We start from the raw sequence: 144179 nt of genomic DNA, 5'->3' as shown, positions 1-144179 counted from the left end.
TTTTCTAAATAATCCACTCGCTATCTACTTTTGGGGGCTGAGATATAAGACAAGCAGAGGAAAATGTGGACATCATTGACTCTTAGTGTGTGTGAACACGGCTGCAGGGATGTGGCTGCTGCTTGAGAGCTGAGCCCTGTGTCACAAACCCTGCTGCCCATGTCCACATGCAGCAAAATGACTTGAAGCATCTCCCCATTGCAGAAGCATAGAAGGAATGGCAGAGCAGGAAAAGCACTTAGTTCCCACTCCTTGTCAGTGGTCATAGCACCTTCCTCACTCATGCAGAGCATTTGATGATGGAGTATTAGCAGGTAATGCTGGGCGTCCTAGAATGACTCTCCAAAATATTGAAGTTAGGATGTAATTCCCATTAAGTCCGACCTTTGATCTGACCATCTTGCACAGCAAGTGTTTGGGCAGTCATCTCAAGTGGCCCGGTGATATCTGGATAAATACCCTAATACAGAAACAGGAAAGTTTTGCTGCAGCTGTTTGCTGTTTGGGCCAAAATTTATCTGAATTTAATAGGGTGCCTGTTTTGGTGGTGGGTTATGGTCATTAGATACTTCCTTGGGACCTTATAACCTAACTGTGTGTCAGTAGGAGGTTGTAGTGAGGTGGGGGTTGGCCTCACTACAGTGATAGGATGAGAGGGAATGACCTTAAGTTGTGTCAGTGGATGTTCAGGTTGGGTATGAGGAAAAAATTCTCCAAAAGAGTGGTCGAGCACTGGCAGAGGCTGTACAGAGAGTGGTGGAGTCACCATCCCTGGAGGTGTTCAAGGAATGTGGAGATGTGGTACTGAGGGACGTGGTCAGTGGGCAATATTGCTGGTAAGAGTATGGCTGGACAAGGTGATATAAGAGGTCTTTTCCAATCTTCATGATTCTATGATTCTAATACAAAGCTACTGAAAGCTTCACACTGAAAAATGAGTGTGTAGCAATCACTGGAGACACAGCAAAGATGATCTGTGGCATGCACAAGAATTCAAACTGACTTGGAGACATAAAGCTGGTCCTGGGAGGGAAACGTCCACATGTGCTCCATTCCCCATCCCCTCCAGTTATATGAAACTCCTTGAAATGTGTACCTGTGTTTGTATAGAGTGAGGAGTGCTATAATTTGCAAATTGAAAATTTGATATGGAAAACATGTCCAGTGACCACATTCCAGTCAAGATTCATCTCTAAATCAGTCACATAAGACCTTGAGAAACCACCTGGCACTTCTGTTAAATCACAGCAGTATCTAAAATGCAAGTTCACTCTTATTTAGCCAGACAATACAGGATTACTCAAAGCTATTATTTTACTGGAAGAGTGAACATGATGCCAATGACTTTGTTCACTCGATGGCTGGAAGTAATTGTCTTCTTTTAAAATGCATCAGAAAGTCAGCGCTTTAAATTTTCAAGGAAAAAAAATCGTGTGAACTTCTTGATCTTGAAAAGAAAGAAAGTGAAAAATTCTGTATTTATGAGAGTTCTCTCTTCACTTGGAAATTCACTGATCAGTGAAACCTCACTTTGTGATTGCACTCCCGATCTAATCAGTTCTTTGCAGCATGAAAACCTCCCCCACACAGACCTCCTGTTTGACTTTCCCCCCCTCCAACCCACTGGGGCCAACTCAATGCCCTGCCTGTTGGAAACGCCAAATCACAGAGCGGGGACCAGGAGGTGACACACGATAAGACAAACCTCGTGGCATCTGAAGCCCTCTTGCTCCGTAATTTCACGGGTCCTCATCATGAGGACAGCATGCTCACTGAAAGCACTTCCCTAATTCGTATTGAAGATAAAAGTTAATCCCTTGGCACCGCCGATCGACTCTTCACAAGAGGGCTCCTGCTCCCACCACAGTTCTGTAGCCAGGAGCAACGGCTCACTCCTCCCTTACCCCACGTTTCAATTCCTTGAAGCTAATCAATATCCTTATTAATGTTCCAAAATCAATTATCCTAATAAAGCCTGGAGGGAGCTGAAGGGTTGCTATTCAGCACTCACCTTTTATTATCCCGGCTGTTTATTTTCCCATTGATAGAACTGTCTAACTTTATGACAGATTACGGGTGAAACTGCAGTACTCAACACACTTGTCAGCCCTAGAGATATGTTGTGTTATTATTGCTATTTTGAGAGCCTTTTGCTTACATTCCCCAGTTGTATGCATGCCTTAGAAAGAGTCCCTGACTTTGGTGTGCTGTAACGTGATACGGAATGCTGCAGCTCAGTACTGCACATCAAACAGATAATAATCTGTTATATCTATTCAATTATAATATTGCCCTAGGCCATGGCACTTTGTTTATGCAGTAGGCAGTGCTCTGTGATCTGCAGCAAGATGGCAAGACACACGCAGGAAAAATCGCCTGGTGGTAATTCGCAGCAGGTCAGGTGGATGTGTGTTCAGAATCGTGGTCCATAAAGCATCAGGGGAGAATTACATGTCTTCCACCCCTCTCTTCCATAAGAAGATTGTGCCAAGGGGATGGGGTAAAAAGGATCCTCCTTCCTGAGCTTGTTGATTGACCATTTAAGAACAGAGAGTGGGAGAAGAGACGCCAGGTCAGGCTGTCTTCTAAGATCAATCTGACAATGAGATGAAATAGGAAGGAAATGAAAGTCTACAAAAGAAATCAGCCCTTCCTAAGTGCTGTCCTTGACCTTGCATACATTTCCCATCCCAGCCAGCACACAAGGTACACCTGGTGAGTAGAACTAGCTTGGAAGTACTAGGAAGGTCTTTGGATGTGCAGCTTCTACCCAGGCTGGAAGGAATCCCCTCCCTCCTCCATCTCTAGACTGGCAGCTCTGAAGATCTGGAGAAAACTCATTTGGCTGCATTTGGATGAAGGCATCTGAAATCACAGAATCATGGAATGATTAAGGTTGGAATGATTAAGATCATACCACCACTCACAACCTGTCCTCCACACCTCTAGGGGTGGTGACTCCATCACCTCCCTGGGCAGCCTGTTCTCTTTTACCACTCTTTTGAAGAAGAAATTTCTCCTAATATCCAACCTGAACCTTCCCTGGCACAACCTGAGGCCTTTTGACAGTACTGGAAATATTTGTGTACCCAATATGATATGACCCAAAAAGATGGCAAGCTAATGATGAGACTGACCTTTGAAGGAAAGACTGCCATACACAAATGCCTTCCTGCTTACCAGGGCCAGAAAACAACATGTACCACTTACTCCTCTTCAGTTAACCAGTATGAGATAAGATCATTCATGCCAATCTTCAAACTGATAATGAGACAGTCCCCATTTCAGGAAGATTATTGCTTTATTATGGAGAGAGCATTCGGCAGATGTCTTAATTTTGCAGAATTCATTTCACATTATCACGATTTCTGTCTATCTTATTTGATGTAACGTTTGTTAGGACTGATTTGTCTCTTTAATGCTTAAGACCAGTGCAGTCCAATCAAGCAAATTGTCTGTAATTTAAAGAGTTCCTAGGGGATTCATAATAGCAATAGGACCTTTTGGGTTTTCTTCTGAAAAAGGAAAAAACCCGGAAAATACATCCTGTGCTAATGATTTCTCTCATCCTAGTCTTCTTTTATCCCAGCCTTTCCTGCCAATATGCCCGTATAGCACAATTCCAGATAAATCAGAAATGCAATGAAAAGTGGCGTGAAAGCAGCGTCACAGAAGGAAAAAAACTTGATTGAAGTTGTGAGCTAGCAAGAGAAATGTGAGCCCATCCAAATCTGAATTAATTAAAGATTTTATTAGCATCTGATAGCACCCCTGGGAAAAGTATATTCATTTTAATCCTCTCTCTGTTTTAAAGGCAACATAGCAGGCAAAAGCAGTTAAGGGTCATGCAAAAAAATTAGTTTTAGGAGTGACACAGCTATCTTCTAGCTGTACTAAATTATTGGTGATGATTTTAAACATGGTCAAGCCAGATGTGTATTTTCTGAAGTTAGGATCTGGTAAGCCTGTGCTGATTGGGAGCTCAGTCAAACAAGAAATCAATGTGTTCTAAAATGTTACCATTCTTTTTCCAGTTTTTGCAGTGGAACGGAGCTCTGAAAACTCCACAGCTAAGTAGACCCACATCTGGGTCATGTTAGAACTCAAATCTCCTATCCCTTCATGTTTTATCACATTCAGACCACCAAAGCAGCCAAGAGGATGAGCTCTCTGCTCTGCCCACCCCCTGAGAAACTGCCCCAGTTCACAGGGTTGGGGTTCTGTAGAACCAACATCAATTCTGGAAGAGAGAGCCTCGGGGAGTGCTTGAGAATTTAAAAAGCTCCAACCCCAGACTGCAGCATGTGTTGTGAGCTCCACCTGAGTGCAGTGGAAGCAGAAATGCTGCCAGATTTACACAGTGTTTGCCATTGAGCTGTGAAATCCTAGCCCTGCTCCCTGGACATGCTCTGCTGAGCAAAGCCAGGAGGATGGGAGCAGATAATTCCCCTTCCATCCACCTCTCCATTCCCTCCCTGGTCTGCTCAAAGCTTGGTCTTTGTAACGAGGCATTTTCTTCCCAGGCAGAGAAGAGATTGCCCCAGACACCAAAGACTCTGCAAGGCACAGACTCTCACACATTAGCAAGTGCTCGCGTTTGCTAGAGCAGTGATGCATTAAGGATCATGGCTAAAGCAGTGTTAAGAGCACCAAGCTATTCATAATTTGTTTGTTCAAGTAAAGCCATTGGTTCTGTATTTCTGCACTCAGCTGAGTCATTATATGTCATATTCACAGGTGGCTGGCAGATGTGTCACCCAGTCATCAGCAATCAGGAGAAGCAAGAGACCTGAAGCATTAGGAGGCACTGCATGAGGTATGAGCTGCTACAAGTCACAGAGTTGGGCTCAGTCATTTCCCTGGCAAACTATGGATGCCCCATCTCTGGAGACATGGACAGCCTGATCTAGTGAGGGACAACCCTGCCCATAACAGGGGGTTGGAACTGTATGATCTTTAAGGTCCTTTCCAACTTAAGTCATTCTACGATTCTCGGGAGGCAAACTGAGTTGGCAAAGCTTTGGGGAGAGATTTGGCAGTTGAGAGAACCAAAAATTGAGTGATCCCATGTGGGTTGTGAAATAGCTGGTGAAGATGCTCTTAGGGGCAATGGACTTACTGGAAAAGGCAGACATGGAGCAGTAAGCAAGGAAACTGCTCAATGCTGACCACGTTTCTGGAACTGGGATTTCAAACACATTCTATAAAGAAATAAAATCACTTGTCAAAGAAACACCTGGCTCCATTGTCAAAATCTTCAAAGGAAAGAGATTCCAAGAGACAGATTATTGGCTAACTTCTCAGGCCAAACATAGCAATAATCACACCCAGCCATGCCAACAGTTGCTGTTACCCTGGATGCACAGATTTAAAGCTCTGACAATAATGAATATAAAAATTTAGACACTGACCTTCCGTTTTAGACACATGCTTCAGCTGCAGAGAATCAGAGGACTATGTCCCTTCAGAAAGACCTTTTTCAAAGCATTTCCCTCAAGATCCCACTGTGTCTTGGAGCTTTGATTCCCTGACTTGGTGGGACTCATCTTGATGGGCTCTGGGCAGCTTGCTCTGGTGGTTGGCGATCCTGCACATAGCAGGGGGGTTGAAACTAGATGATCATTGTGGTCCTTTGCAACCCAGGCTGTTCTATGATTCTATGGTATGATCCATCCTGGAGGGACCCATCCTGGCTTGGAGCAAGACTCCCAGCACCTCATGAGTGGGATGCTGAAAACAGCTGTGGCAAAGAACTGCTGTACCCAGGAGATGTGAAACACATTTCCTGGTCTGGCTCTGGTGTACAGACACAAAGGGGAGGACAAGAAAGTATGATCTGTTTGAAATGAGTAATTCTTGTGAAAAATCACTTCACTTCCTCTGGTCAGGAGAAAAGCCAGTCCAAATCCATCCTATCCACGGGTATCAGAGAACAAGAAGTAGGACTGAGAGTCACACTGGTGTGTTCCATTAGCTGATGGTCATAACTCAAAACAGAGATTCTTCCACCATCTTTGGTAAAGAGAAAGGAAAGAAAGGAGAATCTCTGTAGGGTCAGTCCCCATCCAAAAGTCCTCAGCCAAACCATGAATGCCACAGCCCAGGTCTTAAAATTGATGTACTAAACTACATGATAAAATCTGCTTTTGTTCCAAAGGATCCTGTGAGATTCTGTAGGTGGGAGCGAGGAGTGGAAGAATAAGGAAGGGTCACAAAGTTAATTATTTTTATTACTATCTGTAAACTACAATTTTGGTTTAAAAACTGTGATCTGTTCAGTACCAGTACTGCTGAAATATCATTTTCATTCTTGTTTTTATTACTACTGTTTTTTTCCGCTTTCCATTTTACATGACTCCTGATTGTTCCCCACTTTGCTAGCCTGGCTTGTTATTTTATTATCCTCCTCAAAAGACTTTTATGTAGGCTCTATATGAGGAGATGGAGACTTCATGGGGGAACACCCCCCACACCAAACCCTTTCCCATTACTTCTTTTCTGCATTTCATGCAGTTATTTATTTTGATAATAAACACACACAGTACTGGAGGAAGAAAAAGAGAAAAAAATAATAGAAAAGCTAGGTTTGGCTCAGGAAGCCTTAAAAAAAAACACCAAGACAGGAGTCTTGTTGTCTTAACATGCAAGCAGTCAGGACGCAAACTGAAGTGTTTGGGTTTTGCTGGACATTGTCATCGCTTTACATTCCACAAGTCTGTGGACCACGTATAGAAGCAGCCTGGCAAATGACAGAGCCATGCAGGGCATATCTGAACAGACATGGGTAGATGTTCGCCACCATGGGTATTTCTTCTTGTTCTGAAATGGCTTGGTATCTCTAGCAGTATTTTTCCTCAAGGTCCCAGATGGCCACAGTCACCAGCTCCGAAATTGATGTCTGAGGACATTTTACAGCTTAAAAGCTGAGACACAAGGAGTTTATTTGTCTAATTTGAGGTAAAGCAAGAAACCTGCAGCAAGATAGGGGAGCACCCTCAGATCCCAGCCCCAGACAGATGGCCAAGCCAGCAGCACCACTGTTCTTTCACTCTGAGCTTTCAACAACAGAGAAGCATAAAATGAATTTACTTCTGCATATGAGCAGATGCTGGAGGGGAGATTTGTTTTCCTCTTCTTTTTGCAGTATCTGCCTAGCTCTGCTGGAGGCTGAGTAAATGAGATAAAATGCTGAACCAAAGCTGCAACACCCACTGATGCAAATTTTTCTTGGCCAGTGCTCATGGCCACCTTCATTTTCTGCAGAGAAGGGAGTACCTGGTGCTCAGATACTAGAAAACCATGCATTTGCTTCATAGCCTGATAATTTCCTGCAGCTCAGCCTACGCATAACAAGGGAACAGCCAACCAACTACTAATTTTCTACACTTTCGACAGACATGGCCTCTCAGGAGAGGATAGGACATAGTCCCATTTCCATTCCAACTTCAGTGTGTGGTGGCTTACAGCTGTTCTGAAAAGCAAGTCTGCCTTACAGAAGATGCAAAAAGGTCATCCCTATGGAATTATGTAAGTCACTCACTTTTGACATTGTCAGCTTTGTATTAAATTGCAGGACAGACCTCACTGACAGACAAATTAGCCCAGTCAACTTTTGAAGGATTCTTGCTGCTAACGATCTCCAGCCCATGAAGGCAACCCTAAGGGTGCCAGGCCATACAAATCAATTGCACACGAGGAACCCAGATGTTGATACATCTGGCATCAATAAAGCATTTGTAACGTAGAGTCCAAAAGAGATCCATGCATAAAGCTCACTGCTGTTGAGAAATCATGTAAGTCGAGAGCTGTGCTGTTTATGTAAGCTTGATATTGAAATCTCCCTAAGCTCTCCCTTCTGTACAAACAGCCCAGCCCATCAGGACTGAAGAGGCTGCAAATGCACACTTGATAATACACAAATTTCCTTCTAGCAGGGATAATGCTGTGGGATTACAGCCACATGGCCAGTAAAGCCATGCAAAGGAAGATGATGGTAAAATCAGTATTGTAAAATAAAGGTAGACCTATCCTGGGCAGGAAGGAGGAAGCAGGGTGCTAACATAAATGTATGTGAGTCTCCATACACACAAAAGAATAAAGGCTGTGAGTATTCTCAGAAAATGAGACTCGAACATTTTCAGGGCACTGAAGGCACTACATGAGGGAGAGGACTAGAAGCACATTCTTCCCCAGCCAAACTCCAGTACTGCTGTCATTCAGCTCCAGGGGATGCTTGAGTCCCACAACCCTGCTCAAATATTTCAGTGTTGCTGCATAGCCGAGAAGCCAAGGACCCCCTCTGGGAAATGCCCCGCACAAATCAGCTTGACTAGGCTGAATTAAATTGTAGCCCCACGGAGTGGAGTAAGGGAAACTAAGACAGGAGCCAAATCCCTTGGGTAGGAAGTATGGAAAGTCAGGCATATGCCAATTCAGGTTGGGTATTAGGAAAAAATTTATTCTCAGAAAGAGTGGTGTGGCACTGGAACAGACCGTCCAGGGAGGTGGTAGAATCATTGTCTCTAGAGGTGTTCAAGTAGATGTGGCACTAGGGACATGGTCTATAGCAGTCACAGGCATGGGCTGATGGTTGGACCTGGATGATTTCTGTGGTCTTTCCAACCTTAATGATTCTATGAGTCTATGATTCAATCCAAAGGGCAAGCTGAAAGCACAGCCTAAAGGCAGAGAATTAAGAGAGATAGGAGAGCACAGGAAATCAATGTGAAAGGTGATGGCTGTAGCAAAGTTAAGAGAGGGAAGGATCAGCTCTTGAGCACACTGGAGAAGACAGAGATTGGATTCTGGATTACAGGGAAATTACAATGCTAGAGGCAAAATAGTCTTAGGCACATGAGTCTGAAGCAACATTGTGGCCAACAGATGTTTTAGGCAGTGGAAGTGCTGAGATGGATGTCTTCTCTGAGCTGGTGCAATTGTGTGCTTGCTTGCTCCTATTTGTCCCACACCCACATGGGACTGGTGAGGCTGTGTTGCACCGTAAGGCTGAATCTGGCCCTGCAACATTTACTTGCTCAGTACAGGGAAGGGATTTTGAGAATTGATTAGCTAATATTTGCACAGAGCTTTAAACATGTTGAGGGCTTAGTTTAACTATGCTTTTCAGTGCTGTACAATGATCTGCAGGTAAAAACAGGGGAGGAGAGGAGAGGGGAGGAGAAGAGGGGAGAGGAAAATAGGCAAACGATCTTAGCTTGCTGTGTCACAGAGCTGGACCTGTTCTCTTACTAGGTTTGTAGAGAAAGTCTATGATCTTGAAATGTCTCTTCAGGATTTCACTCTTCGGGTCAAAGCAGCGAAAGCTTTCTGCAGGCTGCAGGGCCCAGAGCAGCTGCTGCTGATGTATTTAGGAAGACTTGTAGAAAGAGCCCTAAGAAAGCCTCAGAAACTCCATTTGCCTGCCAGTATTCGAGTAAGTGGGTCAGTTTTGATGATAAACAGTGATATCTCTGAAAATCACCACAATAAAAGAGGCAATACATAGTCCTCTAGGTGCACCCTCATGCCCTCAGGGTGATCTGTGGTTCTGTCAGCCCTCAGCCTGACTTTTAAAGCTTCATGCCCGGTCTTACTCTGTAGCTAAGGCAGATACCTGACCCAGGGGCCCTGCTGTCTGCTTCCATGCCAACAAACCCTCCTGGAAGAACCTGAACTTCAAAGTTTAGTGGGAGCCAAATTAATTCCCCAGTGCTTCCAAAAGGGAATGGAGTAGTTAAGAGGAGAGCCGTCAGCACTGTCATCGGTGGGCACGGAGCATATCTCACAGGGGACCCCTTAGCGGGGAAAGAGAGAGGGAAATGCAAGCCTTTGTGTCTCCAGGCAGATGAGCTGAGTACCCACTTCACCTGCTTGTCATCAGAGGGAAGAAGGCTAAGGGAGAGAGAAACAAAGCTGGTAATTAGCTTCCTCGGGTATCCCAAGATGATTGCAGTTCAAAGTGTTTGGTCAAGACCTTGCTACATGCTTTCTCGCTGCACTAGACAGCGTGAGAGGACAAATGACTGAGAAAGAAAGCAAACCAAAGAGTTCGTCTCATTGTTAATTAAGTGTCTGGTGCTTAGAGGAGCAATTTCTCCAGCTGCCTCTGGAAGGAAGAGGCACTTGTGAGCATTAGGAGACAATCCTGTAGGTAGCATCTTAATAAAGCCCACACACTGCACCAAGAAAAAAAAAAAAGGCAAGAGATAGAAAAGGCAGAAAAGAAGAAATTAAGCATAATATCTCTGTAAGGCTAGAGAGTGGCCAAGAAACACCAGTACAACCAGTTGGGCTGGGGCTCAATTTTCAAAAGAGATAGCTGAGAGGGCAGATGTCTGGCTGGATGATGAAGCCGGGTTCTAGAAATCAGGGAAAAGCTGTTCCACTTTCCACCTCCCCCCCCAGAAAAACCCCAAAATCTGACTGTTCTACTGGCTTTGCCTTGAGGGCAGCTATTCACCCAGCAGTATGAGGGTTTAACCACTTGTTGCTCTATAGTGGCAACACCACCCTGTACCCACTGCTGTCAGGAGAGTGTGGCAGGAGGGGATTTCCCAGCATCTCTGCTCTTCCTGGGAACCAGTGTCATTCCTAAAGCAAAGCCCTGTGTCATCATGGGCTGTTTGAGTGCTCAGTGCTGAATGGCATCAGTTCTTTAAGACTGTGTTGGTGAGAGGCTGAGGAATGGTCAGTGCCCTGCCCAGGGCATGTCCTGGCCAGTACAGCTTCTCCACTGACATTGGAAACAATCACTTAGTTTTTGGAAGCAGGCCCTTGATGGCATTGACCTATTGGACTGAGCAGCAGTGCAAATCAGTAGAAACTAAGGACCTCATTATCTTTACGAGCTAGTGCCATCAACACGTGTTGCCACTCATAGTGGAAAGGGGTGTGGTTCCCTGAATCTCCCCATCCTGAGTGATTACATGCTGCAGCATGTCTGAACAGGATTAACAGTACCAATATACATTTGGAGATATTGTTATGTTGCTCCTCCCAGACCTGACCCAAGCAGGGAAGTCTGAGCACTGAGCCAGTTGTGAATTTTCCCCCACACAATCCACCAGAGAGCAGGAGCTGATGTCAAGTAAGCAGAGAGAAAATGTCTGTAAATTAAAGGAACGCTGAGAAATGTTTTAATACAGAATAACAGAAATTGCCTTCTCCTTCATAAAGCATCCTAAGATGTGTAACTCATGATGTGCGATAGAGACAGGTACAAATGCCTCTGCTCACTCTAGTTTATAAGTGGCTTTGTAACAGGTGTTATCATTTTGTCTGCTCAGTATTTTAACATCATTCATTTGTGCCGTTGCAACGTGGCACAACAACACATCTTAGAATAATTTACTGGGAGAAGCAATTGTTATGAATCACATCATATTGTCATTACGAATAAAGTACATCTACACACCGTGCCTTCAAGGGAAGTGTGGAAGAGACGTGCTCTCCATTCAGCTACTTTTGGACTCGCATCTGCTTTTCTCCTTTCATTTCTGTTGTTTTCTGTCTGCCCCTGTAGAAATAACAGCATCCCAAGGCTCGAAGGGTTTTTTTGCCTCTCTTTTATTCTTTCGTTTCTTTGTTTACCAGTTGTGAAAGCTGCTTGGCCGTGACTTGTGGGCTTTCTGGAACAGAAAATACAGATAGCTAGTGCTCATAGATGGATGTTTTTGTGATAGCCTTTAACAGAATCACAGAAACATCGAGGTCTGATGGGACACCTGGAGGGTGCCCAGTCCCACCCCAAGTCTCCATACAACCTCCAGACTGCTCCATCCTCAACTCTCAAGCCCTGGCCGTCCCCTTTGCACATACCCTGTTTTCTCAGCACTTGGACTTTAGTTGGAAAACAAACATTTTGTCCCAGTTCCATTTCTGAAATACACATCCCCCATACCTTGACTTCTCTCTGTCACAACTGGGGGAAAAGAAAACAAAACAAAGCAAACAAAAACAAAAACAAAAAGAAAAAAAACGAAAACCAACCAACAATGAACAGAAAGCAAATGACAATTTTCAAAAGACAATTTTCAAAACCTCAGAAGCAGACACAAAGAGAAATTGCTATTTTCTCCTCCACTTTCACTTTCTTAAGTCATTGTTCTGAGAGACCCTCTTGATATTTTTTATTTCTCTCCCCCTTTCCTATTTCATTTTCAGCCCAGCCTCTCTCTCTGACAATTCTGCCTGGCTGATTTCCAACCGGCCTGTCCAGTCTCTCTTTGTACAAGCATATAACACAAAAGAATACAAAGAAGACTGGAAATGCAATTACAGAACTGTCTCTTCCGCCCAGACTCAGTTTTTCAGACAGCAACCACCCTTTCAGCACAGTTGGAAGGAAAAAAAATGCAACTATAGCCCTTCTGAGCAATGTCATTACTTATTCTGGATGAACTGTCCTGTAGGAAACTTTAATTAGACCGCATGTATGATAAACCAACAGAAGAGGCTGAAGCAAAAAAATTAAACAAATGAGAAGGGTAATGGTGCAATTACTTATAATCCTTAAAGCTGTAATGGTTGGAGGTGAGCCCAATTTATTCGGAGTTCAGAAGAAATTGGGACATGTACACTGACAGCAAATACAGTGCGTATACACATACATGCACACACAAAAATTGTCAAAAGTCTGCTTTTACGTGGTTTTTTGGGCATTTCAACTAAAAGAAATTACTGGAAAATAAATCTTCACAAACCAAGTCTCATTTTGAGAGCAAAATTTTAGTGTGTTCAGGTAGTACAAGGAATGTTTTACATTTATGTGGAAGTAAATCTTCCTTTTCAGAACTCCTGTAAGATATACAGGATTTGTGCATGTCTGTATGCATCCTGATACATATGAAGGCCTGTGTATATCTGTACAATTGAGTGTTTTATAAAAAAACTGTCAGCTAAATTGCTTAATTGCAGAAAAGAAAGTAAAAAAATTTGTCATAAGATCAGCAGTGTCTGAAAGTTCAGTATCAGCAATTAAAAGAAATAGGCAACCCACCAACTGCTGAGCAGCAATCTATAACCCATGATGCAACATTCTGCTGATGTCTTGTGCATCCTTCTCCAATACTCATAACATAAAAAGTATCATTTCAGACATCAGGTGAATATCATTCCGGTGTTCACATTTTAAACAGTAACATTTACAAGCAGAAATAGAGAAAATAGAGGGAAAAAAAAAGAAGCAAAATGGGAAGGAGGGAGTTATGAAATGGGCTGGGACACATTGGAATTATTTATTTATAGAGAGAGGTCTGCAGAACATGATTTCTATTATGTACAGCATTTCCTGTGTTCCCTTGGAGAAAAATAGGTCTATACATTTTGCTCTTGTACTACAAACACGGGCAAGTGGAGGGCCAAAATGTATTCTCAGATATTCCCCTGCCTTCAGTGGGAGCAGGACCTGGTGAGTGCTGCAAATGAAAGTGTTTGGATGACAGTGGCTCTTACAAGGATCCTGCATGTGCTTCTGCCCTGCCATAGGCCAACAAATCCAGCAGAAGAGCTCAGCCTCATGGTGCACTGCAGTCTTTGGGGATACGTTATGGTGAGATTGTTCACAAAGACAAAGTACAAAATCATAGAATCATAGAATCATTTAAATTGGATGGAGCACTTAAGATCCATCTGATCCAACCCTCCTGCAATAGAACAGAGCCCATCCAGCCTGACCTTGGCTGTCTCCAGGGATTCTACATCCCCACCTCTCTTGGCAGCTTGTGTCAGTGCCTCACCAAGATTCTCACAGAGTAGCTCCTTCTCAAAGAGAAAGAGAAGAGTTTTTTTCCTCTTTTATGGCTAGTTATGGATGTTTTTCCACTGCTTTCTCAGAATGAATTATTCATTACAGTGGTAACATGACTGGCTTTATCCTTGCCATCAACGTGTACTGAGGTGCTGGTGCACCACAGGCACGATTCCAACTCAGACGATTGCCATATATTATCAGACATCTTTCTGGTTAGCTATCTTTTGGTATGGAAAGAGGTAGGAGTACTGTCTCTGGAATTTAAGCCACTGGTTGGAAACAATGAATTTTTTAGACCAAAGCCAAAGATTTTTGTTAAGGCACTCAGATTTATAGAGAAAGAAGAGCCAGTTATTCCTAGAGACAAGTGACAAACTCCCTTACTGTCCATCATTGAGGTGATACTTTTGTTTTAGCTATAAATCACCTCTATTTTTTATTGCAGGGAATGACTGGTAAAAAGTTCAGCTATTTTTTCTTTCCTATGTGGCTCCTGAACATTAAATTGTCCATGGGTGGTATCAAAAGCGTATTCTGGGTTTCAAACTTCAAGTGCTCCCAAAGAAATGAAGTGTCTGCACCTTGGATACTGACTTTTGACCATCTGCCATATGTAATGTGCTAATACAAAGATGACAACCCCTTAATACTGCATACTTAGCCCTTCCTGTGAGTATCTTTGAACCATATCCTCCTGGGGTCTCATTTTCACTTATACAGCCAGGTTTATTCTTTCTCTGTACGTTGGAGATGAAGTCCTCCTCGATTCCTGATGCTTCAGAAGAGCTTTGGGCACCTACAGGATTTCTTTGAAGACATCAGGGTATTTACTAAACCATATTGAGTGACATGGTGTATGGGAATTGTTAGGTCAGGGCTTGAATCAATAACTGAGCATCTGGTAAAGGGATACAGCTGGCCTGGGAGCACCTGTGCAACCTGAAGGGGATGGAACCAGGCTCCCTAGGCATCGTTTGAGGGCTGGCTGGAACAAGGGCAGGTTTTCAATCTGGAGATTCTGCTTTCTGGAGGTTTTGGCAAGCCCTGATCCTTGGGACAGGTAAACAAATCTTTCTTTTTTTTAAACTGCATTGTGACCATCATTTATTTTTATTTTTTTTTTATTTTTATTTATTTATTTATTTATTTTGCTATTTAGAGCTGGTTATTGCCATTGCCTTTTCCTACTTGTGGTGTAGTGTGTGGTGTGGTGGTGATAGGCTAATGGTTGGACTTGATCATCATAGTTGTCTTTTCTGGCCTTAATGATTCTATGATCTTAGTAGCCTGACACATCTCTGTGTGCTGTACAGGACAACACTGTCTTTGATTAACCAGGAGACAGCTATGGAGTCAGAGGCTGATGGAGGGGAAGGATGCTTCAAACATCCTGCATTCCTTACTCAGCACAGCATCTAAGCCTGTGCTTAAGGATAAACATGTGCTCCAAGCTTAATTACCTTACCCAAGATTTAATCCTATCAGTTTAAGCATATGCTTATGTAGTCTGCTGAATTCAGTCTTTGAACTCACAGGCCCATTCCTTTTGGAAAGGCAAAAATCACCAGTGCTTTAGTAGGCGAAAGAGAGCTTCTGGCCTTCATGCAAATATTCTGATTCAAACAGAGAAAGGGAATTCAAAGAGAAGCTCGGAAAGGATCTGCTCTGTCAGCAGCATTGGCTCAAGCTACCATATTTTTCAAAGTTCCACATGAGTGTGGTGTATTAACATACAGTTAACATACTGACAAATTCGTTGTATGTATATACAGTGTCCCTTCCTACTACACATTGATTTATGTCTAACAAACATAATGTGCACTGATAAAAGGTAGTAGAACCTGAAAGGAGCCGGGCTTATCAACTGCAAACGTCTGGAGGAATCAGAAGCTGAATCAACGAATTAAAATATTTACATTTTTAAATGAGCCTGTTACATGCATTAGATCATAGGCTGCTTCAATCCCATTACTGTTGCTCTGTTGCTCATCACGTGTCCCATTCTCAGACATCTTTAGCTGGGAAAAAGAAGGAAAGCAGGAAGGTTGGTGCAATGTGTGCACTCAGAGGGTGGCGATAGCTGAAGCTCAGTGCATTTTGCTCCTTTGCAGAAGTACAGCGTAAATGAATGTGGAGATGCTCTCTGCAGGATGAACCACCTGGATCCCAGATATCCTCACCTTTACAGCACTGCTGAGTCAATACAAGCAGTCTGTGTGCCAGCATCCCTCAACACACAGTGGTCACAGGCACACCAGAACAGTACTGCAGTGCAGTGATGCAGTGCTCCCTGTTAATCCACCTAGCAAGCACCTGAAAAGACCTAACTATGTGTACCACACAGGCACCCTGCTGAGACAGTGAGAATAGGCACAGACCTGTAATTACCAAGTAAAGACAATGAAATCACACATACTCCCACCACCTGTGGTTCTAAATGAGGAAAAGTGTTAGTTACACTGCTGTATTTCTATGGAGTCTCAGGAGAAAAAACAGAGGGCGTAATGAGTACTAGACTTGTGATAAGCTTGTAAGAGGCAGAATTAAAGTGCATTCACAATTTACCCCAATCCACTTCTCTGCAAGGAGGGGCTCAGAGGGAAGCACAATTAAATTTTTGCACCTTCCCTTTAATTTAGGGGAATGAAGAGCATGCCTGAAAGAACAATTCTGTATTGTTTCACAGACCTCAGCCCTTTGCCACCCCCAAATGGAAAGGTACCACATGATGAGAGCAAAGCCACATGGTGCTTGGAATGGGAACTTTTGCCATGATGTCGGAGGGGGACTCGAGTCTGCGTGGCTTGGGCTGAGTTCTGGTTGCTGTTTCACTTGAGTGTAAAGACAGAATTCACAGGATGGATAGGACAGTTGCTGTTTGAAGGAGATCTACAGAGGGTGTAACTTTATTCTTAGGAAATCTTAAGAATATGAAAATAGAATGTTAAAACATGTTCCCAGAGGTAAGTTCCTATGTGAAAAGTTTTCCTAATTGGATAGTTGTTTCTTTCCCCATGTTTTTTAATACTCTGTTTTCACTACTTTTATGAGAGTATTTGTTCTGAATGCTTTCAGCTTTGTTTATCTGTTTGATTGCTATTACTTTGGCATTATGTGGTTGGCAGGTGAAAGTGTTTAGCCAGCTCTTTTACAAGAAGGTTTTTTCTCAAGAGGATATGGTCATGGTATTTCCTTTGGGTGTCCAGAATTTGCATTCTGGACATGTGGTAGAAACTTGCAAATTCAAATATCAGCTCAGTGTTGGCCCCTTATTAGAAGAAAGACATTGAAGCCCCGAAATGTGCCCAAAGAAGGCCAATGAAGCTTTTGAGGGGTCTGGAGCACAAGTCTTATGGGGAACAGTGGAGGGAACTGGTACGGTTTGGTCTGGAGAGGAAGAGGCTGAGGGGAGACATCATTGCTCTCTACAACTGCCTGAAGGGAGACTGTGTTGAGGTGCGGGTTCAGGCTCTGCTGCTGGCTAATGGAGACAAGATGAGAGATAATGCCTCAGGCTGTGTCAGCAGAGGTAGTTCAAGTTGGGTAGTAGGAAACATTTCTTCTCAGAAAGGGTAGTGAGGTATTGGCACAGGCTGCCCAGGGAGTGGTGGAGTCATCGTTCCTGGAGGTGTTTAAGACTGTGGAAATGTAGCACTGAGGGACGTGGTCAGAGAGTGTGTTGGGTCTGTGGCTGGACTGAATGGTCTTAGAGGTCTTTTCCAACCTTAATGATTCCATGAAACATAAATGGAGCAAAGGAACAAAATCAGTTTATCTTATTCATTTCATCAAGTAAGGCTTTTCCTCTAAAGCACCTTCCTGGGTCAATGGGCAATTATTATAACTTCAAAATGGAACAGGTTGAAGAAGCCTCTTTAGAAGTGTTTTCTTAGATTTTAAGCCAAAACTTCTGTGGATTCAATTCTGAGCCTCTGACACCAAAAACTGTGCTTTCACCTTAGAGTAAGGTGAGATAGTTAATCTGTTCTGGACAGCCAGGCCTATTGAAAAACACTCACTTAAAAGAAGAAGGAAAAAGCTACCTTGAAAGACATTTTCTTTATTCACAGAAAACAGAATGTCATGGAGAAAATGATGAGGGAGTGTGTGTGTAATCATGTATTTATTTATCTGAATCCCACACTGCAAATTTTGTAGGTACAGAAGATGATGAGAAAGATAAGGCACCGAAGTGATTGTTTAAACTGAAATTGAGTCTCACCCACTGCAGAGTTTGAATTAAACAAAAATAACCCAAAGCAGCAATGTAATAACCTTAAGTGAGCCACTTTTTCTAAGCAGCTTATACATAATGGAATTCTCTCAGCTTTTTACCAATGTTCCACATACGTTCAGATAATCATCAGACTGATGGGCTTTCCTCATAGACAGCTGAAAATAACTACTGATCTCAAAATGCAAGAATGTCTTCTTTCTTTTCACCATACATTCAACTTCTATACATTGTTCTTCATCAAAGGATCTAAGTGCTTTCACTAGACTGAAGCATCCTGGTTTTATAGATATATAAATATTTTTTATAGTCACTATAGGGATTTCTGTGCTACAGTAGACTAATGGTTCACCCAAGCAAGTGTTCTGGCTATAATAGTGATCAGTGCTAGATGTTTTAGTGCGAAGAAGGGCTCAGGTGTCTCTCTGAACAAGGTAACCTATAAATCATTTAGCATTACCACTGCTGACTCATTATTTTCTTCTGGTGAGCGCCACTGTAGAGACAGCATGCCAATAAAATAATTATTCTTAATTGTTAGCTACCGTTTCCAGTTTGAAAGACATATGATAAAAACAAACAGCAGCAGAGAAGAAAAAAAAGAAAGATAAGGAAAAAGGTGTTATAAGGAAAGGCAGAAGTATAAATCCTGTCACAGATGGGTCTGAAACAGGGCTCCAGGCAAATATGGTCAGTGTAGATACCAAGGGCCTTTAGATTTGAGTTTAGTAACTGGAACCTTAGATGTTACCATGTTAGCTTATGTATGCAATTATAGCAGTACTATCTTGATATAGCCCAGTCTTGACAACTGGGACTGCTTTTTCTTTTTAGACAGTCTGTTTATCTGAAAGGCAAAGGGAACACTTGGGTTTGGATGGCTGCACATGGGTTGTTGCTGAGAAGAGCCTTAGACTGCTTGGTTTTGCAGAGTTTGAGAATCATGCCTATCTCAGCTTCATTGCTGAGTGCTTCCTAAGCCCTCCCAAGTTCTGCTCCTTCAAGTGAGCTTGCCCAATCCCCAGCTTTGAATCCCACACATTCCTCAAACAGTGAGATGCAACATGGTGCCCAGTGGCAGAGGGCCAATGTGACACTGCTGATGCCATGCTTTTCTATCAAAGGGGGAAGTGTGGAGACTTGGGAGATGTCAGTTCCTCTGATGAATGTCAATCCTAAGTGCATGGTGGTGGGTATTTAATGACTTTGATATGTGTGGGGTGTATGTCATGGTTTTGCTGCTGGGAGTGCAGGAGGAACATAATTACTCCACCTATAGTTGACTAGGTCTGTACCTGCTCAGAGCAATTTCATATTGCTTTCAGTGGAAAACCCCCAAAATGCTGTACAGTGGTTGGAATTTTTTTTTTTTTTTTTTTTTTTTGAGGAAAAGGAGTTCTGTATTTTCACACAGAACTGTCTCTCTTGTAAGGAGATGAAAATGAGAGAGAAGGCACCTGACAAGTATCCACTCAAAATAACTTTAAACCAACAAAGCATGTCTGCAAGATACCTAGATTCAGTGGAGATCAATAGAAGATGATGTTACTGTGATGTTTGTGTATGCTTTTTCCCACTTTACTTGTCCAAGACAGGAAAAACACATTCCTGTTAGACACATCCTAGGAGGCAGAAGCATTCAGCAGACCTCATCGGGTCTCTTAATAAAATGACAAAGGAGTTAGAAAGATGGATGGAATGAAGAAATGTTAGAGAAGGACTAGGTTACATCCTTGGGAGAAATAAGGTAGTCCTGCTGATTCCAGTTCAGAAAAACACCGTGGCAGGCTGCAGTGCTGTGCCCAACCATGATGGACCAGGGACTATCTTCTCAACTTCTGGTGTCTGCGAAATTCTGGCGGAAATCCACTAGAGCCACACAGCACATGTGCAGTTGGGGGTGCAGGATATGTCCCAGGCTGCACTGTGACTTGCAGCTCTCATAAGGGTTAATGAGGGGAGGATTAGGGTTCAGGGTTCAGCACTGCAGCTGGGGCTGAGCTTGGTTGTACATGTATCTCAGCATGCTGCCTGGTTCAGTAACTGTCAGTCAATCTCTTGCTTTGCTCTAAATACGGTAGATACGGTATAACTTCAATCTTTTAGAAAAATGGGGTGAGAGGGAAAAGGAAGAGATTAACTCAGAGCTCTCTGTGCATTTGCCATGGCTCATGCATGCTCGCTTATTTAAATAGATTTTCCTGGTGTGGAAATGCAGTGGGTGATTTATTTCTTTTTCATAATAAAAGATTTGGGATGGAAGAAGGGCTATTTTCTTCTATACAAGCTATTACATCCTAATGGTGGAAGCAAAGATCTCCACTCAGTGTCCTGGGGACAGCTTTGACTTGCTTTAATGTCCACTTTGCAGGGAGCTGCTGTCAGTACCAGTGCTTGTGCAGCTCTTCACTTCAGGATTTGGGTGCTGCTGTTCCATCGGTGCTCTTCAGCCTCAGAGTTCTCAGAAAATGGAGGATAGGTGGATTATGCCACCTCTCCTAGCTTTAGGGTAAGGAGGATGAAGAGGGATGAGCACCATTCCAGCCTGCCAGCTTCTGGAGTGTCTCAGGTTGTTTCCCATCCCCCCCCCCAACCCTCCCTGTAGGTGCCCTCCCTCAGCCTTCCTCTTCTGTTAGTAGAGCAGCAAGATTCAAGGGTGACTGGGACCAGAGAGCTCTGTTAGCTCTGGGCACAGTATTTCTTCAGAGCACACAGGTAGTGAAGTTTGATAAGGGAGGTCTGAGCTGCTGTCTGACCAGGCTGCATTTTCCAGGTTAGGCAGTTAGATTCCTATCTATAGGAACTCTTGTCTGCAAGGAGATGCTCTACTTCATGTTATGTAGCGTGCACAGAATGTAGTTACACTTTCAGTTGGATGTTACTCCAGTGCATTCTTCAGTAATTTCTTATTTATAATATCTGAGATTTGAAACTTTTCCAATAATGATTCTGATAATTATAGCCATCTCATTCAGTATTAGCAGTCCAGTGATTGTATCCTAATTCAGGATCAATGGGAAGTTAAAAAAAAAATATATTTATTAAACTCAATAGCAATAAGTTACTAGTTAATGATGTGAAAATTATGTCACCAATAACTGTGTAATTACATTCTTATTAATGCATTCAAACATCTTGCCATTTAATTGGCATTTAACAAGCTCATTATAGCAAGATAATTAGATAGCCATTAATTGGTAAAACACTGATTGACATGTAGTATGTTAATAGATGTCTAGTGTGGCATAGCTGTCTTTCTATATGGCAATTTAATGCTTTCATGCTCCTATCAATTAGATTATTTAAAATATACAAATGTAATGTATTAAAAAGAGATTGTATATTTATTGGCAAAGTCATCATGACTGTACTGGAGTCAATCTATTATTTGCATATGTGTTTATCTCACACTTCAATACAACCTCTGCTGGTACTGGTAGGAACTACGATAACGTTATTAAATTCCTGGGGTCTCCTTGAGTCACTGCATAGTGTTACGTAGGGTGACCAAGGTGTGGTTCATGGCCAAAGTGTGGTCCTAACTATATTTTGCTAGGAAGGAGGCTTGAAGAATGATCTGGGGCAGTAATCCTGTCAATGGCTGCTAAGCAATGTACAAACACTGACTAATCCATTACTTTAGTCATCCTTCCATATGTTAGTACTGTGACAGTTCGGTTTTTTGTGATGCTCAGAAGATGATCTGGAATTATGTGCAGTCCACTTTGTTAGAGATTGTTCACATATGTGTAATGTGTACTTTTTCCCTAAGACAATTATCAGATGCACTGAAACAGGATGGCTTGTTTAAGGACGTAATATGGTTATTATGTCCATTATAGTAACAGCTAAAAGTCCAGCGAAAATTCAGTTTCTCTTTGAGTTTGGAAATGCATAAACAGAGTGAGAGATCTTCTTTAGAAGACATTGCAATCAAAATGGACTGGACAGCCAAAGGCTAGTGATGGAAAGTCAATATCAGGAGAGAGGGCAGAAAGTAATACTGTGATCTATGCTAACACAGAGATAAAGAACTTAAAATAGTGTCCTGTGCAGCTCTGAAGTCTGGAGATATTCAGGTCTGCAGTGAGGAACTTCCTGGGCTGACTTCTCTGTTCCTGGGGTAAGAGATGAGTTCATTGTGCAGAACAGGAGATCTCGATTAACCATAGAGTTGTACCAGAAATAATGAATTAACTTATAGTACATTTCCCCAGCTACCGTGGGATTGTTCCCAGAGGTGTATTAAGTGGAAATGATAATGTGAGCCTGATTGCGATGATGACGTGAATATTGTTAATGCTGATATCCCCAAATTAGCTCAGAAGGGAAAGTTTTTCAGTTCAAATTTTGCAATTGGTATGTGACTACTACAACCTTTAGGAGAATTCTTTTAATTCTTTTTCCATTATTTTTAATTTTGTAGTCTAGGAAAATAACAAGAATGACTGGTTCACTAAAAATAGCCGTTATATGACCATGGAAATATGAGTTTTCCTTGAGAAGACAGTCAGCACTGCAGGGTATACAATACTGTGCTATATTTTGCTCAGCTGTGGCATCATTCATGTGAATGTAGGTAGTTCAAAAAGGCTCAGAAAACTTGAGGAGTTTTTATTAGGGGAAAGGTTTAGCAGAGCATTGGGTAGAATGTTTAGTTTCTTTCAGCCATTACAGTAAGAAAAGAGATTTAAAGCATTGAGAACCAAGGAGGACAGATTGCTCTGAAAAACATAAGCATGGCTGAGCTGCAACTCAGCTGAGGCAAGTGGCATGAAGCAGTGGAGTTAGAAGATCAGCTGCAGCGCACAGGGATGGGATGCTTTTGGGTAGTTGAAGATTTATGTTTTTTGGGAGATCTTTGGGATTATGAGTGGGATGGATGTTGACTGTGGGTCAGACCAGAGATCTATGCATAGATTGCGAATGGCACTGCAGAGGCAGTGGGCTGATCTGGGGATGAATGTCCTGTGGGACTGTCTCCAGCAGCTGTAAATCTGTGTCATCACCAGTGTCACATCAGAGAGCATTTATCAAAAGGTAAACATGGTCTGTAGCAAAAAAAGGTACTTCTAGAAGTACAGGTCAAGTAGGCTTACAGGGCAGATTTCCTATGGCCAAGGTAACTTAGGGAAGTGCCCGTGAATGCAGTGGAATACACAGTGATGAAACAGAACAGATTGCTTACCTCCAGGCACAGTAATCCGTGTGTTTTTTCCATTGCTTCTTTTTATTTTGAATTAGCAATCAAGAGCAGGTAGGCAGCTCTAGAATTCATTTGTTTATAAGCCCTGATGCCCATGTGGGATCAGGACAGAAATCAGATTAAGCTTGTTTGTGTGTTAAATGTTTGAGAAAAAATTACTTGTTCTAACAAGGGGCAAGGACTGCAGTGGGTTCCCCAAAGCAGGCAGCCCTCGTGCATGTGGGACCTGAATGTGTTGAGATCCCACCAGACCCTTCCCCTCATCACACTGCCTACCCTCCCTTCTGACTCACCCTTTACCTCCCACCAGAAGAAAAAGATGGGATAAAAGGAAAAAAAAAAAAAAAGAAGTACTCCTAGCAAAATGCCAGGGTTTTAAATTAAATTTAAAACAGTTTAATTGCCTAATTGCTCAGCTATTTTGTGCAGTTTATTAACAGAAGCAATTCTTCGGCAGTCATGCCAACATAGCAGAAAATTGGCATTTGAGCCAGCGGGAATTAAAGAGGCAGAGTGCGGAACTAAAACAAAAAGAATGCCTCGAACCTAGTGGAACAGACATTTGAGGCTTTCATCTCATTTTTATCTCACTCCCTAATCTGCTGTAGAAAGATCAAGGCTTGGTTTTGCTTTTTAATGTTGGAATGACAGTTGCTCATCACCGATGTCTTTGCATTCAGAAAAGTACTGGGTTTCCAGAAAGGAATGTCTAAGGAGGCAGCACATATACAAAGAAAAAATGAAATCCAATTTTTGCCAATAATATTGGCATCTTCTAAGAGAGTTAATTTGATGGAATTTTTCATAATAAACCTCACTGTTAAATGTGTCTGTGTATTCAAACAAAACTAGCAAATCATGCGTATAAATGAATGCATGCACTGACTGAATAGAAGAGATTAATATTCAGTTATAATATACAGCAACTCATCATATGTTCTTTCTTTACCATGCAGAGAGGAAAAAAAGGAGAGGCAAGGAAAGGAGAAGGCACTCATAATGCAAGATAAATAATCCAATATTTATTGCCTGTAAAAAAAAAAAAAAAAAAAATTCTCATCAACTACGAATAATGCCATTACTCGATTCCTTAGAGTTGCATCTAGGTACAATTTGTGAGGCTGTCAGTATGTACTTGCTGCTGTTTCCTCTCTTTCTGGGTAGGCAGTCACTGGGGCTTCTGTGTAAGTTCATTTCTTTTGTGCTTGAAAGATAGAATGATAGATTTGTTTGAGTTGGAAGGGGCTATAAAAGGTCATCTAGTCCAAGTCCCACTTGCTTTGTGGAGGATTTCTATGCTCTAATGAACCTTCTGTGTCATCCTTTACCCTGTATTAAACTGAGAATCCCATGCACAGTTATATCTAAGTACAGTTTTGGTATTGGTGAGGATCAGGTCATGAACCATGAAGCAGTCCTGTTGACCACAGTGTGGCTAAACTGCATCTGCAATGGCAGGAGTGAGATGTCCAGTTGGTGTGTAGCACATTGAGAGATGATTAAGAGATGATCCACTGTGGCTGAAAATGAGCCCTTGATTTCTGAATGTGCATTTTCAAGGTGCCCTTTACATTTTCAGGAAGGCCTACCTGAAATAGCAGCTCCATCCTTTGGCTGTGAGTGTGACAGTCAGGATGAATGCAATCTGTAAAATCGCTTGTGTAATTTGGCAGCTTTCCTGGAGGAATTCAGCATCCTTCTCACTGATGTCCATCTCTGAGGTTCCCTCAGAGGGGGCCAAGGCTCCTCAGAATCAGAGTGATAATGACTTTATCTAGATCCTCAATCCTTGTTTCTACTTTGATTTCACTTTCTTATCTGTATGTAAGAAGGAAAGGATGCAGCTGAAAACACTGTGCATGAAGCCTGTTTCAGGAGAGCTAGGTATTGTTCTTTAATGGAGTCAGAGACATCTAACTTCTCCTTGCTCAAATTTTTGCAAACAACCTCATCTCAGTTTTAGTTCAGCCAAAATAACTTTGATGTATTTTGACATATGACATTTTTATGTATTTTTCCTATCTGGAAAACTGACATTTCTCATGAGAAGCATATATTTCCTGTGAATAGAATGATTTAGGTGCTAAATATTTGTTGCAGAAAGATGGTTTCAATGGAAGATGCTCACATTTGTTCTATTCTTCCATCATGTGGGAATGGGGAAATTTTCTTCCTCTTCTGGGTAGCATTCATTATTCCATCTCATTTACAGTCTGCTTGTTTCAGCTCTTGGCTGCATGTGTACATGGAAGAAATGTAGCTCATGACCAAATTTCTATAATCTCATGCCAGAAATTTGGGAACCATCAAGAGCAGTGGCCCTGGTAACATTGAAAGCAAATGGTTGAGGTTTCAAGCCAGACATGGAGGGGGAAGCTTCTGATTTTATCAGCTACCAGCTGCAGGTATGAAGGGTTGAGATGAAGAACTCATTACCTCAAGCAATGGACAGTTGTAATATTTTGTCTTTTTGCCTCTTGTCTAGAAAAATGGCAAAGTGAGTTTTCTAACAGGTCACTGTGTAACAGCACTGACCATACTAGGAAGCATAGAGAGGCATCCTAAGACCTGAAAGCAAAGATATCTGTGGCAAGCAGTAGAAACAGCAGTCCATGGCTCTCTGGAATACCCAGAGTTTGTACTGTGGGAGATGGACCATGAATGCTCAGGAATTGCCTCAGTAGCACCTGAAAGAGAACCTTGATGCATCTGAGAAGAAAGAATTTACAGTACTGTGAGCTGAGACCTCCCTTTGACTCTCTTATGGTGTGATGCAGGTATTGAGTGTGGCATAGCCCTCCACTGACCTGCACTTCTGTGACTTATACCAATGGGAGAGCAAGTCTCAAACATAGCAACAGCCTGGTTGGCACTCTAGATGTTCCTGCCTATTTAATCTAGATCTCATGCACCCTGCAAGAAGCCTCAGAGGAGTCTGATTCATGTTAAATTTCTGCCAATCTCTTTTGAAGTCTCCATTTTCCAGTCCTGAAGGTGGTGGCTGCTGGAGGAATCACAGTCTCCTCACAGCCCCAGAGATTTCCAGCTGAACCAATGCCATTTGCTTGCTGTGCTGCAGTCACTTTGCCATGCGTGTGTCCTAACTTTCTGTCCTCTAGGTCTGGCACCATTAATCTGCCTGCAAATGGCCCAGAGCACAAAGACCACCTCCTTTCTGTGCTCCTTCTGCTATCTCTCCTGTTGGATGCAAATGTGTGGAAGAATTTCTTCTGTGCCTCATTCCCCAGAGAAATGACCTGAAAGAAGGACCACTCCTCAGATCTATTTATGCCCTGTGCCAAAGCTCAGGATATAGATGTGAAGTTCAATGGCAAAATATGATTTATTGACTCAACAGCGATTGTAAAGAGACTTCATTTATCCATCCACCCATTCATTTATTTATTCTACAACTTTGTCAGCATCTGCAAACTGTTTCACTTGACCTGTCTTTGGTCTTCTGACCTGAAAACCACTGTGCGATCTTAAAAAAACATGACTGGGCTTCCTTAACTGGGTGCCATTGTAACCATGTCTAAAAGGCATGCATCCGGGAGAAGCTGCAGCAAGATGTGTGGTGCCTGGTAAGACCCTGGGAGAAAACAGTGACTGCTGAGTGACCTTTCACTAGTATGGGAGAGGAGCAGCAGAAGAGAAGCAGTTAGGTGCAGAATTAGGACCTCACCTTGCTTCTTGTGTTGGAGAGAAATCTGTATGTGTTCCATCATGTTGGTACATGCCAATGAGCAATGTCTCAAGAGTCTGGAAAATGCTGAATGGAGAATGTAGCTGGAGGTCTTTTTGCTCCAGAGTGTTTTCTCAGTCTGCCCAGAGAGCACTGTCTTACATGGCTGGGAAAGACCACAATTCCAGGATGGTCCTCACCACCCATGGAGAAGGAACAGGTGGGAAATGTTGGATTTAGATGCTTATGCAAGTAGAGGTACAAAGAAGTGAGGCATAACCTCTATAGCAAATCTGTCTGAAATACTTCTAAGGATAAAAGAAGAATAAATGAAGAGGCAAAGATGAAAGTGGTGGTATTTAGATGTGGACTGGAACTGTGAAAAATGTTTGTCCTTGAGGCAAATCCAGGACTAAGCTGTCATTCAGGGTTTGATGGTAAGAAATTCCCACCAGCAGGTCTGTGTAGGTACCCACCAGCTTGGAAGATGCACGATCTGGTTCAGAACAGCCGAGTCTTTTACATGCGTTTTCCAAGTAAAGGATTAATACTGCTGAGGAAAAAGATGGATCCAAGGTTACAATCCCACCACCCACAGCCATGTTAATGTAGCTTATAGATCAGAGGGAGGTTGTGGTCAGACCACATCTTTTTTCCAATGTAACCTTTGGATGCAGAACTGGAAAACTAACTTAGTGCTTGTAAACTTCTCTGATCACTGAAATTAACTGGAAAAATCAGACATAAATGCACGGTGAAACCCCTATCATCCAAAACCACTGAAACTTTAAGTCCTCTTTGTCTCAAAGCTGAGATTTTCTCACAGGAGACAATTTCCTAGATTTTAGCATTTGTTTCCCTTGTGTTTTTTAAATAAAAATCAAAGATATTTAATACGACAGCCTAGTGATTAAACATATTTAGTTACTATTGAAAAGGAAATGGGTTATGGCTCTGCATGCAGGCAATGTATCACTTCTTAAAAAAAAAAAAAACAAAAAAAAACACAGCAAATCTAACTGCAACAAATGATTATTTCTTTTAACAGAAATATTTTCTTTGGCTAATCCACTTCTTCAGCCCACACTGCCCAAATTGTTTTTCTGAGAGGACTAGTATATGATACAGATCAGATAGGATGCTTTATTTTGCACCAAGTAATTGAATTAATTGGTACAACCAATGATCAATGTTAATTAAAAAAAACAAAAACAAACAAACAAAAAAAACTACAAAGGCTTTGCATTCCAAAGCTTTCCAAGGGAATATTTGAGTTGTGAAGCCATTTTAATCATCTAGTTTAACCCTTCCATCTGCAGTTCTGTCAGGAAAAAAAAAAATCTTTCCCTACACTTGCATGCACTAAATAGCCCTATTAATTTTAACTGGTGCTATCATGGGACCAAGGAAAGAAAAGAAGTGCAGTTCACTAGCATTTCTCCTCAGCTGAAATGACAGAGAATGGATCATGACAGAAATGCTCATTATAACCTAATGGCCGTTTTCATGTGATGCTACAAAGACACATTGAATCGGGAGGCCTTCTAGAAGGACACAAGGGATGAGTCCTTCCTCTTGTCAAACCTTCTGGCCAACCTTCCCTTGTGCCATGCAGTTATCACATTATTAGGGCTTTCTGTGATGTTCTGTGACACAGAAGCTAACTTATGGGACAAGAATCCCAAATATGTATTATTCTGGAAAGAATAGGTTTCCTCCATGACTCTGAAGTTATCAGTTTGGCAAATTACTGATTAAGAGCTACTGTTTTGGTAGCCTCAAGAAAGATGTGATGCTTGTCCTGAGACTCTTGGAAACATCACGGTTTGAACAGCTGTTTAACATGGGTACTTTTGAATTGTTCATTTCCTTCTGCTACAATAACCTTTCTTGCTAGCATAATCTATTGACTATAACATTGTCGGAAGTGAGCACATTCAGTGGGAAGCCAGGGATGCATCCATCTTCTGTCAGTAGGAGCTGCTGTAGTATTGTGCATGTCCCTGCAGACACTTGGATTAATGGTTTGACCTGATTCCAAACACAAGAAAGTGTTTGTGGCAGAGGCTTCATCACAAAAGACTGCCAAACTATTCTGCCAGACAGCAATAAACTCAATTTACATTATAACTTAACACTTCCTTACCCCTCATCCTCCTGCCAAGTATGACAACATAACATGCAGGAGCCTGCGGCACAATGTAGGAAAAAAAACGTAACATTTTCAAGCAGAAAATTCCTGTGAAAGACCGACCCATTCACTCAGAGAGCTGCTGGAAGCTTCTGGGAAGCACTGCTAATAATGTCCTTTCCCCAGAAACCACCTTCTGCCTGGCTTGGAGTGAATACAGAAGGAGGTGGGCAAAATTACTGTGCTGTGTTCTTTCAATGTTTCTCTTGTATCAAGATTTAAGATTACGTGGACCTCAGTTTGTTTAAGAAGAGCAAAGGAATTTCAGTGAATCAGTAGATTTTCCTCTTCAGTGCTGTAGGTATGCACTAATGTTCAGAGCTCCAAATCACTGCAAACAATTTTGCTGCTTGTTTTATCAGTGTTTTGATCTGACTCAACCACTGCTTCAGAGTATTTCTGAGCTCTTGAGAATATTTTGCTCAGTTCCTGACGAGTAAAGCCAACAGTCCCCATTAAGGAAGCACAACAGATGTCCAGAGGACACAATGAAGAGCAGTTCATGGAATCAGTTCAATTGCTGCTGGATTTCTGCTGTCTCCACCAGTTGCTTTGCTGCAGTGACCTCCAGACTCTGCTAAGGGCATTAAAAACACCAGAGCCAACTCTACTCAAAAGATATTTAACATGAAGGGAAACAGGTTTGAATGGAATGAAAAGCAGAGCATCAGCAAATTGCAGCAAAGCACAAAATCTGCCTGTGTTTCCAGAATAATGAATGTATTCTGACTACATCAGCTGTGTGTATCCCTACAGTAGCCAGCCATATCCAATATATTTAATGTATACAGCCATATTTTGTCTCCAGCAACAGACTCATGCTGTAATCTCTGCCTTAAAACCCTAGTATTTGCTAACAAAACAGATTCATCTCTAAACAGTTGTGATGGAGCTCCTCTTGTTCTTTGTTTTTCTGGTACTGGTGATTTTGCCTATGTGTACGTGGATTCTTGTATGTCCTCTCGCTCCTTCTGTCCTTATTTTGACACCTAATGGTGAAGACCCATTGATTTTCCTGCCCTGCAGATGTGGAAGGAAAGGCCTGGAGGTTGCAGTCCTCATTATCTTTGAAGGAAGAATTCCTTGTTCTTAGGACTTTCTGGAAAGTAGCTCACTTGTTTACGGTCAGTTCAAAGGACAAGCAGAAAGGACACACAGCTGTCTGGTTGTGTATGTAGACATACCATAGCATTTTGCAGGTGATGGTGCAATTGCTACTCTAACTTTGCAAGAATGAGAAGTATGCTGTGCAATCAGGCTTTTATTTTATGATGGGCAGGTACAGAAAACAGTGTGATTTCACAATGAGAAAATGGTGGGCGCAAGTTTTCTGAGCTGGAAGTGAAAAAAAAAAGCATGTGTGTAATCTAGAACAACACCCATCAGTTTAACTACAGCAGAGAAATATGATGGTCTCTGGGGGTCTGGAACTGTCTTGTAATAACCTGCCTCTCCCTTAGTTGTGGTGATTTGCTTTCCTTTGTGACACATAGATGCATTTTGTTTTATCAAGCATTGAGGCTTGGTGACAGAGTGGAGATATTCGTTTTGCCATTCCTGCCTCAAAACCAGTGTGGTCATCACCATAAGCTAACTCAAAACCATCTTAGTGAGGGGAGAGTGGTCCAGATCAGTGGTCCAGATGAGCTCCTGCTGTTAGCACACCCATCAAAAGCACAAGGTCCTGTGCAGAAGACTGCTTTCCTTTCCAGCCCTTAGAGGCTCGTGGTCCAGAAGAGTCACACTGGTCTGTTGTCCATGTTGCACCTATTTGTGGATTTGTGGGATTTGTTTTCAGCTGCTTGTGAGGCAGGCTGCTGTCGTTAAGTACAAGAGCTTCTTTCTGAAGGAATCTATAAGGCAAATATCTTTTGTCTCCCTTGTTCTGGTAACAAAGGCAACACGAATTACTGGGAAGGCTGAAATGAAAATCAAGAATGAAAATAATTAAACCCCTCTTCCACCAGCCATGCTGGGCCTGGCTTTCTGCTCTAACATTATACAGTTAGAGCCAGCGGGAGCAGAGCTGTCTGCAAGGAGAACTCTCAGGGTTATCTTAAATAGTTCTAATGTAGATAATGTTTCTCATTCTTTCTTCCATGTGCCAGCAAATGGCTCTGTGTATCCGTCCTGTCAGCTCAGTGCAGTAAGCTGCACTCTGAAGCCCCGTTGCATCTTGTCAAGCCAAAATTAGCAGTTGAAACAAACCTTGCAAAGCATAGGGTATAAGCTGATCTCAGAAGGAGAAATATATTCTTGTGGTGTGATTTTCTTGGTTAGGGAGCCGTTTGGATGTGCAGACCCAAAACTTAATGGTGCTGGGATGAATATAGCAGGGAAAAATTCCTGTACATTCTTTCTTTACATCTTTTTAATGAGTGGATGAAGCAACCCTGAAAGAGCCAAATATTAGCACAGATTGGAGATGGGAATCCTGAGGGCAGATGCCTAGCAGGATTCCCCACACAGTTCTGCCAAGGCTCTTCAGTCCTGACCTGAAATGGCCCTTTCCTGGCACAGAGGCATGACTCTGCCTGTACTTTGTGCTCACTTTCAGCAGCCTTTGGCATCCTTTACATTAGCTCAGGAGTGCCCTGTCAAAAGTCCTTGCTCCTACTTGGCAGGATGGTGTACCCACCAAGCCATCGAGCTCTGATGAAGCCTCAGTCCTTCATTTTCTGACAGATACAGGGTAAGAACTCCTCCTGTAACCTCCTTTGCTATTACATATCTGAATGAGCATGGACAGCTTCTCCTTATCCAGGATGGCTGAAGATAGTACTCATAGGAAAAAGGAAAATGGGTTAAATCACTCAGGACTGACTGAAGCCAGATACAATTTCTGGTCTCCCAGGTTGAAAGTTGCTCACATGACCACCTTGGAGAACACTTTAGTGGGAGGATTTTGCAAACACTTGGCATTGGCTCCACTCTGCTCCTCTTAAGTCTGTGGGATCACAGCCCTCGTAGGAGCAGAGCCTTACTTTTATGAAGTGTTTCAATATTTTTGACTGATGAATTTGCACATTATATATGTGAAGCCATATGTGACTCTGTCGGAACGGCTCCAGTTCCCTATCCCTTGCAATGTGTTGTGCTGCTTTTAGCACACAGAAACATACGCCTCCTATCACTCATATTGACATGCTGTCGGTTTGATTGGACCCTTTCTCGACCGCTGGAGTCTGGAGCATCAGTGCTCAAGACAACGGGTTACTCTGATTTTTATCTGAGTTGACTTTTTCTTAAAACGATTATAACATCCAAACAGCATCACATTGCTGCGAAAACAGGGTTCTATTTCTCATCAGAATATCAGAGATCCCTTTTTCATTCAATACGGAGATCTTTCAGACCTGCCTGCTGTCAGCGTTCAGCTCAGCCATTCCAACAGCTTCTTTCTATAGAAAGAAAACCCAAGATCTGTTCTCTAAAATGTATATGAGGGGCTTTTAACACATCCACAGGAGGTTGAGGCAAGGAGTCCTGCATGAAGCCCTCTATAGATACAGAGCAGAACAAAAATCCACACCCAAAGCTATGTGCTCAGCACCCTATGTACAGCAGTAAACTTGGCTTTGCATCCAGCTGACAAAACAGGTCAGCAGTTCAGATACCACAGTAAGGTGCAGTAGAAGTGAAAGATGACAGAGCAGATAACTACTTGGAAAGCTATTTATGTCCATTAATAGTCTTCTTTCCTCTCCCCCTTACCCCCTATCATGAATAATAATACAAGGAATAATAATGTGCTCTGTGATTGCTAGCAGCAAACATTAACAAGTTTGCTCTGTTGTGCAATGTCCAAAAGAAAAATGCAAAGCAGTTCAAAAGCAGGAGGGAGCCTAAGTTCAACTTGTTGAGCAGAGTTTGGTACCTTTGATTCTCTTTAATATTTATCTAGGTTGGAAAGCAGAAATTCCATGCAACAAGTACAAAATATATATATTCAAAATGCCTCTCAGTATATAGAATCACATGTTTTCCCCCATCCAATTTAGTGGCATTTGATGCTTTACAGTTCTTAACAAATCACTGTGCCTCAGTCAGAGTCACACCTCATTTCTCCTTCCCCTTAAATATATTATGATCACATAATGTTTTAATAACTTCACAGGCAAATTGAAAATAAGGCAAAGATAGCAACTTATGGAGATAAATTTCAACCGCTTTTTTTTTTTTTTTTAAATGCAATCGTTAAATGCTTTGAATTGAGCAAAAGGTAGGCTCGCAGTTTTGTTTAGCAGCGAATTGGAAATACAATGAAGCCTATAGCTATGGGAAAATAAAACTGACTTTGTCGACTAATTTTCCTTCCATTAAGCTCCACAATTCAACAGGCAATGATACGTTTTTAAGAGGATCAGTAGATATCTTGATGAATTCCCAGCCTGACCATTGAGGGTGATTTCATCACATCTCTTTCATTCACAACTACGTTAAGCAAATATGCTCTTTACTATACTTGATGGGGAAGGAAGGCATATATGCAAGGATGCTAGGAGGAAATAAAGCTGCTTCTTTAGATTAGTTTCCTAATGTGATTCTGCTTTTGTCTTAAAATTAGTTTCTGCATTTTTAAGTGGGTTCATTTTGAACCTTCTGAAGACAGGGCTGAAAGGGCTGGAACTTAGTCCTATTTTCAAACTATTGTTCAGCCCACAAATAGAAGCTCTGGCCTTTTGGAAATAATGGTGGATCCGGTATCAGGTGTGAAAACCAAGTGTTCTCTTCACATTAGCACAGAGCAGCCCAAAGAAAATGTACCTCAGTTGGTACCCTCAACTTCTCTAACTCTGCATGTTGGTTCATCTCCCACAACAACCACTCATCCTACTGGGTGGGCTCAAAAGTGATTTTGGAGCAGTTCATAAGGAAGCAGGTGGCAGCTTTGGAATAAGAAGCATTTCTATATTGTGAGCACAAGAGAAGCAGAAGCTGTTAATGTGGTGGAGATGCTCAGTGTGTGGTAGTATAGAAGATGCTCTGCTGGTGGCTAGAAATTGTGTGTTGACTCTTTTAATGGGAAGAAATATTAGTAATCTTAATAAAATAAATATACTCTGAGAGCCAGAGCCGCATCTCCAAGCGCTAATTCTTTCTAAGACTGATTTATCATCTGCTGAGTTAATAGATTAACAAAACAAAGCACAAAACATAACAGTGGATGTGATATGCTGGAAAGTCACCAACCTGATGAAGATTTACATGCAGTGATGAGAGAGGAAAAAGCCATCACTTTCCAATTCAACTCATTTGAATTTGTGCCAGGCACAACAAGAGAATTGTGAAGATCTGGTGAATTCTTAATCCACATGAGTACATGGGTACAACAGTTACTGTGAGAAACACAACACATTCAGGGGTGCTACACTGAATACAGTTCAATGTACAAATAGAGAGAAAAATAACAATTGTGGAAGCTGGGTAGTAGAAAGCCACGGATAATGAGAAAGCCTTTGTGTTTTTGTGCATGTCTGCATGTGTGATGGATGAACACTTGCAGGGGGTGTTATGAAAACAAGCTCCATCTGACAATCTTTTTATTACTCCCATTGAAGTATGAAATAAGGCTTGGACCTGAGCAAAGAGATCAACTTTCTTTCAACAGCTCTAGGAGGCAACATCAAAAACACCTGGGAGTGGAGAACTGGTTTGGGATAGTGCAAGCAAAATATGTGTCTCATATCTACCTCTCTGTTTTCACAGTGAATGTTAAAACCCCCTCCTCCATTCCTTTTATTTTCCTCTTTCTTACCCTTTAGGGTGGAAACTTCACAGAAGTGGTGATGGCCACTTATTTAAAAAAAAAAAGATCTCTGAAGTTTTTTGAGGTGCTAATGATCCAAGTCTGAGCAGCAATGTGACAGTCTCATTCTAGTTCAGTAGGAACAATTCATCTCTCACCAATTTCTGATCAACTTTGGGGAAACTTGGGTTACGTTTAGAAGGAAATGTGGGTCAGGAGACACTTGAAGAAGCTCTGCAGCTGGAAGAAGGCAGGCTGGATAGGAATGCATTGAGAAAAGCTTCTTGCACTTGCATGGCACCCTCAAAAACTGCATCCTCTCCTTAGCCTGATTCTGAAGCATCACATTGCCTACCAGCCAAAGAAAGCAGAATCTCTATCCCAGCTGGGAGAACCAACATCTGTATCAACTGACCATTGTGATCACTGAAGCCCTAGACTTCCCATCAGTGTTCAGGTAGCCCAACTTCTCCTGGAGCACTGCTGAGGAGCTTAGTGTAGCACACAGTCCAGCAGCTGAACTTCCTAACACAGTGAGCAAGAGGGAGATGATCACCATATGATATAGCTGAGCCACCTATGAAATATCTACCTTGTTCAGGTGTTTAAATAAACTCTTCCTCATGCTAACATGGAGGGACCATTGCTGATAGGTCAGTGGTGCTCTGTTTCCCATTCACTATTAGCTGACTTGAAGCACACACTGGCATTTCTCTGTGAGATAGATATTGTGTCTTTTAGGTCAGAAGTGTCTTGTAGGTTGTGAGGCCACGTAAGCCACCCTAAAAGCAAAATGTGATGTTTTATACTTAGCTGTAATCAATAGGTATTCAGCATGGAAAAGGAGATGAGCATCTGGCACATGTACGTTTATAACAGGCCAGCATCATCTTCCTAAGCCTGTAGCACTGGAATTATGGCTTGCTAGTTATTCATCTGAAGATTTAGAAAAGAATCCCTTATTAATCAATAGCTGATCCATTTAAGCAAATCATGTCCGAATTTAGGAGCTGTGCTAGCACTGGGAGGCTCAGCAGGGCTTACAGCAGCAGTTTTTCAGCACAGAGAGCCACCAACATGAGCTTGATTTACCGAGCCTGTAGGAGGAGAAGGGTGAAATCAGACTGTGGTACAAATCATGTTACTGTTGTAAGTTTAGTTTGCCAGACACAAAGATCCTTCCAGCCAGGTAGCCTATTGCTATAAGCTAACATATGTCAGACTGCCATAGACCCCCAATTTAAAGTTTCCATTTGGCTCAGTGGGAATTAATTGTTAGGTTCTGGCTTCTTCTGTTTTCTTGTTAACGTCAAACACCCATCCGGTGTGAGCTGCAAATAATACCCTCCTAAGGGTAAATTGTGAGCTCATTGCTCGTTTAAGTCACATTGAGTGAGAATACTCCCTAGCTGTGCTCTGTGAATCAAAGACAGAGCATATGCAATCATCTGAAGCAGCAGCAGCAGCAGCTGCATTTCCCAGAAAGCTTTGGGAAACCTGACACAATTACCGATCAATACCCTCTCCAGTTAATTGATGGGCCATGGAACCAAAAGGGGAAAAAAAGAAAAGAAAAAAAAAGAGGCTATCAATAAATAATCTTAGTTAGGAAACTGAAGTCTGAGGAGAGGTACCTGAAATTTAGGAGAAGATGCCCACGCCCAGGAAGACAAATGAGGATTGAGGATAAGAGCAGCGTTCTCATATAGATGTGTCTTTTGAAGATAATGGGCACGGCAGAAAGAGAGTAAGATGCAATCACAGAATCACAGAATCACAGAATTGTAGGGGTTGGAAGGGACCTCTAGAGATCGTCGAGACCAACCCCCCTGCCAAAGCAGGTTCCCTACACCAGGTCGCACAGGTAGGCGTCCAGGCGAGACTTGAATATCTCCAGAGAAGGAGACTCCACAACCTCCCTGGGCAGCCTGTTCCAGTGCTCCGTCACCTCACCATGAAGAAGTTCTTACGCACATTCGTGCGAAACTTCCTATGCTGCAGCTTATGTCCATTTCCCCTCGTCCTGTCTCCACGTACCGCTGAAAAGGGACTGGCCTCACCACTATGGCCACCACACCTCAGATATTTATAAACCTGGATCAGGTCCCCTCTCAGTCGTCTTTTCTCAAGGCTAAACAGATCCAGTTCACTTAGCCTTTCTTCATAGGGGAGATGCTCCAGGCCCTTCACCATCTTTGTGGCCCTCCGCTGGACTCTTTCCAAGAGATCCCTGTCTTTTTTGAATGATGAACCTTGGAGAGTCTGTAACCATTGGGTCCTAAAGGGAAACATCTGCAGACTGTTGCTGAATTGCTACCCAAAACTCTCATCCTGATCCTCTCCTACTTCACAGTCTGGGAAGACTTCCTCAGTCCCTACCCATCCTGAGTCAGATCTTTCACTTATTCCTGGTTAAAAATCTTTTCTGAGTACAAAGGGATGGCTCTGAACTGAACCCAGTTTGGGAACCTAACTAGCTCAGTCTACTGACTCACAGCAGAGACAGAGCCCTGCAGCTTGGCAGGACCAAGCACAGCAGTGGGGACAGTCCCAGAAAGACATTATAAGGAGCAATGTTCATCAGCAAAAATTCAGAGGTGAGGGTGAATGAGGAAGAATGGGAAAGGCAGCAGACTGAGCCTTCAGAGGGGAATGAAACTAGCTTTGTGCTTTAGTGAGTGCATGTATGAAGTTGGAGAGAAGGCCCTTCACTGTTATGAACTGAAAATTCGTGAACACAGGTAAAAATAAAAACGAAGTATATTTCTAAAAGAGGCCTTTGATTCCTATGAGATGCTCGGATTCTCTTGAGAACCTCTCAGTGAACTTCCGTGAAAGTTAGGTACAGTTAAGAGAAAACTACATCTGTAAACTGAAGCCCAGTGCTGCCCAAATACTTGTTACTGATTTGCCCTCTTGCAGATATTTTTCTTCATTAAAACAGTTCTACACCCCTTTCACCAAGCCCAATTAATAAGCTTGGTGAAAAACTTGGAATAGGCTGGAGAACACAGCAATCACATTTGACCCCAAACACAGGTGCCGGGGCAGAGCTGGGGAAGCTTTTTCTGCTATCACCCAGTAGTGGGAGGCCCCATTTGCTGCTCCTTTTCAGCCTTGCAATGTCTAGACATCTGCAGGCACATCAGCCATCAGTCATGAAACAGTTTGGTACCCTAACAGGAAAAAACACCATCAGCTACAATGCTGGTAGGCCTTGTTCTATGGCTCTCCTGATTTTACCTCTCACTGAAATTCAACTTATCTTTATTTAGGTCTTTCAGAGTTGCAGCAAAGCAGTTGTCAGATAAAGCTGGGACAAGGGATATATGAACATCTGATTCACTCTAGGCATTACACATTTGCCCAGGAAAGTGCTAAAAGTTGCTATGCACAGGGAGAAGTCTTCAAAGACAGCACAGGAACACGTGGTTCCCATTTACTCCTCCCTGTGTCCTCAGCAGAAGTTATTCTGGCTGGAAGGCAGCTGTTGTCCCCTCTAAATCTCATGCTGTGGGGCCTCTGGGACAAAGCGATGCAGGAATTCCTCCTCAATGTCTCTGAACCTGCTCAGGCTGAGCCAAGCATCACTCTCAGGGTACAGTTAGTTTGAAGCAATGCTTTCCCAAGGAGCCATGGTGAATATTCCACACAGCGCACACCACAAAAAGGATGTAAAACTGTTAGAGAGTGTCTGTAGGAGAGCTTGTAGAGATGGTGGAGGGTCTGGAAGGCAAGAGGTGTGAGGAGGCTGAAGTCCTTTGCTTTGCTGGCTCAGAGGAGAGGAGGCTGAGCGGAGACCTCATGGCAGAGCTGATCTCTGCTCTCTGACAGACACAGGACCCGAGGGAATGGCATGGAGGGTTGGGAAGGGTCAGGCTGGGTGTCAGGAGAACCTCATCCCAGTATCAGATGAACTTAAAGCTCCCAAATTAGGCAAGAGCCTCGCTGTCCCTCCCTGCAGCCTGAAACTCAGGTTACCTCTCCCAGTACCCAATAGAGTTGTGTGATGAGTTTGTCATGTCACTTCAGTTTTGAGCCACTTCGCTGCATACGCTGCTAAGTCACCCCTCAAAAAAAACCAACAGAGTAACATTTGTCCTCATCGATGTCTTATCGGTGTCAGGAGGCTTCATAACTGACAGCCAGGATAAAGGTGTTGAAAGGGCTCTGAGCCTGTTGCTGTTATTGAACACATGGGAAAGGCTGATTTATCAGCTGCCACGCATATTAAAGACAACACCCTCTTGTCCTTCGGCCAAGAAGCTCCATGCTGTGGCAGGGAATCCTGACCTTTTACGGGGCCATTTCAAAACCCCTGGGTGGCTCCCTCATTATTCTCCAGGCTGATGGCAGACATTGGTGCGGCACTTTCTGTGGTTAACCTCTGAGCGCAGTGAGGGATCATGCATGTCTTCCCAGCAGCACAGCTTCTAATGAGCAGCCTCAACAGAAGCCCATTAATTTCTAAGGAAAGGCAAATGTGTGTGTGCATGCACATGCATACGTGTGTGACAGAGAAATAAGGCAGGGGGTGAATAAGGGCACCCCTTTGAATCTCCTTCTCTTTCTTCCCTTTGATGTGATGGCAGGGTTGGTACAAATGCGTGCACGCACGCACAGTCATTGCTTTGATAAATCTGTGCCTCACAGGCAAGATTTCAAAGGGAATTTCCAAGCACCTTCCCTCTTCTCTCCTGACAAGCCTGAGTAGGAAAGGGGGGGAGCCAGGTGGAAGTGGAAATGTTGTGGCATCAGCTGCAGGAGATGCAAATGCAATTGGCAGTAGTAGAATCACTCTTTGCACAGGCACTTGCTGCAGGACGAGCTCTCACCTTGTTTCTGTTTGCCAGCATTGTGGAAGGGATCCTTGTATCCTTGTACAGCAGGAGAAGGAAGCATCAGTCCATCCCCAGAAAAAAAACGTGATTCAGGAAGTCTAAAGTCTGCCTTGGCATGTCTAGAGAAGGATCAAGAAAAAGTGACCACTGCAGTCTACCTTTAATATGCATGTGGGTAATGATCTGCATGTGGGCACAGTAAAATAATCAATGTAAAATCTCATAAAAAAAGATTTGCTCTTCCTTTGGGAGCTTCTGGCCCTTTTCAAAAGCAGGAGTGAAGCAGTTGTTACATGCAAAATTTAGTGCACTGTTCCTACATGATGGAGATTAGCTTAATACACATGTCCGTTCCCAAATCTCATGCTTTATTATGAGAAGCTCAGGATGGATGGAGAAACAAAGGGGTAGATTATTGGGATTCAGAGAGAATCTGGGAAAATTCTCACACATTTTCTCTTACTTCCCTCAAAACATTCAGTTCTTTCAATTCTCTTATTCATATTTCCCCTGAAATTATGCATTTTGATGACAGTACATTAAAAAAAAATTCCCAAGAAAGTCTTAGCAATTTGGTTTTGTTAGCAGGGTTTTGTTTTGTTTTCTGTTTTCACCAATATAGTAAATTGCATTCAAAAAAGAATTTAAATTTTTATTTTTGGGGAAAATTGAGTAATTTTATCATGGAGTTGGAAGTAATTTGGAACTCACTGTTCAAATGTAGAGCAACGCCTGATGTTCTTTTCAAAAAAATTATTTTCCTGATCTTCCACAAATGTATTTTACTTTTCTTTTTTTTAAACTGCACTCTCCCCAAACAAACTTGTATGCAGATTAGTAAAATACCTCCTATCTGCATCTATCAAACCTGAGGTTTCTGTCAGGAATAATAAAAAAAAAAAGACAATTATTTTATTTCTAATAGATTAACAACCTGTTTTATTTTATATTGAAGGATTTGTATTTATTTACAGCGTTGGTGGGAAACTTGGCTGAATTAACAATTTTAGTCTTGTTTATAGTGAAAGCAGCAAAAGCCTCCTATTTCACCTTTTATGTGATATTATAAATAATCTTAGGTTCATAAGGAACTCACTGGGTTTTTACTGTAATATACTGATAAATCACTATAGAGGTCTTTAGCATGAATTGGAAAATGGAAGCAGTCACTGTATGCCACATATTGCCAGCAGGCAATATGACATCAACGTTTTCTTGTACCAGCAACATATGGTTTCCAAAAAAATCCATCCTTAAAAATACATTGATTTTAGTGAGGAGGGAAACTTGGAATGGAACAATCTGGAGGAGATAGGCTGGTGGACCTCAAATCAAATATTATGATTTGCTGAATTGAATCTAAATTTTAGATTAATTTCACAAGCAGCAGATTTTTGCCTGAACTTTTGTGGTGATTTGAATAAAGTAATGTTCCAGAGCTATGCATATTGCCATAGGGATATGTGGCCAAATTACCTCTGTCAGGATGTGCTAGCATTTTTTCCTCTAACTACAGCGCCAAAATACATCCCAAGAGATATGGAATGGTAGAGTATCTTGGGAAATTGAGTTCAAAAGCCAGAAATAAACCAAAATGAACCATGCTGATATTTCATGTTAGAAATGATTAAAGGTTTTATTTTGCCAGAATTTTCTATTTTGCACCAACCTGCTTGTAAACAAATGTTCTAATGTCAGGATTTCACACAGTGCAACTTGCACTTCCCATTAGCTCCATCAACAAGCTATTTACGTAAGGCTTGTCATTGTTCTGCCCAAGTCTCTCCTCCTAAACTTTAATTAATCCATCCTTTCAACACCCCTGCAGCCCTGTAAAGTAAGGATACAGCTGGTATTCCTTTTTGCATGATGAAATGCTTTGCCCAGGGTCACCCCAGGAGTATGAAGCAGAGCCAGAAACACAACTTAGCTATTCTTAATCTCAAAGGGCTATCTTTCTTCAAATCTCAGCCTCTGACAAATCTTGGCAGAGGTTCAGTCAAGTCTCATCCTAAATTCCTTCAACAGTCAGTTCACATTCACTAAGAGCTGAGCTCCAGGGGCATACGATATTCAGCCAGGCTGGCTGCTGCATGCTTTCTTGGCCAATACAGCTGAGGGGTGCCATATCTGAATCGAGCCAAGGCTTTGAAATTTTTGAAATTCATCCACTGCTCATCCTTACTTCTCACACCTCCAGACAAAGGGAAGCAATTGCTCTGCTGGTACAGCAAGAAGGAAAAGGAGAATCTCTGCATTTATTCAGTCTTATTTAGTTCCATTTCTCTCCTTGAATAATATACAGTGTGTAAGTAAGCTATAAAAAGCAATGAGATACAGTTTTTGCAAGTAGCATTTAGTAGTGCTCCACAAGTTCCTGTCCCTTTGATGAGTCAGTCTGAGATAAGTATTTTGTGTCTGGGTTTCATGCTGACACGTCTTTAGTGTTGGCTAATAAAGCAGGTGCCAACTGGAGGACATCTAATGAATCAGCTCTGCAAATCAAGGTCAGCTAACCATATAAAGACCTGACCAAAATATTGCCAAATAGAAATTTCAGTTCTTCTTTGCTTGGGGAAAGTACAGCCATGGCCACTTGTCTATTCCCTTCCTGGCACTCTTTGGTGCAACACATCTGTTGCTTCAGCTGCTATCAGAGCCTTTGGCAAATCCCTGTTCCTATCTGGTCTTTGCCAGCCTGCTTTGCATGGTAATTTGCATACCACATCCTTTCTGTTTGAAACCATGGCTAATGAAACAGGTGGCTGTCATTGTTAACAGCGCTTGCTAACTAACTCTGCTTCAGCACCACTACTTCCTTCAACGTGCCAGTGTTATTCTTTCTGACACCACCCTTTCTCCCACAGTCTTGCCATTCCTTCAAAAGGCTGCCACCAGCCCACCCAGATCTCCTTCCTGCAAACTGAATACTCTTTCAGTTCAGCAATTCTTATTCCAAAATCTTTGCTGTCCATAGGGAAGGGGAGGAGCGGGTGGACAGATGGAAAGGGCTGGAAGGGCTGACAATGGCAGTGCCTCATCCACAGGAGAGCTGTAACAGCATGAGCTCTGCTACGGCACAGCTGCTGGAGCTTAGCTGGAGGTAATGGAAGGAAGAGCAGACCTGCAGTGTTGATGACCTGGCCAAGCTGGCCCTCTCTTCAGCTTTTTCATCACAGATCTCATTTCATGCTCCTAGTTGCCAGCAAGTGGGATTGGCCTTGGGAATTTCAGTCTGAGCGGAGCTGTATCAAACCATATAAAGAACATTGGAGAGAGTCATCATTCAAGAATGTCCTCATTTCTGCAGATCATGGCACAGAGTGAGCTTCCCTGGGAGCAATTCTCTCAGTAAGATTGAAAGGTCTGTATGGTATCGTGGGTCACTGCCACCAGGCAACTCTGAAAGATATCCTTGTCCTCCAGCAACAAACCCTCTCCAATTAACCACTAGCCTCACTGAAAGTCTTCTTGCCAGCAGTTTCTTAAAAAGAATGTCTCACTTCCACTTGTGCTTTAGTAAGTTGTATTCTAGTCAAATCAGTCAAATCTCTGAGAATACATTAGTCTTTTTTTTTTCTTCCTTTTTTTTTTTTCTTTTTTTTTTTTTTGCCCCATTGAGGAGATAACAAACTGAGGCTGGTTTTGAAAAAGCAAGAAGGAGTTAATGTTGTCCATTTTAACATAGCACATGGCATTGATACGGCTCTTTTATCCTGCCCTACAGTAGAATTTCCACTGTCCTTAGTGAAAACATTTCTACATAATGCAATATATTAAGCATTCTTGTAATAAACAACCATCATTATGTTTCTTGGGGCTCCCCCAGTCATGGCTCACTGTACATGATTAGTAAAACAGTAAAATAAAATTACAGCTTTATAGTAAAAGAACACATTCTGTATGATAATCTACCCCTTCAGGAGACATCCTCTAAAATTCATTAGATTACAATATCAATTTTCTACAGTTTTTTGAGGATCATAATGTTGAACATGATGTGCTGCTCTTGAGTTCTCTAGGGAGGAGCCATCATTCTCTCTCCCATCACTAGGGCTTACACAGACATAGATATGAATTTCAAAAGAATTCATTTCCAATAGTGTTTTTCCCAAAAGATCTCTCCTGGGTCAAAGAACTTGTGCAGAAATACCTCAAGCCTCTCCTCTGTCTGCACCTGGACATTTTGCTACAAAAATTGACTAACTTTTTTAGAATCTGCTGCCAAAAAAATGCCATTGACTACATAAGCATCTTGTGTAGTCTTTCCTTCAAAAACGTTGTAAATTTGAGCTTTGAGAGGCCTCAGGTAGAAATTTACTTGAATAAACTTTTGCCATGGTCTATGTTCACATTTGACTTCTTCTTTAATAGGTGGTATCAAACTGTTATAGTCATGAAAGTTTCATTTAATGGAAAGCTACAAGAAAGGGTCTTCACATGATGTGCCACTGAAAAATGTGGGTGGTGTCTCTAAGAGCATGATTTTCTTTGCTCAGAGTCTTATGCAGCTTGAGATTCTTACAAATTCACTCTTTTTTACTTTGCAAGGAAAATTTTACAGGAGAAATATAATCCATTCTAAAATATGTAAAACAACCCTAGAGGGAATTTCAGAATTCCATGTATTTTGCTTTTCTCTTTTATTAAGCATTTACTTGCTTGGGTCTTTTAAAAAGTGCTTAGGATTCTTACATTGAAATAATATTATCTGAGAGGCCATATAGTCATGCCTTTCCACAAACATCATGCAGTTAATGAATAAGTATTAATTTAAAGACATTCTTAAGATAATCTTGCATGGCAAATCACCTTGTGTATAAAGATTAGAAAACACATAGTACATTTTCAAGCTGAGTGCGCTTTGTGTCATGGCAATATTGATAACACTTAGTTTATCAACTTGCCAGAAGTCTTTGGTAGTGGTCAACACCTCCAACAAAGTAAGGTTCTTTGTATAAACTTGGATAAACCATTCCATCCAGGCATAATCCCTGTCCCTGTGGATGAGATAAGGTCATGAGGAGTTGAAGGATCTAGCTGGCGATAAGGAATGATCATTTCCAACACCTTCCTATTAGGCCATGGGCCAATTTTACAGGGTTGACACAATAAAACCTAGTAGTTCTGGACCATCAATTATGTTTCCATATCCCACACGAGATGATAGCTCTGGACTAAGAACAATGATTCTTTCTCAACTTAAGCTGCAAAGACCATAAGTGGGTAACCTGGAGGAAAAGAACAGTAAGAGGAAGAAGCCAGTCAATGAAGCCAAACAAGTAACCTGACAATCATCGTCACATTAATCATGTTTGCCAGAGCTACTGTATTCCCACTTTGCGAGAGCCAGTGAAATTGCAGATTCATAATGGATCTGCATTTAACTTCTTCTAGCTCTATGCAAGCTCCATCCTTGTAACAGGTTAAAGACTTCTCAGCAAGGATCAGCGCACCACTGTCAATCTCTATAGATATGACTGTTGCCATTTGCAAGGGGCATGGGAGAGTCAGGAAGCTCGTTGCCATTGACAAACGATTTCACCCAATAAATGGTGTTGGTATTAAGCTTTTAAAGGCTGGTAAATCTTCCGCTCTATTAAATCCAAACTCTCAGAACCCATTAATTGGTGTCTTCCTTACAGTGAAGCACTAGTTCTAATTTGACATATATTTTATGGATCGCTCTACCCCTTGGCTCATAAAAATGATCCAACTTCTCCTCGCCTCGCTGGTTGAGGCCACTTTCCGAAAGTGTGTCCATAATCTAGATGAAAAATGATAGTCCTGGAAAGGTGATGTGTCAGAGGAGTGTAAGGCGCACCGATACACGTGCAGATGCAAGGCAGCAATCTGCTGAATTAAAATTACAGAGAGAGGAAATGATGAACCATCTCGTTAACTGAGCTTGTCACTCCAGTGGCCTCACTCCATGTAAATAAATAGCAGATGGGAGAAAAAGAAGAAAAAGGAAAAAAAGCATTATCAAAGCATAGATAGAACAAGAAAGTACTTAGGTCATCATTTGCTCTAAGTGACATCACTAATGACGTGGCTGTAATGTTTTGATGGCTTGTTCATTCTGCCCTGACCACGACATATCTAATGTGTGATCAGATCCTGCAAGAGTCCGAGCACTGTTAGGGAGGGTCTCAGCACATCCAGCTCCTCTGGCCACACTCATCACTGAAGGAATTCACACAAAAAATGCTCGGTACTTGACTGAAAAGATCCTACGCTCATCTCTGAATATTTCCTTTTTTTAAAGCTGGAAAACAAATATAGTCCAGCTGTAACTGTCATGGGCCCTCTCCTGTGGTTCACTGAGTTAAACTCACTGAGGTAAGGGGTTCTACAGACTTTCCCTATTGGCACAGGAGTATGTCCCATACTCTTTCCTCTCAAGTTAGGAGTAAGACCTTCAACTAAAGTTAATGCAAAAGCTTACGGTGATGGATCTGAATATTTCAGAATGCCATATTTCACAAAAGATTGCTACTAATTTGGGAAAATGGCAGTAAAACACTGGTAGCAACAATAATAAATCTTTTCCCTTTCAATCTTCCCATGTCTATTGAAAACATGATAATAAAGGGAGGCATTTTGAGAGCTGAATGGCCTCTTTTGAATTTCTCCATCAACTTCTGTTTATGCAGACTTTCTCCTATTCTACTGTGTATCAGCTGCACCGAGAGGGTTGGAGCACTGTGTGAAAGGTTGGTCTCATGGGTTACCCAGGCCGAATGAGTGCTAAAGCTGCTTCAGCAATGTTGCTCTCAAGTGCCTTCTTCATTTTATGGACTTAAGAGGTCTCAGTTATTTCAATTACTGATACCATGATCCACTTATCCAGCTGCCTATATAGTTTCTCAGAAATTACAGGCCTTTTATCCTTTGTTTCTCCATTCTTTTATATATCTTACACTTCCATCAGTTTGTACCACAATCAGGTCCTTCACTATGATGCTGGGGAACAAAACCTATCTCTAGAGACTGCACTTGATCTGAGTGAGAGTAGCCTAATCTGATAGCCATATAGTGCATATTGTCTGCCATCAAAAAGGTTTCAAAAGAAATTTGAGGATTTGTTAGGTTTTGATTCCTATTTGTGTTCCTACTTTTCTATCAGATGATTATGGAGCACTGGTGACAATGAGAGGGACTTGCTGGCAAAAAAAAAGGCTTCCCACAAAAAATCTGAGGAGAGAACAGAAATGGCTTTTCCCTGACATATGTATGGTCATTCAGCCTTCTCAGATACAAGTGCTCTTGCTGCTAATAAGGTTTTTGTAAAAATTCACTTCTAGCCATCAGTTGCAAGGCTCTAAATGTACCCAAATCGATATGACTAAAGTTGTGCCATGTGTGTTACAACTGAGCATACCCCAGACCTATGGAAAGCAATCATTTAGAGCACACATCTTCAGTGGAGTGCCTCTGATTCCATAAAACTTACTTTTCTGTAATGTCGATTCCTGAAAGCCTTCTGTAAACCTGCTCCTCGAGCCCACAGCTGCTTGGTGCTCTGCGTCACTCATGGTTTTTTCTCCTACCTGCACCAAGATGGAAGCAGGCTATAGGAAACAGTTAGGAAAAAAAGGGAGAAACACCTTTCTGCCTACACCTCTGAAGAGGAATTATCCTCTGAAAACTGTGTTTTGTTCAGGTCTTATGGTTTCCTCCTTCTCCATTTTCTGCACCCATTCCCCACTGGTAACAGTTCCCCTGATCTGCAGATACCAGCTTTGCTCTGTATGCTAAAGAAGAGTCCCACTAGTCCCATGGGTATTTACCTGCATTTGGGGCAGCTGTGCACTGGTGGATATGCCTTTATGATCTCATCTTCATGCCCCTTATTGGGTTTGAGCAAAGGTGTGTATGAAGGATAGGAAAGAGAATGAGTGAGAGAGGCATTTCCCATCTGTATTTCTTTCTGTGTCATCGTAACACACCTCCATCCCCTGCAGCATTTAATGAGATCGCTTTCAGTTTCCTCCCAGCACACAGGGGGAGGGGGAAAGTCCCTGGCTAAACCCAGAATGCCATTTTGTGGCAATTTATGAACAAACAAGCTTCCCATCAAACCAATCCTTAGAAATGTCACTCCAGGCTGGCACTGAGCAGAGATTAAACGATGCATTGTCAACCTTCCTTTTTTATTTGATGTTTTGAATTTCACCATTCCTCTCTTTCATTAAAAATGAACTAGAGGGGAAAAAAAAGCAGAATAAAATAGAAGCCTTTTACATCTAAAAGTCAGGATAATTATCTCTTATACCCAACCCACTCCTCCAAGACTCTGAATGAAGCCATCATTAAAATTTGTGTCCATCTGGTGACTTTTCCTCAGCTAATTAGGTGAAGAAGCCGGTTAGCAGATATGTTCTACTGAAATCACTCTCTTTCTTCTTTAAAAAACTTCCAGGCATGGCCCATGTACAACCTCGATGCTGCTTGTTCTGTCCCTCGGGTGTTGAAAGAACATGAGAAGAGGAACCATGGGAAATGATTGCTTTGGTGAGCTGCTTGCCAAAGCCCTTTCATGGCATTGGGGTTGGGAAAAAAGGAGAAAATGGATGCAAAAGACAGCAGGTTTGACTTCCGCTGTGCAGGAAGCCCTTTCGGGAACTGGTCGGATGTTGTGCTGGCAAAATTTCAGTGTGTTTCTGCGTGGGGCTTCTTTTAATACTGTGTTTTCCTCCCTGTGGTTTGTCAGGCACTCAGCCAGCCTACTAAAGACTCTCCACGAGATATCCATCTGCTGCATTTGTTAGAGCTTGTCACCCTAACGCCTAGGGGCTGAAAGGTATTGATTCCGCCTGTGTCCAGATGGATGGTTCGTGGGACATCCCCTGCTCCTCCCAGCACTACACCAATTCTACTGTTGACACTTAGAGGACTGCCAATTTCAGGATAGCCTCAAACTTATAAGGAGATTGTGGGTTTTACAGGGACCCTCCCAATCTGAAAATTGTCCACGCTGGGTATTATGAATGTGAGTGGGGGAGCATGCAAGGTTCACACATTGGACTCTGGGTACAGTACTCCAGGCTGCATTAATCTCTGAGTGTTGAATCTTTCTTTAGATTCAGAGGGGGAAAATTCACCCTTACAACTTAAAGAGATTGGATTTCATGTCAAGGACAATGGATAAATACCTGTGTGTGGTAATAGAGGGCATAATTGCCTTAATGATTCTGGCATCAAAGACTCAGGAATTTTGGTCAGCTATGCGTATGGAGCATTGCCCAGGGTCAAGGACAACTGACCGATGAACACCAGCCTTTCAGAGCTCTCTGTCCAGCCTGTAGCTCACTCATCCAACACTGTTTTCCCTTTGCAAATATAGCTGGCAGAAGTCTGACATTCTCTTTCACAAAGATCCCAGGGCTCATAGCCCCATAACTCACAGAGGGATACACCACACTTTAGTTTTGTGACTGGGCATGCAAATAATTCCTGGTGATGACATCTCCTGTGTGTGTAACCGCTTTTAAGACTTCATGCACATCTGTCACAGGAATGGGAAAAGCTCTCATGATTTTTGAGGGCTCTTCTACTATGCTGCTTGGTCCCTCTTGGCATAACCATCAAGCCCCACTGCATCGCTACTTGGCTTCCTCTATTGAACTGTGTTGTTTGAGAATATAAGCCCCTGAAAGTAAGAACTTCCTCACTCTCTTTCTCTCTGGAAAATGTCTGCCTCACTTTGGTACAATTACATTAATATAGTTATAATTCTAGAAGGATTGTAGCAAGTAAGTAATACAATAACTTTCCAATCTTCTCAAAGAGATTTAGCAGAGTCACAAAGACTCTGACAAAAGGAAAGCAGGACACATTGACCTAAAAGGTCTTGGCTGTCTTTAATTTTTCTGATTGAATTCATGAGAAGAGAAAATTACTGAAAGGATTTTCATTTTCATTTACTTCCAAAGCCTGGGTCCAAATGTTAAAAGAGCCCAGAAGGGTTAATGTTCACTAGAGTTCATCTTCTGCCAAAGACTCCCTGCTGCTCACAGATTTACATCATGCAATTGTCATTATAGGAAGAGATGAGAAAACTTGACAAAATGAGGCCTGTATGGACAATGGATTGAAATAGAGCTTGGGGAAGAATTGTAGCCAGAGAGGGCTTATAGGACATAAATACATTACAGGAAAAGGACTTTTTAGATTCAATCATAGCTCACTACAGTGTCATCATTTCTAAACTGCTATATCCTGTTTAGCACCCTACCATTCATGAACAGTATAGGAAAAGCTGTACAATTCAAACACAAAGAGGATGAACAATGACTATTTCCTTTAATGGCACTGCAGTTTTCAGGAACGCTGGGTTTCTTCAAGGCGACTCAAGGAAGGTGTTGAGCCAATTAAGATATTTCTCATATCTTGTGATAAGTTCACTGTATTGGAGTTAACTCTGCCTTGTACATCTTCATCAACAATGCAATATCCCTTATACCAATTTAATTTTACATTGCCAGCAAGATAAAGGCAATTTATAAGTTTCAATGAGTGCAGCCTGGCTGGGCTCCAATCCAATCCAAGGGAGTGTAACGTTTGCTGGGGAATTGCTCGAAACCTTAATGTCTGGCATATGGTGAGCTGCTTTCATTTCTGACCTGTGCAATTAAGGTCAGCGGCGAAAATTACATTAAAACAGTTCTTTATTAATCATGTTCTATCCAGGGCAGATGATGACGACCTCTAAGCACAGAGATGTGGCAGCCACAAAACAAAATACTGTGAACCTCAAAAGCCTCTCACCAACAAAGGTTTGCATAGATTTTCTTTGGTTCTTTGCCCACGGCTTTGAAACAATAAGGGTTGGTATTCATTTCTTGGGGAGAACAACAGCAAGCAGTGCTAGAGTGAAATCTCAATTTAAAGTGCGGTGGATTTTAGAGGGACTTGAAAAAGGGAAATCCGAAGGGATTTTTTGTGCTTCTCTCCCCTATTGCAGAGATAGGTACCATTTCTCAAAGCAGGTGTTCATTTTGGAAATGGCTCTGGGTGTTTCTTCAGATACATGCCCCAAAAGCAAAAAGGCTCTACCCTTTCACATGGTGTGAAAATGGGGCTACCTGGTAGCTTGGGACTACCAAACTTTTTACCTTCTCAAAGCTCTGCTTCCTCTTTCGTCTAAGAGATGCAAATAAAACTAAATTGACAATGTGCGATGAATTTCTATCTTGTAGTAAAGAGTCCACCCACCCCTTTTTGCTCTAGAGAAATACCCACCCAGTCTTCTGCACATAATCCAAAGCCTATTGAGAGTCTCAGACATTGGTTTAATCTGATTTTGCTTAGATTCTGTTCTATCCTGTCCTGATGCATCCTCTGATGCTTGCAGTGCAAATACATGCAGCACAGATCTGTTGAGCTAGCATCCATTTGAACTCGTCTGGTCAACAAGTCATTTTGAGAGACTCTTAAACTCAACACATGCTTCATCCCCTCACTGATGAGGGTAATTGTAGCAGCTTTTGGCTATACAACAAATACAGTGATGTTGTGACCACCAGTGTCCTGAGCTCATTTCCCATGTCCAGAAGAGAGAAAGTGAGACAGACTAAGGGAGAAACAGTCTGAAAGACCGTATCATTAAGGATTGATGACTCTGATCTGTAAAAGGGCCAGAGCATTGAAGTCAGTAGAAACAGAGTGGTGCTGGTCTGAGATATGCTATAACACACGTACACACACAAAAGAAAAAGAAAAAGAAAAAGAAAAAGAAAAAGAAAAAGAAAAAGAAAAAGAAAAAGAAAAAGAAAAAGAAAAAGAAAAAGAAAAAGAAAAAGAAAAAGAAAAAGAAAAAGAAAAAGAAAAAGAAAAAGAAAAGCAATAAAAAACACAATGGAAAGGAAATATACAAAGCCAGGCAAAGGCAAAGATGATTTTCTAATTTCTATGGAGAGAGATGTGTAAATGGAGGAAAAAGTATCTAAGCCCATATATCTTTATTTCAGTGTTCACAAACATCTACATTAGGAACTAAGAATAGCAATGTTATCTCATCTCTCTTCTCCTTATTGTACATTAATGCTAAAAGGAAGAGGAAGGATGAAAACAAGGTGTTCCTGTTTCAATTGTTCACTAAAACATCACAAAAGATTGAATTTAAACAGAAAACAATAGTCAAAAAATTCTTGTTTACAGTCAAATAAGTTCACAATCTCAATTAATAAAACGAAGAGAAAAGCAGCATTTCATCAAAGCTGGCCAGTCATCAGAAAGCCATTCTGAAAACATTATCCCTGAAAATATATTCCTGTTGTTTTGTTGTTATTTGTTTTTCTTCTGCTATCTTTGCAATTGAACAGGAGATGCAAACATTGTGAGTTTCTCTGCCAGTTTTGATGCCTGCCCACAAGTCCTTCACACTGCTACCCCAGCTCTGTCCCAGGCTGGAAAGCAACAGATGCTCTGCAGATTACATATCAGTACTCAACATTAAATAGTCATTCAGGCTTACACAAATTATTGCCCCTATCATGTAGACAAGCAACTGGATTCTGAAGAAAAACCTTTTAAAACAAAAAACTGTATTATTACCCTCCTCCTTGTGTGATCATACTTTCAACTTGTTAGTTAAACTTCAGCCTAGAGAAGAATCGCTGTCGTGGTTCCCATCACAAACCCATCCAACTGTAACCCACCAGAAACTTCCACTGCTGGTGTCTAACATCTCTGAAACACTCCAAAGAGGAGCCGTCTCCCTGTTCTCTCCAAAACATCTGCCTTTACTCCATCCTAAGAGCTGGCAGAACAGCCACCCTCTTATGTCTGTCTTTTGCCAAGGAAATAATTCACTGGCACTCATGTCATATTTGGCCAGGTCTGAGCATGTATGAATACATCACGTCAGAGACATTAGCTCTGCAGGAACCTCTGCTAAGCTGTGTGATTTATTTGTGTACTCAGATCTCTGCTGCTTCTCCCACTGACCAGAGAGATCTCTAAACTCCATCTCACCAGGCAACAAGAGGAAGGATGCCATGATGCAACATGAGGAATGCCAGCCAAGGGCTGAAGCTGCCTACTCTTGGGACCACCCAGCCTCAGCCAGGACTCAAAAGCTTTTCCAGATTTGGTACAGCTCTAATAGGTCCTATTTAACATGCACTACCCATTCCTGCCTCACCCCATCCCATCACATGCAGCTGTCCTGTCCAACCAACACTAACTCCATAACTTCTGCTTTCTGCAAACATCTTTGCTTTTCCTCTCTCCCCTTGATCACCTCTCTGAGGATTATTTTCACTGTGCTTATCTATCTATATATATATTTATAACTAATTCCTGTTTAAATGCTTGCTGCATGCTGCCTCGCTCTTTTCCCTCACTGGTGTGACCTCTTTCTCTTTCCATCTACTTGGTACATGTAGCTTAGGACTTCTGTTATCCCTGTGATGGATTTATTTATCACACTCTAATGATTCTTCTATCCTTGCTCTGTGTCTCAAAGGCTGGCTTTCGGGAAAGAGGGTGAGAGGTTGCTGTGTAGCAATCTTTGTTTATTTTAAACCACAATAATCCACTTGAGCTGGAGAGGTGGGAAAAAGAAATTGGCATTTTCTTTTTTTTTTTTTTCCCAATAATAATAAAAAACCTGACGTTTGCAGCACATTAACCTCCCTAGTCCGAAACATCTTCCCAGTTGAGACACAAAGAAATATGCAGCTATGAGATGTGTTTTACCCCCACTTTATGTCTTGAGTGAACAACAGTATGTGACACATAGATCAAGATAAGTAGCAGTGCAGGCTCGCTTTGCAGCGGGCAAGCTGGTGTGATGTATTGCAGGCACAGATGACTTCACAAGCCAGTGCTTTATGCCCTTGGTCCCAAGACCATTCGCACCAGGTGTGTGCAGGACCAATTTCCTTTCAGGTAGTGATCTACACTGAATCTGGCCTAGAAACAGGGCTGCCTTTCTCTGCAACCAGCTGGAGAAGGCAACGTGAAGTTTCTTCGAGTATTTGGATAAAATTTAACACCAAGTCCTGCAAAAAGAGTCTGTTGATGCAAAGTTAGCTCAGTAGTGTTTTCTGAGCAATTTTGTGCTATCAGAGCAGGCATCCATCACATCAGTGCTTTGCATCATTCAGCCACAGCATACCTGATCCAGGGCTGGAAGCTCTATATCTGGATTTATTGTATCATCAAAAGGAGGTGTAGGAGTCTATCGGTGGTGGGAAGTGGTTACACATCTGCAGTCCCTTAACAAAGTGACCTGTATCTGACTGGAGTGTGTTACAGAGATACCATCAGTGGGAAGGCGTAGGAAACTGTCTGGCTTTTTAGTCTGTGTTGGGGACGAGCAGCAAACATCTGTCACAAACCTTATCAGAGGACAGCTCCTGTTGGATGGCACACAAATAAAATCACAACACAAGTAAAGATTGTGGAGATGAAAGGCAATTGATAAAGCATCTGCTAAATTCAAGGTTCCGGGAACTTTCTAGCCATACAAGTTCAACAGCCCTTCATTTTTCCTTCTAATAACTTACAAGCCCATTAAAAATATATATCTATATATTCCCTCACCCCTCACCCTCCCCAAAACCAAATCTTTAATCAGCTACACCTTTTAACGCAGAATCAGCAGCAGCAGCAATGAGGAATGACCCTTTAGCAGCAGCCCTGGTGAGGCAGGGATTTTTTTTCTTTTTTCCTTTTTCTCTCTGCAGCTTCAATTGTGCCTTTGAAACATCTTTAAGTGCCAGAGCTTTGTCCTTTTCACTTCCTCCTCCTGTTCTTGTATTTTCCAGATAGAGTCACTGAAAAAAGTGTTTTCATTGTTATTAGCAAGTCGTTTCTGCTCTTTCCTAAGGTTTATGTTATCCTCCTGGGTTGCACGGTCATACTCTGCTTTGTGTCTGCACGGTACTTGGCACAAGCACTCCCTGTCCGAAAATGAAATCTCAAGGCACCACTGCAAAGCAAAAATAGTCAGGGTAGAAGCAATCATCCTTTATAAGAGCTTTTCTCATTCCAAAATATCCCCTATACATAATGTCTCCAACTCAGCTCTTAAATTCAGAGTGACCTGTAGATTTCTAACAGAAGGGATGAAGGCAGAATGTTAGTCTGCAGTTAGTCTGCCGATAATAATTTTTATTCTCTTCATTAGAAAACCATACCCATTAGGCAACTGATTTTTATGGGTTTTTTGAGTCAGTGTTTTGCTAGTCACAGCTCCTAGAAATGTCAGCTCTGCACTGTGGCACGAAGAAGGATGTGGACAAGGGCTTGGGCAGGTTTTCCATGCAGCACTATCAACACACCTCAGACATGACAGACAGCATCTCCTACTCATCCAGCTGCCCCCAAACTGTCAAAGAGCCCTTGTCCCCAGGAGACTGCGAGGGGCTGGAGATAAAAAGACAATCTTCTTTCACCAGTAAAGTCAAACTGAGCCTTGACAGCAGGCTTCCAGAGGAGAAAGCTGCTGTGTTAACGTCTCGCTATTCTGGAGCAGATCTCAGTGAAAACCAACAAGCTTTACAGTACAAGTTTCAGTATTTTCTGTATAATCCTGCTCAGTATTAGTTATAAATCTTATCAGGTGATAGACTGTTTGTTCTCACAGAAATAAAATAACAAATGGAGAAGAGATTGCAGAGAGCTGACAATCACCAGAGGCAATGCAGCACTCAGGCTCCTTGGGATCACAAGAACTTTTCAGCTCAAGAAGCTTAACAGCCCTTCATTTCTCTTCTCTAGGAACTTATGAGCCCATTAAAAATATATATCTCTGTATTCCCCTCCACCCAGAAGCCTTCCTCCTTCAGCCAGCTGCGCCATTTAATGCAGACTCAGCAGCAATGAAGAATGGTCCTGCAGAAGAACCCCAGGGAAACAGCTTTTTCTTTCTTCCCTTCCTTTCTTCCTTTTTGCAGATCCAGTTGTGCCTCTAAAATCTCTCAGAGCAGCTGGCACCTTGTCATTTCTTTTTTAATTTCTTTTGTGTGTGTGTGTTTCTAGGTAAGAAGAGAGACTTTCATCTTCATTAGGGCCATACGTTTCAGCAGGTTCATTAGGCTCTTTTTTTGTTGCCATTGGTGTGCAGTTGCCTGCAACAAGAAAAATAGCCTCGAACATCATTAGTCTGCTGAAGAAAATTTCAGCGTTCCTTCCTGGGGCTCTGGGAATTCGTGCTATGTTGAAACTTCAGCAAAATCAAAAATCTGACATCAGCCATCTTCCTTTATTCTTTCTCATGCTCCTTACAACAGACATCATTCCTCAGGGCCCAATCTTTCCTTTACGTAAACTGTGCTATAGTCTTAAATAGAAGACAGGGCAAAACAAGGCCCTGATCTTTTTCTAAGGCAGCAGCACACCTGCAGCGATCGCTCCCTGAGGTATGAGCTGACCCATTCATCATGAGGGGTGTTGACTCTACACATAAAAATGACAGCCTAAATTGTATTTAATGACATTAGTTATTTCCCAGCTGATCATTTTAGCAGATTCATTCAGCCGTGCACAAGTTGGCAAAGCTTGGGGCAAAAGGCTGCACCTGGCTGTGCAGAAATAGCCCCTTTGATATCTGAGTGCAGGTGAAATTGGGGCCCAATTTTGAGAAGCTTTTCATCTCGTGTTATCCAGCGGGATGACTCCAGGACCCCACTCTGCTGACACCAAGCCTAATGCACAGATACAGCACATGTGAGTTCCTGTAATGGTTTTTGGCTTGCCATCCTCTCCTCAGCATCTATCTTACATTTGAGGCCAGTATTTTTTCCTAATTTATAAGCTAAATAAATGAATCCCTGACCTCTCAACAGCTGTCCCGCCATGTCCTGCTGAATGCTAGGATTATTTCTGCATGAATTAAACAGCCTGGAAACCCAAAAAGAGTGTGTAGATGATAGAGCCTGAACACTGTTCCTCCAGGAATATTAGCCACTGCCTGAGGCAAAAGACACAAGTCCACGTCAGGGTGCCAAGGACTCTCCTCTCCTAATCAAACTCCTAATCATTCAGCCCCCAAAGTCAGATTTATGTAAATGCCATATTTATCTAAATTCTCAGCCCACTTTGACCATCGTTATAGAGCACTATAACTCCCATTGGATTCCTCAAGCTCTGCTGGCTCTTTCTATTCTTACTGTCTATATGCACACGTATACTAACAATGGTTTTTCATCACATCTGCCTTTTTCCAGCAGGACCTATGAATCCCAAGGTTATCCTGCTTCTAATATGCCTCTCCACGTAGGGCCCCATAAAATTTCCTGCAATAAACAAGAGATAATCCTCTGCTCTCCCAGCCATGATTCATTTATCTTCTGCGAATGACCAGGCAGATGACAAGTTGCTGCCCTCATAAACTTCTTAAAGTGCCTACCATAGACATGGCGGGCTTTGCAATGTGTTTAGTTTGGCATTGATCTCCAAGTACATGGTAGAAAGAAATAATCTTATCCATGCAATGAGAAATTGGAGGAGGGGGAGGATGTACTGTAAGCATATTTCATCAAAAAAGTCCTCAGAAGTAATTGCTCAAACTAGACAGGGAAGCTAATTGAACATAATAGCAGTGAAAAGGTTCTCTGTACTTCATGACAGAGGCAGCACTGCTGGCTTGGTTTAATCTGCCATTATGGCATACGGGTTACATAGAGAATTATTTGCAGCCCTGGGAAAGAGCCTGCAGCCTGGAAGTGTTTAACATAAACTATGTGGCCACCCATACGACTTCCTTGGAAGTAACAAGTGATTTTAGAGACAGAGATTGTATGAGGTTGCTGCAGCCAGATTTTTTTTCTATTCAGCAGCTACACCTTTACTTTCCTCACTAAGAGTTTTCACTCTGCTGATTGGTGTTGTGAATACAAAATTTATAGCATCTTGAGTGAGTCTGGGAGATTCAGGGAAAGAGTAAAATAAAATGTAATTTCACATCAAAATAACTCACAGAGGAGCTGCTTCACTGACTGTGAGATTAATTGTCATATTTAATGCATTATAAACCTCTCCTTGTTAATTTATATCAAGTCACCCCAAGATTTCCAGGCTGTTGCACCAGGCAGTCGCTAATGCCAAGGTAACTTGCTGCTGCAATATTTAAGTCCAGTATAGCTATAATGCTTTAGGGTCTTACTGCTCAATTACCGGAGGATCATTAAAAAATTATTCAATCCAATAGCACTGATAATAAATCAATTCTTTGAGACCAAGGTTTATTCTACAATAACTGATTGTACTTTAGGAGATCAGTTTCAAAACCTTGAAATTTTGCTTTGGCTCACAAAGAGTGGTGTACCTGGACTTCTGAAACCTGTCCCTGCCACAATGTAGACATGGAAACATCACCTTTTCCCAGATCTAAAGCTGACCTTGTGCAACAAACCATTGGCCAGACCATGGAGAGGATTATTCCTATCTGCCTACCTGCTTCTTAAGGCTGTTTCCTGAACATTATGCCTGAACATATATTCCTGAAGACAGAAGGAAGGGTGAGCTGATTGTTGGATCTGCATCGGGTTTGTCATCTTTGGAATCCTGCTTGCCAGTCAGCCTACCTTCCTTCAACAGGGTCAAGGAGTGGGTTTGGTGATGGTGTCTCAATTGACACTGGTGTTAAGGCACTGGCATGGGCTGCCCAGAGAGTTGTGGGTGCAGCTGAAGCTGCTGGAGGTGTTCAAGGCCAGGTTGGATGGGGCTCTGGGCAGCCTGAGCTGGTGTCTGGCAACTGACCCACCACACAGGGGTTGGAACAAGATGATCTTTAACACCCCTTCCTACCCAAGCCATTCTATGACCCTCTGATTCTATGACAGCAGTATAGTCAAGGCTGTGTAAAGCCAACATCCATGACACAGGAGTGAGGCCCAGAAATCTGTTCTCACAAAGGGAATGAGAGAACTCCTTTAAGTTCATCAGGATTTACATGCCACGCTGTATTGCTGCTACCGCCCAGTGAGCACGTTTTCCTTCAGACAAGGGCAGATCATGACAAGCAAAGGAAACCTCTGTTTCAAAAACTATCCATGCATGCTTTAGAGGCACAAATTAACCCCCCCACACACACAAACCAATCAAATAGCAGTGTCATAAATGCAGAGACACCAGAGCACAATATCCCCCACTGACTCTCCTCACATACCATATATACACACACAGTGTTTCGTCTCCGGGTCAGTGGGAAAGTTAATTAGAAGAATGGAGTTTCTCGTGATGGAAGATACCACCCTGATATGATTCTGAGTCCTCTCTGTACTTGTGATGAATTACAAATGACAGCAGTGAAGTGAAATGAAGGACAACAGCGGTGACAGTTTGTAAGCCACCCTGGCTCTGCGTACGTTTTTGGGTGGGTAACTTTTTCTCCTCTGTTCATTGTATGCTACTCTCTACAACTCCTCCCTTCTGCCTCCTCTCTTTGTGCTTTCATTTCCCAGCAGGTGACTGGAAGGCAAGAGGGAGCGCAGCCCCTTCAGCATACCTTTGGAGCCAGAAGGGAAAGGCTCAGGCAAAAAAGGGAAATATTTCTTATCAAGAGATGTCTCTTCTTTCCTCCAGACTATGCCTCTCTCCCACAGTGAAGAAGTCATTGGGAAGACTGGGACAGAGCTTGCTCACTCGTGGTTCTTCCATTATTCTTGTGTTTTTGGTAGTTATTCATCTAGTGCTACGAAGTTCTCATTTTTCTCAGATGTGTTGTCTGCTGTCAGCCTGGTTGAAACACATGTGTTTATTTTGGTTGCCAGTGATTGCAAGATAGGCTGATTCGGGAAGGGTAAACCTGGCAACTGTACTCATTTTTATCAGGACAGCAAACACTGCAAGTGGTTGGAGCAGACAGCACTTCTCTTGCACAGGAGCAGATGAAACACGTGGCAGTCCTGACCCTTGATTTTAGGACCAAGATAAGGATTTTATTTCAAAGGATGGCAAATTAAATGAATAATGATAGAGTATATGCTCATGAAACAGAGCATGACTATGCTTGAGTGAAGACGATTGGTTGTTAACTCCACTCCTATTAGAGTTCATCTTCTGAGAGGCTACATAGCTGCTAAATAAAAGCTGAAATATATTTCTTTGCCAACTTCAAGGTCATGTTTTTACAGCATTATGGAATACATTAAAATGCTCAATTTATGCCCTGTAACTCAACAAAAATAAAAATGTATATTATATTAAATAAACCTCTACTAACATCTCTCCCTTTCTAATTTTATCTCCTTGCCCTTTGTATTTAGAAGAGGTGGCTTATTTTTTCCAATTTGAGAAGCTTTTCTTTACTATATTTGCTCTTTACTCAATGGAAGTCCTCGTTGCCCCAAGGGAAAACAAACAAACAAACAAACAAACAAAAAAGTATATATAGAGGTGTTATCTTTCCAAGTGAATGACAAATCAAAGGTCTTGAGTCTCCTCTCACCCACAAAACCCACTGACCTTGGTCCACCTATTTATTGTCCCCAGCCTGAAAGAAGAATTGCAATAACCTGAATTTTGTTTGGCTTGTGCCAAAGGCTAATTAATTTGCCTTTGTGTAAGCACGTCACATTGTGTGTAAGTAACCTGGTTCCTCTTGCTTTATCTCCAGAAAGACTAGCTACAGCCCTTTAGAGCCAGGGCACGGAGCATTGTAGGACAGTCCAGAGCCATGGTTACCTGACCAGGAAGGGTGTTCATGGGCTGAACTGCCAAAACAATCATTTCTTTATCACTGTTCTATTAAGTCCTCTAATTCAAAGAAACTTGCTTCCAAGCATTTACTTATTCCACTCAGCCTGAACTCCACAGGCCATCTATACTTTATATATGTCACCACTGAGGGTGGTGAAATGTTGGCACAGGCTGCCCAGAGAGATGTGGGTGCCCCAACCTTGGCAGTGTTCAAGGCCAAGTCAGATGGGGCCCTGGGCAGCCTGATCTAGTGGAAGGTGTTCCGGCCCGTAGCAGAGGATTGGAACTGGACTGTCTCTAAGGTTCCTTCCAACCCAAACCAAGCTATGGTATCATTTTACCGCCAGTGAATTGCTTTCTGCCCCACCACTGTGCTAGTGATTCTCTTGACTCTTGCAGAGCTTACAATGCAACTGAGTGGCTTTTGTTCACCTTCTTCCTTCTTCCTGCATCCCCTGAGATGACTGGTGGCACCATTTCCTATGATTTTTGCCTGAGTTGTCCTGCCAAATGTTTTCACATTTTGAAGTAGAAGAGGAAGGTGTTTCCTGCAAACAGATTATGAATTGAAATATTTCCCTGAGTCCCCATTCACAGGATTTCTAATGCACTGGGCATCAGCTTAGCCCTCTGATGAATCGAAGTCATTTTGTAAAAATGGCACCTTACTGTTGCATATATATTGCCCCTCTGCAGCTTCCCTGGCATATTTATTCAGTTTACTAGTCAAAACTAGTTTCATGCTACACTAAGCCCAGCAGGGTCAACACCTAACCTATGAAAATCAAGCTGTCTTTTTTCTCTTTGCTTCATACATCATCATCAACCAAAGCTGGATAATAGAAAGCAGGTTTTGATCCCAGAATGATTATTGCTGCTGCTGCCTGGGATTTGACAGGAGGAAAGACAAAGAGGAGGAACATATGAGTTTGCAGTGGCTTGATCCATCAGACGTCAGAAAAACGTATGATATGGTTTGTCCTATAAGGGAGGGCACCATGTGGACAAGACCTGTAAGGTATCTGTGGGAAGGCTGCAGATGCAGGTGTGGCTTAATGTAGATGTACAAAAACACACAGAGAGGTTGGAAGAACTGCAACCCAAGGCTCATGACAGTAAGATAGCTGATGTTATGGTGAAATGTAGATTAAAAATCACCAAATCAGAGGGCTTCTTGGTTGCAGTCAGGAAGGAAATGAACATCAGGAGCCCTGGAGAGAGAATTGTTGTTTAGCACTTGTGTTGAACTTCTGCAGTGAACTCAAGAACCCGCTGCCAACTAAGAACAGAGAGTGACTTTTTAATGGACTATCTGGGAGCTGACATAATGTAGGACCTTGGTCTTTCAACCATGCCCTTCACTTCCTCTCAGCCAGAAGCTTCACACAAGCTGTGAAACATCTGGGAATAGCTAGAGAATAGCTGAAATATTTGGTTCATGTGAACTGTGGGGAAGGATCTGTCTGCACATAATGCAGATAGAAGAAAGGACTGGAAGAGTAAAGGATGCTCATATCCAGTGCTGGCAAATACCAGACTTGCTGCGTGGAGAAAAACAGGAATTTTATCCTGATATCCAAATAAAAGCATGTAGGCCATGAATATCTCAGTCAAACAAATTACGTACTTTAAACTGATCAGTGTTTTCTGCACTTTTTTCCCCTGACTCCCCCTGACTTTCTCCATCAACAGCTTTAGGATGGGGTTGTGATTTATCTTAGTAGTAGGTATGGCAGCAGTCATCAGAACTGCACTTTGAAAATGGCCAACAGTCCACAGCTTTTCGCCAGGATCTTAAGGGCCCAGGCAATATGCTTCTGGTAGAAATGGGCAAAGCAGAGATGAGTGAGAAGGCCAAGACCAAGGACAGGTACAGAGTCCCATGCAGATGCATCAACCGCTGTTCTCTGCAGGAGTCACTGAGACAAACCTGGCAAAAACAAGCTGAGTTCCAAGATGTCTAGATGCAATTCTATGGGCTGAGCTACAAAAAAAAAAAAAAAAAAAAGCTTAACCCAAACTAACTGCAAATGAAAAAGACCTCAAGACATAATAAGCAGGAGCTGAAACATTTCTTATTCTCTGTGGAGTAGAACTTGTAACACAGATGCACTTGTTAAAGTTTTGAAAACATAATTAAAATCATGTGTTTCCATTGCACGGCGTACACTGAGCTGCAGGTTCAGAGCTGTGTGTGTTCCTGCATGCCACACTTGCCCTGCAAGGTACATCTCTGTGAAGCTGCAGCTCCAGTTGTTGGTTTCACATTTCACTGTGTTTAGCATGCAACCAGAGCTCCTCACCTGCCTTTCACTGGAACACAGCATGGCCCCCCTGCTATTGATTAATTTGTGCTAATTAAAAGCAGCAGTGTTTCTGCAGAAAAGAAAGATGTGTAAGTGTCAATAAATTATGGGAAATTTCGCAGATTAAAGATTGCCAACTTCTGCTTGAAAATAACTAAACAAATGCTAATGGCTCTTTCTAAAGAGCCCAAATTTGCTAACAGGGCTGCACGAATGGGCTCCACTGCTCTTCTTCGATTTCAGTGTAGGTAATACTTACAGCACTTCTGTGTCTAGGTTATGAGCTGAAAGACTTCATTTTTTTCAACATAGGTATTTCTGTCTTCAAAGATAATTTATTCATTGCTCTTTGCTCATCGTTGCCAGCTACTCAAGCCAAGGCAATGGGTTGAATCGACTTTTAAGTGCCAGCAGCCAGTCAACTCTACAAAAGAGAACTCCACAAAGCAACAAGGGAATAAACAAGAATTGCAACGTGCCACCAATGCAGCTTGTTAGCAGCTGCTGGTAATAAACCTGCCGAAAAGCAGGTGCAATGAAGAAAACTTTATATAACTGTAAAAACAGCTGGAGGTAAGTCTGGCTTTTAAGGGATGAAACTGTATTCAGGGACTGAGAATGCTTGCTACTTATCTCCTTTGCAGGGCACAGCAGTGTGTGGAGACTTAGAGAAGCTTCAAGAGACAAAAGGTAAGTCTTAGTCAAGGTATTGCCTTTCCCTCTTCCCACTAATCCTCTCTGGGGATTGCAGGAAGGTGGCAACCAACCACTCCTCTAGGTAGCTAGAAATGAAGGAAGCTCCTCGTGTTTTTGGGTGTGGAGAAATGGCCAAAAGGATCACAGGCAAAGCAAAAAAATCATCACTGATAGTGAGTCGCAGGCCAAAGTTTGGGATAGTTGAGTTGGTATAGAAGGGGATAAAGAAGCCCTCAAGCAGTTCAGATTTGCCAAAAGCACTGTCAAAAATGGAGAGCTCAGGATCAGGGTTGGACTAATGGTTTGGATCCCCTGGGCAAGGATCTGAAAAGTGCTTTGGATGTGCCTTTTGCATTTCATGGCCTTCTCAACATATAAGAACAAATGACAGGCTAAGTTAGAAAAGCTATAGCCATCAGTAATTCTTCTGGCACAGTACTTCATTAGTAGGTGCCACTCAGGGATTCAGTTCTTTTTTGAGCAGGGAGCCACTACCTGGTGCACAAATACCACCTTGTAGTTCCTGGGCACAGAGAATGATGGTATCCAGCCTACTTAGAACCAAAAGCATCCCAAACCCAGCACCACTAATAAGGAGATTCATATCCTTGGGGTGATTCTGGAGATGAAGGACAACCAGACCAGGTAACCAGGCAGCAGCCTGCACGCAGCTTTCCTTTCCCTGCTCTGGTTCCTGTCCTAACCATCCAGCTCCCAGTTTCCAACACAACATCTTTTGTTGCTGACAGGAAAGCCAAAATATTGCCAGTACAGCTTCAGGTGATTCTGGTTACCAAAAGGAGCCTCCCAGTTTCTACATGATAATCCTCTAATCCGACTAAAATCCAAATGCACCTAGGTTTTGCAATTGAAGATGCAGGCAGCATCAGCAACAGGCATCTTCAGCATGGACAGTGTACTGACTGATTTTTTTCAAGTAGGAGGAGAGAATTCCCTGGGAAAGAGAAGGGCTACAAGGCCTGACACGACACCACTGAGGCTGACGAAATAGAGGCTTGGCAGCAAAGACGTGTGTGTCATTCATTAAGGTTTAGGCTTAATGACAGCCTCTTGCCCTTGATCTTTGGAGCTGTGTGAGGGAGCACAGGGGAGGAAGAGCTTAAATGTCAGCTCTGCACCGAGGCAGGAGAACTCCCTGCATTAGCGGCAGCTGGCCAGGATGAGGTCCCGTCACGGTGGGAGCATCTCATCAGACATGCTGAGAGCAGCCATGACAAATCAGGAAGCTCCTGCCGTTGGCTTGGTGGGATTAATTAATTTCCACATTGTCGCTGCCTCCAATTAACTCTGAGGCTGCAGGCTGGGACCTGCTGGGTTTTGGTGGGGAGGGATCGGCAGGGTAATGAAGGCTGGTGTGTGGGAGCTGCTTGGCAGCACAGGGGCAGGGTCTCATCTGCATGTATGGGAAGAGAAATGTGCCTGGAAGGAAGTAGAAATGCAATATCAGTATTACAGCGCGAAGTCACACAGTTGGATGCTATACAAGTAAGAATTTCTTTTGCAGTGCTGGGGGGAAGAGGGACACCTTTGGAAATTTTTCTCTTGGTAGACACAGTCACAAGAAGAAAACTCATCAGCACAAGTGTTTGTAGAAGAAACGGAAATGTGCTGCCCAGGGAGGTAGTGGATTCACTGTCCCTAGAGGTGTTCAAGAACTGCAGAGATGTGGCACTGAAGAACATTGTCAGTTGGCAGAGTGGGGTGGGTTGGGGTTGGACTGGATGATTTTAAAGGTCTTTTCCACCCTTAATGATTCTATGGTTCTATGATACTGATGGCACTGTACAAGGCAGTAGTAAGACTGCACATAAGATATTTTGTATAGATTATAGTTACGATCAGGTCAAAATAGCTTACACTGAGAAAGGCAGCATACTGAAAATGCTAAGTCATGGCTTGAAACAGTGATTGAGCACCTGGTGGGAAGGCAGGGCCAACCCAGGGGAGCTCAGGTGCATGCAATGCAGCTGAGTGACTGGAATGGGTGGAGCCAGGATCCAGCCCTTCCCAGACCTCATTTAAGGGTTGGCAGTGGAGGTAAAGGTACCATGGCGGAGAGTCCTGTGTACCTGAGTCTTTCTGAAGGCAAGTAGTTTCTTTTATTTCTGTACCCATAGTAGTGTTTTAGTAAACTCTCGCTTGTTGCTGCCTAGGACCTTGCTACTCTGCTGTTATTGCTGTGCTTTCCATTGTTACAGGCACCAAAAGGAGGTGTCTGCTGAGAGAAGGCTGTAAGCTAGATGTGGTGGGTTTCAGTCTGTAGATTCCTGGTGTTAGAAGGTCTCTGGGCTGTAAAATGTCCTCCAAAGCTGCTTTTTTTTTTTTTTTTTTTCCTCTCCAAGACTTGATTGTCATATGGACCAAGGTGAGGGACGAGACTTACTTCTCCATTGGTGATGAACAGTGTAAGACTAAAGGTGTGTTTTGCTCTGTGGCTCATGTTGCATTTCACTCTTATTGAGGAATGTACATTTGATCTGATACTAACCTTAAGTTATGATAAATTCATTTCTATTATTGTGAACCATAATGGCTAGTATCTCAAGATAAAAAGGATATTTTAAAACTGAGATTCAGTTTAGCATTATCTAACGTGAAATTTGACTGTTTTTCATTGCAGTAAAAGCAAGAAAAAAACATTGACAGTTATGGAAATGTTGAAAGAAAACGTTGGGTTTTAATCTATAGGGGGATCTATCAAGTATTTTATACAGTTAACTGCTTAATGTGGCTCAAATCTCCAGAAGTTGCATTCAAGAATCCAGTTTATCAAAGCTCTGGACTCTTTAGAACCAATCCAGTATCAGATCATAGGAGGGTGGGCAATGATGCACTGATATGTCCAGAAATCTGATATAGGATTTATTTCATCTTCCAGTTTAGAAAAGTACACAATCCACTCATCATAGATTTCCTTACACAGGGTAAGAAAGGATGATAGACATTCAGAAGGACAGTTCATCTCATCTTAATATGGACATTAGCATGAGTGCACATGTCTCTTCTTGGCTGTAATTGGAGCCTGGGGTGCCAAGCTCAAATGGAAATGTCTGCCTTGCAGAAATAAGATCAAGCTAACTTCTTGCGTACTATAGTCAAGGGTCATTTTCTTTCTCAACAAAGTTCTTTAATGCTGATCCTATTTTGAATTGTTCAGCATTGTTCCAAATGGGTGTCTTCATTTCTCTTCAGGACTTTCTTTCCATACCCATGAGCATTGTGCCTGCCTGGCTGTATGCTGTGAGCCACCAGGTATCCTCATGACTGTTGTGGGTGCTGTTGCTTTTGGCACTCTCCCAGGCCCTAAGGAAGAAGAGTTGCAATGGTTACTCAACCCAGTAAGCTGCAGAGCTGGGCAAAGAACCCAGCTTCTGATCTATAGACAGGGCTATCTCTCCACATCCAGTAAGGCAAGCTCATAGCTGGTTAGGAGGAAGAAAATTCTTGCAAAGGGAGAAGTGAGCTTTGGATTCTACCAGACGTGTAGAGTTGAGAAATGACAACAAAACAGCCATTAGCTGTGGGTGAGGCATTAAATCACTGTCATTGAATTAAGCAAGAAACTCTTGTCTTTAAAAGAGTGTGTGCTCTTCTTCCTTGGAAAATGCAAGTTTTGGGTTGAAGTGGGGTGGTTCAAAGAGACAGTGTGAACAGCAAATTTTTTTCCTTCCTTCAGCAGATCCCCATGTCCAGATCTGCCCCTCCATCCCTAAGCATAAGAAACCTTACTTGCCATGAAAGATGCAAAGACTGTAAAAAGGTTATGCAGGAGCCCTGGGGGTGGCTCAGGCACAAGGCAAAGGAGCAGCTCAGTAGGTACACCTGTACATATTGAAATGAGCTCTGAGTCATAACCAGAGGGGCAAAAGGTGTCACAGATTGTGCTACATGTGAGCAAATGTATATAATAATAAGTTTAGTTGGATGAAGGGGTACTGAGGTGTAACACTCAAATGGGACATCAAGAACTAGAGCTGTAGAGGCCAGTACTGATCAGATAGGAGGCACGCAAGGTAGTGGTGTGAGCCTTGCACTTGTCCTACCTGCTGTCCTACACAGTTTATCCCGTGGCAGTTCTTTATGCAATCACACATACACACAATTGAGAAACAGAGCTGTGTCAGCATTTAAAAAAAATAATTCATTCTGCACAGGATGTTGGTTTCCCTTTATTGCCAGCTCCTCTGGATTCATATCAGGAAGTCTGGAAGCTGCACATCCCTAATGAAAAGCAGAATATATTCATTATTAAATTCAAAATGTTCAAATGCAATTTGTTGCTAACAGATTTCAAGGTCTGTTTGAGTGATCCCCATGCAGCAAAACCACTGCAATACAAAAAATGAAGTGATTCCGACTGAGGCTGGTGCTACATGTGATTGTACCAGAACTTGCTCTGGTCTTGCTTTTTGCTCTCTCCAAGGCTGCTGATTCACCCTGAGCATGAAAAGGCAATTTCTGCCCTCAGAAGGGTGGCTTCTTAATCTGCTCTTTCCCGCTGAGTTTAGCTGGAAGCTCATAGAAAATATTGTTTATATGCCTGGCAGTTGTTGGCATCTTTGTCATCAGTCAGGCACTGAAGTAATAATAGATGAGTATTAATTTCAACTATTAAGAAAAAAACTTTTAAACTCCTACATGTCTGTTTGGGGCTTGGTGTTTGAGAACAGAGGTACTACGAGCCTTGTCATCGTGTCCCCTATCTGTGCTCAGCAATGTGTCAGGACCAGGTCCTGTTTCTCCTTTCCAGAGTTTCACAAGTGGAGACTTGAGTGCCTCTTATTTGGGAATGCCCAAGGATCATCAGACCCTCTCTTCTCAGACTTGCCCACACACCAGGAAAAGCCTTTCATTTCATTAAGCAATCACTTGGAAACAGATCTCCAGCTTTCAAACCGTGCCAGGAAACTTATCTTTCCCTCCAGGCTGTGGGTGCTCTTCAGGAATTCAAAGGAAAGTTAGGTGCTTACAAGACATTCCAATACTCTCCCTTTAAGAACTGCTGTAAAACATGTCTGAGAATCAAATCACTCAAGTTGAGAATGCAAAGCACCCAAACTCAGGGAAGGTAAAATACAAATAGAAGTGAGCATTTAGAGTCTGACCGGGCAACACAGTGGCAGGTGAAAAAAGGCAAGAAAAGTTCTCTTAATCCTGTAATCCAGAGACCAGACCTACAAAGTCTCTTTCCTTCCCTGTATTTAAGTTCCTCTCAGGCGGCTCTACTGGCGAGATCTGTAGTGAGGGCCTGGTGGTATGGCTTGTCTGAATGTGGGACTTCTGGGGAAAACATAATGGCAGTGCAATCTAGACAGGCAAGTCTAGAGAGCACCAGCAGACAGCTTCAATATCCCCCTGTCTCTGCTCACTGGTAAGCTTTATTCATGAAATGCCTCTTATTTTAAACTAAAGCAGTGCCTATTATCTGGTCTCCAGACATCTCAGAACAATGTTTTTCAACAAAGCTGTAATCAAGAGCTCTGTACTTCTGCAGGCCTCATAGCTCTCTCTATTGCTGGAAAATTGGGGGTTGGTTTTTAAGTTGCTGACTGGAAACAGGGGATGCATTTCCACTGATCCCAGCAGGAACACTTTAGGCCCAAGCTACATTAGAAGTAATACTCTGTGGCATCTTAAATTTTGGAGCCGTCTTCCATTTATTCATCATGAAAATTATTCTCTTGTTAAACTGGAGAAGACAATTTGTCTGGTAAATATATGGATGGAATAATCACAGCCTTCACAGAGGAAAGGATTAGTGTGGACTGGAGGAGTGATGCCTCCAGTGATACCAGAATTCGCATGACCGCATCAGCATGGCACCAAGCCAGAGACAATTCACTGTGCTGCTGGCAGGCTGGGTTTATGTAGCTGCCTGGGTTCTGTGCCACTATACTGCAGTGAGGTGGGTGCTGGTCAGCTTGGGTGTGCTGAATAAATACACACCAGCTGGGCTGTATACACCTGCAGCCCCATTGTCCTTCCACCAGCCACTCACTCTGATGGCAGTGAAGAAACATGATGTTTTCCTTCCCACGTTGTTAGTGTTCGTCAGTAGATTTGAAAATGAAAGGAGGCTGTAGCGATGTGAAGGTTGGATTCCTTTCCCATATAACAGCAATAGGATGAAAGAGATTGGTCTTAAGTTGCTCCAGGGTAGGTCTGGGTTGGAAAAACATCTCAGAAAGAGTGATGAAGCATTGGAGCAAACTGCCCAGGCAGTGATGGAATCACCACCCTTGGAAGTGTTTGAGAAAAGGTCAGTGAGGGACGCAATCTAGAACTGTCACAGGTGTGGGTTGGTGGTTGGACTAGATGATCATTGTCAACTTTTCCAACCTTATCAATTCTGTGATTCTATGCAAATTACCCATTTTCCCATTTATGTTTTGCAGAGCAGTTTGAGATTCATGGACACAAAAAATACCAGGAAAAGAAATACCTCCCACTCCTTCTACAACTTCTCAGCATCCAAGAGAACACTCCGTAGAGCGTCCCACGGCCTCGGGCTCTATGGGAGGGTTAATGGCTGGGCTTCCCTCACTGCTCTTGAAACAAAGGAAGCAAACCCAGGTAGGTCACTAATGCTTCAATCTCAGGGTTCGCTTTGTAACGGCTTCAAGAGATGGCTAGAGTTAACCAGGAATCAAGAGACAAAAGCCAGTTCACTTGTGACTCCCTTTCATCAACAGAAATACAAAAGGAGTGTTTTTTTCCTAAATTCTGTATTTTCAAAGGAAATTCAAACCTTGGAATAGGATAGCCACAAGCAGAGATATTAAATATTAATTATGCCGTTATGTTGTCGCATACAATTTGGACTTCAACCACTTCATGGTCTCACTGTTTCTGTAAGAAAGACCTCCTTCTTTGAGGGTGTCCTCTCAGGAGGACGGGAGCAGTGCTGCCAGGAGGTTTCTGCTGTGCCCCACCACGAAGAAGACAGGAATTTGAGGCACTCAGGGCCACAGTAGGGAAACAGGATGAGAAAAGCTCTGTCAAAATCCCCTGTGTGGCAGCATTTCCAAATTAAAGTATTTTAATAGAGACAAACACATACATACGGGGGATTGAATCCTTTTATTTTTGGCTGAAATATTTAGGGTTGTAGTCAAAATGTTTTCATTTTTTAATATTTGTTTTTCTGAGGAATAATTGAAGTTTTTGCTGTAAAGCAGATACTTCACACAATAAACATGTCTTTAAAAAAAAAAAAAATTAGAGGGAAGATTTTCAACCATCTGTCTGGTTGAAGGACTATTGAAGAGGGAACACCAGGAGTTTATGTAATTTTTTTTGTAACTCTTTAAGATCCATTAAAAAGCAGAGGCTTTGGCTCATGTGAGAAAAGGTGTTTCCCTTTCACGGGAATGGAAACAAAGCAGCAGGGTCATGTGAAATGCCAGAGTCAAAGGAAAGCAGTTCTAAAATAACAATGAAAAACGTCAGTATATCGTTCTGGTGTGCTTTCCCGTAGGGTATTGCTGGCTCTCCTTGAAAAGAGAAAGGACTATGCTACCCCACTTGTGTGGAATAACACCGTTATCCATCATCGCCTTCATTGAAATAAGCAGGACTATTTGTGCAGTGGGCTGCAAGCATCAGCATCCACATCTGGTCTGAACAGTTCCATAGAAATTCTCCTACACCGTGGAGCCAGGGGTTGGTTCAGGTGCGCATGTGAAGGAGAGCAAATAGCAGCAACTGGTGGTTTCTGCCCGTGGCCGGCAGCCAAAGCGTTGATTACCATCAGGCAAGCAAAGGATCAGCTCATCAGGGGCTTGTTTCTCTGTACTGCTAAGGAGCTTAGTGCAGTAGAGGTTAGCTTGATTCCAGGCACAACAGCCAAACTGGCAATGCAGACTCCTCCTCTCCTTTTCTCCTGGGCCACCCCCTCTTTTAGCATAAATCTTAGCTCTGGACCCAGAGGCTGTAGGTGAAATACAGTGGACCCTCATCCCCTCTCTCTGTCAGGCTGCTTTCTGTGGTTTAGGCCTTCCAAAAAATAAGAAGAAGAGGGGAGAATCTCTAAACATTTTCTATTTCAGAACAGATTTCATCTTCCATAGAAAGTAATACTGCCTCCAGCCATGTGTAACTTATTTTTTATCCAACGGAGTATATGGGCTTATAACTAGATCCTGATAGGAACCCGGGTTTAAAACATTATTCACAGCAGGTTATTTGATCTTTATTTGCTGAATGCACTCAGCTGAATCCCTATCTCCAAACAATATGAGAAATAAAATGCCGGGCATGCTTCATTGGCCAGCCAGCTCATCTTGATTTGCAGAGACGACTACGTCCCTCTCAGCAGTTTCAGAAACGTACCGTATCCTAGGCACTAAGATGGAGTTTTTCCTTCCTCTTTTCCCACCTGAACACTTATCCCTCCTTGCTTTTTTCCCTTCCCCATTTAGCAGCTTTAAAAAACACTTCAGCCCAGCCCTTTTCTTTCCTTTTACCAGGGCTTTTGGGAAATTGTGCTTCCTTCTGCATACGTTGAGATGTGCATTCTAAACCACTTACCATCTGTGCTTGTGCAGAAGGTCAAATGATGATAACCTGCTCAGAAAGACAGAAGGCTTTGTGGTCACCCCAGGAAAAGTGGGTTGGAGGAGACTCTGAGATCCCAGCAAAATGATTGCTACTTCATTTAATTAATATCGTCATAGAATCATTTGAGTTGAAAGTGGCTCTTAAAGGTCATCTGGTCTAACTCCCCTGCAATGAACAGGGACACCTACAGCTCCATCAGGTGCTCAGAGTCCATCCAGCCTGACCTTGGCTGTCTCCAGGGATGGGGCACTACCACATCCATAACATAGCTGATGTGATGTATGTTAAGGCTGACCCTGTTTTACCACATCAGCTTTGCAGCAGCTTCTCGACAAACCAAGTAAAAAGTGGACTTGGACATCACTTTCTTTCAAGAAGGGCCCCAGTGACTATGAACTGAATTCATTGCTAGGCAGGACAGGGAAGGTTTTGGCTGTCCTGAAAGAGAAACTAGAGATGCTCAGGGAGAGAAGCTGAGCTGCACATAAGGAGGTCAGGTTCTTCATTCCCTTTGACTTTTGATGAGATATGCCTTTGAAAACCCTCCCTCTGGTATCCTGAGATAAAAGTCTCCAGCTTCCAAACCAGAGCCCAAGCACAAAATATACTTCAGAAACTCCAGTGTGGAGGGTCCTGCTGTGGCAGGACTTTAGGGATGGTATGCGAGTCCTTGGCAGACATTGCTGCAGCAGGACCGTGTCATGAAACTGGCCAGCTTTTTTGCACCATTTATCGTAGATACAGCAAGCCAGGGCTGCTTTTCACATGAATGCCAATAGCTCTTCTGTTCCCTCCCCCTGGACGCATTTCAAAGCCCATCAGACCGTCAGAACTAGCTCCTCCTGCTTCCCTTTCAAGGCAAGTCATGAGGCCATCTTGCTTGCGGGCAGTGTGTAGGTTATGTTCATTTTCCCTGGATGAGCGAAGAGCAGTGTCATTGACCCAGCTGAACGTTCCTGCACATAAACACATATTAAAACCACCCCCCGTTGTCATTAACTGACTCACTGTACTGTGCAATGTGGCAGATTTGGCCCTGTCCTTCTTCACGCATAGCTCAGGACTGTCAACAAACCTGGACTGAGACAGCAGTGACCGTGATGGCTCTGCGGTCAGAGGGCAACCACTTAGGGCATGTGTGGTTCAAAAGGGAGGGAGGAGGAGATTCAGGGAGGTGAGGATTGGATGTCTCACTTTTGTTTCCCAGTAATTAACCCTGGAAAAGAGAAGGGAAAAAAAAAAAAAAAAGAAAAAGAAACACTAACCAAACAGCCTGGGATGCAGCTTTGCATGGATGGATTAGAGTCACAGTTGGCCTATCCCCTTGGGAGCACTGCTCTGCTATTAATAAACAGATAAACAAGCCTTTTTATTTATTTATTTTCCCATCTCTCTCCTTTTCCTTTGATTTCTCTTCTGCTTCAGGGAGTGCTGCTCCCATCCGCCAGCTCTGCAGAGGCAGTGTTTGCAAAGGGAGCATGTGCAAGAGGCTGTTCAGGAAAAGGCAAAAATCAAGGGTGGAAAGAATGAGAGGGAAAAAATGGGCAAAAAATGATCTTAACCATTTCTAGCAAGCTGATCGCCTAGCAGGACTGGCAGAAGCAATGTCCTTCATTTACTCCTCTTGCACTGCAGGTCTGGTTCCCGTGGGCTTTCCTGACTCTCTGAGGCCATCCCATCCTTGTCTATCCCTCACCACTCCAGGGGCAGCTGTCTGGAGCCCCCTTGCTGAGCAGGAGACAGCTTCTGGATTTATGGGGGTCCACTTGGGATTAGGGGCTGTCAAGTAGAGCAGGTGGAGAAGAGTCATGCACTGAGCTAATTGCCTGCGTTCACACAAGGTGATGTTTGTATCTAAAGCATCAGCAGAGTGCAGTGGATCTCCATGATTCAAAGAACACGGAGTGGTGTCAATCAATGTCAGGTTACTTGCTTTGGAGGAGATTTTGCCAGTTTTGTGGGTAGGAGTGGGAATAGATTGAGCTGCAGCTGCAGTGGTTCTAAATACCTGAAAAATATTTCACAAAGCTCCTAAATTAATGGCGAAAAGTATTTGTCAGGCTGCTTTGCTTGATCCTTCAAACAGGGGAAAAACGTGGACTAAATAGGAGAGCAAACACAGAACTGATGTCAGGCTGCGTGTGCTCCTTGTGTACGTGTTCTGGTGATCATCTCACCAGTGCCTCTGGCCTTCACCTGAGAGATTTGGCTTCTGAAGGGACAGGAATGATTTGGAGAAGGTTAGAGCTTGATATGATACTGCTTATTTCTCCAGAGATGTGCAGGCTTTGAGCAGTGTGCAGCGGCTGTCAGCACAGACGTACTCCTGCTACGAATTGTCCCCCTGCCCTGTGTGTCCCTTTTGGGAGCCATGGACACAGCACACCCACTCCACTCGCTGAATGGCAGAGACGATCCCTACACAGATGTAAGACCAAGGGCTGCTTAATTGGGAACCTTCTGTCTCCTGAGCCATCCCTCCAGTCTTTCCATCTGCATTGCATTGTACTTTTTTAAAAAGGTTGGAAATAAAAGTACCTTCTGCTTTTTGTTCTCAGCAGAAGGCAGAGCAGCAGAGGACACTGCTGCTGAGGTGTTAATGGTGACATTATCTAGAAAGGGGCAGCCAAAACAGGATGTGTAAAACCCCACCCATGCTGCCCTTTAATTTGCTGTTACATGGAGTGGAAGATTTGAAAGCATATTTCTGGATAATTAATTCAAAGAGTGATTCTAATGGCTAACGTTGTCAGTTTTGACTGCAAGGGAGGTCTGGGGCTGGAGCAGGCAGTGAAGGGGAAGGAAAATGCTTGGAGGTCACCGGCAGATGTTAAAATATTTTGACAACCCACATCCAAGAGGCTAACTTAGCGAAATGCTTTGGCCAGCACCTTCCAAGAGGAAGGTGAATCAGTTTGTTTTTCTCCTGTATAGCATACATGGCTTGGATACTGGCTTGTCCATAAATCACCATTCTCCATCTGGGCAGCAGCACCATCAATCACTCCCTGCACCCACCACCCTGCTCCCTGTGCCACTGCAGAACTACCGATAAGAGGGATTTAGAGTCTCTTGAATTTAACTCCCAAATTTTCCGTGACACGTAGGGTAAGCTCTGCCTTCATCTCCACTGATTATTAAAGTCAGTGCGACAAAGGTCCTGCACCTGTGTATGGAAATATACCTGATCTGTGGTGCTGGGGAAATGAAATTAGGAAGCTCTATTCACGTTGTTATTATCTCCGGCTGCTTGGAAGGATTTAATCAAACTGCTGCAGCTTGCTGATGAGGATGTCCGCAGCTTGTGAGTTTGGTTCCCCTGCACTTCATCTCTCTGTGGCATTTACTAAAACCCTCCATCCTACCCCAGCGGGCTTGGAGTCAAATACAGCATTTGCAAAGGATTTGCTGGGGACCATTCTGCCGAGGTTTTTCAAAAGAGTTGGTCAGGAAGCTGGAGAGGCACAGCTCCTGGCAGTCGTGCTCACTGGCTTTCACTGCCTTTTTTGTGCTTCAGAGAGCACTCAGAATAAACAGACAGGGAAAGAAAACTTGTGAATGCAGAAAATAACTGGGCGGATATTTGATTCAAGTTTGATTTCTGAAACAAGGTTTGGGTTAAGACTTACTATTTTTTATTTCCTTTGCTTGTATCCAGAGATGGATTCACCATTTCAACCCTTCTGCAGTTCCCACACTTACTGTATCAGGGTGTATTGGTAAATTGGAAAGCACATCCCTCATTTTCTGTCCTACACTTCTGTCATGCATGGAGAAATCTATTATTTTTCCACCCAGGCCTGCGGTGGCTGCACTTCAAGGTGGGTGAAGGCACCCCATGTGCCTGTACCACTTGCAGATGCACACACGAGGTTGACTGGACCAAAGCTGGCAGGTTTCCACTCCAATTAACCACATCCATTTTGTTCAGCTCTCTAAAAAGCGGAAAAGAAAGACGTCTGTATGCAGGCATGGACATACACAGCATTACTGGTGCCAATATGCCTAGTGCAGACCAACACAAAACCTGGAACAGAGTTTCACCAGCCTGGGTATCCCACAATTTACCTTGTTGCCAGGCTTGTGGCTGTCTGTTGGAAGTTGGAAGTGTCTGTACAGTACTAGAGATGTGCAAATCCATCCACAAAACAGATGCTCTTTTCCTTTGTATGCAAACTCTGTCACTCTATACATTAATTAGATAAATGCTTGCCCTGTTGGCTGATCAGCTACATTTGGGCACGCACCTGGACTTACTGCAGGGCTAAGTTAAGCATAAGTCTCCAGAGTCCAAAAGTTCTGATCATGTCAATTATATATATACATTCTTTACAGTTCTCTAAAGCTCCCGATCCAATGAGGAAGAAAGCTGTGTGCTGGCAGTCTGTCTGTCTGAACACATTTTTCATTACCAATGCTGCAGGATGGGAAGTGAACAGCAGCATCTACATACATACACAATTAAACCATTCCTTACACAATAGCCACTTGCAGGTACCCCTGTAAAATCAATAGCCAACGCTCTCAGATCAGCAGCAGTCATCAGTCCCTCTTTGCAATCAGTAAATAGACTCTCCCTCTGGCCCCAAATGAAGGATGCAAGCAACAGAAGGCAGACGCAGCCCTTGCGCTCCCCTCTGAGCAGCTGCCAAAAAATCCTCTCTCCCCTCGTGTGATCATAATGGAAGGGACGGCTCTGCTGGGGTGTGCCGGCGCGTTCTGCCTCACTGCCCAGCACGGGATGCTCTCCCTTCACGCTCCGCTGCCTTGGAGCTGCACACAGGAGTTGACTCCAGCAGCCCTTGCCAGCCCCTGGATATTTTGGACATTGAGTGCTGCATGAACAATAGGACTGCAGCTCTTGGCCAGGAGTCGAGGCCAAGCAAAGAGCTCTCGGACTGTGACCAGTAAAAAGGAGGAGAGATTTCCTTTAAGCGCTGTATCCTGAAAGGGAGTTGGGTGGCTGGGAAGGGCTTCTCTCTCTCTCTCTTTTTGTTCTTGTCCAGGAGAAATCTTTGCCTGCTGAAGGAGTGTGAAAGCACCAGTGTCCATTAAGGCTGTAAGATACACCCAGGACTTTGGTGCTAACTCACATTAAAGCTCTCCACGGCAGTGGTGTGAATGCATGTAACATCAAGCAGAAGCAGAGAGCTCATGGGATCAGAGAGGATTGTAGTAGGGGAAGCAGGACAAGGAGGGCATCTTTCATTCATTCTAGCCCCAAATATCTCTGTGGTTCTACCTTGCTCTGCAAAAGTTTCCCAGGTTCACTTCTTCCTCTGAGATTTCTTTCATCCTGCTTAGCAAGCTCACAGCTGCAGCTGCTGAAAGGTCTGAGCTGCATTAAAGCTTGCAGCTGGAGAGCAGATCTCCTACTGGGGGTATGAGGGGAAGCCCAGGCTGAAGGAACCAGACCTAGCTGGGGTGATCCCACAAGGGGCTGCAGTCCCAGCTCCTGCCATGCTGAGGACTCAGAAGAAGGGGATCCCAGCTGCTTGTGGGTGGGTAGGTAAAAGCACAAGACTGCAATACTGCTATTATCTCCAATGCCTTTAGAAATAACCCTTTATCCCAGCATCTGGGAGAGCAGCCCTCCTCACTTGTTAATGTGCTTGCTTAAAACTGATGCCCTTAAACTTCTGCCAGTGCTGAAGTTAATGTATTGCCCTTTGCCATCTCAAGCAAAGCTGTGCTGGGCTGATTCATGTCAAGACTGTATAATCAGAGATAGGGGAAAACTTGGAAAGTGGCTTTTAGGAGGTACCTCCTGGGTTGAGAACAACTGCTTTTTATGTTTGAAAAACAGTGTTTTTCTGTGAAGAAAGAAAAAGTTATGTCTGCAAAACTTTTACAACTTAAAAATGACTTCAGGCTCCCTGTGAAATCCCCATACTCTCACTCACAAAGGACAAAATACCCTATGTCTGTCCAGAACCAACAAGGGGAAGAGGGAGGAAAAGCTTTCTCCACCAGAACAGCATACAGATGCTTTAGGAAGAGCTAGAATTTTTTTTCAGATGGAGGATGGATAAAATGCTAGTGTCAAGCCTGGAACCCAAGAGTAGTACCAAACCTATGATTAGGATGACTAATTTTGCTTTCTCATGTACACCTCCACCCTTTGCTCTGATAAGGATATCAGCCAGTGCTTGTCAGACTAGAGGTGAGCCAGATGGGAGCAGGTGCAGCTGAGGTGCTCGTAGCCTTGTCCAGATCTTGAGGCGATGTTGACAGATACTGGAAATAGGGTGGACAAGATCTGCTTATGCTAACATAATATCAAGAGTGGTACAGGATAACGAGCAACTTGGTTTAGTGGGCATGGTGGGGATGGTTTGATGGTTGGACACGATGATCTTAGTGGTCTTTTCCAACCCTAATGATTCTATGACAACTCACACCTTCATGGGTGAGTCATGCTGCAGACAGTGCAGCAGAGGACTGCTCTTTTGGGAATGGATAACCGGGCAGTGAGGATCCTGGAACGGCCTCACCGGAGACTGAAAAATGGCAAAACAGGAGAGCACAGGCTGGCGTTGTGCCTCACTGGCAAAGCTCACTGGCGTGCTGGGAAATGGAGAAGCAGAGAATGATTTTGGCCAGGATTCAGCATGCGCTAGAAGTGGTGTGCATGTGTGAGGGCTGGATAACCGAGGTTTGGCAGGTGTGGGAATAAAAAGCAGTTTTTCTGTTCTGTTGCAAAACCCAAAATTTCTTGGGGAGAAAAATAAGCATGAGGCAAATTATTGGAGGAAGAAGGACTCTGGTCCCTGGAGAGAGGGAAAAGATCTTTTGGGGTGTAACTTAGAATGTTGTCTTTCAGGTAGAACAAATAATGCAGAATGTTTGACCCTTATTTCTTTAAAAAAATCTTTTTGAAGATTCATTTTCTAAATGGAAAATGCCGTTTTGAAACAATCAAAAAATCCTTCAGAAAACACTTCATAGCAAAACACTGTAACGTTTCCAAATATTTATTTCCCTTTGAAGGTGTTGCAATGCTGTGTGCCACACTTCCCTACAGCTTTGCCCTGCTCTTTTTATTCAGACTAAATCACTTTCTCAATGTAACCTTAGCAGTTTTAGTTCCCTTGAAGTTCTTCTTTTTTGGGATGAATCTACAATTTTCTGAAAGTATCGTTTCAGTTTTACTTCAGACTGAAGTAAATTAGCAGAGCCGTTTTGGAGAAGGAAATACTCCGTTTAGTTCCTGCTGTTAGAACTGCTGATGGCCTCCATTAACAAAACATCACTTTCATAAGACAGGGGCTCATCTGAAAGCATGAGAAGACCTGAAAACAGAGCTGAGGAATGATAAAAGAAAGGAAAAAAAAAAAGGCATAAAAAGGCTACTTACATTTATGGGATTTTTTTAAATAGCATTTAGATGGAAAACTGATTCCCCATTTTTGTCTCTGCTGGTATTTTTTTCTCAGACTATCTGAAATTTGGGGAGTTAAGGGGAGAAAAAAAATCTTGTATTGCGCCATATATGCCAGAAGAAATGCAATACAATCTGATTTCACTTCTTTCTCGCACGCCTGAATGTGCTCATTTTTGCTTACAAAAGGAAAGACACAAAAGAATTGTAAGAAAAGGAATCAGATGGTGCCGCCCGATACTGTTTCACAGCTGAAACGTGAAAACAAACCCAGCTTCTTCTGCCGGCACTCAGGTCTCAAAAAAAGGGTTATTATTCTTTTAAAAGGGAATTCTCTTAAAGGGAAATTGCTCCAAATTCAATGAAAAGCACCATTTATTGCAACTAAGCAGAGCAGTTGCCTCCTGTGGCTGATGCAAGGAACGTGCTTGTCCTTTAGCAGCACGAGTACCCAAATTTGCTCTCCAGGTCTCCTAACGCTGCTGCATACCTTGCAGACAGATCCTAAAGGGAGATCTGCTCCTTGGAGCCTCACCCTTCATTTTCCCCCTCCTCTGGCCATGGACAGCATTGAGACAGCTCAAGGTCCCACACCTACTGGGATCATTGCTCCTCTTGCCAGACCTGGGCTCTTCACAGGTCCACGCTGGAGTTTGAGACCCAGATCAAGGTCAACAGAGCAAAATAGCCCACTGTGCACTGCAGAGGCTTTGCTGGTAACTATGTGGCTCTCAGAAGTCTCAGCAATGAGGAAATCAAAGGGTGTTTCGTGCCTTGCAATCGTTGCATAAATGTAAACAATTTTACCTCCTCCTGTGTCTGAGTTTCTGGATATTTGACACAGTGCATAAGCACAAATAGATTCACCCCTCCCTCTCGAGGGCTATAACTCCTCTCAATAGATGAGTTTCAAAGGAGCAAATCCCTCAAACACACTTTGAGGAAGGGAACTTTCCTCTTCCTCCCTTGCTGTTCCCACCTTTGACTGCAGAATTCAGTGTTTTTTTACTTTGTTTGGGTCAGGGTGAAGGTTAGGAGAATCCGTGGTCCTGATAATCCTACTGTGAATGCTTTATGCCTTTCTTATATGCTTGTAAAGTAACATACTATCACCAGACTGGGAAAAGATTGTAGTTTTAAAGTTCTTTCTAGGCAAATGGCCATTTGCAGCGCTGTCTGTCTGCCACATTGGAAAAACCCACAGCAGTGCCCCATAACCAAACTAATGCCAGCCACACAATCTAGTTCAGCCTGAAATCTTGACTTGCTGCATCACCATCTCTTTGCTTTATAAACCTGAGCAAGTTATGGAGCTCATCTGAGAAACAGGAAACATTTGAATGGTTATTCTTAGACACCTTGAAAGCTCCAAATGAAAATTTGTTCAGGAGAACATCCCAATGTGTGAGGCTTTATCAGCTTGTGGTTTTCTGAATAATCTGAATCACCACTGCTGAAGCACACTGCACACTGCCTCACTGTGCTCATATTCACTGTTTGGTCTCCATAAACATTCAGCAAGCACTGATGAATGTCAATGGTAGACATTTTCTTCTGCATGGAGGAATTCAATAGCACTCCTTTGCTTCATCTGTTGCATGGCAACAAAATGTAATGGAATATCGGTGGGAAGGTTCAGTCTCTACTGCCATACCACCAATATCTACCTCTGACATTGTGGGCCAATGTAATGAAATGGAAGGCATTACTTTTGGAGCAGCCCTCATGAGAAGATTAAGAAGCCTAGACTAGTAAGAAATATGTCCTAAAACATTCAGCTATGAATTCTAACTAAATAGGAACGTCTACAAAGGACTGAGAACTGGAAAATAAGCTTTGCAGTATTGGTGTCTCAAAGCAGAGAGAGATTGCTCCTAGAGGAAGAGGCAGTTCACCAATCATACCAACAACCTGAGCTCCTGCTTCTTCCCTTTCACCACTTGTAGCAGGGCCTGGGAGCTCACTGAACACACATGAGAGCATCCCACCAGTTCTTAACTCTTTCTCCTCTGCTCTTTAGTTCCCACAAAGCAGAAGGAAAACGGGATAAAGACAAACAAATGGAGTTCTTTGAACCTGGTGGGTAAAAAATACCTTCAGGAGTAGAAAATACCTGTAGTGAAGTAGGAACTCTTGAAAACACAGATCAGGGGAAAATTTGGCCCTGAAGTTCAGGAGGGTGAGAGTTACACCAGCAATTTGTACAATATTTTGTTGCCCAGATGGTGCCTTGAACATAAACTGTCAAAGTCATTACTCTGACTTTATTATCAGGGTTATGTTTTCTTTATTCCTTTTAATATTCCATATGCTGGTCATATAATACATTTCTTTGTATTCTTCTCCTCTTTTATTCTCTTTGTTTGCTCCATTCATGACTTATCACCTTCTGGTGGCAATTTAATTATTGGATCTATATTATTAGTATCTTTTTTTTTTTTACAATATAATAAAAAATTTCAGTACAAAACACTGCAAGTAATTCAATTTCCATCAGTGAGGAGGGAAGTTAGCTGCATTCAATGAAAGAAAGGAGAAAACTTGACTATAACATTTTTAATAATAATATAATAACACACTGTACTTTTTAGCATCTTCAATTTGGAGAATCTTGTAGCTTCATAACCATTAATATTGCTTAACTTTTCCATTGCAGTTTTCATCTGTCATTTTCACAGCACCTTCTGAAATTAAATCAGTATTAGCTTCTCTGTTCTGCACCCAGGGTAAAAATGTGGATGTGAATATGGCCAGCCAAGATTTCTTCTTGGGTGAGATTCCAAGTTTCCTGGAATTCCAGACTGAAGTTCTTTCCATTCGATCCTGCTGTCGCCTAATACAAACTGATATTGATAGCAGATTGCAGATTTGAGACAAAAACACTAAAGTGGTTCTTCAATTTGCCTGAGTTCCTGGAACTGATGGGCAGGGGCATGGATGCTCTGGATGCTGGAAATTGATGCAAAAGATTGCCCAAATAAACCCACAGAAGCAAAATCCCTGAAGAGTCACTAAGTAGGGAGTTGCCACCTTGGACTCAGAAGCTCCCTGGCCTACAAATAATTTGGTGCAGTGTTTGAAGGAAGGTGGTTATGATGGCTCTATCCTCTTCCCAGGGCATTAGCACCAGAGATGACATACTGGTCTGGAGGTGATTTGCAGACTCACTGGCAAGTTAACCTGCAGAGAAGGAGGTCATCTTCTGACCCAGAAGGACCATGCCCTGCATGGTTTGGAGCCTACGTCTCACAGCCTGATGGGAGAAGCACTTTATCCAGGGCAAGACCTCTCTTTTGCAGACAGATCCCTGTGTCTGTGTAGTGCAAGGATCTTCTGGATTGGGTCTATGGACTTAAATCCTAAGCAGGATACAATAGATTTTGCTATGCATTCATTTCAATTTCTTTATTCAGTGATAAGATGGAAAAATTACATAAGAATTAGTTTTCAAGAAATAGTGTATATGGTACTTCAAACTGGCATTTTTTGTCAACTCTAATTTCTTTTTCAAATAAGTAGGTTCTTGCTTTTTCTATCCATAAAGACAGTTTTGCTTCTGAGACTCCAAACTCAGCACTCTGAATGACAGAAGATGTTATTTTCTGATCACTGGAGTGTTTAGAGAAAGAGCTTTCCTTATTTTCCTTCTTTTTTAAATACCAGCCAGTTTTCTTTTCTGTAGATCAAAGCTTTCATGACTTTTTTGTATGTTTGTTTATTTGCTTGTGCAGTTGTTTCTCAGGGTCAGAAATGATTTAGAATGCAAAGGAGAAAAAGAAATCACCATTTTTTTTTCCCTTTAGCTTTTTAAATGAAATTACTATAAACATTTTCAAGTCCGAAATTAACACACAAACTCAAAACACCCACAAAAAACTGGGGGGGTAGGAGGGAGAGGGAAATAAAATAAAAAAATAATTAAAAAAAAAACAACTAGAAACACATTCACGAAACTAGCATGTGTGTAGCAGATCTTTTTTTTTTTTTTTTTTATTACCAGGGAATTATTGTATCTGCGAGCCAAAACAACAGCACTCCCTGATGCCAACTCCAGCTGTTCCTCCCTTGTAAAATTTATGAGCTGTTTTCAAGATCCTGAATAGATCTTGTGATGGAACTTCAGTATAGTCACAAAGATATTTTTAATTGCTGCGATGTTGTCAGGTTTCCCCGTGCCACAAAGCGTGCTGTTAGTTGGCTGATTAGAAACTGTGCTCCTGGAGATGCCAGCCTGCCGGGTCACTGAGCTAAAGGAAGAAGTCCAGCCAGACTTCAGACTCACTCCAAATCCTTGCTGGGAACACCAACAAATGGGCTGATAAAGGCAGGCTGAAATAGTTTTAAGCAAACGAGTGCACTAGTGGGAGAGTTTGGTATCTTTCCACTGGGATCTTCACAGAGCTCCAAGTGGTATCTCACACTGTAGGCAACTGCATGTCAGTACTCATGCTCTGTGAGGGATTCTGGCTGAGCTTGTGGTAGATACAGGAGCCTGGCATCAGCCCAAAACATCTCACTTTTCTTTCTTTAGATTCTGACGTAAAAATGACATCCTGAACACAATTTGTCAATAGAAGTCATCTAGCAGGTGTCATGGAAATAGGAATTTTATCTCACCTAATCAACATTCAGATTTCATAATTATAATTTTATGTCCCTGTTCCCCTAAGAAAAGGCACAATAATTTATAAAATTTTAGAAAAGACTGTGGCTTCTGCGTGAACAGACCATGCAGCAACATCACTTCAGGACTGATAGTCCAGAAACCTGAATTCAAGGTTAATATCACCATGTTCAGCTACATGGAGGCTTTTAGCTCAAGTGCTCCACACTCTATACGTCTCCCTCAACACCCAGAATGGATAAAGAAGCACAGAAAGGTGACATGGGCTTTGTGGCCACTAACCAACAAGGCCTGTGCCATTTCTGAGCTTGTGGCTTTATAACGTTTTTGTGCCACAGAGATGTCAAACCTCTAAAGATCTCAAGACCTATAAGACAATAGCCTTAAAATGTCTGCCAAGGACATAAAATTAGGGACATAAAAAGTTAAAGTGGAAATGGGAAAAGCAGTGGGATTATTAATTGCTACTATTTAAGCAAAGCTGTCTGTAGTGTTAGGACCCTTTGTGGCTTGACATTTGTAGTCTCAGTAAATTAAAGTAATAAAAGAAATATAACCTCTCTGGACACAGGTAAAATTGGGTGTAATACCATGGGAAGTTAGCTCGTGGTCCCTCAGCCTAAGGCTTATGCTGCTATACCTAGTTTGGTTCATGCAGAAGAGACAGGGACACATCCCCACAGGGAGCAAATGGGCCTAGTCAGCTTACAGAGAAAGTGGTGCTGATAGCAACAAAGTCAAAGGACTGATGTGGAAAATCATGGCTTCATCCTCTCTTCCCCTTTGAGATGATTTCCATCCATAGGAGTGCAAGGAGCAATCAACCCTTCTCTCTTTTCTATCGAACCATAGAGTGTCTAATCCGAATCTCTGTTAATATTTCATTTGAGCTCAGTAGACTTTGGAGCCAGCCCCAGGCTCAGACTTAGCATGTCTTTTTGGAAGCTCAGTATCTGATTATTATTAAGATGTGAGAGGCTCCCGTGAAGCAGAAACCTAAGCATTCTTGTTGAACTGAGGCTGGAAGCACCGAATGTGTGAAAAAGTAGATCTGTTGAGCTGAATCTTCCCCCATGCTCATGAAACATAGCACTGCTCCAGCAACACAGGGAAGATATGGAAATGGTGCATTCAGGTGAATAGAGATATTTTAGCCTGATGTCACATAGCCTACAGTTCCCATTATGACAACTTTCAGGACCTTGATGCTCTCTGGGACCTTGGCTAAGAGAAAGCTCAGGTGCTGTGCATATCCACAAGGGACTTGGCACTTGCTCTGAACTGCAGTGGTGGTGGAGGCAATTCCCCTGCTCTGTCTTGGTATATAAACAACACAAGAAATAAAAGACTTAATGGCAGTAGATACTCAGTGGTTGAAGCTGGTTTTGAGTCCCTTACAGTGTATATCTTGGCTTGGCCTGAGAGTTTTCAAAAGTGTTAGGAAGTAAATAAGAAGACTCCTAAGCCACCTTCTTTTTAGTTTATTTTTAATAGGCTTCATTGATATAACTTGATGTAATTGATTAAGGAGATTGTAACTTTGACCATCACGCTAGTGCAGTCTATCCATAGCCGCTTGGTCTTTTTACTACAGTTTTGAGTTTGCTTAAAGGTATTGTGAGCTGTTTTGGAGCCTGTAATGAGTGATGGCATGTGGACTGAATGTAACGTTTCCTTCCTAACTAGGAAATTACTGTATAGTAGTCACCAGAAACAATGACACTTTCCCTAATGTAAACTGGTGGAATCAGCATCCTCCAAAAAGACTGGGAGAGATGCATGAAGAGCTTGCCTTAGGCTAATGAAGTCACATTAGTGGGATACCAAAAAGGAACCTTCATGTCGTGACCATTTTAACCACAGGAGGACCACCAATCCTGAACGTGCTCAGGAAAACAGGCAGAGGTCTGTCATTAGCAGTCTCAGAGTTACACAGGTAGATGGCAAAGCAAGGAGCAGAGAGCCATAGCTATCTGTCCTATAAAAGAAGGATTAACAAAGAGTCTGTCAGTAGGAGCCTGCTAGTGAGAGATCCCCATAATGGCAGAGCAAGTGAATAGCGTGTATTTAAAGAGCCCATAATCCTATATTTACACAACAGTCCTTAATGGCTCATTCAGAGCCTTTGCAAAGAACCAAGTAAACAGTGTGGTTAGAAAGTCTGTTACTTTATATTTACTCACTAGACCGTCTGCTGTGGGAGCTGTGAATGTCGTGAAGAGCTAAAAGGAACATTCTTTTGATTTTGATTTTTTTATTTTTTGGCTATGAAAAGCTAGCTAATAATGATACTGAAAACCACTTTCAATAGGAACTATACCTTCACTTTGCACCAGTGAAGGAGAATAACCATTAGCACACTTTGTCAAGGAAAGGGATGCATTTATCATCACCTGGAGTCTTTTCATAGAGACTGGATGTGCTCTAAAAGATACACTCTTATTCAGCAAGATGTTATTGAACTGAAAAGCACTCACCTGTGTGGAGGGGAAAACTCATTCTCTTCACTGCAAGAACTAAGAAGGTACAAAATAGTCTTTATTATGTATATATTATTCAAATGATCTAAAAAAAAATGGTCTACATTTGAGAAAGGACACTAAATTTATTCTATCAAATGTTTATTCATGTAAACACAAATATCTTTATTAAAGCCAAAACTATACACACAAATTACAGTGAAGCAGACAGCTGATGAGCATGTGAAAATGAAGGTGACATTAAATATTTGTGGATTTGCATTGCAAATAATTATAAATCCAAACGTAGTGGTCAGTTATGAAATGAACCATATATCTTGCAAAGTCCACTCAAACATAAAAAAGTCACAGAAGAAGCCAAAGCCTTCAGTTAATACCTACTATTTTAGATTTCTGGAAGTCTGTTCAAGATCCTACCTGGAGCTTAACTAACTGATCCTCAGAATTCCCATGAACTATCAACAAGCACTGGAATGGAACAAGTTATTAATAAGAAATCATTTATGCAATGATTTTTTCTTTTTGTGTGTGATTGTCTACCCAGATCATTAAATCTATTTCTTATACGCAGTGACTCACACAATGCTTGTCAATAATACTTTGTTTGCAAATTGGTCAAAAATTGTGATTAGAAGGAAGAAAGGAGAAATCCTGAGTTTTTATTGCTGATTAATTCCAAAAGCCATGTGGTCAACATGGGACAACATATTAACAAAGCAGCATATGTTTGATAATGGAATGTATTTAAAAATTCTTTTCAGAGAACTGTTTAGGTCAATCTAGCTGAGGACAAAGGTGCTTTTTCCTTATGTTAAAGGAAATGACAAAATGTAGTTAAGGCTGTACTTCATAGCTGTGTAAGGTCACACACCATTCAGTGTGCCCAGAGAGGGTGACATAGAGAATGGCTTCATCCATAAGAGAAAAGAGAATAAGGCTGAAGGCAGATGTCTTCCTGAGCCTTCCCATGTCTGGGGACCTAAAACTTGAAGCTGCTGCAACTACATCAGTGTTATCTTCTTCCAAGAGATCTGATGAAGGTTCACACTTCTTGTTTCCTTCCCCAAGCATTCATGCTAACAGAATTTGAGATAAAAAATACACCACGAGAACAAAAGGGAATAGATCAAGAATATGTCAAATTGGCATTTCCTATCAAAATGGAATAGCTCTTTGTCTGAAAAAGATATACTATGGAACTTGCAGTTTGTATAATAATCTTATTGATGCTTGAAAAGATAGTCAAAGACCAGAGACGAGGAGCCAGAAATAGCACTCAGGACTTTCCTGCTGAAGGATCCAAAGTCTGTAAAACTTCACCCAGTGCCAAGAGAACAATGTTATGCCAGGACTTTGAGCAGCGTTGCAATGAAAGTAAATCTTCCATGGTATGTATTTGTACAATAGAAACCCTACACTTAATTTCTGCCTTGCCACTCTTAAAAGGTTTGGTTCTATGGCAGCAGAGGGAATGAGGCTGGAGCAGCTGTTCTGAAACATTTCTTTCCAGTACGACCTTTTCTTCCTGCTGCTTTGTTTTTTCCCCCTGAGCTGACATGAAAGAACTCATCTAAAAGTGCAGCCCAAACATCTCTATCAGCATAGACAGAGCCTGGGGGCATGAAGGCTCCCTGGGTGCAGGGCCGTTCAGGAGGTTTGTACGTGCCTGAACTCCTCTGCCCTTGTGCAAACGGGCACCTACGTGTGAGCAGTGAGGACTTGCAGTTCTGACTGTGAATAAATCCTGGAGTGAAATGCGAAGATAGGCCAAGTCCTGTCCCTGCTGCCCCAAGTACATGGCTGTCCCCAGCTTTCATAAATGGACTGTTCTAAAGAGCTTTGTGAAATTAGACAGCTGGCCCAGATCTCACTGTCCTCAGCAAGGCCTTTTATATAATGAAGAAGTTATTGTTTCCTTACAGTCCTTGAATTGAAAAAGCAAAAGCCAATTGCATAACCAGGTGAAAGGATGGCAGGAGGGTCCTGGTGCTCAGCACGTGGAGGCTGGTGCTCGATTTGCACACTGACCCATACCACAGCCTAGACCGAGGGGAGTTCCAGCCCCTCAGAGCTGCTCAAAGTGCTGCTGTATTGGCAGGCTGCCGTGGACACAGAGGGTATGATCAGCCAGCCACAATTATCATAAGATGAGGAGAAATTCTGCTGCTTTTGGCTTTTCCTCCCTCTGACTCACAGAGGAGCTCTGGGGCCAGGCCTACAACCGCTAGCACTGGGTGGTATGACCTCCAGCTCCCACAGCCATCTTACAGCTCAGGGCGCAGTCCCAAATTTGTCCCCTTCTGGAGGCCACTGCCAGTGCCATGGTCTGACAGAGGACACAGTCCATGCAACTAATGAGTGCCTTCAGAGATTTCCCCTTCCCCTCTGCTCTGTGCCCCCAGCTCACAAGGAGAAGAAAAATGATAGCCTACTCGCAGCCTTTGCAAGGCTGTACTGCAATTAGCTCTGCCTTATTTGATTGCCTTTTCCAGACACTGGATTGGATCCTCTCCCACCAGGCCCAGTGGCCAACCAGACCTGCTGGAGCCAACCCTTATGGCCTGCTGGCTTTCACATCTCATGTGGACTTCCAGGTTTCTCAGTGTCATCAAGATACTGGCTCGATGGCATCTAGGGTTCTTCAGTCAGGCTCTTTAACTAATTAAATGTTTTAAGATGCCATGATATAGACACAAGCAATTTTTATGAACTGGTAGCATTAATTTAAACTCCATTCCAGCAGAGCATGCTGCAGTGTTTCGGGCTATTAGCCAATCACTAATAAGGACTACAGAATAGTTAATACAAGTTCATTCAAATCCAAGACATATTTTGATGTGCTGAATAGCTTTAATTCTCCCAAAGCTGATCAAATAATAATAATAACAACAGTAACAATAACAATAAAGACAATTCCAGTGTGATTGGCTAATCTGATGGTTTTGCTCCCCCTTTATTTTTAATTTCTGGCAGCAGTGATATTGGAAATTAAAAAGCTCTCTTGACACTCGAGTGACTCGAATCTCAGACCAAATGAAATGAGGTGACTGAAGGAGCTCTGGGCCTTTTATTCTCTCCCATCATTATCACAGTTAATAAGAAGAAACAGGGAGGCTGCCCAGCAGTGAAGGCTGAGGACACCCCCCCTTTTCCATTTTGTGCCATTCAAGATAAAGTACTAATTATCAGAACAGCTCAAGCTCATTTGTAGGAGGAAGGGAATTGAATGCTGCTTCAGTGAAAGCAGTGACTTAGCTCCTATGTGCCCTTGGGCAGGGATTGAGATACTTTGGTGGTTTAAGCATCCAAATTAAAACACCTTTAAGTGACAGGCAGATATCCCAGCGGACTTGCTCCTAGGACCTCTGCTCTAGCTTTTCTTTCAAGGTCCAGAAGAAAAACACTGTTTCACCCATAACACTTTGTATGGACAGATCTTTCAGATGAGACCCAAGACTTTGATACCTTCTCTGTCTTGAAAAGCAAGATGGAAAAATCTGAATTGGAAGTTTACCCACAACAAGGACACAGCAAGGTGTGGGTGGCATGAAATACCTGGAGATCTATACTGTATTTGCCAGCAAGTGGCCTTGCAAAAAGCAGTTGAAATGAAAGGATGGGGATGTACAAGAACTTGGCTTGTTTCTAACTGGAAAGGACACGCTTTTATTCACATAAGGTCTGATCCTCCTGTCAACATTACTGACACTGAAAGTACACAGCAGTGCAGGCTGAGTTCCTTAACATAAGAGAGAACATTTAAACATCACACACTGGTTGTAATAATTTGAGGAGATGGAGAGGCTGAGGTAAAAGTAGGATAGTCCAACTAGAAGAGTCCATCTTAAGTGTTCATCTACCCTAGAGAAGGAATAACTCAGTCTACCTCACTTTTTATGGATGGTTGTCCCACCTCTTTTAAAAGACCTCCAGTATGGAGTCTCTGCAGATTTTCTGGTACTTCTTTCCATACCCAAAGCCACCTAACACTGTGACATGGAGAGGAGAGCCAGGAAGAGAACTGTGATTTTGCAGTGTCCTCAGCATAGATGGGAAGTCAACCTTAGATCTCTGAAAATACCTGTGCTGGAGTTGTTGAGGGAGGCAATAGATAAGTAAGTGTTTGTGACAGGGGCCCAAAACCTCTCCCTCCACAAGCTGAGGGGGATATCAGTACCATCCTTGCTCCATGAGCCCAGGTCCTGCCATGCTCTGTATGTCCAACTGCATCTACTGAGTGAATTAACCACAGGTTTATCAAATCCAGCAACTAATTTCCCTGAAATAAAAAAACCGCAGCTTTTTCATGTAGGTGTTAAGGTGCTCTATCAGCAGGAATCTGTGTTTGCCATGTTCTAGATAAATGTGGTGAGAGGAGCTGGCCTGTTGCCCTATCATTTGTTTTTTTTCATTTAATGGCTCTGTTGTTTGTCTGCCTTGAGAAGATGGTGATCTCCATGCATCATGGGGGTAGCTGAGTGTGACTTGCAGACTTGGGTACCAAGGAGAACTGTTGTCCCTGCCCGCTGTCATACCAATATCAAAGGAGAGATGAAACCCACCCTGCTTCTTCCATCCATGAGTGGAAAAAGCACCATGTGAATTTGCTGAAGGATGGCTGATTGCTTGCAATAGCTGCTACCAGGAAAGCAAGAATGGGACAAGTGGAGAGTGATACTTGTGCAGAGCACCCAATGCACTGGGATACTTGGGACTGCTCAGATCAGTGATACATCTTTGTTTCTATAGTCTTCTACGTGTTTAATACTTCCCTTTTCAGTAGATTTCAATTAGGAAGCTTCACCCCTGCAATCCCACAAGTGTCTTGGAGTGGGAGATCCTCGTTGGTTTTCATGCTAATCAAAGCTTTTCTTTCTCAATGCTGCAGACGTAGAGGCCAAGCTGGTAAATGAATTTCAAGCTAATGGAGGTGGGTGTTAAATATTTGCTGTACTTGAGCAAGAGGACCTCTGTCACTAATTACTGGGAGATGCTAAAATAGATGGGATGTACTTTAAACCTCATTGTTTGCCATTACAACACAAATTCTTTTGCTTCTTTCCTGGGCCAAGCAGCTAATACGCTTTGAGCAATAGCAGAAGGGCTCTGTGGATTAATTGCTGCCCTTGAAAATGAAGTGATTAATTCTAATGCATGCAAATGGTAGGCAAGAGATAGAAGCAAGTGGCCACTGGCTCATGAGCCAGATCAGGGTTTTATGTCTGGTCTGTGCATATGAACAAACTCCTCAGTTCTGACTTGAAGGAAAGCAGTGATGAGAAGTCCCAGCCATACCTTTTTGGTGGCCCTCAGGAAACCATGAGCAATCTCTGCAGCACCTTTTTTCTGTCCTTGGGGCGCTAGCTCCGGTGCTGGGGTGAACACTAGTTTGTGATAACTGCAGTGGTATCTCTGGCCATTATTCGCCACCTCTTTCCTTACAAAACACGTGAATACACAACTCTTGGGGGGAGTAGGTGGGTAAATAGCCAGTACTGACTGTACTATTGACTACAATTCAGTAACTGCAAGAATCTCTTGGCTGAAAATACAACTCAGGAAGACTTTAAGCACTGCAGCTGATCTCTTCCCAGCTTTAACATCTACAGTACCTTTCAGCACCCAGAGTTTGGCATCGAACCTCACTAGTAAATGCCCCATGGCTGTTAACTCCGTGAGCCCCTGCCCTAAGAGTCACAGTGGTTGTGGAACACAGTGTGTCTCGGTCGCTCTTCCACTTCTCTCTATAAGCTCTATCACTAGGCTGCTGCCAAAGGAAATGCTGTGCAGTGGCACCCTTATTAGCCCTGGATGAATCAGATTAATTATTCCAATGAGATTTTTCCCCTAGCAAGTTATTTTCCTGTTCAGTGCACTTTGTAAATGTGAACTGCCTCTTCCAAAATCTTCCTGCAAGTGATTAGAAAATTTTATTTTCCCAAAAAGGAAACTGAGGCATAGTGAAATGTAAATGACTTGCCTAGGGCACAGGAAAACATGTATAAATGGAACAAGAACTGTTTTATCAATGTGCTTATGGGAATTTGCAAATCATAATTACAGTAGGTGTTAGGGCAGATTTTTTTTCCAGTGGTGTGTTAAAGAGCAATTCAAAAAGATTCTCCATCTGCAATTCTCAAAAGTTTTCTAGTAGAGGAAAGAAGCCCTGAATAGTACATTTAACTGTCTCTGCAACAAACCTGTTTTTCTCAGTAGCATCTTGCAAATCCATTAGAAATAGTCTATGAATTCCCATAGATCCCTGCTGCAGTGATTAGGAAACACTGTAGATAGAAAATTTTTCACTGTAGTGGACAAGAAAATGCTAGGAAATTCAGGTTTACTTCAGAACAGGAAAACTGGTTTGCTAAATGTCTACAAAACAGAATGACCTGTTTTTTTTGTTTTTTTTTTTAATTAGGAATTTAAAATTTATATTGTGGTAGAATGAGAAAACGCTGTGCCAAAAAGAGGGACATGTTACTATTAGTACTAGCCAGCAACTACTCATGGGATTTTAATGAATGGATGCAAAAAACAGTGGCAGAGCATTTCCACAGTGCATCTCTGATAACAGGAGCAATTGACCTATGAGAGTTTGGTTTTGATTGAGTACTTTTTCTTCAGTAAAAAACAGTACTGATGTGTCAAAGCAGCTCCAATCCCAAATCAAGCATTTGTAGCACATAATTAGTCTACAGTGGTCAAAATAAAGGTGTGAACTTTCTAGAAGTTTAAATAATGGGTTTCTCTTTCTCCCTCTCCTCTGAGGTTTAGTTCTCCATAAAATGTCTGCGTTTCTAGTATCACCTGCATCAGAAATCCCTCATTTTACAGCTGTGACTTTTAATACAAAAGATTTTGCAAAAATGAAATGAAAGAAACCCAAAGTAAACCCAAATGAAGGTAGAAAGGAACTTTTAAACTGAGAAAGGGATAGAGATGCTCTTCATGCTGTCCCAGAAGTGTTTGAAAAGGCATGACAGAGCCTGATGTGACCTTGTTTACCTATCAGGAGCACAACTGGATCAAGAGACAGCACCAGGTTGGGGTTTCAGGAGAGCCAGATCAGCAGTGCCAGTTTGATCAGATTCAGTTTTATCAGGGTTTGATAAAACTGTTGATTGATAAAACAATTGATAAAATCCACTGAATCAGTTTTATCAGGGTTTGATGCTCAGCTACTTAGGCTGTGGGAAACAGGCTATACAAAGAGCAGAATAGCCCTTCCAACAGGATAAGCATGAGCAAGCCATCTTCTTGCAGGCACCCTTAGACTAGGACTTGTGCAATATGACAAAACCGCCCTGTTCCTGTGGCTAATTCATAGCACCTGGGCAAGGGCTGATACCAGAATAGTGTCTGCTCATGGGGAATCACCTGGGTAATGAAGAGGTTGCTCAGCACTCATCCACTATAGGGTAAAACACTGGGTTGTGATTGGCAGTGCAAATGAGAAATGGACTGAGTCGCTACATGTCTGTGATTGTGGATTGCAAAACCAAAGGAAGGATCAGGAGGAATATATCTCCTGGTTTATGTTCTCCATTTCAAGGACTTTGATTTTGCCTCTTGCCCATAAGATAAACAAGAAGCTTCCTATCGGGCTGGTGCCTGCTATATTCCTCAGCTTTAGGAGCTATCACTGTGTGTGTTTCACTCCTGGGAGCACTCCAATTGCAGGAGGGCTGGGAGAGCTCATGTCCCGAGGCAGCACTGAAATGTAGATCTTCTTCAGGATGAGCCACAAAGCAGCTTACTCCAGATGAGCCAGGAGGAGCTGAGCGGAAGCATATCTCAGCTGGAAGTCTCTCTCAGCATCTATTACAACAGCAGGGTTATCTTTGCTGCTGAAAGGAGATGTTACTGTGAGCTATGACAAACTCATTGAGTTTTACAACAACACTGGAAAACTAAATGCAATGAATTTAGAAAGGATGCTCACGGAATTTTAAGCCAGTCCCTTCCTGCCTTTAGTTTTGCACCACCCATTAGATGTTGCTTTCAGGCGTGAAACACAAGTTTGGATAGCATGCACATGCACACACAAACACATGCACATTTTTTTATGACATTTTTTTGCACAAAAGTATATGGGCATTGGGGAGGTATTTATTTTAGTGGAGAAAACAGAATACTGAATTGATTTGAAATGAAAGAGAGGACAAGAGGCTTCAGTTACATTTTCCTGAATTCATCAAAGAATATCAATGAGCACATGAAATCCTCAGCATTTTGTAGCAAATCAACTCAGTAATGAGAAAATACGTACAAGTCCAAAGCAGTGATTGCATTTGAAGTTTCTTAGCTTTGAAACTGCTGCTCCCGTTAAAGGAGAAAGTGTTGCAGTTAGCCAAAATGCTACACCGTCTTCAGCACTTTCCCAGTCTCTAGCATTTCCTTCACAAAATATTGCTCTAGGGGTCCACCCCAGCACTACTTTGGGGCAGTTAACAGAGTAACTTAGTCCAACAAGCCTTTAGAAGAGGCCTGATTAGGGCATTGCTATGTGTAAAATCATGCCAAACAGCAGGGGAACTATTCAGGTACCTATGCAAGACAGGCATCGTAGGCATTACATAGGATCAGAGTTGCCTATCTGCAGCAAGTGGACATGATATAGGAATACAGGGAGTGTGTGGCACTTCTGTAGCAGTTAGAGGCAAGGTGGGACACTCAGAGGTCCTTGAAACGTCATTGTGTTTCATAGCCTGCATCGTTCCTCGGGTAACTTGAACATACCACAGACATCTCTGTGCCTGCAACATGCAGTGCTTTAGGTTGCTGGAAAATGCTGGCAAGGGTGTGATTTTTTTTCTTGACCCCTCAGCAAGAGGAGGTCCAAGACAAGTCAGGCCAAATTCAAGCCTAGGTGTGGTAAAAAAAAAAAAAAAAAAATAGGAAAAGCATATCCATAGCCAATGGGTGAGGAATGAGAGCTGGAGGACCAGCAGAGCATCTCCATTGTCATAATCTTGCAGTAGCTGCAACTGGCCCAGAAATTTATTCTGTCCCTTTCACAGTGCCTTTTTCAGAGAGAAACTGGGATCTTATTTATTATGATCACAGCTATATCTTCAGAGATTTCCTTAATTAGCATCATTAGACACACAGCTTAATCTTAAAATCCTGGGTTTGTCAGCATGGCAAATTAAAACTTGGTGTTTGTTTTTTTCTCTTTTCTGTGTACTGGGTTGGAGAATTTGTGAGGGAAATCTGGGGTCTCCTGACAGTTTCAGAGGGTATGGGAATCTGGCTTTAATCTTTGATGACTGGAGCAGCGTAGGCAGAGTGGAAGACTGAGAAGGGTCAAATCTGTGTCAGAGAGGAAAACTGAGGGTCACTACTTCTAAAAGAAGACCTCTTCTTTTGCACTCCAGTAGAGCTGAGCATACGTCCTATTGCCTCCCCCCTGCAACAAGAGATTTTTCAAAGCCCTCCAGGAACAATGGGAAAAAAATCCTGCTCCAGCTAATGAACACTGAATTCTAGCAGAAAGAAGTATCTATGACATCCGCATTAATACCAAATGAGTTAGTTGTGATTGATTCTATTCCAGTGAACACCAAAGGAATTAATAATGATTAGGGCCATTATTTTAAAGCATTACACCCCCTAAAAAAACCCAAAGGGAAAACAATTAGATGTCTTCAGTGGTTATCTTTCACAGTATACTTACTGCAGTGATCAGACATCATATTATGGCTATTAATCAACAAAATGATGGAAAAGGACATAACTCGTGTATATCCATGAGACGATCCTTAGAAGCTCATACCTTATTTGCTAATGTGCTTATGATTCTCCTGCTTCCACAGAGAAATGCATTGTGTTTTTTTGTTTGATTATTTCCCTTGCTGTAGAAGGTGTCTCAAGGGTTTGGAAACAGGATGGAAGGTCTTTCATTAGAAAGAAGGAAACAAATAAAACCACTTCCGTGAAGGAAACATATAACTCTTCTTAGCCCCACTGGGTCTAAGGAAGAGCAACCAACAGAAGATCTTTTAACTTACTGGGTTGGGTTTTTTGCTTAGATGCTCCAAACGTGTCATCGGTTCTCATCTGTAATGAAGGGCTGCAATGAGTTTTATCACTCTTTTGCAGATGAGGAAACTGAGGGTCTGAGATGCCACGGGGTTTTCTTGAGGTCAAACAGTAATCAGTACAAATCCAGTGGGAAATCCTGATTTTTGGCACTGTGCATTAACTGCAAAGTTAATAATCTCTCTTTTGTTCATCTCCAGTGCATTGATTCACTTCTATTATCAGAAGGCTGTGACCCCAAATCATTGCTCATCTGCGTCATGGTCTTGCAATGAAAAGTGAGCTTTTAGGAATTCAGCTCAGCCTAATGGGTGGGTTCAAGCATGGATGTCAGCTGGAAGAGGGCTGTGGGGTGCAATTTTTCCTCCAGATACCTACCCCATGCAGATGACACAATGTTTCGATGCTTACAGTGACAGCACATCAGTATCAGCTGTTAGGAATGGAAAGGGAAGTAAACCTGCTGACTCAGGCCTGCCTGGACTTAACAGTTCATACAATTTATGTACCTTCAGCGAGGGATGGATGGCCGAAGCTGGTTGGGAGGAAAAACAGGTAACAAAGTAGGATCGCATAGGCCAGGCAGGAGCAGATAGAATTTTGCTATACTATTTTAAAAACCACATTATGACAGAAGAGGAATAACTGCAGCAGCATCTCTCTTCTCTTCCAGGGGGTGGCTATGTCTGTCATACCCGCACCGTAGCTAAGAAAAGAAAAAGTGAGCTTGAGCACAAGACAGTGACAAAACAGCTCTCTCAGGACTGTTTTCTTTTCCAAGTTAAATTTCAGCAGTAATTTCACTCTCCCAGACCACATATGCTTGGCTCCCATTTTCCTCTTCAAAAGCGGTCTAAATTTCCCAGCCAATTCTCTGTCCCCTCAGTTACAACTTTGATGATTAACATCCCCAGGCAGGGCTGAGGATCCCAATAGGAGCCTGTAATCAAATTCTCGGTTGATTCCTGTGATAGGAGATCAGAAACACAATGATGAAGCAATCCTAGTTTTGCAGCCAGAGCCAAATGCCAATTAGGTCCTCAGCAGGTGTAAACGGAGCTGGCATTGTTCTCCCTGGAAGAGATAATTCTGCTTTACACCCAGCCCAAGATCTGCCATTCTGCTCCACTCCCCCTATGGCCCCACAGCCCATATGGAAGAGGGCAAAAGTAGTTTTCTGTGACTGTGGGTGGCCATGTCTCTGGATTAAATAGGGGCAAAGAAGGAAGCTCATTCCCTATCAGTGAGAATAAGCATAGCATGGAAGTGCTGAAGCTTAGCGGTGGAAATACATCAGTCTATGGCAATCCTAGCAAACCCCCGGCCCTGGAGCTCCTGAAGTTCAGGCTGGATATTAGGAAACATACCTTCTGAGAAATAGTGGTAAGGCACTGACACAGGCTGCTCAGAGAGGTGGTGGAGTCACCATCCCTGGAGATGTTCAAGGAATGTGGAGATGTAGCACTGAGGGACTTGGTTAGTGGGTATGGTGGGAATGGGTTGGTGCCTGGACTGGATGATCTCAATGGCCTTTTCCAACCTTAAGGATTCTGTAATTTGTCCAGGGGATGGAGTAGGTCCAGTTATCACACTTCTCTCCCTTAGGCTTATGACATCAACTCCAGCTCTGCAGAGCTTGCCACGGCATCGTGGCACATCTCTGCAATGCAGGACATCTCCCTCTGCCTGCCAGTCACTTGTCACTTAGCCTTTTCTTTCCACATCTGGGCTTAGTGTTACTTTCAGAGGCAAAATCCTCATTTCTCCACTCTCATAGAAATGGCAGGTGGGAAGAAAATAAAAACCTTACAGTCTGCCCTCAGAAAAGATGGCAAGAGCTGCAGAAGGCTTTGCAGAGCCACCCACTCACCTCAAACACCATCCCCAGCAGCGGTGCAGAGACGAGCAGGGGAGGCAGCTGCTGTGGGAGAGGTTAGCTGGGTCTGTACAGGAGTGTTACACAGTGCAGAAGCAAAACAGAATATATCCAAGGAATTAACTGTATGGAAAATTATCCAGGCTATTAAAAGCCACACGAACACACTGAATATCATGCATTTTAAGCATACACAGAAAAACATCATTTTGAAGGGGATTATTGTTTAAATAGGCAATAGGGGTTCTAGCAGATAAGCTTCCTGCTCCTGTCTTCTCTTATTGTCTGGAGTACATTATCTCCACCATAATATTCTCAGCTCTCTCCAGGAGTATTGTCAGAGTGAAATGCTATTTTAAAAGTATATGTTTATGTTTCAATAGACTTCATAATAGCAAACACATCCACCCAAGACGGAGTAAGTGAGAGGGGAAAAAAAGAGGAGGAAAATCATGAGACAGAGGGTGCAGCTTCCCCAGTGATGAGTATAACAGGAATAAATATCACCTGGCAAAGAGTACCCTGGGTTTTTTGCTCCCTGCCGAGCACAGGGGATCCCTGCTCCAGAGGAGGGACAGTGAAAGAAGACTTGGTCACTGCTGGGGAAACACACAGCTTTGCACCAGCCCAGGATGAGCACCGTGTGCCATTTGGGCAGTAGCAGATCTGCTCGGTACCTGGCCCCTCTGCAGAGTCCTTGTGCTACCTGTTCACAGTGAGTTTGTTCAGCGGCACTTGTGTGTGGGAGGGACAGAAAGTACCCCTGAGCTCATAATTCACTTTGGAAACTGTCAGACATCTTTACAATGTATTTGTGAAAGAAATATGCTATACAGCGGATTTCTAACAAGCTTCCATGTGATTTTCATCTCTCAGCTGAAAGAAACCTGATAAAGATATAGATCTATTCTCACGTCTTGGCATAAAATCATATCTTATTGGTTTAGATCATTCTACGTCTTTTTTTTTTTTTATAGTACTAGTGTTTTCTAGTTCCAAGAGAAAATACAAACACTCAAGAGATCTCATTTTTCTGCTAAATGGATTTTCATTCCACATGAGTTATCTCTCTCTAGATATAAACATACACACATAGATATACCACATACACCCCCTCACGCTAAATGCCAAAGACACCATTAAATGCAATATTAAAATAAAAAATCCCCAGGCTCACGCTAAAAAATCCCCTCTTTTAAACATTCACAATTTAAAAGATACTTAAATAGATGTTCTTCAAACTTGAGTCAATTTTAGGCTCTCCAGTGAAAGCCCATAAAACAAGCCGAGTAGTAATTTTTGGGGGGAGCTATTCTGGGAACAGCTCCATTATTATATATGGGATGAATGTGCTCTCTGCTCACGCTCACCTAAGTTAAATAGGTCAGCTGAACGGAAGCAAAATCTCAGTAACCATAAGAAAATATTACAGAAAAGAATTAATCTGAAAAGAGAGAAGCACTGGCTTCCTCTCTGAGAAAAAGAGAGACTACAAAGGACAGTCTGAATACTGAATTTATGGCAAGCTTTTTCTTACAGACTCAGAGCCAAAAATCTGCTGTCAGTTACATTAGTATAAATCTGGAGCAGCTCCACTATCATCATTAGAGTTACAGGCCAATTATGTAATGAAAAGAAGTATTTCAGGCTTGCCAAAAATCTTAAATGTAGGTCCCGCTTCAGGCCGTGCTGAAAGCCTAGATAAGTGGCCTGAATTTCAGCACACCTGTACAAGCATTTCCTGTCATATGCCCATTATTACACCTATCAGCAGTGTTTGCTTTGATTTATACTGCATAATCAAGTGTTATTTGACCTCTCGTTCTTGGAGTAACCATGACAGGAAGTCAACCCATTGACTTTCAGTGTCTTTGATGTTAAAATCTACAGGCAAAATACTATTTGGAAGAGCCTGATAGATGGCTGGATAAAATATCCAGAGTGATCTTAATGCATTCGTTTGCCCTTCCTTAAAGATGTGGCTTTCAAGGGCAATTGTATCACCAGCAGTGATGGTGAGATTTGGGATGACCTGGGATGTTCTAGATGATGGATGGGGTCCAGATGAATATTTTCTCCAATTTTGAGAGAGCACTTTGAGCCTTTGCTTTGCATACTTCTCACCCTTCCCCATAGCTTCCCATGGAGAGGTTTGGGGGTAACATCTGCTTCTCAGTTTATAGTGGATTCGGCATTTGTACTTTCTGGTTTAGATAAAAAGCCCTGTCTTGGGCACAGGACAGAATTCCTTTTAAAAGTCTTACTTACCACTTATCACTTCTCTTCCAGCTTCCCAGTACTGTTGATTAAAATGAACTTTTTTCAAAGCTCTGTCATTTACCCACCAAAAATTATGTTACCAAAACCAACCTCAGTCTAAGCCCCTGAAGAGCTATTACGCTGACAAATGCATGTTCACAGTCTCCTACAGTGCAGTGCAGATGTGTACATCCATGCAGGTTTTGCAAAATGTCACCACTCATCTCCAGCTATGGCTGGAAACTTGAACATGAATCAGTTCTTATTTAATGCACTGTTGAAAGATAGAGCTTGCAGAGTGCCTCATGTGGTCTCTTCCTCCATCTTCCTGAAGATGCAGAGTATGTAGAAATGTGAAGGGGAAAAAAAAACGAAACCAAAAAGGTTCTTCCCAAGGGTGTAATTGGTCAACGGTACCAGGATCATAGGCAAAAGATCAGAAGAAGAAGGAGAGCACTGAGTAATGAACCGCATGCTTTTAATTTCACTTAAGGACTCAAAGCAGGAAAACCTGAGCTGTATCCATGGGGATTGCAATCAATAGCCAAGCAGATAACAAAGAACTGGTGCTCAGGATAGAAAACTGCCTGGGCCCATTAGTTTATTGCTCGGCCTTTCTTTGGGGACTCGCTCTCTTTTTTTGCCTGTATTTCTGGCTCCAGCTCTGAATCCTGCAAACACTAGGGAGCAGCAGCTTCCTTTGAAAGCCTCCTGGCTGCACGATGGGGCTGTTACTGTCAGCTTTTGCCGTGTGCCAGCCCTTAAAATAAAGAGAGAGAAGCGGGGGAAGAGGAGGGGGCTGGTGAGAAAGCATTCCTGATGATAATTTGATTGCATGCATTAATGATCAAAGTGTTGCAGACTAATTACCAACACTTACCTCTCAGATATTAAGTTATCATTTATTCCCCACCCCAGCTTTAGCTTTGTATCTACTCCCTGTGTAGGGTGATAGTCTACAGCCTGACACCTCAACCTGCACCCCAAAACCTTGTACAGGCTCTCATTGAACATCCTGCCCATAATACGTTCCTTTTAGTGAATGTTCCCTGATTTCAGGGGTCTTGGGCAACTAGGTCAGCCTGGGAGAGGGAAGTGGGGCAGATTTTGCCGTGATTTAGAAGGGTTCTTGGGGGGAAAAAAAAAATCCGTGTTTTCTTTGTCTCATCCCAAAGATTGGTCCGTCGGGGTGGGTGTCTCGTTGCAAGGTGCCTGTGTGGGAGCAGTCCCAGCTGGGCACCCGCCAAGCCAGAAATGCGAATAATGACAGTCCCAAACAATGTGCTTTTGGATGTTGTTTTCAGCATCCATTTTAACTAGACAAATGCCAGTCTGCTGCCATCTGGTAGTAAGAGGCACTGAAAGCCTCAGTGAGGAGCAAGGGGAATTTCGGGGGGGAATTCCTGTTGTGAACAGGTTGCAGTGGAGGTTTCTTTTTAACCTGGGCTTTGCATCTTCAAAGATGAATCCAGAGGAATCTGGATATGCTCTGAGCATCTGACTGAGCTGTACATATTCATTGCTAGGGAGTTGGACCAGATGACCTGTAATGGTTCCTTCCCTCCAACTCAGAAGATTCTGTAAGGACTGAAGAAATACCCCCTTTAAATGCCTCCTCTGCCTCTACCCTCTGTAACAGCAGAAAAACCTTCCCTGTCTCTTTCACTGTCTTTTCTCTCCTGTGGGAGGGCAGGCAGGAACAAATGCTGAGTTGGATTTTATTTTATGTTTTTAATTAGATTATCTTTAATTGACTAACACCTTCCCCTGAGCCATCTTGCTCTGCTCAGAGACAAAATACCACGGAATTGGCCCATTTTCCAAGAGCACTGTGGTATTTCCTCTCTTCCTGTAGATAAATAACCTCCATGCAGACTTGGCTACCTGCTTGCAACTACTAGAAATAACCAAAAAATGAGGATCAGATTCATAAGTGGTGACAATTATCTTAACCTGAGTGCTGTTAGAAGAGATGCATCCCTTCTGCAAGCTGCTAAGTAGCTCTCTCAGTGCTTGCAAGGGACTGTTCCTGGGGATCTTTGGTATTTCCACTCAACTCATTTCTTGGAGGAAACTATAGATGTTGCTGAAGAAAACCATCCGATTCTGAGATGACACTTCAGACACAAGCAGATCCGTAGGAGTCAGGACATCCTCACAGAGGCTTCATTACAGAGCGAGGCTGTGGCTGGGGATGTTGCCATGCATGCAGCTCCGTGTTAAGCATCTTGGTGCTGTTTCAAGGTAGCGGCACCACTGGCCAAATGCATCAAGCACTTGGTGAAGCACTGTCTTTGGAGCACACACACAGCAGATGAGATGTCACTCTGTTTGCTTACACGTACTGTGCACAAACTGCCCATTATTGGCATTGCAGAAGTACCAGCAGCTGCGGGAGGCACAGCATCGCCTCTCAAAAGGCTGTAATGAAAGTGGGTCAGACACTTTCCCTTCCCGGGGCAATCCTTTAGCATAAGCAGGGATTTAAGTGTGCACGATTCCCATTATCTGTGATTGCTATACTCTTTCTCACAAAGAAAGGGCTTCATAATTTGACCGGATCTGTCAAACACACACACAGGGATGAAAATAGCCTATTAGATGATAGGGGGTTGCCCTTTCAGTACTGAGGAAGAGCTCAGCTCTCCTGAGAGAGGATGATTCCAATTCTGAACTGATAAACTGTGCTTGATCTTAGGGGAAACATTTTAGGAGGGCCTTTTCATATGGACATGCAGCTATTCTGCTTGTTTTGTCAGAGGGTAGAGCTCATCTTGCACCTGGGTCTCATCTGCAGCCAAAGGAGTGGTTTCGGACATGACCTGGCTGTTCCTCAGCCTCACAGTAGAGCCAAGGCAGAGCTATGCCAGTGAATAGCAGAGCTTCTACCCAGCCAGCAGTTGTCTGCATGATGCATCTCCCATGCAGAGAACAGAACAGGTCCAGCATCTGCACACAGGAGTTGTTCTTCATGGCGAATCTCTGGATCTTGTCCAGGCCACTGGCAAAGGGCCATCAGACATCCAGGGGCATGGAAGAACATCACTCAAAGCAGTGAGGGAGTAGGTTAAAGCAGCAAAATGGCTGCTGAGTTAGAGAGTTGAAGAAGCTGGATAAAATCCAAATTTCTTTAAAACCTCTGTAAAGCTGAGCTGGAAGCCATGGTAAAGATGCATCATGGACCCCTCAGAGTAGCCAATCTGAGATAACTTCCTCATCTCAGGCATTATTGGCAGATTTGGTACCAGCTCTACTCTCGCTACAAATACTGTAGTCAGAGGCAGAACAGGAAGTGTTGTAAGAAATCTAGTTCACGCGTCAACCTTAAAAATTGCTTCCATGGTTCCCCTTGAAAAAGAGTGTTTGAAAATTCTTTGCTGAGCTGATCTCCTTTCATAATGCTTTTCCTCTTTGGAGGACTAGTGTTGGAAAATGGATTTTTTCCAGGAAGGTATCAAGGAAGGTAATGAGGAATCCTGTGTTGCACAATAAGGAAAGAAGAGACTACAAATTACATACTATTAATATAAGATTCTAAGTAAGAATGCTTTAGTAGATTACTCTCATTTGGAACTGAAGGAAAGTTCCAGGTCTGTTCTCACTGGAAGATGAGATATTCCAAATAACTTCTGATTTCTTATCCTTCTTATGAGGGCTTCTATGTTTTCAGACTGTAAGGTGGAAGCAAGCCAGCACAAAAACAAAAAAATTATGAGTCTGTCCCTCTTCACAATATTAAAGTGCAGAGGTAGCAAGGGAGGTGACTTTCTAGTGATGACCTCCAACAAATCCAATATTTATTCCCCTTCCATGGCTCTCTGCTTACCTCTCAGAAAGATGATCTCTCTAAATGCCAACTCATCCAACTCTACTCCTGATCAGAGGAGAATTCTGTCTGGCTCTTGCTTCTCCACTGGCAATGACAATTCTTCAAATGGAAATTAGCCGACAGATTTGATGATGATGCACGAGCCAGAAGAGAATAAAGCTCATTCTGCCATAGCTCTGTGATCTCCTCAGGGAAAACAGGAGTAAAAATCCATTTGTGTTTGCAAACAAGATATGTCTTGAATGTTCACTGGGGACTTCTTGAGAAAGGAGGTGACATCTTTACTGTCATTTTTCTAGACATCACATAAAACCTGCAGCCCAAGTCCATGAGGTATTTTCTTCTCCAATAAAGGCCTTTTGCCCTTATATCCTATACTAAAAATGTTTCAATTCTTGGAGGATTTTTTGTCTTTCCTAATGCAATTACTAATCTGGCGATCTCTCATGTAGAAAAGGAGAAATGGAGTCTGCAGTTTGTGTATAATTCTCTTTCATTCAAGGCTGCAGGTAAATACAACCTTTTTCAGCCATATAGCTGTAGATACTTGGTGTTCACCAAACCTACCAGGGCCACGTGTGGATCAACAAGATCCAAGAGAAGACGCAGACCTCTGAAGACCTCACTTTTCAGTGGAACTGGTGACATTTTGGACTAAGGTAGCACCGAGATGGTGTTCCCAATTCCTTGCAAACTTATATCTACTTGAAAATATCTCATTATATACATTTTACCTGGCATTTACCCAGTAACTGGGCTTTACTGAATAACCGAAGGATTCCTGACAATATGTTGTCCTTTCTCACTATGAGATTGTAATTTTGAAAATGTACCTTACAGCTAGGAAAGGTATTAGTGCTCTCAATTCCTAATTAACGAGAAAAAATCTATAGCAAATTAGCTATATAAATAGGAGATAGCACCATAAATACCTTTGTAGTCCTTGGGCTAAATCCTTTCTCTCCCACCATAAGTGAATGCTACCCTGTGCTCCACATTTATCTTCACAACTGTACCTAATGTGAGAGAACTTCATCAAATTCAGGCAATGAGTATAATTTTACAGTGAAAATTCTTGAGAAGCCTGATTTAAGACCAGGGACAGAATTTCAAAGGAAAATTTAGCTTGGATATCTGAAAACACTATATAAGAAACCTGTGAAACTGTTGATGTGTAGCTTCTCAGAAAGAAGGAAAAAGGAGATTTAAAACTATATTGGAGAAAAACATAGCATTGAGGTAGAAGCCTGTGGTGAGGGGGGAGGACAGGATGAGTAAATAAGGCTTTTTGTCCTGGATTTTTGTCCTCAGTGGAGGGGAATGCCTTCCTGAGCTTACTGTGACAAAGAGAATGTTGCTGCAATCTCTCTTCATTTAAATTAGCAGGTCATCTTGGGAGATGCAGGGAGGAGGAGGAGGGAGAAGAGGGGACCTGCTTCAAATGACTAAAAGAAAAACAAGGGCATCTCAAAGGGTGAAGTGAATCACTCAGAAAATGTTTGCTTACATACACCAACTTAGCATAAAAAGGCACTAAAATGCAGATGTCCCTGAACAAAATACAGTGAATACAGCAAGTTGGAGATGTGGTCACAGGGAGTTTGCATCCAGGTGCTGGCTTAGTAATTGGGTCAATGGCTGCAGATTCATGAGTACAGGTGGTCCCATAGGGAAGAAACAGAGCATGCTCATAACATACCCTCTATCTCCAGAATCCATCATTTCCATCATCCATCCCCAGATAGCGTAATTCATTTAGAAGAAAAAAAAAATCATTTGTTTCTAAACCCCAAATGAGGCAACAAATTTGACAGTGAAAGAGAGAGAGAGGCTGGCTGCGTGTCCTTGATAGGCTCTTTGCTTACCTAGTTTAGCTAGGAAAGGTAGATAAAAAAAGAAAACTGTTGTCTCAGACTTGCCTCCCCACATTTTTCCCTTGTCATATCTATTCCTTTCTGTTCTCCAAGGGTTCCTGCAGTCTCTATACCTCTCTGAAAGAGCACTCTTTACTAAGGCTGAAAGCAGGATGCATTTTGCCTCCTACCAGGATTCTGTTCACAACAGAGATCTCTCTAACTGTGCTGGACATGAGCAGTGTTTTCCCCAAAATATCAGTCCACTGGATAATGAAATTGTCTCTTCTTATTTGCACATACGCTGAAATCATACACTCCAGTCTAAGGATTACAAGACAATCACTATTGTAAATGTAAAATCATGAACAGGGTCTACTATTTGTCTCCAAAGTAATTTTGCTATTAGAGAGAGGGAAGAAAACAAATCAAGGAAATTATATTTGTTTTAAAATGATCAAGCTCTTCATCTGAGTCATTTGGCCAGTTTCCATACTCATCAGGTGTGACTGCCTGCACCATTCTCAATTGTTTCTAATGACCTGCTCAGGCTCGGGTTAATTGATCCACTCAGATATCTTTCGTTAGCCTTCTTATTTTAATAAAAAGCAGGTGTGCAATTTATAAATACTAAGATGAATCAGGATAAAAAATACAGTTAAGTGAGGTTCTTATTTAGCTGCTTTTCCCTTTGGTTTTCCCTAGGTAATGACTGTGAGCAGGCAACTGGCAGTAAAGGAAGATATAGTGCAATGCAAAGGTTTCCTAATTGCTCCTCTGGTTACAAAGGATAAAGCATAGCCAATAGCTGCACCTTCATCAGAAGGACATTAATTCAAAGTCCATTGTGTTCATGGCTATCTTGGATCAAGCTCGAGATCATTTAAAACCTGTTATAAATACCAGAAAAATGGATAATTAACAATCTTTTATGAAGGTACTTCCTGGGAAGCCTGAAGCCATAGGTAGAGAAGCAAGAAATGTAATTCAGTGCTGGAAAGCATGGGAGAGGCGTTCAATATTTAACTCTCTTGCAAGCTGGGTGAACAACATTTAAATTAATAATGAACTCACTGACACCTGCAAACAAGACCAGTGGCTAGAAAGAAAAAACTCACATCAATTTCCCTTGAAATACCTGTTAGAGAAACACTGAATTCAGTCCAAATCCCTCCTGGAGTTCACTGAAACTTTTCATTCTCCAAAACTCCATGTTGGATGATTCAGGATGCTTGCATATTAGCTATGTGCACACAGTACTGTAGCTCAGTAAGGACCTCTGGAATTGTACATAGCAAGCAAGATGTGAGCTCCCAAAGACTTTTCTCTGCAGGTGTCCAAGAGCTATGCTCAGTCCTGCTCAGCTTACCAGATGCTTGAACCTAGTGGCAGCTAGGGCAGAGATGGTGGTTGTCTTTAAAGAGCATTGGATTGAGGGGGAAGAAAAAAGATGATTAACAAAGACCAAAGCCAAACTTTTGTAAGACTTCAGGGTAGCTCAACACATCCAAGTAATTGATGGGGATGTGGCCAGAATCTAGGCTTCACGAACGTTTTTAGACCTTCTTATTCATTCAGCCTCCTTTTCCTTGATGCCTTATTCCTTGCTAAAACGAATGCTCTGGAGGGGCATATATGGCAATTTAGAGAGCGTTGTAGAAACAAGGGACACAATCATGTAGAGCCACCTGAGTGAAAGGGAGAAATACATCCAGGATATGCTGGCAATGGTCTGCTTGGAAAGACCCCAGGGAAGTCTGCAGCCAGCACTGCAATTGTGACAGTCTTATTTATAAAGCAGGGACACTATGAAAGACAGATGATCCAGAAGATGCTCTGGAATTAAAGAGAAAGCTTTGCAGAATTTTCCAAACACTATCAGATGCACTTTAATATTGGCCAAAACTTCCTGGAAAAGAGTGAACAAATAATCTGGTGTAAAACAATTCTTCCCATTTTGTCATATTTTTCTACTTAGTTCTCAGTATTTTGGTGATTTTTTGATCTATCAAGCACAATTAAAGGGACTGGGAGTGGGGGGGACTCTGTTCTTCTCCTCCTCAGAGGTTCCACATTGAATTAGCTTGGTTTTCAAGTAAGTTTCTTTGTTTTAATAAGACTGCAGGCGTATATTTAAGGGTTTTATACTGACATAATTATGTATATGGATCAACAGAAATGCATATTGTCACATAGATACACAAGTACACATTAAAAAAGATACATGTTTTTCATACGGCAATCATTACATACAGCTTAGCACTTTAGTGATTGACACAACATTATTATAACTAAATTAGAAAGCAGCTTTTTCTGTAGCACCTGCCTTGCTATCTGCTGTGGAGAAGACGGGTGTGAGATGTGATTCTCCTCACAGTATCCCTTCCCCTTTATATTTTGTGCTAATGCTCTTACAGGAGTCAAACCCCTAAAGAGAGCAAGAGTGGGCAAATCTTGGAGTTTGCTTTTAGATGTCTTTATGCCAATGTTATCTGTGCACCAAAGCATACTGAGTTGCAGAGCTTCTACCTGTACATATTGATGGAAATCAGTGAGCACCAGGATATCCTCCTGAAGAAGAGGACACTGCTGCTCCTGTGGAAGTGTGCCCTGACTGCTGGCAGGTACAACCTGTGACTCACTTCCACCTGGGTTCAGCTGTGCTTATTTTAGCCTGCTCTTTCTCCTTGCTGCAACTCCTCTCCGCCCTATCTTTTTCCAACCCTATCTTTTTCCAGTATGGATGGCCATTTTGGCAGGGTTATCATTCTCTGTGGTACCCTGGAGCCTGTGATACATTTAGACACTGTAATAATACTGATAACGATAATAATAAATAAAGCTGGAATCTTGGGAGGACATTTATTTTAATGATTCCAGCTCTGCCTGCTACATTTAGAGGTAATATCAGCTATCTGTCTACGTCTTCTTTAATCTGGACAACTAATTTGAGGTAATATTTATCACTTCAAGGCTCTGGGTATTTGTGAACACTTCTGTCCATGCACAATACTAAAAATTCAGATGTCCTGCAGCAGGCAGAAGATTGTCAGGGGTACCTAGCACAGTTGAGGCATTTTCAGCTTCAAGTGCATTCCTATGAGTGCTGAGCAATCCTTATTCACTATTCCCAGCCTTCAAGGAGAATGGAGAGCACTTGATATGTAGCAAGATTCATCCCTTCATAACCAGAAAGAGTTGGACATCTGTTAAATTAAAGCCTGATGGGTCTGGATTGTGATCTGTGCCAAGATGCCATCACCCAGAGGACAACCTGCCCTCTCTTTCCTTCATAGTTATGTCTTGCACGCAATCAACCAAAGCTGCTTTGAATGACACAAGTGCTCTTTGCTCTCAAAGAGAAGCCAAAACTGGTGATGCATAAAAAGATATGAGAACACAAATATTCCTTCACTATTTACAAAAGTTCTGGGAGTGTCCAGTTCTCGATTGAAGGGGGAAGAGCACAGAACAGGGACACAGGTTCAGTGAGTCCAAAAACCTGTCAGCATAAGACACAGATTATATCCTGGTCTCTGGCCAGGAACAGAGAGGAGCACAGGATTTGAGCAGGGATACAAGGATGTTTGTTCAAATATTCTTCCAACTATTCATGATTCAGATATGTATTAAAATTAAGATGTGCCATCTTCCTACTTAATAACTCAGGGATTTCTACTATGAGCATGGTCATTTTCCAGAATCAACACTAATTTTAAATATTTAGAATTACCTGTGGGCAGTATTCCCACAGCCTACCCACACACTGGGGTGAGAACAACACCCCTGTGCTCACTTTGTGCCTGCTGAGTGCTCTCACCTCGTTTATTTGCCCCTTGTTGCTGTCTTGGGAAAGACAGGGAGCACTCGGTCCCCAGAGCCTACAGAGATCACAGGGAAAAGATTTAAGTCTGGCAGCACCTCTGTGGGAAACTCACTGAGCTCTCCTGCATCTTACAGCAGCCTCAGAGATATGTCGAGTAAAATTACTGGGCAACAACTCATCTGTGCTGTATCTCTTAAGAAGGATCTTGGTGAGTGGTTCAGAAACAAACATCTTCAAGAGGACTGAGGCTTTTTTGCCTGCAAGGTTGGGCTCTCACACTATTTTTCTCTCACCTTGTCATCCAGTGCTATGACTCATGCAAATGAAGAGCATCTGAATTCACGTAAGAAAAATCCCTCAGGACTATCAAAGAGTACAGAACTTGGGGAGAGGGAGGGGAAAATGTATTTGCATAGTCATCATGACAGTCATCAGAGCAACAAACAATTAGGTTTTTCCTAATTAACAGCGCTTCAGCTGTAGTATCTGCTTTGCAGTTTCTGTCCAGGTGAGTCAGGCAGGCCTTCAGGTGTTTAACTAGCACTTGCAAAAATCCTCAGAAAGTGGGGAACTTCACTTAAGAGAGAATCTGTCCTCCCTCGGAGTGTCCCTGGAGAGAGAACTCGACTCAGGCTTGGCTAATGAATGTCACTGCTATGGCAAAAACTCCTCAAGGTGAATGTATCTGATGGGAGCACACACAGATACTGAGCCATACAGAGGAAATTTTTGCTTCCCTCAGAAGAAAGGGGTGTATATGTATGGGAGAGAGCCCTTTCTTTTCCTTCATCCTCCCATCTCCCTTGCAAATTTGAACTCCCTGAGTAAAAAGGGACAGGGTTGAAACTGTGTCTTTAGATCTACAAATGCAGACTTGCTTATCAACACATAGCTAAAGAACTATTGAAACACCATCTTAATTAAATTCCAACACAGAAATCAGCAGCCATTGGCACATACAGTTAGTTGCCATTTTTAACCAAGTCTTTTTTTGCTCCCTGCCTCCAGTGAAATCACAGAATCATAGAATGGCTTGGATTGGAAGGGACCTCAAAGATCATTTAGTTTCAGCATCCTACTACAGGCAAGGTTGCCAACCACTAAATCAGACTATACTTCAGGATGTCCAGGCTCCCATCCAACTTGGCTTTGAATACCTACAGAGTTAGGGCATAGTACTTACTTATCAAGGGTTTATTCATCCCTTCATCTCCACAGAGTGCAAAGGCATGGGAACCTGTTATCTCCCAGTCTGCACAACCACTACTGATGGCATTAGCCAGGGAAAAAGCAGAGCTTGATTTTTCCCAGTCCAAAAAAGGGTTTCCAATGACTACTCTTAAGGCTATCCTCTGCCAGCCTGGAGACTTGGCTTTTCCAGCTCTGAAATTGGCCTGAATGAAGCTCGAAATCATGTTTCTCCCGGTGAATTTTCTTTGCTGCTGTAGCAGAATCCCCGATCTCAGAGCAATAGATCCCCCTGCACGTGAGCAGGGGCCATGCACTGGAGTAGGAAATGTGGAGATCCCTCTCTGGGGCTTCATGAGGTTCCTGGAATCCCAGACTAAACTCTAATGCTCAGTAGTGTCTCCAGAGAGCATCCCCTCTTAGAGAGCATGCTGCTTTAGAAACCTCTCCACAAACATGTGATATTCCTCCATTTTAAGGTGGACCAGTGGCAGAATTAAAAGAGCAAAGCAAAACTGAGAAATCTTTCCTGTCTCCTGGTATCTTTGCTACTTCATTGCTTTATAATAAATGCACATACTCAGCTGGCCTGAGGGCCCCTCTCTCGTGCTTGGGCAGAGGTGATATTCATTCATGCTTCACAGGGGAGGGAAAGAGTCACAGACTCTACTTTCACAGTGGATAGCCCAGAATCAAGAACTCCCCACTAGACACTATCTAATCAAAACCATACACTCCCTGAGGGCACCATATACATTTAGGAAACAAAGACAGCCAGCCCTCCATGACCAAACTTCTCAGTGAAGAAAAGAATGAGCCTTTTTCCACAGCAGTCCCCAAGCTTACTTGAAAAATAGAACATTTTCCAATCCTTCTGTACAATTCTCCACCTCCCAAGTCCCAGCACAAAAGCAAAGAGAGAAATAGCATGCTCACAGCACTCCCTGGCAGAAACACTGCTCAGTGGATGCACCTCTCCCTAATTCCCTTCTCAAGACAAAGAGGCTCTGGACATAAGAAATGCATTTCTTCCTGACTGTCCCATGGTGGGGCTGAACAAGGACATCCCCAAACAATGCACTGAGTTCTGCTAGTAAGATCAGAGGGAGCAAGACTCCTGAGTTTTGTTTCTGGTCCTCCCACAGGCTTGCTGTGGGGAGTATACATATGCCATGCTTAAGCTCCATCCAGTATGGCTTTTTTCATGCCACTGGGTTTATTTTTGTGAAGTCTCAGAAAAATTCTGCCCACATCCACTTTGTTAGTGCCTATGTGACAGATCACACATGCAAGGAAAGGTCACTTATGTCCATCCCCAAGGATTCATGATCCTTGCACATGATGAAAGATCCCTGGGATTGCTTATGGCCTCAGCATGTGGGCTGAGCAAGGTCTGGGGATCCCAAAGAATGATGTGGGGGTATCTTTCCTTTGTATCAGCAGGACAGTGTGTTTGTCATCAGGAATGACACCACGCAACAATCAGAGCCACCCAACTGGAAAATAGATCAGCGTAAGCTGCAAGGCAGCTCCTGAGGGACAGGGAGGGGTGGAAGGTTGACAAAGATGAGAAGATCTTGGGAGGAAAGCAATATTATTCTTCATTTTTCAGTCATCCAAGGCATCACCTTCTAGCATCTAAGTGATGAGGAATGTGTTGTCCATGAGGTGATCCCAGTAGGACAACTTGATTTCAAAACTGCCAGCTATAACTCACCTTCCAGTGCTAAACCTCTGGGGCAGAGGCAGTCTTTTTGTTCTAGTTTATCTGTATCTAAGACTACAAAGGCTTTAAATCTTGATTGCAGCCTGTGAGTGCACCCACAGGACAGAGAGAAGCAATAGTGCAAGGAGCAAAGCCAGCGCCAGACTGTGAGAAGGAAAAGCCACTGGGAACAAATAGTTAAAAATGATGTGTTTTTCCCAAGAACATTTTTCCTGCTAAAACAAAAGGGACAGTTGAGGTTGAACCTTAACTAGCTCAGTGTAAAACACCATGAAATGGAGCATGCTTGCCCTGCCATCCCCCTCTCCTGGCCCTGAATGGGAATCCAAGGGCTTTTGCCATTCCTTCTCCATTTCCTATGGCTTCTGCTGCTTTGGGAGGCAAGGAAGGGGACAGCTCAAAATGGAAAGGAAAAGATTGAAAGGGATGAATATATGTGGGGAGAAAGTAAAAAATAAAAAAAACCCACTTTCCTCCTAACAAAGGGAATCTGCTGGCTGATTGCTTTAGGCAATACACAGAGGTTGCTTTGTAATGCATGGCTTTCTATGCAAGGCCTTCTTTCAACTGCTGCAATAGAAGAGGAGGGAGAAAAGAAAGAATTGAAGTGGATTCAAGGCCTCTTCACAGAGAAATGCCCATCCCACATTATAACACTTTTATCTAGTCTTGTAAAAAAAAAAAACTAGGTATGGCTGAGGCTTATAGAGCTCCCCATTCTTATTGCTTCAAGCTGTCAGGCCCAGATGGCCAGCCCAGCTCACTCCAGAGTCTATCAACCACCTCTTTTCCCTTCTCTCTCTTTCAGAAACTGGATTTTCTACTATCAGCCTGGCATGGAAGCCACCATGTCAGGTGAAACATACATGGCTGGCCAGTGTCTCTCTGCATTGTGAGAAAACAGGCATATTTTTAATGCTACAGTTATTTAATCTAGCTAGAGAGGGCTAGAGGTGATATGTGGGATGAAGAGAGAAGAGCAGGAATGTATGAAGCATCAAGAAAGATACTGAGAAAGCTATGACAGAACCCGGGAGGGGTTACACTACACTAGTTATGATGATGAGAAAAACACTTTTGGTTTTGAATGGTGCGACTCTCCATTGTCTTCTTCCATTCACCATCCCGTGTTCCCAGCTTGGTCCCATAGGAAGCAGCCATTCATTCTAGCCCTCCCTCAAGATGCTCCATGTCTCTCCAAAGAAATATCACTCCACAATCTCCCATTCCCCACTTTGCACTGAATCTTGCAGTTTCTACCACCACCCTTCCCACTACCCATAGATTTGTCTACTGGGAGTAGAAAAGGCACTTGGGGTGATGTTCTAGTCATATACATGAACCCAAGTTACCTCCTTTAGGATCTGCTCCAGGATTCCCAAATCCACCAGCCTGATTTTTAGTGTGTAATGATTCACAAGTCTCCCCTTTGTTTAACCTGTGGACTCTCTTTACATCCTGTTATTTATTTCTGGAAGGAGGCTTTTTCTTTTGAATGATGTGAAAGCATTTGCCTGACATGATGGAAATTTATAAGCATGACTCCCAGCTCCTCCCCCAGGGCCCATGAAAGCAATACAGAGGACAAGGAAGGGAGAGCAGTGTTTGCAGGCAGAACTGAATGGACACAGCTTCCTGGTGACAGGAGATATTTATGTGTTCGCCAGCATTTTAGTATAAAAATATGGAGAGTTACCGAAGTGTGTGTGGGAGTGCAGAAAGAACAGCAAACTAAAACACAGGCATCAATCTCCCGCTGCCCAGTTGGGGTGTGAAGGACAGACCTCAGTTACCTGTTTTTGCAAGCAGCTAATTACGTAAGGATGCAGATGATAGCCTTCCACCACCACCCCACCAGACTCCTGCTTTTCTTTCTTTTCCTTTCTTTTTCTCAAGATCTTCTCCTGGGAAAAATGGCTTGAAGTGGGTAAGATCTGCTGATGCTAACATAGTACCAAGCATGGTGCAGGAACATGAATGTCATGGTTTACTGGGCATGCTAGGGATGGATTGATGCTTGGACTTTATGACCTTAATGTTCTTTTCCAACCTTAATGATTCTATGATTCTGTATAGAGATGGGGTGGTGCTTTCCTGTGCAGAAAATGCATTTAAAAGAGAGCTATGCAGGCTCTCTGATACCATTACTCCTTGGTCTTGGAGCACCAAGACTGGTGGGTGTTTTTGCCTCGTGGTTTATAGGCAGAGATTATAATCTGATTTCAAATTCACAGCACTATGTGGTTGTTAACTGGGAGCCTCTCAAGGCAGCCCTGTGTTTGGTCCTATGAAATAAGTTTTTTGGGGCTGTTTCCCTTCCATTTCTACTCTTTTGTCTTTTTCTTTCTCCCTTGCTTCTTTCTTTCACTCCCAGTGGTTTCTTTGTTCCTGAGCTATCACTGCAGACAAGGGCTGAAATTTCTGCCTTTCAGTTCCATTCTACATCAAAGGTCTTGCCCAGGTCAAGAGCCTCTCCAGCTGCATGGGGATGATACTGAGAGAGCACTTGAGGCTTTTATGGGCTAGGAGAACATCCTTGTTGATTCATGAATTGCTGTTTACATGCTCTGGCCTGGAATCCAGCTGTCCCTTCAGCAGCTGTGCAGTGTGTGCCCCTAGCAGCAGGTTTCTCCCTGAGTTTTTCAGGTGAGCGGTAGCTCTCATCCTGTATAGATGCAGCATCTTCTTAGCACCTCTGAGGGATGGGGTGATGGCACAGAAGGATCACCCGGGGTTCTGGGAGACTCAGCCCAACACAGGCAGGGTACTATAAAGGGAAAATCATGGTGCCAAAGAAACTTAGCAGAGAACAAAAAGCATTGATTTTAACTATTGTTTCTGACATGCCATCTTGTTTTGTCTGTTTTTTTAATAGCTTCAGTAACAAATTTTTAAGCAATTGTCTGTACATGTATGTATTCACAAATTGTTTGTGGGCAGTCATTTGGCTTGTACCATTTTGTGCTTTAATTGTAAAGAATGAGCATTATAGTGAAACACATTTCAGTTTCTAGGCCATCCTGAGGATACAGCTGTCTTGTTGTCCATACGTGCTACTGGTCAAGGAAGTCTTATGATTTTTATTTCAGCTCTAGAACCAAAACTTCCTTTTCTGAAAGCTGAACCAACTCAGGCTGTGGATGCTGGGCATCCACATTTAGATGCAAGTAGCTCCTCACTGCACCCTTCATGCTAATGTTTTTGAGGAGCTGGATGAAAGATGCGCAGACACGGGTCAGTCGATTCACTGCTGCAGCTTCAAGACATCCCCGCTTACCATGTGTTGTGTTTGTCTGACAAAGCACCAGTCAGTTCCTGAAATCCCACATATTCTCCTTAGGGATTCATAAACCGGTTGCTTGCATCCCAACGCACACGGCCTTGTCTTGCTGGCATGGCAGGAGAACAAAATCCCTCGACTGCAAGCTTTGTGTGATTAGCTCCCTGTGAGAGGCTGAGGAGAAGATGCTTCCTGTGATGAACAGCACCCAGATAAAACGAATCAGCTCTCAACACTCTACACATTATTAATGTCCCTATTTTCACTTGGGCTGTGCATCCTGGAGGAGTGATGGACTGCCGGCTCCGTGGCTATGCTGCCCCTGCCATCCTCCCCTCCCACACCTCTGTTCAAACCCAACCAGCTGTGTGCTGAAGATACAAATAACAACTTTGAAGCGGGGAGATGGAGAGGAGGGTGGCTGTGTGGCACACAGGGAATCAAGGCGTGCGTTTGCCACATGAGATCTGAAGCACGCCAGCTGTCGGGGCCCACCCCCACAATCTGCTGATGTGCACAGCACCGCAGCCAAGGGCTTTACAAAGGGAGAAAACAGAGTAGCAGTAAAAAAAATATTTACCTAAAGTTCAGGCACCTGTTATTAATGATTTCTCCAAGATCTGCGTGCCAGCACTGTCAGGAGTGCCCACTCTTTCTTTGCAGTGAGTATGCAGCAAAGCTTCACATCATGAGCAGCATCTGAACCCCAGCAGCGTGTCCCACTGCCCTTCCAATAGGGATATGGACAGGATGCATGCAGGACTGAAAACCTGTGTCCTTAAGTGCCACTTCATGCTCTTCTGATTTGTGGCATCTCCCCCAGATTCCCAGCAGATGGTCAAAAAACCAATAGAGTCCATAGATGGCAGTTATGGTCAACTCATATGGTGGGTACAAAAGTGGGCAAGCAAGGTGATAATTCCCTGGAAATTCTCTGTCAGGCTTCTACAGCAAACACAGTCAGATAAACCAGCATTGATGGACTCCTTTGATCAATTTATCCTCTAACTCACCATTAGATAAGGAGTGTGATAGGTGGTGAATTGGGCACATCTCAGCAGTGCTGTACTCTGGGATTCTGAGTCAGGAAGCTGCATCCCAAGGAGCCCAGTCCATCTGCTTGTCTGACATGGGTGCTAGGCTGAATCTCACCTTGACCATGGTGCAGGTCTCCCCAAGGTAAAGATTTTACACACATTGCACCCTACAAAGCTATCCTGACAGTGGCCTGCAGGTATCTTTTCTAGGGATAAAAAAATCTTCTCTTTTGGAGTAATATTCTCTTGGCTGAGACTGCCACCCAGAAGTTGTCCTTATCATCATGTTTGTAGTTCCAGCCTGCCAAACAGGAACTGGATTTTAATCAACAATTTGTTTCCCTTCAGGGCATCGAGCAGTCCTGCTTAGACTTTGGGATGTGACCAACACTTCCCTACTCTTCATTCATACAAATGAGCAGCGTCGTTGCTTAGTTGTGATTTCTAAGCAGCTACGAGTTAAAACTGGTTATTTAAACCGTTTTCTCTAAGAGTACAGGAGACAGAAGAGGAAAGCAAGGCCAACATTAAGGAAGGCAGGGAGATAGTAATAATCAGTTTCCAGTTGGGATCTGATTTTTTTCGCTCCCACTTCTCTTTAGGTTGGAAGAAACCTCTTAAGATCAACTAGTGCATCAGCCCTCCCCCACCATGCCCACTAACCCATGTCCCTGAGAGCCACATCTCTGTGGTTCTTGAACACCTCTAAGGACAGTGGCTCCACCACCTCCCTGGGCAGCCTCTGCTGGTGCCTCATCAAGGTTCATTCTAATTGGGGCACATTTCCCTGAACATAGATTTAAACACATCTAAGAATAGCACCATGGGACAGGTCAGAGAGGATTACATCTGAGCCAAGAATCAACAGCTTGCACAGGCCAATACCTGCACGACACCATACCCTCTGAATCACCTTGTTTCTAGGAACAAACTGAAGGTGATTAACTGAAGGTGATTACCGCTCTTTTTCTGGAGGGACATAGAAATGGTTTTAATTGTTTTCTGCAGCATCTTTCACAGCTGGAGATTTTCTTGCATGTGGAACACCCATTCCTCACTCCTGTCCCCGGAACTCCCCTGAAAGTCTTTCCATCTAACGCATCTATTTTGGTGATGTAGGTGACATTTCTGCTTCTTGCAAAGATGTGATCACACTTGCTCACATAGATTCTTCTTATGCAAGGGGACTTGAGCCTGTGGCAGTGTGCTAATTCTCAGCCTTCTTTTAAGCATCCTGGGCTTAATCTGAACTTTTCTGTGTAACACTAATGTTATGGAAAATCAGTTATAATAGACGAGGACCATTATTGTTCTTCAGGTCAAGCAATCAATGCAGTAATTTCCTTCCACTTTAATGCTATTATTTGGCTGTAATCATTTCCAGTTGAGTTTGCATGAAAATCAAGTCGAAACTGCTCCTGGTCACATTCACCTGGAAAATAGTCAAGACTCTCTTCTAGAAAATCAAGACTTTCTTCCGATGAGCTTTAATTAACAATGATCATGATTCTGCAACTCTCTGAGGATTTCTTATCTTCCGGAGATGTCACCAAAGACACTCAGGGGATGGTGTAACTCACACTGTATTTCTGCCTGAAATGGCCTTGGACTGCAGCCTGAACACATTTTTTGTTAGCTTTTAGCAACAAAGCTAAAACAGAAACAACCCCTGTCTTTTATGGACAGCCATATCAGCACTCAGAGATTAAGGAAGCCCAGAACAGTGCCTGGAAAGCAAGGCTCAAAACACTGCCAGTTTCCTTCCATAAATCCTGTTCCTTAAACAACACATCCATATATAATAGTTTAAATAAAGCAAGGCCAGATGCAGTCCAGAAGAAGAACGGATGCCATTATTTAGAGCCTTCCATAATGCAACTAGCATGGATTATGTATTGGTGAAGGGTTCTACAGTCCTTTAATTTTCCTGACAGGTTTATGCCCAGCTATCCCTTTGGAGGCTGCTTTTGTTGCCCCTTTTGTACTGTGTGATATTGCAAAAGTCATGCAGTGTGTCAGCACAGATCTCAGCCTTTCCCCAAAATGTTCTGGTTTTGTTTGGCAAAAATTGAGTTATGATATACAACAAAGCTTGGTTCTTAAGTCATCAGGGACTGCTATACATCTGGCTATGCATCTGACGTGATTCAAGTATCCACCAGATCTCCAACTAGCTGATGGCGAGAGGAAGAGGAACTTTGACCCAGTTTCTTAAAATTATCACAGAGATGTGCTTCAGCAGCATCCAAAGGCAGCAGCACTTGATAAAGACTATTGTTTTCTGAGATAGACTTGGCCTGGCATCCTTGTGCCTGTTAGAAAGTGCCTTCTGCATCGCGAGGATGGTGTCCAAAAGCCAAAGGACTGGTGGAGCAGAAAATTTGAGGCACACTTGGAAAAGCATGGAGTTGACTTTGCTAACCAGGTTTCCCTTGTGCTTAGCAACAGCTCCAGTGGGCCCCTGGGAGTTTGCAGTAGTCAGGAGCCTTGTTCCTTGGCAGGAACATAATGTTGGCTGTTTAGCATGCTGCTGAACCTGTAATCTACAGCCAAGCAATAGCAACCATGGTAGCCAAGTGAACAGCAGGCTTGGAAGGGGTTTTTTTTGGAGGGCTGATTTCCTCTGCCATTTGCAAGAGGGCATCCTGCAGCCAGGCCATATGATTCAGGACTCTGCCTCACCATGGACGTGCTGCTTCAGTGCTCTGCATGTATGAAAACGGCAGCACACGTCAGTTTCAGGTGACATAAGGTGACCGTTCAGCAGGTGGGTAAGAGGCTTATTAAAATCAAAGAATGTGCTACCCAAAAGCGCGCACAGCCCTAAAGCATGCATAATAAAACTAGATGCTGTGCATGCTTTTTTTCCCAACATGCTGACCTGTGCACAGATCTCTCAAGGTGCATTTAGCACATTATGCAACTGTATTTTGTCCTTCTCGTGTCACTGCTGCTGAACTTCTGCTCTGTTCTGGCCACTTCTTTTCATTGGAACCACCTTTTCATTGTGTCCCACCTCAAGAACACACGTCAGTACACCCAAAATCACCATGGTCATGACCCACAACACCTCTCACTGCTTCTCTCCTGAGTAGTTTTAAAGCAATGGGTACCAGTCACAATAAATTGCTCCAAATGGCACAACAGTTTGCTGGTATGGAGAAATGATAAGCAGAGGAACTGTAGATTCATTTTCACTTGTATTCTCAGCCAGAATTGATACGGACTAATGGCTATGGCAAACAAAGCAAATTCATTTTTGCCTGTGACCTCTGCCAGGATTTTAATGCAGAAAGGTCTCACACACTAAGTGGTTACCAAAGGAGTATCTAGATTGTGTGGAGCCACATGAGTGCACAAGTTTTTAGAGAAGTGTGATGTGTACTTCTAATGTCATCCAAACTTGGGAAAAATTTTTCATTCTCCTCTCGCCAAAAGCATGTCATGCATTTGCATACGGTGAAAACAGGCACATCCTCTGCTTGTAGAGCTGCATTCCTCTTCTCCCTTCTCCCCGCTGTGAAAAGTGAAGTTTCTCTCAGCACCATTCTCTGCTCCTTTATGTCCATATTGCTGTGTGTTCTCACACCCATTTCCCTTCCTGCCATTTCCAGCAGGGAATGGGGGTCACTTGTGCTAAGCTTTGCTGACAGAGGTAAGACAAAAATAAAATTAACTACATCATAATGCATTCAAAACAGAAAACATAGGCTTCCTTTTCAGCTTGTTGAACAAAAAGACAGGATGCAGGTTCTTTTGGGATATTTTAGTCTGCTTCAATCATCTTTTTTTTCAGTTCGAGCTCCAAATGAGAGACTTCATGATGGGTATTTAGAGATAAAGAAGTATAAACTCTTCTGTCCTAGGTGTCCAGATAGTCCAAGGCTGCAAGAGAGGTACTAAACACATTGGAGAGCCAAGGAAAAGGGAAGGGAAGGGAAGGGAAGGGAAGGGAAGGGAAGGGAAGGGAAGGGAAGGGAAGGGAAGGGAAGGGAAGGGAAGGGAAGGGAAGGGAAGGGAAGGGAAGGGAAGGGAAGGGAAGGGAAGGGAAGGGAAGGGAAGGGAAGGAAGGGAAGGGAAGGGAAGGGAAGGGAAGGGAAGGGAAGGGAAGGGAAGGGAAGGGAAGGGAAGGGAAGGGAATGTGTGTTGCACATTCAGGAGATGACAACACATTCATAATGCTCCCTACTGTGATGGAGGATCTAAACAAGAAGCGTTTTGGCAAACCATCTGAGCAGCCTGGTGACATTGGTATCATCAGACTGAGCTGGTTCCCTTTTTCATGGAAGTGTCACTGAGACTGCTAGCAATTACTTAGTGTTCTTTCTGCCTTTATACTTGCACTTATGAACTGTGTTGGGTGTTTTGGGACAACCTTCGCATCAGTGCTATATACCTTGTGTGTCCTAGAGAAGCTAAATTGGGTCTGCAGATGGGAAAATACCTTGGTGCAGACAGGCAAAATTCTCACTTGCTTCCTTGAGCTTGCATCCTCACACTTGTACTCTCATCCCTCCTTCTGTCTGTATGTCAAACGGGTCACTATCCCTGGAGTAAACTCTAGCTGACAGCTTGCTTGCAGTCTGACAGCATCACAGGTAACTGTTGGAGACCCACAGATTGCCCTTTAGCCCTTGTTAACATCTGTATTATGAGAAGCACTAATGGCAACATGACAAGCTGGAGACAGATGGAAGCAAACAAACTCCCAGCAATAATCATGGGAGAATTATTTGCATCATTATCTATTTCTTCATTACCTGTCAAGGATCAGGGCATTTATTTTTTCAGCATGTGCTGCTGGTCAATTTAGCAGATGCAGGTTTAATTCTCATCCTTTGTGGAAGAGGGGAAGAGAGAATACAGAAGAGCTTTGCCCTCATTTATAAGAAGGTTCAGAAAGGTTGAAAGCAAGCTGAAGATCATCTGCAGCACAGGTGCTACTCTGTTTATAGTCTATGACAGCAAGAAGCAGAAGCTTTCAAACTAGAAACCAGTCTTCCTCTAAAAGACAGAAGTCAAAGAAAAGAGGTACTGGGGCAGCAAATGGTAAAGAAAATGAGATATGAATGAAGACATTGATCCTCAGTACCCTCACTAGCTGATGGGATACTCTACTACTTATAAGGATGGAATGCGGGGATGAGGACATCGTAAGGAGCACGATCGAGACATGAATGTCCTGTCTGTATGGTAGACCACTTGGCCAGTCTGCTAGTGGCAAGAATTAGATTGCAAGGCAGGAACTTGATGTCAAATTCTACACAGCCAGAAGCCAGGGGAATATTGAGTGAATCTACAATTAGGTTTCCTTCAAACACTGAAAATATTACATTGAAAGTCTAGAAGGAGAGCCATTTCTGAAGAGAAGGTGCAGGGATAAGAAGAGGTTCCTGACTCACTCCTCGATAGAGAATTTCAGCTGTAAGAATATTTCACCCTTTATATGCCATTCAGCCCTTGGCCTCTGCAGACTTTCAGCTATGCTGCCAGGCAGTGTGAATGTTGTTGGCTTTGACAAAATGTGCAGCTTTTTGCTGGAAGCTAGACAAAGGCCAGCAGTTCATTAGACACAGGCCAAAGAGCATCTGCAAAGGGACATATGCTAGAGTTTTGCTTGGCCCTTAAGCAATATCAACTGCTGATGGACGTAATAAGATACCTAGGGTGTAAAAGCTCTACAGTCAAACCAAATTCTTGTACTGTTAAACAGTGCCACTTCTTGCAGCCCCAACTCCCCCACTTCTCCACGTAGATAGCCAAGGACGTTTAATCCTGTAGTATATATGAGCCTAATCTCTTATCATTTTCTTGATCTTCAAGTCAACATTTTATTTGTAAGGCAATATAAAGCTGGTGTTACCTTTCACCAGGCTCCTAAGCCATGTTTTTAAAGATCTCCCCAGAAGCATCAAACCCTGATTAGAAACAAACTTACCCAACTCTGTCACCAGTATGAACATCCCATGGAACCGGTTGCAATCTGGAAGCAATACACCGTGGTATGTGATACAAATACATATTTTTATGAAGTTGTGCCATCTGGGTTTTTTAAGACATTTCTCTATAATAGATCTTATCCCTTCCAAGCTTTTCATATTAGAAAACAAACAAGCAAAAAGCAGAGCAAAACAAAATACCAAACTTTAACACCTAAAGTACTGAGATTGCACACAGGGAAAGGTTGAAGAGTTTCACAAAGAAAAGTAACAAACTCTTTAGGAGTTTTTCTGTGCTTTTTCGAAGGACTCCCAGGATTTTCTTCATTTAGGTTTATTAAAGGAGAATATATTGATTATGTAACTGCCATCTGAGGTTTAATAACATATACAAGAAATAAATGGAGTTGCTGAGAAGCTTAACTGGTCTATAAATAGAGAGTGGCATCCCCATTAATTCATTAAAGGTATATGGGAAGTGTAAGGTATTCCAATTAACATTTCATAAAATTGTTGTAGCATGTTAGTTATGAACCAGCATTTGTCATTTTCTTTTTAGCAAATAAATGATATCTAATTCCCTTGCCAGGATGGAGCTGTCTCCTTTGATAGTTCTCAAAGTTCCTAGAGAAGGCATATAAAAAAGGTAAAAAGGTTTCTCTTTCTCTCTTTTTCTTTCTTTCCCTTATCTTTTTTTTTTTTCCCCCCCTTTCTCTTTTTTTTTTTCCTTTCTTGCTTTCTTTCTCTCCTACTCTTTCTGTCTTTCTGCCAATTTTTCAGTTTTGCACTTTGCAGTCTTCATGGGCTTGTTCACTCATCATCCAGCTTAAATAACTACTAGCTAGATATATCTTCCTTAGCACAACAACTGGCCTGGTACCAGATGAGCTTGATATTTATTTAACAAACAGCACTGTCTTCATGGATCTAAATTAGAGCCTTATTTGAAATACTTTAAGTGTACCCATTACTGTTTGCCCTCAGTGAAAATCCAAGTTCTGGTTATGTCCCTGCTCACTAGGATTAGAACTGTCACAATATTTATTTAACAGGAAGAGTCATGCTAAGCCATGCTGCAAACACTGCTGTGCCAATATGAAGAGGAACTTTTTGCTTTTACAGCATTTCTTTCCCTATATGCTCTCTGTTTCCCCCACCTTTCCTTTTCTTGCTGTCCCTGCTGCCCTCCCCATACTCTCTTGCCCCAGTGCCCTCCCTGATGGAGGGAAAGGAGCCATGCATGTCCTGTCAGCCCCTGTCCCCACCTCTCCTAGTATCCTCTGTGCCACAAATGATGTGATCAGGGACACAGAGAACACACAGTCCTAACCCTATTGGCTCCTCACCCTTCTGGATCAGTCCACCCTTGGACTTCTCCAGTTAGCTGCTAGTCCAGGTTAGTTGCCACAATAGTGGGGACTGGTTTGGATCTCTTCCAGTCTCATGAAAAAAAAGCTCATTGCAAGTTGGAGTGGGGGTGGGGAGAGTATTCTTCTGTTTCACTGGGCAATGTGAATTGCCATTACCCACAGGGAACGTGCAAGAAAATGCCCATGATATAAGCACTAGGACAACCCATTTCCCATTCTTTCTGAAATAGAAAACACAGTTCCCTCCCTCTGCTCTGTGTACCTGCTGAATTTCTAGAGCTAGGCAAAGGAAGAGGGCTGGGTTCATATCTCCAAACCTCTAGACGTAGAGCAGTACAAGGGACAGAAAAGCAGCAGTGGAAAGGTAGGAAGAACCCTGTGCTAAGCAGCATGCATATATTTTATGCCGATAATCCTGAAAGAACAAAGTTGCTATCTCAAGATGTTAATATTTTTAGCCTGATTTCCTCTCCAATCATTCTGTCTGTCAGTTCCTCTCTAATAACTTTAGAACCAGTTGGCCAATTCCGGTCGAGTTTGACAGACAGCTGAGAGTCTGAATGGTACAAAGCTCCTGCAGGATTTACAAGTGTCAGTGCCTAAATCAAGGAGAGAAACCACAGTGCCCTACTGAAGGAAGCACCCCATAAGTGTTCAGCTTTCACAGAGCAATAGGGATGGACAGCACGGTCACAAAAAAACTCTGTGCATGGTACCACCCTGTATTCAGGTATATGGGTATGGCATAAAACATAGTATGACAGAGGAAGGGGAGAGATGAGGTTGGTGAGATGCCCTCTGGGATACTTCGATTGTAGTGCAAGTGGGAGAGCTTGAAGGAGCACTGTAGTATCTTGAGGAAGGTGTAGAAAAAGCAGGAGGGAAACAAGGGGAATGCTACTGTGTCACAAAAATTAGGGATGGAGAAAACACTCCTGTTCAGTCTGCTGAGAGTATAATGAGGAAAGCAAATCCAACTGCTTTCAGCTATCTCATCCTGCTCTCCGGGTGAGGAACACTCCTTTCAAGGGCTGAATTCCAGAGCCAACAGACTCGTTAACAGTCAATTATCGTTACAGCTACAGATGGAAAAACCTGATAAAATGAATCCTGTATGGACAGAGGATTGAAACAGAACTTAGGGACTGTAGCCAGGGAGAGATTAGTGACTGTAAATACATAAAAAGGAAAAGACTCTAAGACACATGCATAGCTCAGCAGAACACTACCATTTATAAACTTCTATGTGTCCTAATTCATACCTCACCATTCATGGGCATGGTAGGAAAAGCTGCAGAACTCAGAATCTGAATGAAGAAAGAAACTGTTTCATTTTATATTACTGCAGCTTTCAGAAACACTGTATATTTTTTTTTCCTTTCTTTTTCCAAGACCAACCAAAAGAAACAGCCTTGCCTATTAAGATATTTTTCATACAGTGTGCTAAGCCCATGTTAGAGTTAACTTTGCTTCTGCATCTTCATCAGCAATGTGACATCCCTTACACCAATTTGATTTTACCTTGTCTGGGAGATGAAAGCAATTTATAAGTTTCAAAGAGCACAAACTGGCTGGGATCCAAACCCAGGAGTGTAGTGCTGAAAAGAGAATTGCTGGAGACTTTTATGTCTCGCATATGGTGTGCTAGTTCCCTTTTTAATCTGGATAATGAAGGTCAGTACAAAGTGCTGAGTTGGTCTTGTTGGCCAAGACGTTTGATGACCTGCTCACACAGATGGGGATTTCAAGTCCTGACCAGCATGAACTAGGAGAAAGAAATCTAATCACTCATTTCACTGACAACTTTGAAATAGGTGGATTTTTCCTCATTTCTGACTACATATTTCTGTAAGCCAAGAGAGAAGTCATGAATGGGCTGCAGCAATGGAAGATTTCTACAAGCTCTGCCACATGGGGCTGTTCGGTAGCACACCTGGTGGATCCTACTAGCATCTGTGACTAATTGAGAAGATAAATCCATTTTGCTGGAGTAGCTTAGATTTCCAAAAGTCCTTCACTGTATTCCAGCTGAGCTGATTAGAGTCCAGCTCACTGGGAGTCATTACTGTCAATACCAACAGCTGGCCTGAATTTTGCAAGGGGAAAGAAACAAGAAGGAAAAAAAAAAAAAAAAACCATTAAAAATGAATAAATCTATATTTTATGACTTTATGCAAACTGATTTTCCCCAAAGGGGATCCTATTCCTAACACTGTCACATCTTTGTGATGCTCCTGGATGGCTTGACTTGCTAGTGGAGCTTCTTGAAAAAAGAGGAGGAGTATTTCAAGAGTTAAGTGTCAGAATCAATGAAATTAAGAGCGTTTTGGATATAGATGAGATAAGGGCGCATACAGCCTCTGGATATAGACACATGTAGAGGTAATGAATTCAATATCTAATGCACGATCTAAATTCTTGCATTCAGCCAAGTTATATTTATCACAGACTCTGCTTCTTAGAGTACAGTCATTGCTGGAGCATGATTGGAAGAGCAGTTCATTCCAGTTACCTCAGACTATTTAGCAGCTGGATTTGCCATGTATTTATGCTTGTCTGCCAGTTCTTGAATTTTTCTGCATCTCCATCACTTCTTTTGCAAAAAAGACAAATGGGTAACCATCTTTGGAGATAACTGTGCCAGCCTGAAAGACTGCACATTTTGCAGAGAATCATTTGGTCATTGCTGATTGTGATCCTGATGATCACTCACTCATCAAGGAAAGTCTGGGGAAAATTCTGGGGAGAAAAGAACATGAAGGTAGTTTCTATTTTGATAAACTCAGGTAATTTCCAAAGAGAGGACCCACATTAGCATGCCCTAAAGCACCTGTAGGACGATACCTGTGAGACCATGGGTCTGCAACTTCTCAAGACTGTCTGAAATAACTTTTTGAACACCTATTCCACCTGCCATGGCAGTCAGTATCAGAGTGGTATTTCTTTCATCTGTCTCTTGACATTTGGCAGAGACACCCCAACTCATGTGCAGAAGCCCTTCTTGGAGCATCCAGCCCTGATCCACTATGAAGAACAGTTGTTTAGTTCATGAGGAAGACTGAGGAAGGGGAAAGCACAGATGTCTGTAGTTCCTTGTGAAGCTGAGCAGAATCTGCCCTTGCTTGTGGACATATTTGTTGTTTATAGGAAAAATGAGTATACAAGTCTAAGCAGCAGTTTGGGGAAAAGGACTGAGAACTGGGATAAGAACAACAATTTAAATACCTACTTAGATCTATCTCCTCTGGTACCATGTCTTCCTCCATCTTCAGTGAATATGAGTCTATTGTAAGTCCAATGGATGCCAACATGGGACTCAATTCTACTCCAGCATTGGTTTACATAATTCTTCCTTTTGTCTCAGACACTCCTTGCTAATTCCACCAGCCCCTGATCTTCCATCAGCCCCATCCCCATTACAGGAACATGAGCCTCCATCAATCCCAGAGAAAGGGTCAGGAATTTTTGCCACTCAATTTTCCTTTTTTCTTGTTCCCTTTTCCGTCTAGTAGTTTATTCAAGCCCATAGAAAGAGCTTAGGCCCTAGCTCATGTAGAGCTCTGATGTATGCAAATCCTCCTTGTGCTCCCATGGCCCTCTTTTTTTTTTTTTTTCCCTTCTTTCCTTTTAATTCTAGATTTGAAAATAAAATGCGAGCTGGCTGCACAGAGATCTCTCATGTGTGCAACTTGCAATTGTGGCAAATTGGAACTGTCGATGCAAGCAGCTCAGATTTATTTATATATTTAAGAGGAAGGAGGGAGGAAAGGAAAGGGTTGGGGGGGTTGGGGGGGTGAGGGGGGGAGATGCTAGTAGTGGAAAGGAAAAAGAAATAAAAAGAAACAGATCCAAGCAAAAAGGGATTTGAATCTCAAATACTGTTCCCTGGCCCATATTATCCAAATCCCTCCAGCCTTGTCTGTGACTGCTTCTTGCCTAGTTAAAAACAACAGGCAGAAGATCAAAAAACATGTTTTCCCCCACAACACTGAAAGTTGTTGAGTTTTTCAGCTGCCATGAGCCAACCAGAGTCTAACACCGAAACTGATGCAATTAATACTTGGTGCTTCAAGACATTAGCATAGCTATTTATATAAATTAGTAACCTTAAGCCCAGGCGGTAGCATTATTACAGCATTACTAATTAAATCACAATAAGCTTAGTTTGCAGTAGTATTAATTATGAAGCTGACATGGTGATATTGGAGATCTGATTGGCCTATTGTCAGTCATTACCCGATCGGTAATGAACCAGACAGGCAATGAAAATCAAAGCTGCCGCTCCAGCAGCGCTGTTCGCATTTCCTGGGAAGAAGGGCCACCGTTCCAGCAGTGAAACATCAACATCCTCCATCAAAGCAGCCGTGCAGTGCGTGGCATTTGGCTCTACGGGAAGGCACAAGGGGAGCCTGTTTCCTGCCATCTCTACAGTCCTCAGTCTCCGAGAGTGAAAGTTAGTCTTTTCTATGGCTAACAAAGAGGTTGTGGGTCTCTTTTGTAAGAGTGAGTGGTTGAACATGACTTTATCACCTCTCATGGGGCCTCTGAGTCCTGAACAGCCCTCAGAGATATTTTTTATGGTTACTGTAGGGAAGGGCCATGATTTGTTAAATCTGTTGTGAGTGTCTTTGCAATAATTTATAATGGGCTTGTTATGAAAAGCTGTGAAAGATCTGTCAGGCACTGTTTTTGGCAGAAAGGGCAGGGGGACAAAACAAGCATCCTAGGAAACTGTCCCATCACAAGCAAATGGCACTGTGCCTGGGAGTGGAGGAAAGGATGGGGACCCCGTGCAGCTTGGAGGTCAACACAAACTTAAGAGTGCAGAAGGTTTCATAGAATCATGGAATCATTAAGGTTGGATAAGACCATCAAGTCCAAACATAAGCCTATTACCACCATGCCTCCTAGCCACGTCCCTCAGTGCCACGTCTTCACAGTTCTTGAGCATCTCCAGGGACAGGGACTCCACCACTCCCTGGGCAGCAGTGCCAGTGCATGACCAAGTTTATATACTTCATATTTGCAGGGAGAAACATACTAAAAAAAGCCTCTTTCAGACTTGTTCCATGCTTCCCAGTCAGACATCTTCTTCCATGTTACAGAAGGATTCCTGCAAAGCCAGAGCTTCTTGGAGCAAAGATCCCATAAAGCAGAACAAAAGTACTCAGTGGCAGCCAATGTGTTAAAGAGAGAGTAAATGATTGACAGGGATCAGTTCAATCTGCATCTGACTATCCTCTTTCTGATAGACCTAAAATTATGAGAAATACAGGTAAGCCTGTTGTCTTCCACTCCTGTTATCCATGACAGCAATTCAAAGCAACAGAACACTCAGATTTAAGAAAGGGATGGCAGATCCTGCTCTCTGCCTCAGAGATACCATCCACAAAATGGATCTTTTTTTCCTGAAAAACGGAGCAGAATAATATCATGTAATCATAGAATGGCTTAGATTGGAAGGGACCTTAAAGGTCATTGAGCTCCAACCCCCCTGCTATCTGCAGGGATGCCAACCACTAATATAGAGTTGATCTTACAAGCAGATGGAAGATCACTATTGAAAGATCTGGTGCCATGGAAAGATGGAATTGGAGAAGAGAGAAAATATTTTGTTTCTGCACCAGTTATAGAATTTCTAGGGTCCTGAGCAATGGGAGATCACCCCCAGCCATTGGTAGGACAGGAGATACCAGCTGGTGGATTTCTTTTCCATCACAGAGGGAGCTCTTTCCTTCCTTTGAAGATAAGCAGAGGGATGCTTCAGGCTGTGTTTCTATCCCAAACTGCTTCCTGTGTGATGCGCTGGTGAGAGTCCCCACCCCCTGGGTGTTTTGCAAGGATTAGGGTCTGCACACTAGCACTAGCCGTGCAGAGAAGATCAGGTACACTCAGTCTGTAGGTCCTGACTCTGAGGCTTACGTTGTTGCGTAGGTCAGCAGATGGCACTGCTACATTTAGACTAACACGGTTTTTTTCCTCTCAGCACACAAACGTGTTTTTGGTCCTAGAAGAAATGCTGCATTGCTGTTATCCTCTCCTCATTGCTGTTTGACTGCCGAGAGCCCAGTGGTCCCCTGGCTGCTCAGAGCTCCCTGAGCACATGCCACTGCTGATAGCTGGGTGATGGAACTTGACTGGGACAATCTGGAAGTACCAGTTGATTTTGGTCTGTTCCGGCGTGGATAGAAAGACTATCATGCCAAGCAGGTTTCTTTTTCAGTGTTCCCACTTGATAACAGTGAGCTGTACAGCACCAGTACCTTCAGCATTGCAGGAGGTTGGGGTAACACCTGAGAAGCTATGAAAGTCAGCCCAGCACAGCATCTGCTCTCTAACAGTGAGAAGCAGTGCTTAGTTAGGAGCAAAACATGGATGAGACGTTTCCCCTTAATTATCCCACACCATTTTCACCCAAGGGTTATCTTAAGACAGATGTCCTCTCTCTGCCATACCCCTTTCCAGTTTCCCCCGCAGCCCTTCTGTCTGATGGCACTCACAATATCCTTTTTAAAGGGCCCTCACTGCTGAACAACCTGTTTCATGACGAGTACCCCTCTTTTGCTGTGAGCTTGACTCCTGTTAGCTTCATAACATGGAATTCTGGGGCACCTAGTGTTATTGGGGATGGCTGATCAGTGCCATCCTGCTCAAGCCACCAGCAGCTCTTTGTCATTTATTCCCCATTGGTTTCTGCAGAACCAAAGGACTTGGAGGAGAGGGGAAAGGACAAAGGAAGGCAAGCTGAAGCAATGAGATAAGCAGCCCAAACGCAGGTACCCAAGCTGGTCTCAGCTCCCTGTAGCCATAACTTTTGGCAGGCTCTGTCCTCTCTCAGTGATGAGGTGGCTGAGGGAGTCAAAAAAGGCAGGAAATGGGTCTGGGTGAGACAGGGCTCCTCGTTATGACCCACATGGATAAGAAGCCACTTTGCTGCAAGGTTTGCCTGCCCAGCCAGCAGTGTGGCCCAGAGCCAGGGCCGCTCAAAACATGAGGATATGCCTGAATACATTGGCAGGCACTATAAAGAGGCAAAGACTAAGGGCAAAGTAGAACAGAATCCCAGGGGAGAGGCTTAAAGTGCAGTTAAGCTTAATTTAGATGGGAAGGTGAGGAGACCCTGGAGGGATACCTGCTCTGGCAATTCATAAACCACAGCCAAAATCCAGAAGAGCTGCTTCTTATCTAGGGCTGTGCTGGGAGCAGTTGGAGGCCAAGGAAGTTGGTAAGTAGCTATCAATGAGCACAGAGAGCCCTTGAGGGGGAAGGGACACTGGAAAGCATCAAAGGCAATGCATTTGGAAGGAAGCCTCAGCCTCTCGATAAATTTTGTGTTCTTTCCACTTTATGGTCAAGGAGTTGCTTTCACCCCAGAGAGCAGGGAGAGCCAGCTGCTCTCTGAGAGCTGGTGCAAGTGGGGAGGCAGATGCAGCAACTGCAGATGCAGAGCTCTTCAGTGAGCATGTTGCAGTACTGTGATGCGATATATGTATTCACAGTAGCCAGGCTGGCAGCAGGGTCTTCGTGGCTAAAAAAATTGGCAGCTGAGCTAATCTCTCACAGACTGTGGAGACCTAGGGAGTAGGAGTACACCGTGATCCTTTTTCTCCCAAAAGGGATTGCTCTGGAATGAGATATCAGAGGCCTTTTGCTTTGCAATTCTGGCAAGCTGAGTGAATGCCCAGGCACTGCCATGAGGTGTATGGACATCTGCTCAAGGGAGGGGCTGCAGCATCATAGGGAGGTACTGCTTTGCTCAGAGGTCTGGAAAGTGGAAGCAAGGATTTAAAATGAGAAGAGAGGTCTTGCAAAGACTGTGAGAAAACACCTCTGATACCAGAGGGATGAATATGATGGATGGTTTAGCTCCACCTCAGGCAAAGGCAGCATGCTGGGTGCATGGGAAGAGCCCCTCTCACAGATCTACATTTAAACAGCTCTGCTGTGTCACTGCTAATTCACGTGCCCAGGGAGACCACACAAAGCCCTGCTTGGAGCATCTGTAGGTTTCTGAGGGACATCAAACATTATGACATTCGTAAGGTGCCAACAGCAAAGGGACATACCTCAATGCCTTGCATGGGGAAGCGTGTCCAAAACTCCCTCTGATTACTCTGAAGGTCCTTCCTCCCCTCTCCCACTCCCTTCCTGTTTTAATTTGCAGATTATAGGAGCAGGAGGGAATACAGGAGCCAAAGAATTTTGTCAGGCTGAGTTGAAAGCAGCAGCAGCCACTGTACCAGCAGGCAGAGCCCAACCAGAAATGACCTCACCAAGCTGCTCTTCTTCCTTGTTCATTTTCATCCCTGGTAAAAGCCCTGCCAAGCCAGAGTGTTCACTGAAAAGGCCAAATGAGAACATCCAGCCCACAGGAGGAACACACCATCACTGCACTATCACAGCTGCTCCTCCGTGCTCATTATAACCAGAAGATGAGGCTGAACAGAGGAGCCAGGGCTATTTTTAAGCACCCTGGGCAGATCTTAGAAAATGCAAGGTGGTCATAAAAGCTTGCACCATATTTTTGCAGATGATTAGTTATGAATCAGGCTGGTGAATGAAAGAAGGCAGAGGCTGTGATGTTAAATGAAAGGCTGCAGAAAGAATCATTGCCCAGCAGAAATAGTCTTGGAGTACCTGGAAAGCGTACTTGGTTTTATTCCTCCCAGTGGATTTTTACAAGAAAGAAAATGTTGCTTTGCTTTGGTTTCTTTTCCCTGGAGTTGCAATCCAGATGCAATGCTAGAATCTGGATTTTAACCAGCCTGGCATTTTGGGCAATCTCTTCTGGTAAAGCTGCAGTTGTTGGAAGCTAGATCCAGATTTGGGCCTGAATACTCAGTTCCGAATACAGGGGTTAAAAGGGAGGTTTGGTTTATTGCCAACATGCAGAGAAGCATGGAGGATGGCAAAAAAGGCAAATCCGTCAGAGAAAATGTGGCTACAGATTTAAACTCATCTTTGGCCCTGAGACTTTGAAAATGGGGTTTAAAGCAACCATAGTTTGGGTTAAAGAGACAATGAAAAATGTGAAGGAAATGTCAAAAACAATTGGGAACTACAAGCCAATTCTCCAAGAAGATAAAGAGGATTTGGAGGGCTGAGGCTCGAGTATTTGCATCTTTGCACAAAATCAATAGTTATGTTCATGTTATGGAGTAGGAACATTGGAGTCCATGCCTTAGCCATCCTTACTTCCCAATCATCCAGAACACAAAACCTCATAGGACATTCAATCTGATCTTCTTAGGGAGCTGGGCAACTCTTGGGCCCCCTGTGTTAAATAATCCCAGTGTGAGAACACCAATCCTCAGCAAAGACCTATGCCCAGACAAGCTGTGATGCCCTAAAGCACAGTGCATGATCAAAAGATTACTAAAACAGGATTAGATATAACATAGGTCCTGGCAAGGCAGCTGCCAGCTTTTGACAAAACCATGGATAAGCTGATGCTGGGTAAAATTTCCCAAACCTCCACCCAAATGTCAAGCTTCAACGTGGGAAAAATATGAACCCCTTAGATATAAAGACTGGGAAGTGGAGGATGAGATGGGAATGGGAAGGCATGATAGGTTAAGAAGTGAGTTTATAAGAAAGGAGATAGATCACAGACTGATGGGGAAAGATGATTCAGGTTGGATATTAGATGAAATTTCTTCTCACAAAGAATGGTGACGCACTGGCACTGCTGCCCAGGGAGTGGTGGAGGCACCGTCCCTGGGGGTGCTCAAGAAACACAGAGATGTGGCACTGAGGGATGTGCTGGGATGGGCTGATGGTTGGACTTGGCGATCTAATGATCTTTTCCAACCTTAATGGTTCTGTGATTCTATGATGATGGTACATCAGATTAGTGAGTAAGAGGCAAGGAAAACAGCATTATGTTTTGGGGTCATCTTCCACCGAACTGTAAAATTCCTGGAAGAATGGCATATGATACTAAACTGTCCTCCCAGCATATAGACACCTTTACCACTCTTTTAACCCCTTTAGTACACACTGTCCCTTTAGAGGTCTGCCTGTCTCACCCCAGCAGTGTCACACCACCCGCCCAGACCCTCACCCTCCTTCCAGCAAAGCAATTCATGCGAGTGCCCAAAGGCAAGAGGGAAGCAAGGAAGGAAGGGCAATGGGAGAGAGATTATTTCAGCCCTTTTTCAAAGCAAGACAAGCACATATTGTTAATATGCAGAATGCCTGTATATCTCAATTATACACCTCCCACAGGGGCCTATTACAGCTACCCTGGGCAGCCAACATGTGTCAGCAGAGCAAACATCGAAGACTACCCAACATACTCCAAAAATAAAAAGCAGAGAAAGCAAGACATGTGCCTGTCATCAGCTGCTGATTTTTTTTCCACTGCCCCAGTGCCATGTGGTTTTCGGATCTAGCTGCCAGGCCTGTGCCTTATCATTTTAATGTGTGGAAATTGGGAAATTAGCATTGCTCCTTCACAGCTTATACTAGTTCATATTACAAATTAAAACTTTATTTATGTGGAAGAATAATATTTTCCCAGTACAAGAATGTACTTCCAACATGTACATTATTCCAAAGGCCTGGATACCTAAAATTAAAAAAGAAAAAGAAAAAAAAAAGAAAAGAAAAAAAAGAGAGAGAGAGAGAGAAATAAAACAACAATCCTTAATAGACCTTACCCTTGACAGAGATTTGTGCCCCTTAAAAAAGCAAAAATTCCAAGCTGTCTGTAGGGTTCTTTGCTTTTGTTCTGAATTTTCACTTCACCAGTGCTCAGAAAGAGCCAAAGTAGAAAACAACACAAACCCAGAAAAGGATCAATTTGGCAAAATAGTACTGAATTGATCACCCAGTTCATTTTTATGAAAACACTCTCTACTCCTGTTTTTCTCCTGTCTATTACTGTCATGTTCCATAGACCTTTGTGCAGGTTTTTGGTAGAGTTCACATCTTCTACTATTGCTTTAGCCATGGAAAGGCACTGGGTCTGGATGGCACTGCCAAGAAACTGCCATTTGAGAACTGCTGAAATGTACTCGTAGAGCCACAGCTGATGTCATTCCAGTGGTGAAAGAGTTAATGTGGAAGGGATGCTGTGGAAGAGAAGCTGAGGAATTGTGTATCTTTTCTGTGCTGTTTTAAACTTGATTCCCTGTGATTGAGCCAAGGAGAAAAACATTCAGAATTACTGCAAATAAGTGCAGAATGTTTTTAAGTCCCTGAAGAAGGACCTGGTCACAGAGCAGCCTGTTGACTTTATGTGGCCCAGAAATAGCTCCTGTCTTCGTAGATGTTTTCCTGACATATCATCCTCCATGTATTACTTCACCTTCTTGGAACTACCTTGTTTGTCCTTTCACTATTTGCTGTCGTATCTTTCCATCATCTGGGAACACTGTATTGTAACCATTAGACTGATGCTTATCCACTCTTTGCCTTCCTTTTTTATCTTACCTAGTCTGACCACATTTCCTACCATGCAGGAGAACACTTGCTGGCATGAAGAGTTCTTTCTGCCTATTATGTTTTGCACTTTTCATTTTCTGATTCTGTTTTTTTTTTTTTTAACAGAAAAAAAGGGTCAGTTTTAGGCTATTAAGCACCAAACGCTTCTTTATATCTCCTTGCTGTCATAATCCCTAATTCAAAGCGCTGAGCACTCCTGAAAATCTGATTTATTCTAAGTGTCTTATGGTGAGGCAGAAGAAAGTATGGCAGCCTCTACGAAAAGAAACTGGGTGATTTTACTCTGCTGTACCCTTCCTCTCATCTGGAACAAGAAGGGAACAGAAAGCAGTGACTTGTGCTAACTACCACAAAGACAAGCTATGTTGCTGCACCCAATGATGCCCACAGGCTCTAGAGAAGGTGTCCCCAGGGATGCGTGCCATCTTTGTCTATAAGCTTAAAGTACTAATGATCCCCACACGCCCTACTGGTGGCAGGTGATAGTTGGACTAGATGATCCCAAAGATCTTTTCCAACATTAATGAATTTATGCTTCTATGCTACACACACAACCAGCAGCGTATCTTCTACCTTATGTCAGCTACCAACCAGAATCTCAGCCTCAGAAAATGGTTTCCAACCCGAAGATGTTACAATATCCTTTCATAAGACTGCTGACAGTGCTTATATTACCCCAAATCTCATTATTTCCTCCATCAATTTCCTCTTCCTTGTATAAATTAGAGTGAATTACACTATTCATTCGGAATAATGTATAGCCATGAACAAATTCACATCAGTCAGAGAGGGTACATTTATTCATGAACAGTCGAGTGTTTATTTCAAGAATATTAGTGGGGATAAATGGGCTTCAGAGATACTGATGCTGTTAAGTAGCTGTGAGTATTCCTCCTGGAAGTGTACTTGAAGACTTTTTGAACAGCTCCTATTTATTACTTGCACAATGGATTAGCTGAGCAGTTCCACATGCCTCCAGCCATTTTTTTTTTTTAAAGCAATTCTTTCCTTTTAGCATGTCCCTCCCATATCCCAGGAGTAGAAACAAGACTGTGCAACATGGATGACCACATGTACAGCATGAGTAGTAAACCAGAAATAGCTCTTACTCATTGCAAGCTATTTGTAATTGCAGCGGCATTTAAATTTGGCTGCACCAACTGTAGTTTGAACAGTTGTGAAACTGCAAGTAATCAACACTTTAATAAAACTCATGATCTGTTTGCAGATAGTCTGGCAAAGAGAGAACTGCTAAAGGAGCTAAATCATTTGCAGGAATCACTTTCAGAGGATGATTTGACCAACTCCAACAAGATGGTATTCATGTGCAAAAAAAAGCTCTGGAAAATCCTTCATGAATGGACAAAAAAAATGACTACAGAAGATTTCTCATTGCTATTGATCAGAAAGAAGGTACCCGCCTGCACAGACCACTGAGCTTCCTCCGTTCTGTGAGGATGACTGGCTTTGCAGTGCTGCATCAAGGTTTTGTACAAGGTCTCTAAGTTTCAGGCACACACTTGTAGTTCAGGTGGGTTGTGCAATCACATCCATTTATTTCTATACTGAGTTATATTCTGCTTGAAGTCTGTAGAGTTATACGAGGCTACACCCAGCAGAGTCTCTTCTTCAAAATACTTAGCTAATAGTTTACAGGGTGACTTAATAATTTAAGAGGATTAGTAGCTGGAAATGAAGCCTTGCAGCTATGCATAGCTTATTTAGTTCCACTCCAAATTTACAATTATCTGATGGTTGTTTGGTGGCCTAGGTGAACTGAATTACCACCTTCAGCCCATTTTGTAAGAGACTGCTGTGTACTTATCACAGGCACCATATCCTCATCATGAATGATTTGGCAATGTAACAGCTGGAAAAATACACCTAGCTTCCAAGTACTGACTACTTGAGCATTCATCTCTCTACTAAGATTGCACATGCAAAACCTGTGCATGAAAAGGTTTTATGATAGAGCCCCAGAAGGAGGACCCCCTGGTTTATTACTCTGGTATTTCCAACTCTAGTGGAAATGCTAAGTCATGACTTGAAACAGTGATTGAGCAACTGATGAGAAGGCAGGGCCAGCCCAGGGGAACTCAGGTGCATGTAATGCAATGCAGTGCACCTGAGTGACTGGAAGGGTTGCAGCCAGGATCCATCCCTTCCCAGACCTCATTTAAGGGTTGGCAGTGGAGGCACAGGTATCTTGCTGTAGATTCCTGTATACCTGAGATCTTCTCTTGATAAGTAGATTTATTTTATTTTATTTTTTTTTTCTCCCCTTTGTTTCTGTGTCTACAGCTGCTGTATTTGGGTATATCCTCACTTGCTGCAGCCTAGTACTTTGCTACTCTGCTGCTGCATTACACCAACCCTCTTTGCAATCTTTGTTTGCAATATTAGAATTATTATAACATCCTATTACAGTAGGCAAATTTTATTAATATGCTTTACTACTATCTTGACCTTTTCAGTACTCCTTTGCTTGATTGACTACCCTCATGTAACACCTTCTGAGTGTTCTGCTCTTTCCATTCAGTCCATCAAAGCACAACCTTTGAAAAAGGTTGGCGTGAAGGACATGCTGCGGCAGATCCAATGTCCCTGGTGATACTCAAGGTCAGTCTGGATGAGCTCTGAGCACCTGATGGAGCTGTAGGTGTCCCTGTTCATTACAGGGGGGTTGGACTGGATGGCCTTTCTGGACATTAGTAAAGCATGCCCAGACTAGGTCTAAGCAGGGAACAGCTTTGGATAGTGATGCTGATCATGCTACTGGAAAGCAGGTCTGGGACAGCAAAGGATCTGCAGAGAGGGCTACAGAATAAGCAAAAAACATCAAGGCTGCAAAAGCTGGGAACAGCAGAGGATCCCAGAGATGGGTTCTAGGAACTGTGTGGGCCCCCCATTGGGGCTTTCTTCTGTTGAAAAGCTGTTGAAGCTTTTCATTTTCCTTTTTTTATGGCCACAGAAAAGGAAAAATAAAACTAAAATGCTTCTTTTAAGGTATTCACACCCACTGACTCTAGTGAAGTGATATTAAAAAAGGCAGAGAAAAATCGATAAAGTAAAAAATAAAAGTGCATTAAAATCACATTTGCTTTTGTACATAGCACTTATTTGCAGGAGGTGAATAGTCAGAGGCAAAAACTATAATCCTATGGCATGTACAAATCTATGATGAGAGGACACCAATTCTGTCCCAGTGTCAGAGTGACAAATAGCACCCGTTGTTAAGGCAGCAGAGCTCCCTTCTGGGAGGGGACAGCTTTTCTCCAGTCCTGGCTTTTCACGGCAGCTTCTTCTACCTGCTGCCCTCAAAAACTGGTCCTTGCTGTTGGTCGGGTGCTGAATGCAAAGTGTTGTCAAAATTCACCAGTCTGTAATATCTCCCTCAGCATCCGTGCTGCTTATTCCTTGCTCAGATAGTTGTGATCTTGGGTACCTCAATTCAGTGGTTGCGCAGTGACCCATCACTACTTATAGGGCCAAAGAGATCCTTCTCCTCTAGAAGCTCTCTGGATGATTTGCTTACTGATATTTAAATCCTGTTTACACCACAGAAGCAATTCAGGAAGGACTCAACAAGGGTCAGGACTGAGCTACTGAATATTTGTAGCTCCAGGCTCTTTAGCCAGAGCTGAGTCCAGGACGCGTCTAAGCTGTGATGCTCTGAAACACCTCCTGGCTGTTTCAGGCCTCAGGAGGGCTATTTAGGTTGTCTTCAGCTGTCTGCTCTGACAGTGATGAGGTGTCAGCAGCTGTTTCAGAACTGATCTGGTGGCAAGAAAGGGGCTAATTGCTGACCCTCGCTTACTTAAGACCTTCTTTCACTGCTAAACAAAATGTCTATGTGTCTCAAAGTGGCACAGCCCCTTTTTCTCCACCTGTTCTTCACTGCTTGAGAGCAGGTTTTACGGAAAATGACTTCTAGCAATGTGGAAAAATGACAGCTCCTTTTTCTTGTGCTGAAACGCTCTCTGCCATTTTGCTTTTTTCTTTTAAAGACATGGAATTGAAATTTTCTACCAAACTTTGTGCAAGACAGGCCCACTAAGAGAGTGGTCCTTCTGAAGGCCATTCCTTGAGAGCACCACAGGAAATGGAGTACATTCCTGTGGTGCTGAAGGGCTGACATCCATAGAATCATTAAGGTTGTAAAAGACCACAAAGATCACCAGGTCCAACACCAACCCATCCCCACCATGCCCATTAATCATGTCCTTCAGTGCCACGTCTTCACATCTCTTGTACATCTTCAAGGATGGTGTCTGTACCTCTTTCCTGGGCAGCCAGTGCCTCCTTCATCTCTGCTTCCTTCCTACCTCCATCCTACAAGTGCTGTGAATACAGAACTGATCAGTAAGGATTCTTTGGTTGAAGAGTTTGAACTAAGAGCTCATTTCATTGCCTCCTGCCCCTAAGGAGTCTCTGTGCTGTCTCTAAGGATGTTTGCAGTCTTCAACAAGATTTTCCAATGATTTTTTTTTTTTGCCTCAGGGTGCAGGCTTTGGGGACCATTGCCCAAACTAAGCTCTTGACATGGCTGCATGCTGGTCCTGGTCCTACCTTCCACTTCTTGCACCAACTGAGGATGCCTCTGGCTCTTGTTCACTCCTTTTCTCATTCATCACTCCCTAGAGGACAATAGCACTTCAGAAATGAATTTAGGGATTCTCCACAAGGAGAAAACAAGGAAACCCAGCGACAACAACAACCTAATCAGCAAACAGCTGAGCCAGGGATAAATTCACATGGAAAGCCTGTGTTTGTTTATTACTAATGGGTAACGGAGATGATAACCTTTTAATCCAAAACCATAATGAAATATGCATATTTGTTAATGTGCAACTATAAAATGCAAATCTAGCAAACACAATGAGGAAGGGCAAAGAAAGCACTCGGCACCAATCCTAATTTATTCCTTTGGCTTCAGACGTTTATCCAAATTGAGTTGTGTATGTAATATAAAGTCAAATGAATATGTAATTGTAATGTATATGTATAACCATTTTCATCTCAAATATGCCAACTGTTTTTCATAATAGGAAGTAATACATATTTTGCCAAATAAAAGGTTACCTATTAAAATATTTTTATACCCTTCCCACCCCAAGCTTTTGTGCTCTGTGTAAAAGCCCTATTTACATAGAAACAACTTGTGATTTTTTTTTTTCCCTTTTCCAGCCACGCTACCCAAATTCAAAAGATCTAAAAGATTAACGAAGTAGAATAAGGAAGATTTTTACAGAAAGTTCTTTTCTTTGTCACTCTTCTCTTTTTCAAACAGCGCAGAGATTGCACTCCTAAATATCAATTTAAGACAACAGCTAAAAAGCCAGGCTATTTCCCCCTTTTATTTCCAGTCCCCAAAGAAACAGCTTTCCCCTCTTGCTGTCAGAGCAATTGCATATTCATCTACATATTCATGCAGTAGCAACTAATCTTTATTGCTAGTCCTGGTCACCACTGGTTTTGTAAATCATCTCTGGCAGACTGAAAACCAGAACCACCTTCACACACTGCGAGAGAAGATCTGCATCAGCCTGTGAATACTGAGATTTGGGAAGAGACCAAGAAAGTAAAGATTCAAGACAAATCTTCTTTTCTGAAGCTCACCTGAAATTGAGCCACTTCCTGCATTGGAGGAGTTCAGGTAGTTGTTTGTTTTTTGTTTGTTTGTTTTTGTTTGTTTGGTTGGTTGGTTGGTTTTTTTTGTTTTGGTTTTTTTTTTTTTTTTTTTTAGTGGGACCATCAGCCTTGTGATTCCCAGGCTATTGCGCAGTGAGGAGTATGTTTGACTGAAATTTATTATGGCTTAATTGTCTGAAATATGAATGCACTGCCAGGAAGACAGTAGTGACGTTTCCATTGGCTTCAGTGAGCAGCAGACCAGGGGAGTTGAGGCAAAGCGCAAAGGATTTTGTAATCAACCTTCACTCATTGTTTCTTATGTCCCTTCTGACTCCTTTATTCATTTTTACCAATGCTACCTTAACTTTAACCCGCATTTATTTAGTCCTGCCCAGAGCATTTATCAGTCTTCTTCCATCTTCTAAACAAAGCACTCACCCCTCTCACCCCTCTTTGTGTTTTCTGACCCTCCTGAGGAGTGGAGCAGTGTACTGATGACTAAAAGAACAGAGTAAATCCCATCTCTTATAGCCACAAATTCTAGAAATTTAGGAGCTTTAGAGAAACATCCGAAGTCCTGGTGACATTAATGCCAAATAATTCTCTGTTAACAGAATTGAGTTGAAAGAGACCCTTAAAGACCATCTGGTTCAACAGCCCTGCAATGAACAGGGACACCCAGAGCTCCATCAGGTGCTCAGAGCCTGTCAAGTCTGACCTTGGCTGTCTCCAGGGATGGGGTACCACCACCTCTCTGTACCAGTACTTCATCACAATTATTGTAAATAATTTCTTTCTTATATCCAGTCTAAATCTCCCTCTTTTAGTTTAAAACTACTTCCACTTGTCCTATCCCCTGCAAAGAGCCTCTCTCTTTCATTCTTATAGGCCCCCTTTAGATGCTGATTCTCTTCTAACATACTCCTGAAATGTAAAGGAAAAAATAATTCTGATGTAGGGTTATAAGAGTCTCGTGAAATAAGTATGGGGAGTCTACTCTTTTCCCTTTTCCCTTGAGCTGGGCTAAAGTAGCCTTACAGCAACACGCCCCAAAACATCACGTACCCACAGGCTTGTGGCCCCATCTCCTTGGTCTGAATCCAACAGCAATTGGAGCCAGAGCAGAGCCACAGACCTCACAGAGGAGCTATCAGAGGTCTTTGGAATGCAGCCCTGCTTCTCCCAAGCATTTATCTGCTTCTCAAATCATTAATGAGGAAAGTGGCCTGGAAGCACCATGCTTAACCTCCTTCTCCCCACCGGGACGATGCAGAGAGATGATGCTCTGCAGAAGGGCAGAGTGGGAGCAGAGACCCATTCGCTCATGAAGAAGGCAAGTGAAGGGGCAGGGGAAGAAAGGCAGCAGGCCAAATGAGAAATGCTCCTCTAGACATCTTCCATCATTTCAGACTCATAAATCACAATGCAGATTAATGAGAAATTAATGCAGTGCAGAAATTACTGGGGGTGAAGAGCCGTCGGTCAGCAGTGGGAGTGACTGCATGTGAGACAAAGCGGGGAAGATCTCCAAAAAGAGAGAGGACTTGGCAGCCCGGACGTGTTCTTTAATGAGGGAAGACAGAGGTCAGCGTGGGAACAAGATAGCACACGGCTGCATCTGGGAGACAAGGGGTACTATTTAAAAATCCTGTCAAAAGGCTCTCTGGACTGATTTGTATTAAAGCCTCTTTCACATCTACTAATGAAAAATCTTCCTGCATCAAATCATAATGTATAAGCTTTAAAAGAGTGTGTGTGTGTGTGTGTGTGTGTATGCGTGCACGAGAGAGAGAGGAAAAAATCAAAGGGGAAGAGGTTAATTTCAGTATGTGCCTCCTCTGTTTGGGGAAAAAAAATTAACACAGATGAGGAAAATAGCCTACTTTACCTCCTGTTCCTTCCTCTTGGATCCTCCCATGGCATTATTTTAAGCATTTAACTTTCTGGTAGCTTTGAGCACATCATTTAATTCTGCAGCGAGAGTGATGGAGCGGGCACGTGATGGATGGTTCCCTTTGCTGGGGCTAACAGGTAGCTCGGTGCGTTGTTGGTTCGAGCGCTAGGAAGCTCTCTACAAAGCAGAGCATGCAAAGATAGAGAGTGAAAGCTGACCTTCCTCCTCATTATTTTATACTGAAGGAGGTGAGTGCTGTTATCTTCTAAGGTAAATTTTCTCTCTCTTCTCCACTGTAAAAAGTGTTCTCACTGTGAATTCAAGCCAAGAAAGTATAAACTGAGCCCTGATGTCCCAGCCCATCCATGTAAATTTGCAGCAGCAGTGACAAAAACTCGTGGGAGTCATTTTGGAGAATGTGGACGTTCCTCAGCAGGTAGGGAGTCTTTATGCAAATGCCACAGTGGTACTTTCATTTATGGCTCCTGTTGATCCCACCACCCTCAGGATGCTTGTAACCATAGCAATGGGCTCAGATAGGAAGGTTCTCTATTGTGCAAAGAATAGACAGTGGCAGCTGATGGTATCAGCAGAA

This window comes from Meleagris gallopavo, chromosome 14 (assembly GCF_905368555.1).
Source record: "Meleagris gallopavo chromosome 14, MGAL_WU_HG_1.1, whole genome shotgun sequence".
Lineage (NCBI taxonomy): Eukaryota > Metazoa > Chordata > Aves > Galliformes > Phasianidae > Meleagris > Meleagris gallopavo.
This window is presented reverse-complemented; position numbering follows the sequence as displayed.